We start from the raw sequence: 144,179 nt of genomic DNA on the forward strand, positions 1-144,179 counted from the left end.
TGGTTTACCCCCACATATGAGGTATCAGCGTACTCACAGCAAACTGGGCAACAAATATTGGGGTCCAATTTCTCCTGTTACCCTTGTGAAAATAAACAATTGCTTGCTAAAACATCTTTTTTGAGGAAAGAAAAATGATTTTTTATTTTCACGGCTCTGCGTTGTAAACTTCTGTGAAGCACTTGGGGGTTGAACGTGCTCACCACACATCTAGATAAGTTCTTTGGGGGGGTCTAGTTTCCAAAATCGGGTCACTTAGGGGGGGTTTCTACTGTTTAGGCACATCAGGGGCTCTGCAAATGCAACGTGACGCCCGCAGACCATTCCATCAAAGTCTGCATTTCAAATGTCACTACTTCCCTTCCGAGCCCTGACGTGCGCCCAAACAGTGGTTTTCCCCCACATATGAGGTATCAGCGTACTCACAGCAAACTGGGCAACAAATATTGGGGTCCAATTTCTCCTGTTACCCTTGTGAAAATAAACAATTGCTTGCTAAAACATCTTTTTTGAGGAAAGAAAAATGATTTTTTATTTTCACGGCTCTGCGTTGTAAACTTCTGTGAAGCACTTGGGGGTTGAACGTGCTCACCACACATCTAGATAAGTTCCTTGGGGGGTCTAGTTTCCAAAATGGGGTCACTCGTGGGGAGTTTCTACTGTTTAGGCACATCAGGGGCTCTGCAAACGTAACATGATTCCCGCAGACCATTCCATCAAAGTCTGCATTCCAAATCGTCACTACTTCCCTTCCGAGCCCCGGCATGTGCCCAAACAGTGGTTTACCCCCACATATGGGGTATCAGCGTACTCAGGAGAAAGTGGACAACAACTTTTGGGGTCCAATTTCTCCTGTTACCCTTGGGAAAATAAAAAATTGTGGGTTAAAAAATCATTTTTGAGGAAAGAAAAATAATTTTTTATTTTCATGGCTCTGCGTTATAAACTTCTGTGAAGCACTTGGGGGTTCAAAGTGCTCACCACACATCTAGATTAGTTCCTTGGGAGGTCTAGTTTCCAAAATGGGGTCACTTGTGCAGGAGCTCCAATGTTTAGGCAGACAGGGGCTCTCCAAACGCGACATGGTGTCCGCTAATGATTGAAGCTAATTTTCCATTCAAAAAGCCAAATGGCGTGCCTTCCCTTCCGAGCCCTGCCGTGCGCCCAAACAGTGGTTTACCCCCACATATGGGGTATCATCGTACTCAGGACAAACTGGACAACAACATTTGGGGTCCAATTTCTCCTATTATCCTTGGGAAAATAAAAAACTAAGGGCTAAAAATCATTTTTGAGGAAAGAAAAATAATTTTTTTATTTTCATGGCTCTGCGTTATAAACTTCTGTGAAGCACCTGGGGGTTTTAAGTGCTCACTATGCATCTAGATTAGTTTCTTGGGGGGTCTAGTTTCCAAAATGGGGTCACTTGTAGGGGAGCTCCAATGTTTAGGCACACAGGGGCTCTCCAAACGCGACATGGTGTCCACTAACGATTGGAGCTAATTTTCCATTCAAAAAGTCAAATGGCGCGCCTTCCCTTCCGAGCCTTGCCGTGCACCCAAACAGTGGTTTACCCCCACATATGAGGTATCGGCGTACTCAGGAGAAATTGCCCAACAAATTTTATGATCCATTTTATCCTGTTGCCCATGTGAAAATGAAAAAATTGAGGCTAAAAGAAATTTTGTGTGAAAAAAAAGTACTTTTTCATTTTTACGGATCAATTTGTGAAGCACCTGAGGGTTTAAAGTGCTCACTATGCATCTAGATAAGTTCCTTGGGGGGTCTAGTTTCCAAAACGGGGTCACTTGTGGGGGAGCTCTAATGTTTAGGCACACAGGGCCTCTCCAAACCTGACATGGTGTCCGCTAACTATGGAGATAATTTTTCATTCAAAAAGTCAAATGGCGCTCCTTCCCTTCCGAGCCTTACCATGTGCCCAAACAGTAGTTTACCCCCACATATGAGGTATTGGCGTACTCAGGAGAAATTGCCCAACCAATTTTATGATCCATTTTATCCTGTTGCCCATGTGAAAATGAAAAAATTGAGGCTAAAAGAAATTTTGTGTGAAAAAAAAGTACTTTTTCATTTTTACGGATTAATTTGTGAAGCACCTGGGGGTTTAAAGTGCTCACTATGCTTCTAGATAAGTTCCTTGGGGGGTCTAGTTTCCAAAATGGGGTCACTTGGGGGGGAGCTCCAATGTTTAGGCACACAGGGGCTCTCCAAACGCGACATGGTGTCCGCTAAAGATTGGAGCCAATTTTTCATTCAAAAAGTCAAATGGCGCTCCTTCCCTTCCGAGCCCTGCCGTGCGCCCAAACAGTGGTTTACCCCCACATATGAGGTATCAGCATACTCAGGACAAATTGGACAACAACATTCGTGGTCCAGTTTCTCCTTTACCCTTGGGAAAATAAAAAAATTGTTGCGAAAAGATCATTTTTGTGACTAAAAAGTTAAATGTTAATTTTTCCCCTCCATGTTGCTTCTGCTGCTGTGAAACACCTGAAGGGTTAATAAACTTCTTGAATGTGGTTTTGAGTACCTTGAGGGGTGCAGTTTTTAGAATGGTGTCACTTTTGGGTATTTTCAGCCATATAGATTCCTCAAACTGACTTCAAATGTGAGGTGGTCCCTAAAAAAAATGGTTTTGTAAATTTTGTTGTAAAAATGAGAAATCACTGGTCAAATTTTAACCCTTATAACTTCCTAGCAAAATAAAAATTTGTTTCCAAAATTGTGCTGATGTAAAGTAGACATGTGGGAAATGTTATTTATTAACTGTTTTGTGTCACATAACTCTCTGGTTTAACAAAATAAAAATTCAAAATGTGAAAATTGCAAAATTTTCAAATTTTTCGCCAAATTTCCGTTTTTTTCACAATTAAACTCAGAAATTATCGACCTAAATTTACCACTAACATGAAGCCCAATATGTCACGAAAAAACAATCTCAGAACCGCAAGGATCCGTTGAAGCGTTCCTGAGTTATTACCTCATAAAGGGACACTGGTCAGAATTGCAAAAAATGACAAGGTCATTAAGGCCAAAATAGGCTGGGTCATGAAGGGGTTAAACTACTTACTTTATGATTGTCCTGAATGTCTATTGCAATCCGCACTATTTATGCACTTTATTTTCGGCCTGACACCTTGTGTCTCAGGAAAGGACCTATTTAATACATAGCTATGCACTTACCCATAGCCTGTTACTGTTCCACTCCACCACTCTTACTTGCTTGAGTATTTTCCTCTTGTTTGTTTCCTTTTACATGTTTCATGCTACTTTTTGATTCATGATTTTCACTGTGTGTATTAAACCTTTGAATAAAATTATATTTTTTAATATATCTCCTGTCAGTGGTGTGCTTCAGCAGACCTCCTGCGGTCATAGCAACCCATCAGAGGCTTGCGATCACATCACGGGTGTGCCGATGGGAGCACAGAATAATGCGCCCCCATGCCAGCGTATTGTTAATGCCAGTGTCAGCTGCGCACCACCCACAATTGTTAGAGGCAGGTCCTGGCAGTAACACACTGTATGGGGTGAGCGGCTCCACATACCTGCTTCCAACTTCAGACGTACTGTACATGTAGGGCGTATGTCCTGAAGGAGTTAAAGCTTAGAAGAAACTTACAAAAGATCAACCCAATCGCAAACAAGCTACAGTATATATAAATACTCATAAATATGATGACATTTATTCACCAGGGTGTCTTTTGAAGAGAGCAAAAAAGTGGAAACCACTTAAACCAAGAACCAAAACCAATCACCAAAGCAACGGATACACCAATGAGACCAGATGGATCAATAATATTCTTTTATTAATATCTAGCAGTGATACAAAATATTAAGATTATTAAATATTAAAATACAAAAAAATACAGTATATCATAAGAAAGTGTGTGGCATGAACGGTATATATCACAATAAATATACAAGTACCCACATGCACAGTGAAAAAGTCACATATATATCAGTGCAAGGTATACACTCTCCCCTATTACCTGAGAATTTTAGTAAAACAAAAATAAAATTACAAGTGAAAGATTAATAAAAACTTCAAATTTATTGTGCAATATGTGCAATATGTGCAAAAGAATTTGCTAAGGTGCCAATGAAAAAGGAAGTTAATATTAAAGAGCAGGGTTTATCCCGTGCTAGAAACACAAAGTGCTAAGTGCTAAAAAAAGATTCCCAGGAAACTAAAAAATATATGTATCTGATCAATATTACCTTGGGGTACCGTACCGTCCAGCATACACACACACGCCCGACGCGCGTTTCAGAACTAAATTCCTTCGTCAGGGGGTCTTTCACTTGTAATTTTATTTTTGTTTTACTAAAATTCTCAGGTAATAGGGGAGAGTGTATACCTTGCACTGATATATATGTGACTTTTTCACTGTGCATGTGGGTACTTGTATATTTATTGTTATATATACCGTTCATGCCACACACTTTCTTTTGATATACTGTATTTTTTTGTATTTTAATATTTAATAATCTTAATATTTTGTATCACTGCTAGATATTAATAAAAGAATATTATTGATCCATCTGGTCTCATTGGTGTATCCGTTGCTTTGGTGATTGGTTTAGGAGTTAAAGCTTGTCAACTTTTTGAATGAAGTCCAATTACAAGTAATTGATAGCTGATGGGCATGGAAAAGACAGAAATAAGATGGACATACAGTGGGGAAAATCAGTATTTGATACACTGACGATTTAGCAAAAAATTTTTTTCCCCATTATAGGGTGAGAAAGTACCGGCAATAATTAGGTCAATGTCTTTGCACCATGGCCAGGACAAAGCCGCAACTTTGAGATACAGCTAAAAGTTCTCTTGATAGCCATCTTGGAATTACTGTAGTTTTACTATCTGCAAAATACCTTAAAATATTTTTAAAAGGAGGAAAAATAATAACTTTGGTAATTTGTGAACTAATTTTGAAGAGGTCATCTTGCATGAAAAAAAAATCGACAGTATAGAATGGTGTATAAAAATAAAAAAGACGTACTCACCTAATAGATTCCCCACCACTTCCAGTCTGGCAGTTGCCAGTCCACCACTAATCGGTTCTTCCTGCTGCTCCAATGATGTCCTGGAAAAGAGGCCGCTGCAGCCAATCACTGCCTGTAGCAGGTAAATGCTGCATCATCTTGTTATGAGAAGGATCTGATGTTTGTATCCATATTCATGACACTTTTTTATTAATAAATTATATATATCTAAAAATGGTGACAATAAAAATGATAGCACGTCCTGTAAAAAAACAAAAACAAAAGATAAAGAAGCTGTAGCTTTTCTAAGGCATCGATGAAAAAAAAGGGAAATAATCTTAAGGTCTAATATAGGAAATTCCTTATCCCCTTCATGACGTACATTTACATCATATGTCGTATCCCTGCCTTTGATGCAGGCTTGCCCGCATCTTTCCCAGCAGATGATGGCTGCTTTAATCAGCCATCATGTGCCTTTAACAGCCAAAGGTGGAGTGGATCTCTGCCCATAGTTGTTAACATCTTAAGTGTTGATGTCAATTTCTGACAACAGCATATAACATACGGTGGCAAGGGTGCGCTTCATTCCACGCGCCCATTGTCACACCTGTGATGTGATGACGGGGCGCTGATGGGTTTTGTGGAAAACTTTTTAAAATTTTGGAAAAAAATTTAAAACACAAGTTCAAATCACCCCCTTTTGCCCTATTAAAAATATGTTATCGCCGCATTCATAAATATCCGATCTATCAAAATATAAAATAAATTAATCCGATCGGTAAATGATGTAACAAGAAAAAAACCTCAAAACCAAAATTACTTTTTTTTTTGCCCTTGGTAACGTTGCAATAAAATTCTATAAGAGGCGATCAAAACATCATATGTATCCCACAATAGTGTCAGTAAAAGTATCAGAACAGCACAAAAAAATAAGCCATCACCCAGCCCCATAAGTCATCACCAAGCCCCAGATCCCCAAAAATGGAAACGTTTTGGGTCTCGGAATCGGAAAAATGTTGATGCAAGCAAAGCGATTTTTTTTTTTTTTTTTTTACAAATTTCTGTTTTTGTTTTTTTTTTACCACTTAAATAAAAAAAACAACTTATACATCTTTTGTGTCTGCACAATTGTACTGACCTGGAGAATCATACTCCCTGGTCAGTTTCACTGTATAGTAAACACAGTAAATAAACTCCCCCTAAAAAAATTGTGAAATTGCGCTTTGTTTGCTATTTCAACACACTTGGATTTTTTTCCCCACTTTCCAGTACATCGCATGATAAAATGAATGGTGTCATTCAAAAATACAACTTGTCTATCATAAAACAAGCCCTCACACGGTTATGGGGCCAGAAAAATTAAAAAGTTATGGCACTTGGTAGAAGGGGAGGAAAAAATGAAAAACAAACAACTCCAGAAAATTGCCTAGGGGTGAAGGGGTTAATAGACCTGATACATTTTACATCTCATTTCTTGAAAATGTTCAAAGTTGTAAAACATGTCTGAACCATGAGATAAGTTAGGTTCAGAACTTTCTTAAAACTGTGTTTGCCTTTTTTTGCTGCTGTATCACACTGTTGACTCATGTGCAGCCTGTGATCTATTAGTATAACCAAGTCTTTTTCACACGTGCTGTTGCTTAGTTCTATTCCTCCCATTCTGTAGATGTAATTTTCATTTTTCTTGCCCAAATGTAGAATCTTGAATTTATCGTAGTTAAATACCATTCTATTAGTCGCTGCCCATTGTTCAAGCTTATCTAGATCCTTCTGAATCCTTTCTCTGTCTTCTCTAATGTTAGCTATCCCTCCTAGCTATCGCTCTTTCCACTTTGGGATATTCTCTGCAAAACACGTAACAGTACAGATGGAGTAGAGCATAGTTACTAACCCTTGAGGCTATGTGCACACGTCAGGATTTCTAGCAGAAATTTTCCTGACAAAAACCGGACATTTCTGCTAGAAATCCACATGCGTTTTTTTCGCTTTTTTTCATGCGTTTTTGACGCGTTTTTTGTGCGTTTTTTTCCAAATGCATAGAATTGCGGGAAAAACGCGGAAAATCCGCAAAATTAATGAACATGCTGCTTTTTTTACCGCGATGTGTTTTTGTCTGCGGAAAAAACATGCAGAATGCATTCTAAATGATAGGATGCATAATGTATGCATTTTTAATTAGTTTTTATAGCGTTTTTATCGCGAAAAAACGCGAAAAAACCTGAACGTGTGCACATACCCTGAAAGAGTGAAAAATTCATATCTCAAGATTTCATCTACGGCAGGAGGGACTGTCTGATTGACTTGTGCTACATGACATATAGGACTTTTAAAATACATTTTACAAGCATGCCATAAATGTAATTTCCCGTCTAAAATATACACCTTGAATGGGCTGAAAAAAAAAGTCTGTCCAAATGTGACAATAGGTTTTTTATATCGTCATTAAATATTTTCCTTACCTTAGGCAAATACTGGGGAAGAATAATGCAAGGATCTGGGTTATACTGTTGTTACGTGCCGCCCGTCTATCATCTACTCGATCAGTGACATGAATGATTAAATTACTTTCTACAGAAGGATGGTTTACAATAATTACACTATATGCTTATAAATCTATACATATATGAACCGAGCGTATTTACATAGTTATTCACAAGCCTAAATGACCTTGACGTTTCACCTCCCCATATATATATATATATATATATCTAGCTGGCAAAACATAGAAGATTGATTAATCCTTGTGGATTTAAACAAACATGTGTACATCATAATTGTCTCCAGAGTCTAAGCAAGCTGTTTTGTAAACTATATAATAATAATAATAATAATAATAATAATACAGGTTATTCTGTAAATGTGACCAAGGACATCATTAACATAATTAGAGGGGAATTCTATATTTCTGTAAATGAAGCTTAAATAATCAGTTAATCTCTCAATTTATCAATGATCTAGATTTTAGGAGATTTACACTCAAAAAATAGAGAAAATGTTAGTGTAAAAAAATACATTTCGGTTCATTATTGTTATTATTATTATTATTTATATCTTATATAATATATTATTTATTATCAAGTTTATAAAATATATTAGAGGTGAGCGTATCGATTCTAGGCAAATCTTATTCCCCTCAAATTAAAAGAAAATAAAAAAATTTGGATTAACTTTTATGCAATTTGCTTCGGTTGAATCCAGCAAGATTAAAGTTGCTAAATTATAGAGGGATGGGAAGGGGTTAAAAAAAATAAAGATTTTACTCTCACTTGTCCTTGGCTTTCCATGTATCTGTGCCACCGGTGGCAATCCTTCAATCGGCTCTTCTATTTTTAATCTTCCTTCTGTCCGGATCTTCCACTCCCAATTGCCAACACTGTTTTGTAGGGCAGAACACTCATCAATGACATGTATTGTGCCCCCGAACATGTTGATCCAGAGGAAGACAAAAATCCCATGTGGCAGATTGTTCTTTATTAGTAGAAAAATTATTTTTCGAGTCTACATTCAGCAGAGGAGATCACTAGATTACCGTCCCATCACAGAATCTAGCCCCCATAGCCTCTAATATTATATTTATCAAGAAAAACATTGATGACACCCTTCTTGAGCATTTTTAGTAAATCAACCATTACAATATCATGTGGCAAAGACAACAATAAACTCACTGCTCATACTGAAAAGAATCCATTGTCTTACTGCTTGTACTGTAAAGAACTCTTGGTCTCACTGCTTGTACTCTAAAGAATCCATAGTCTCCCTGCTTGTACTGTTATACTGTTATGCTGCTTATACTGCTTATGGTCTCACTGATCGCTCAGTAAAGAATCCATAGTCTCACTGATCATACAGTAAAGTATCACCATCTGTGATGATGATTAAACCTTCTTTCCCTTCGACATAAAGGATGCCCTTTGTCATCTTTGCAGGCCTTGGTGTGAACATATCATTAGAAAGTTCTCTATCCTGTCCCTTCATATATTTGTACAGTGTAATACGACTGCTTCTAAGCCTTTGCTATTTCCTAAGCGGAAAAACCTCAGTTTTGTTTCCAAAACCATAACTTATGACATAGTATTTTTCAAGAAAGGTATTCAATTCCTCCTTGAGCTTTTTCAGTGAATCAACCATGTTGTGGCGGAGAGTTACATAATCTCATTGCTCGTACAGTAAATAATCCATAGTCTCACTGCTCGTACAGTAAAGAATCCATAGTCTCACTGCTTGTACAGTAAAGAATCCATAGTCTCGCCACTTGTATAGTAAAGAATCCTTAGTCTTACTGCTCATACAGTAAAGAATCCATAGTCTCACTGCTGGTATAGTAAAGAACCCATAGTCTCACTGCTCGTACAGTAAAGAATCCATAGTCTCACTGCTTGTACAGTAAAGAATCCATAGTCTCACTGCTTGCATAGTAAAGAATCCATAGTCTCACTGCTCGTACAGTAAATAATCCATAGTCTCACCGCTTGTATAGCAAAGAATCCATAGTCTCACTGCTCGTACAGTAAAGAATCCATAGTCTCACTGCTTATACAGTAAAGAATCCATAGTCTCACTGCTTGTATAGTAAAGAATCAATAGTCTCACTGCTTGTATAGTAAAGAATCCATAGTCTCACTGCTCATACAGTAAAGAATCCATAGTCTCACTGCTTGTATAGTAAAGAATCCATAGTCTCACTGCTCATACAGTAAAGAATCCATAGTCTCACTGCTTATACAGTAAATAATCCATAGTCTCACTGCTTGTATAGTAAAGAATCCATAGTTTCACTGCTTGTATAGTAAAGAATCCATAGTCTCACTGCTTGTATAGTAAAGAATCCATAGTCTCACTGCTTGTATAGTAAAGAATCCATAGTCTCACTGCTTGTACAGTAAAGAATTCATAGTCTCACTACTTATACAGTAAAGAATCCATAGTCTCACTGCTCGTACAGTAAAGAATCCACAATCTCTTTGTTTGCACTGTAAAGAATCATCATCTGTAATGATGATTAAACCTTCTTTCTTCTACTCATAGAGGATGCTCCCTCGTTATAGTTGCTGGCCTAGGTGTAAAAAACAATGAAATTAATTCTTTATCTATGTGTTCAATATATGTTTTCACCTCCCTCACTTTTACAGTAGTTACACATTCTTGGCCACCCCAAAAAATACAATTTGCATTTTTTTTTTTTCATAAACGTGTCAATTTTTGTAATTTGTTTTTGAAGACGCCAATAAAATGGACACTTTCCCATCCTGCTGCTTGTACAGTAATATAAAATGTACGTGTTTTATCGACTTTACAAAGCCATTACGCCTTTTGGAAGCCTTTTACGTCCGACCTAATTTTAGGGCATCGTGCTAAATGTGCTAAGAATGTTAACATTTTCTAAAAATGACAATGCTACAAAAATTGAAGCTTATTCCCGAAGTTGATTTTGTGTCTAAAATCATCACATTGTCACAAATGTCATTTCTTTACAAATGTGTCATTATGTATAAACCTCATCGGTAAAATTGGAATGTTGAAAATGACACATTTTGTCGCGTCTCCTATGCATTAGGATGTCATTTCGATAAAAACACATTTCCAGGAAGGGTATTTTTTATTAGGTAGAAAAAAATATATATTTTTTTGGCTGCAATTTATATTTATACCCCTAGCACAAACCAACCTAGCCCTAAAATGTCCCACGTCCAATCAATGGCTCTAAACAGTAGCCTAACTACCGGTGGGAGGGGAGGCAGAAGGGGCTGCCATCCCAGGTCCCGTCACATAAAAGGGACCGTCCGTCCGGTGCCATGGCCGCTTCTGAGGTGTCAGGGAGAGGACAGCAAAATGCCTGCTCCCCTGTCTGACTGAGACTCTGCACATTGGCTGGCACAGTCGCAGAGTCTCAGTTCGGCCTGTTAATAATACGCCGCCGTACAGTAACCATGACATGAGCTGCACTGTATTTAATAATTTCCATAATAAGCAACTTATTATAATAAGGTTATTAAAGGAAGCCTGACACGTGATACTAAACCATGTGCGGCAAGTATCAGCCACTGGCTGTAATATCCCAGCCAGGTATGTTTGCCTCTGTAAATCTGCAGCCTTGCAGCGCTGGGGTCCTGGGTTCAAATCCCACCAAGGACAACATCTGCAAGGAGTTTGTATGTTCTCCCCGTGTTTGTGTGCTTGTGCTTGTCAGGACAATTTGGGACCACTGTGGGGCCATAATACAGTGTGAGAGTTAATGTGGGGACCAATATACAGTTTAGGGGCCATCATACAGTGTCGATAGTACTGTGGAGGCTCCTATAAAGTGTGAGGGCCATTATATAGCATCGAGGCTGCTGTGGGAGCCATTATACAGTGTAGAGGCTACTGTAAAGGCCATTAAACAGGTTGGGGGCCATTATAAACTGTGGGGGCCATTATATAGTGTTTGTGTTACTGTGGGGGGCTATTATACAGAGTGAGGACTACTGTTGGGGTCATTATATTGTGCTTTGGGGGAGCTGCGGGCCAATCATACTGTGTATAAAGGAGCTGCGGGCCCATCATACTGTGTATGGGGGAATTGTGGGCCCCTGACACTGTGCGCAGGGGAGCTGTGGTTCCAGCATACTGTGTATAGGGGAATTGTGGGCCCCTCACACTGTGCACAGGGGAGCTGTGGTTCCATCATACTGTGTATAGGTAAACTTAAAAGGAACCTTGGGAACGGAGGCCGCCGCGTGCACCGCTGAGAGCCGGGGGCCGTCGGAAGGTAAGTATATCAATATTTTGTCTTTTTTTTTTACATGAATATGGATCCCAGGGCCTGAAGGAGAGTCTCCTCTCCTCCAGACCCTGGGAATCATCCAGACCGCACACGCCGTATAAGACGACACTCGGTGCATAAGATGACCCCCGTCTTATACGGCGAATATATCCCAAACTCCATATTTTATATGGAAAAGTTGGGGGTCGTCTTATACGCCCAGTCGTCTTATACACCAGAAAATACGGTACTTTGAAGATCCAAATAGGGAACCATAGGTTAAGACCAGACTACTCCAGCTCTGCCCCTTGCTGGCTCTTCCCAGCTCTGCAGCTGATGATTGACAGATCTCTCCCACTTGTGATCCTACAGTGAGACCTATCAATCAGCTGCTGTGGTGCTTGGATGAGCCGGCCTGGGGCGTTGCCAGACTAGTCTAGTGCTATGATCGCCATCCATATTTTCTAAGTGTATTATCTCTGAAACTCTCCAGCAAACCATCGTGCAGCCAGGCTGCGATTAATGCTGCCCTTGGATTGGACAGCATGACCCACAATAGAGATGTGTTTTCTATCTCCACGCCTTTCCCTTCCAGTTCCTTTCCTTTGTAGCCTGCTCCTTTCAGGCCTAATGGCCACCCTTATCCTCAATCTTTTCTCCTATCTGAAGATGTGATATTCCTTGACGAGTAGAAAAAATGGGAGGTAGAACTTGGATTACAATACATTGGCTTTCCGCCAACCGACCCCAAATTTATCTACTGATGTTTATGTCTGGGGGTCACTTGGACGTCAAATTATCTGGCTTCTGATTCTGGAGTGCCATTTATGAAATGTATTTTCTTCTCATTCTGCAGAAATAAAACCTCTGGTGTAGCGAAGATCAACAATTAAGTCACTAGACAAGGTATTCAACTTGTGGAATATTTACTGGCGACGAAGACACGGCTCGTACATAGTTTGGTATTTTCAGTGGTAACTGGTAACATACAGAAGCGAAACCTGGACCATAAAGAAACAAATCAGAAGACGAATCAATATCTTCTAAATGTGGTGATGAAGAAGGACGTGGTTGTCAATACCATGGATGGCAAGAAGAACAAACAAATCAATTTTAGAACAAACCAAGCCAGATATGTCACTTCACTGGAAGTGAGGATCACCAAGCGATGACTTGCTTACTTTAGACACATCACACGAAGAGAGCGATCACTGGAGAAGAACATCATGGTCGGACCAGATCCCCTAAAACAAATGAACAGTCAAAAAAAAAAAAGGGAAAATCCAGCAACCGTAAAAGTCATAAAACATCACATTTATTAGTAGATTAAAACATAAAACATTAAAACACTAGCTCTTAATCATGACCTCCTATATATCGACCCCAGACATTCAGACCTTTGTCACATGAACTTATCAGTGCAGATCCTTCTGTTTAATAAAGATTAAACAACAACCACAAGATGGATTTCATCAACCCAGGTATCATTTTTTTCAGTATAACAGCGCCAACCTGACATTGTCTGTAGATTACTATGCAAAATCCTGCTGAAAGGTTCCCTTTAAGAAAAACAAACGTTCGTTAACCTATTGGGAGAGAACTGTCAATGATGCAAGGGAACATTTGTCAACAGGGTTGACACAATTGTGCTTCACTTCCTCGGACTTCGGTTTTCTTCTGTTACAAGCTGATACGATAACCGCTGACCACTGTTACAGTAAAGTTAGGACAGTCATAGTTCAGTTTAACCCTGTACTTCACAAGTTTTGCAAGGGAACAAACTTTTTTTTTTAATATCTGCAATATTGCAGTTTTCACAGTGATGTATTTGCAGTAGGAGCACGCAGTACGTCCTGTTTTCTGGAGCTTTGTGCAGCAGAACCAGAATCAGAGCAGCAGGATCATCGGATTATCAGGGGTTAATATAAAAAAAAATTAAAATCCCACAAAAAAACAGTAATACTAAAAATGTTTGATTGTTACTATTTCTTTTAGAATTTTTTTTTAAGTACATGGGTAAATAAATGGCAGCCTGTATCGACTGTCAAATCAAAAAAAGCTACCATGGTTAGCACTGGGGCAAGACACCCTAATTTTCAGATTCCAAGGGCACCCTGTTATTTACCCTCTCACCCCTGTACAGGGATCTGGCCTTTGATTATATACCAATAAAAAGAAATTCTAAAAAAAAATCTAAAATATATCTGACATTTATGGGAAATGCTAGTGCAGCGCCCCCACGTCAGGGCAATGGGGTACTCGGTACCGGGTCCTTCGATTCGGGGAATGTCACAGTGGCCTGACCCGGTCCGTGTCCCTTTGAGGGGTGTCCAATTAAAGGTGTAGTTTGTAGAATGTTCGTGACGCCACCTGTGGTACTCGGTCAGGATGACCGACGCTGCTTAGGGGTCCACTGGGGTGATGTGATGGCAGCTAGATGATATACCTTCCCACAGGTGAAGTATGTCCCCAGGGCTTCCCGGATGTGTAGGTGGTGATGGTGGACGATGTAAGGCGCAGAGAATAACGAGGACACAAGGTTGCAGTCTCTTTACCTTTTACTGAAGACTTCAGCATCCACAGTCCAGGGTACAGACCACAGGGTAGGCAGAGTCCGGCCGGTCCGAAGGCACATCCAGAGTCCCCTTATCCAGGTGGAAATCAGTAGCCTTCCTACTAGCGCCTGTGTGTTGTAGTACCTCCCTGCTGAGCAACTCGGTAAGGTCCTCACAACTTTCGTAGATGTTTTAGATGTCTTTCTCTCTGTCCCCCAGATGGTGTGGATAGGAAAAACCCGTATGACTGATGGCCTGAGGCTTGTTTATAGGGACCCTAGAGACGCCCCGACCCCCACAATTTGCCACTGTGTCTTCTTAGGTATTAAGGTCGGGCAACCAACTTGGAATTGACTGTCCTGCTGGTCTCTGAAGTAATGCGTCAATTACTCCCTCGGTGTTCCGGCCACCGGCTACACGACTCAGAAGGAGGCTGCCGATCTTGGGGCAGAACTCCTCCCGGTATTATCTCCTTGTGCTGTGACTTCGTTTCTCACTCTCTACAATACACTTCTCTTCGTGTCCTTTCTTAGGATGCTGCTGCACGTGGGGCAGGCGCAGCTCCGTGTCTTTCTGTCTCGCTAGGCCTCTGTCAGGATCCCACCCCTGACAGGGACCCTCTGTCTGCAGCTCAGATGTTCCTCCTTTCCCCCAGTCTGCCTGACAGGTGCTCACTGGGTCAAACCCAGGCAGCGTCTCACTAACTTTCTATCCAAACCACCAGTTTTACCCTTCTGTGAGGAGTGCCCTACTAGATAGGAGCGTAGCTCCCCCTGGTGGATTGGAGTATAAAGTGTGGTATTTGGTTTGTGATACCTGGAAAGATGAACTCCTTTATTACCTTCAGACGTAATATCACTCCCCCTGGTGGAAGAATGACGTTACTGCAATGACCAGGACTCTGGGGCGCTGCCCTAGCAGGCAGCCATATGTCATCCCGGTTTGTTCATTTTCCTTTTCTGTACTTGTAGGTTGTTTTTGGGGTGTAGTGCGGAAAAGATTAAAAGTTTAAATTAATTCACACATTGTCTTAACCTAAGTCCAGAAAATTCTGTTTTATCAAAGATAACGACTGCCTTGCTCAACTTCATTTCAACATTTTTCATTTGCATTTTGTCTTTGTCGGCCACAAGTGTAGCAAGTGATAATTGTTGTGAACCAGTTCTGCTTTTTTTTGTAATATTTCAATACAAGTATTAATTGTATCTTTTGTTTACACACAGAAAAAAAGGGGCTTTTTCATCCAGATTTTTTCCCAGTGTCCCAGACACTGATTGTTATGATCAGTTGTATTTTGCACTAATAGGACAATTTTTTAAAAGTATCAAATCACTGGATGCATTAAGGGATCGGACAAGAACATAGTTTTTTCTCGCTAGTCATTCGTCTGCAATTCGTTTTTTTTTACCCAGAAGCTATTAATCTATTTACAGTTTCAAATGTTACAGAACTGTAATGTATTGGTAAAAATCGGATGTCGTAATGATGGTCCGCATGGCATCTGATTTTTTTTCTCGCAGTGTACTTGCCCGATTTATACACTAGTGTGAGCAGGGACTTAAATACTGTGTGCAGTTTTGGTTTCCGGTATATAAGAAGGACATAACTGAGCTAGAGAAGGTACAGAGAAGAGCCACCAAGGTAATTAAGGGAATGAGTGAACTGTAATACCACGGGAGGTTATCAAAGTTGGGGTTATTTTGTTTATAAAACAAAGGCTTAGGGGCGATCTTATTACCATGTTCAAATATATGAAGGGACACTAGAGGAGATCTATCTAATGGTTTTTTTTCTACACCTAGGCCACCAACAGTGACAGGTAAGCGTCCTCCATATCTAGCAGAAAGAAGGATCACAGACAATGATTCTTTACAGTGCAAGCAGAGATATTGTGGATTCTTTACTGTAAAAGCATTGAGATTATGGAACTCTCCTCTACAAGATGTTATAATTGTTGGTTCACTGAAGATCCTGGATGCCTTTCTTCAAAAACATACCTTTAATAGTTATGGTTGCAAGATTCTGTGATGGGATGTTGATGCAGGGAACCAGTCTAATAGATGTATGAGGAGTTGGGAATTATTTTTCACTAAGGTTGGGAAAATTAGCATCTGCCTCGTGCAAATTGCCTCTATAGAGCGGAAGAGGACTTGAATTCTATAGTGCCCCCTGTTGGAAACAGCGATCCTACAAGTCATTATCGACTCTTTAACGAGCCTTGCAATATGGCTTAGGCTAAAAGCCAAACCAGAATCTCAGTTTGCAGACACGGTGTTTCGGGCTATTGCTCCTCGTCAGTGCAAAGTATGAGAACTGATTTGGTTAGGTGAGAGGCTCTGGACTGGGGTCTAAGGGGTAACATTTCTCCTTGTGGAGAGTGACATACCAGTCGGTATGTTACTCTCCATGAGTAATGTTACTCCTTAGATATCTGCCTCATGGTTTTTTTTGCCTTTTTCTAAATCGACATATTAGGTTAACTTCCTGGTCTTCTTCCAACTTTATAAACTATGAAACATATTGCAGGGAAAAATAGTTACTGCATTTGACATTGAGTGTACTGTGTGCACAGATTGTAATGTGTATATATGTGTGTGAAATATATGTATACAGTGTCACGTCAAAGTTTGGGCACCCCTGGTCAAAATTACTATTGTGAACAGTTAAGATGATATGATCTCTAAAAGTCCAAAAGTTAAAGATGACACATTCCCTTAATATTTTAGGAGAATATATATACAGTATATATATATATATATATATATATATATATATATATATATATATATATATATATATATATATATATATACAGTTAGGTCCATATATATTTGGACAGAGACAACATTTTTCTAATTTTGGTTATAGACATTACCACAATGAATTTTAACCAAAACAATTCAGATGCAGTTGAAGTTCAGACTTTCAGCTTTCATTTGAGGGTATCCACATTAAAATTGGATGAAGGGTTAAGGAGTTTCAGCTACTTAACATGTGCCACCCTGTTTTTAAAGGGACCAAAAGTAATTGGACAGATTCAATAATTTTAAATGAAATGTTCATTTTTAATACTTGGTTGAAAACCCTTTGTTGGCAATGACTGCCTGAAGTCTTGAACTCATGGACATCACCAGACGCTGTGTTTCCTCCTTTTTGATGCTCTGCCAGGCCTTCACTGCGGTGGTTTTCAGTTGCTGTTTGTTTGTGGGCCTTTCTGTCTGAAGTTTAGTCTTTAACAAGTGAAATGCATGCTCAATTGGGTTGAGATCAGGTGACTGATTTGGCCATTCAAGAATATTCCACTTCTTTGCTTTAATAGACTCCTGGGTTGCTTTGGCTTTATGTTTTGGGTCATTGTCCATCTGTAGTATGAAACGACGACCAATCAGTTTGGCTGCATTTGGCTGGATCTGAGCACACAGTATGTCTCTGAATACCTCAGAATTCATTTGGCTGCTTCTGTCCTGTGTCACATCATCAATAAACACTAGTGACCCAGTGCCACTGGCAGCCATGCATGCCCAAGCCATCACACTGCCTCCACCATGTTTTACAGATGATGTGGTATGCTTTGGATCATGAGCTGTACCACGCCTTCGCCATACTTTTCTCTTGCCATCATTCTGGTAGAGGTTGATCTTTGTTTCATCTGTCCAAAGAATGTTCTTCCAGAACTGTGCTGGCTTTTTTAGATGTTTTTTAGCAAAGTCCAGTCTAGCCTTTTTATTCTTGATGCTTATGAGTGGCTTGCACCGTGCAGTGAACCCTCTGTATTTACTTTCATGCAGTCTTCTCTTTATGGTAGATTTGGATATTGATGCGCCTACCTCCTGGAGAGTGTTCTTCACTTGGTTGGCTGTTGTGAAGGGGTTTCTCTTCACCATGGAGATTATTCTGCGATCATCCACCACTGTTGTCTTCCGTGGGCGCCCAGGTCTTTTTGCATTGTTGAGTTCACCAGTGCTTTCTTTCTTTGTCAGGATGTACCAAACTGTAGATTTTGCCACTCCTAATATTGTAGCAATTTCTCGGATGGGTTTTTTCTGTTTTCGCAGCTTAATGATGGTTTGCTTCACCTGCATGGAGAGCTCCTTTGACCGCATGTTTACTTCACAGCAAAACCTTCCAAATGCAAGCACCACACCTCAAATCAGCTCCAGGCCTTTTATCTGCTTAATTAAGAATGACATAACGAAGGGATTGCCCACACCTGTCCATGAAATAGCCTTGGAGTCAATTGTCCAATTACTTTTGGTCCCTTTAAAAACAGGGTGGCACATGTTAAGTAGCTGAAACTCCTTAACCCTTCATCCAATTTTAATGTGGATACCCTCAAATGAAAGCTGAAAGTCTGAACTTCAACTGCATCTGAATTGTTTTGTTTAAAATTCATTGTGGTAATGTCCATAACCAAAATTAGAAAAATGTTGTCTCTGTCCAAATATATATGGACCTAACTGTATATATATATATATATATACTAGATGGTGGCCCTATTCTAACGCATCAGGTATTCTAGAATATGCATGTCCACGTAGTATATTGCACAGCCCACGTAGTTAATTGCCCAGCCACGTAGCATATTGCCCAACCACGTAGTATATTGCCCAGCCACGTAGTATGTTGCCCAGCCACGTAGTATATTGCCCAGCCACGTAGTATATTGCACAGCCACGTAGTATATTGCCCAACCACGTAGTATATTGCCCAGCCACGTAGTATATTGCCCAGCGACGTAGTATATTGCCCAGCCACGTAGTATACAGCACAGAGCCACGTAGTATATTGCCCAGCCACGTAGTATACAGCACAGAGCCACATAGTATATTGCCCAGCCACATAGTATATTGCCCAGTCATGTAGTATACAGCAGAGCCACATAGTATATTGCCCAGCCACATAGTATATTGCCCAGTCACGTAGTATATTGCCCAGCCACATAGTATATTGCCCAGCCATGTAGTATATTGCCCAGTGATGTAGTATATTGCCCAGCCACGTAGTATACAGCACAGAGCCATGTAGTATATTGCACAGCGACGTAGTATACAGCACAGAGCCACATAGTATACAGCACAGACACGTAGTATACTGCTCAGTCACGTAGTATATTGGCCAGTCACGTAGTATGCACCATATCCCTGTTAAAAAAAAGAATTAAAATAAAAAATAGTTACATACTCACCCTCCGTTGGCCCCCGGATCGAAGCGGTTACCGATGCTCCCGGATCGAAGCGGTTACCGATGCTCCTTGCGCGCTCCGGTCTGAAGAGTGCATTGCGGTCTCACGAGATGATGGCATAGCGGTCTCACGAGACTGCACGTCATCATCTCGCGAGACCGCAATGCATGGAGCAGTCACCGGGGCGTCGTAAGGAGAGTCAGTAACCGCTTCGATCCGGGAGTATCGGTAACCGCTTCGATCCGGGGGCCAACGGAGGGTGAGTATGTAACTATTTTTCATTTTTTTATTATTTTTAACATTAGATCTTTTTACTATTCATGCTGCATAGGCAGCATGAATAGTAAACGTTGGTCACACAGGGTTAATAGCAGCGTTAACCGGGTGCGTTACACCACGGTCAACGCTGCCATTAACCCTGTGTGAGCGGTGACTGGAGGGGAGTATGCGGGCGCCGGGCACTGACTGCGGGGAGTAAGGAGCGGCCATTTTCTTTCGGACTGTGGCCGTCGCTGATTGGTCATGGCTGTTTTGCCTCGACCAATGAGCGACTTGGATTTCCATGACAGACAGAGGCCGCAACCAATGAATATCCGGGACAGACAGACAGACAGATGGAAGTGACCCTTAGACAATTATATAGTATATATATATATATATATATATATATATATATATATATATATATATATATAATTTTTTTTTTCACCTTTTACATTTTAAAAATTACAAAAAGGAAAATGGTCCGCTGCACATGTTTGGGCGCCCTTGAATATTTTTGTTCTCAGATAAATTTGACCAAGGTTTCAGACATCAATTAGCCTGTTAGGGTTATGGCTTGCTCACTGTCATCATTAGGAAAGGTAAGGTGATGCAAATTTCCCAGTTTTATAAAAACCCAGCCTCCTCTAACCTTGTGCCAAAGAACATCAACCATGGGTTCTTCTAAGCAGCTGCCTAAGACTCTGACAATGAAAATGGTCGAGGCCCACAAAGCAGGAGAAGTCTATAACAATATAGCAAAGCTTTTTTTTTTAAAGGTCACCTTTTCCTCAGTTCAAAATGTAAGTGTATTATAGACACCTGCACAAATGTGGCCTTCATGGAAGAGTCATCAGAAGTAAACCTCTCCTTCTTTCTCACCATAAAATTCAGCATCAGATGTATGCAAAAGAACATCTAAACATGCTGAAGCATTTTGTAAACAAGTCCTGTGGACCGGAGAGGTTAAAATAGAACTCTTTTGCCAAAATGATCAAAGGTATGTGTGTAGAAAAAAAAGGCACAGAATTTCAGGTAAATAAAATCTTGCCAACCATTAAAAGGAACCAGTCATTTCATTTTAACATCTAAACTGTCCCCAGTGTGTTTTTAGTGATGCAATGTGCATCACTAAACATTTTTTTAATTAAAAACGGAGCTTTAGTAATGAGAAAAAAGCAATTTATATAGTTAGATCATACTTGCTCATTCAGTCATAGGGGTGTGCTTCATTTGGTTCAATTCTGGTCGTTGCCGCCAACGCAGTTTGAATAATGTTCCCGTGGTTGCGCCGACGTCACTCAAATCCGCTTGCACAGCGTGTATCATAGAGCCGTGCTTGCACAGTGTCGAGCAGGGAACCACGCTTACACAGTTTGGATTGGGGAGCCACGCACAAGGTGTTCCACTATTGCCATCCACCATGTACAAGGAGGATTCATAAGTTATAACTCTTAGGAACCAGTTGACAATGCCCTTAAATTTAACGTCTTGTGCACGCCTATGGTCAAGGTCCAAAACTAGTAAAGCTCTGCTCGAAACTATATAGGGTAGGTTATAAACTTTACAGTACAACATAAGAATACCTGGAACTTGAAACCAACATATGAAAACAAGTTTTGTGCATCATCTCTCCAATATGGCAGTTAGATGTAAATAAATACAGTACATCTAATATATAAAGCTGAATGTGTGCATGTGTGTATGTGTGTATGTCCGGTATTGGCATCTGAACCGTCGCAGCTACAGCCACAAAATTTTGCACAGTCACACGTCTGGACCCCGAGAGCGTCATAGGCTATGTTGTGAGGTGAAATTTTAACCCCGCGCTTTCCAATTCACCAAACAATTTTGCCACTATCTACATAATGGGGAAAAAATGAAAGGAAAAGTGTTGGAGGCAAATTAACAGCTGCCAGATGTGAACAAGGGGGACTTAAAGAATGAGAGCGATGGCGCCAAAGAGTATATACTGTACAGTTGCTAAGGTGGGGCCCCGACATGGGATAATCACCACACCACCACGGGGATATGAACACACACACAAAATGCGCCACACACTACCACGTGCTCGAACACATATACCACCCTCAGCGCACATTTCACCACACATACACCAACCTCGCCACATAAAAGTCGAAACACAAAAGTCGCCGCTCAAAACTCGCCACGCGCAAAACTCTCCACATGCAAAACTCGCCACACGTGCAAAACTCACCTCATGGAAAACTCGCCACATGCAAAACTTGCACACGCGGAAAAATTGCCACATGCACAAAAGTTGCAACACATGCAAAAGTTGCCTCACACAAAACTTGCACATACTCAAAAGGCACCACACATAAAACTCGCCACGCGCAAAACTCGCCATGCGCAAAACTTGCTGCACACAACTTGCTACACTAACCTGTCACATGCAACTCGACACACAAAAAGTTGCTACACGCATGTTGCCACACAAAACTCATCTCACAAAAGTCGCTACATGCATGTAGCCACACGCAACTCAACACACACAACATGACACACGAAACTCGCCCTAAAACACACACAAGTCTGGTATTATCCTTCAAAAATAACAATCTGATTAATAAGCAGACAAACTACAAGAGCAACAAATGTACCATATAGGAATCCGGCAGCTGTCAGTCATATGACCAGTCTATTATGTGTATGTGTGAGCTAATATATACTGCCAGGGGGTGGGCTTACTGTTGGCTGGGGATTTATCAGTCTGCCAATTTAGCTTACAAATACTGAGGTAAAAATACTGACCAAATAACGTGTGAACGAGGTCTAATACAGGAGGAGATGACATACAGATATATACTATATACAGGAGGAGATGACACACAGGTATATACTATTTACAGGGGAGATGACACACAGGTATATACTATATACAGGAGGAGATGATACACAGATATATACTATATACAGGAGATGACACACAGGTATATACTATATAGAGGAGGAGATGACATACAGGTACATACTACATACAGGAGGAGATGACATACAGGTATATACTATATACAGGAGATGACACACAGGTATATACTATATACAGGAGCAGATTACCTACAGGTATATAGTATATACAGGAGGAGATGACATACAGGTATATGCTATGTATAGGAGATGACATACAGGTATATACTATATACAGGAGATGACACACAGATATATACTATATATAGGTGAGATGACACACAGGTATATACTATATACAGGAGGAGATTACATACAGGTATATACTATATATAGGAGGAGATGACATACAGGTATATACTATATACAGGGGAGATGACACACAGCAGGTATATACTATATACAGGGGAGATAACATACAGGTATATACTATATACAGGAGATGACATACAGGTGTATACTATATATAAGGGAGATGACAAACATGTATATACTGAGGTGAAAATGAGAGGTGTGAGGTGAAAATGAAAAGGTGTGAGTGCAAAATGAGAGTAGTGGGGGAAAATAGTGGAGTGATTGGAAAATGACAGATGTGAGGTCGAAATGACAAGTGTTAGGGGGGAATGAGAGGAGCGAGGGGGAAAATAAGAGGAGTGAGGGGGAAAATGAGAGGTGTGAGGGAGAAAATGAGAGATGTGAGGGGGAAAATGAAAGATGTGATGGGGAAAATGAGAGGCGTGATGGGAAAATAAGAGAAGTGAGGTGCTATAACTAACCACAGATATTTACTATGCCCAGGCAATGCCGGGCTCTTCAGCTAGTCTAATATATAAAGCTGAATGTGTGTATGTGTGTATGTCTGGGATTGGCATCTGCACCGTCGCAGCTACAGCCACAAAATTTTTGCACAGTCACACGTCTGGACACCGAGAGCGTAATAGGCTATGTTGTGAGGCGAAATTTTAACCCCGCGCGTTCCAATTCACCAAACAATTTTGCCCCTATTTACATAATGGGGAAAAAGTGAAAGGAAAAGTGTTGGAGGCAAATTGACAGCTGCCAGATGTGAACAAGGGGGACTTAAAGAGTGAGAGCGATGGCGCCAAAGAGTATATACCGTACAGTTGCTAAGGTGGGGCCCCGACATGGGATACTCACCACACACGGGGATATGAACACACACACAAAATGCGCCACACACTACCACGTGCTTGAACACATATATCACCCTCAGCACACATTTCACCACACATACACCAACCTCGCCACATAAAAGTCGAAACAAAAGTCGCCACTCAAAACTCGCCACACGCAAAATTCGCCACATGCAAAACTACGCTCACGCAAAACTCACCACATGTGCAAAACTCACCTCATGGAAAACTCGCCACACGCAAAACTTGCACACGCGGAAAAATTGCCACATGCACAAAAGTTGCAACACATGCAAAAGTTGCCTCACACAAAACTTGCACATACTCAAAACGCACCACACATAAAATTCGCCACGCGCAAAACTCACCATGCGCAAAACTTGCTGCACACAACTTGCTACACTAACCTGTCACATGCAACTCGACACACAAAAAGTTGCTACACGCATGTTGCCACACAAAACTCATCTCACAAAAGTCGCTACATGCATGTCGCCACACGCAACTCAACACACAAAACTTGACACATGAAACTCGCCCTAAAACACACACAAATCTGGTATTATCCTTCAAAAATAAAAATCTGATTAATAAGCAGACAAACTACAAGAGCAACAAATGTACCATATAGGAAATACGGCAGCTGTCAGTGTATCGACGTAGAAATCCCGCGTCTCTGATTGGTCGAGGCCACCAGGCCTCGACCAATCAGCGACGGGCACACTATCGACGTAGATGTCATAATGGTTGCCATGGCGATGATGATGTCATAAAGGTTGCCTCGACCAATCAGCGACAGGCACAGTCTGCTGCGAATTCTGGAATCATCATTGTCCATATACTACGGGGACATGCATATTCTAGAATACCCGATGCGTTAGAATCGGGCCACAATCTAGTACTATATATAAGGGAGATGACAAACATGTATATACTGAGGGGAAAATGAGAGGTGTGAGGTGAAAATGAGGGGTGTGAGGTGAAAATGAAAAGGTGTGAGTGCAAAATGAGAGGAGTGAGGGAAAATAGTGGAGTGATCGGAAAATGACAGATGTGAGGTCGAAATGACAAGTGTTAGAGGGAAATGAGAGGAGTGAGGGGGAAAATAAGAGAAGTGAGGGGGAAAATAAGAGGTGTAAGGGAGAAAATGAGAGATGTGAGGGGAAAAATGAGAGGCGTGATGGGAAAATAAGAGAAGTGAGGTGCTATAACTAACCACCGATATTTACTATGCCCAGGCAACGCCAGACTCTTCAGCTAGTAAATGAATAAAAACTGTAGATACGTACATTTTCTCCACCAGCATTCCTTGTAGAAAAATATGATGTCCGTCAGGACACAAGTTCCCTGACTCTGAACACTTTCACATAGAGAAGCCTGACTGGTATCTGGGGGTATACAACAAGTTAAGTGAATATGTATGTTGTGTGTATTTTAGAACTTAACTTTCAAAGATTGTGAATGACCAGACCACATTTTGCTTGCTGTGGTGGCTTTGTTCCATGGGCTGCTTGAGTGATGAGAGCTGACCTTTTGTTTAACTAGAAGGGCCATAGCTGGTACAATACCAAAGTCTTGTTTTCTCACTCATGAGAAAGTGTGATGTTTAGTGGTTACAGCTCTTGCAAAATTTAGTGTCTATACTCAGATGAAGGTACCATCTTCTGCTACCAGCGAATCAATCGTGAAAAAGGTCTCCACCTAGGTAGATGCCAGTAATGATAGCTGTCTTGTAGAACCAGATGGTTGTTCTGACAGAGGTCTATTGTGTGCCTCCTTGCCCAGCTCACAACATGCAAGAACCTTGCAATTTAGACACTGTTCATGGAAATATCAGGTGTTCCTCTGTCAGGCCTCTGTCAGCCTTGTACATTCTGTATGCTCCTCTAGCTGGAACAAGAACCTTTGGTGATGGTGTCTTCACACCAATTCATTCTCTCTAAGGATATCACCTTCTGCTTTTTTCTCAGGCCACTGTCAGCAGATGACAACCTTGAACAGGGCTGCTTCTTTCTCTTGTCACTCCGAATCTCCTATATCTCCCTCTTGGCCCTATGTCTATGCAAGGAATTCCCTCTTGGCATGGATGTGTTCACTAATTGGGCACATGCCCTGCCTTAGTGATATTTCCTTATTTTGTGTCAATTTTCCCCTTGGGCCAGTCTTACAGCTACCAGATAAATGCAGCATTACATGATGTTGAGTGAAATGCATGAGATACCATGCAATACATGGCTAGATCGAAAAAATAGCTTTTTTTTTAAAGGCTTTCTGCCCTGGTGGCTGGTAGATCGGGTCTCAGTAATTGCGCGTGAATTTCAGTTTCTTTGATAGGGTGGTACAACCCTTTGAATAAAAATAAAAAGTGGACTTTATTCAAATCCACATAGCATTGCGATGTTTCGGCTCATACTGAGCCTTCCCCAAGCCTAGATAGATAGATAGATAGATAGATAGATAGATAGATAGATAGATAGATAGATAGATATATCGATAGATATCACCGATCTACAATAAGAAAGAAAAGACTGGACCTCCCAGTATCATAACATTTTGTAGAAATGAATCATTCTGAAAAACAACTTAAATTTAGAATAATTGATGTAGTCCCTCCACAGAGGAAGGGAGGGGATAGGGTCCGTCTTTTAAAACTAAAAAAATTGGAGTGGATAGAAAGATTAAATACACTCAAACCAGCGGGTTTAAATGATGAATTCAAGATTAATCCGGTAATGTAAAATTTAATGTAATTTATATCCATCTGTAATCACTCTATTAATCCTTAATAGTGAAAAAAATCCCCAAGAAAAATATATATTTGTAAAATTGTAATATAATTTTAATGTAAAAATATTTTACGGAATGTTTTTGTTTTTTTTCACTGAAAAAAACCCCACCACCACTAAAGAATCACTATGAGGGTACAGACTCATCTAGGAGGTTGCATTGCCATGTTTTTGAAAAATAAATATTTTTTCTAAAAAATGTTTCTGTAACAAATGATTGCCTGAATAAAAATTAAAAAAAATTTTTGTCACTATAACCTTAGCCATATAGCAGTTTTCTCTACAACTGGTCTTATATAATAAGGAGTTTTAAATGGGGTTTGGTAAAACAACTTAAACCCGAGAATCACCTTTATGGCTCTACTGGGGGAGTGGGAATACCTGGAAGGGTGTTTACTCTTCCCCTGTTATTATTATTTTATTATTATTATTTATTTATATAGCACCATTAATTCCATGGTGCTGTACATGAGAAAGGGGTTACATACAAAGTTATAGATATCATTTACAGTAAACGGGTTTACAGTGACACACTGGTACAGAGGGGAGAGGACCCTGTCCTTGTGGACTTACATTCTACGGGATAATGGGGAAGAGACAGAAGGTCGGGGGTGCAGCAGCTCTGGTGGTGGTGAGGCGGCAGCTCTGGTGGTGTGAGGCGGCAACTTGGGTGGTGGTGAGGCGGCAGCCCTGGTGGTGGTGAGGCGGCAGCTTGGGTGGTGGTGAGGCGGCAGCTCTGGTGGTGGTGAGGCGGCAGCTCTGGTGGTTGGTGAGGCGGCAGCTCTGGTGGTTGGTGAGGCGGCAGCTCGGGTGGTTGGTGAGGCGGCAGCTTGGATGGTTGGTGAGGTGGCAGCTCTGGTGGTGGTGAGGCGGCAGCTCGGGTGGTTGGTGAGGCAGCAGCTCTGGTGGTGGTGAGGCGGCAGCTCGGGTGGTTGGTGAGCCGGCAGCTCGGGTGGTGGTGAGGCGGCAGAATGGTTATTGCAGGCTGTAGGCTTTCCTGAAGAGATGGGTTTTCAGGTTCCGTCTGAAGGATCCGAGGGTGGTGGATAATCGGACATGTTGAGGCGTGGAATTGGGACCATTGGTGTTTGAAAGTAACCCCTTCAAGGGGGTCTGTTCGATACATCAGGGTGAGGGTGGATTATTACCACCCCATGTTCAAAAAACAATATCATTACTTGTAAAGGAATGTTAATGCAACATTGTCTGAAAATAATAATATTAAAATGACTATATAAGGATTCTTTGTTTAAGTAAAGATTAAGTCATGATGATGTTGTTGGAAATATTAAGTTAAACGTTGTATTTGTTGTGTGTGACATATTGGAGGAATGTCACACAAGTGCAGAAGAGTTTTCTATGGCTGTGCCACATCCAATATGGCGTTGAAATTCTTCCGACCTCCTTCTTTACACATGTGCGGGTAACATCCCAATGAATGGATACTGCTATTGGCTGATTTGGAAGTGACAAATGATTGACATACAGTACATGCACAGTAAGGCGTAAGGGACGCCGAGAATGGCGTTTATGTACAAGTACTGCTGATTAAAAGCAATGCACGCCTGGGTGAGTTATCCCCTATTAATGAAAATCACATGATAGCACTTAAAGACTTTAATAAATACTATGCACTTTAGAATGTATATATTATAGTAATATGATATTTATTAGCATATGCACTTTCTAATACAGTAGATGTATTAATGGCATATACTGTGTGATTATGCTCGAATACTGTTTTGTAATACACTATATTTGCTAATTTGTATTGATTATAATGCACTAAGTATGACCTATATATATATATATATGTATACACATGGTTGATTCACTGCTTGAGAAAGGCTTTTGAAGCCGAAACGTCACCACGCCATGTGGACCTAATAAAGTCCGCCTTATTTTGAAAAACTTTTTGGAGTGCTGCTTTCCATTTTGTTCTTTAGTAAGATAGATAATAGATAGATAATAGATAGATAAATAATAGATAGATGATAGATAGATAGATAGATAGATAGATAATAGAAAGATGCTAGATAGATAAATAATAGATAGATGATAGATAGATGATAGATAGATGATAGATAGATAAATAATAGATAGATGATAGATAGATAATAGATAGATAGATAGATAATAGATAGATGATAAGAAGATAGATAGATAGATAGATAATAGATAGATAAGTAATAGATGGATAGATAATAGATAGATAATAGATAGATAGATAATAGATAGATGATAGATAGATAAATAATAGATAGATGATAGATAGATAGATAGATAGATAGATAGATAGATAGATAGATAGATGATAGATAAATAATAGATAGATGATAGATAGATAGATAGATAGATAGATAGATAGATAGATGATAGATAGATAATAGAAAGATAATAGATAGATAGATAGATAGATAATAGATAGATAGATAGATAGATAGATAGATAGATAGATAGATAGATAGATATGTAATAGATAGATAATAGATAGATAGATAGATAGATAGATAGATGATAGATATATAATAGATAATAAATAGATAGATAGATAGATAGATAGATAGATAGATAGATAGATAGATAGATAGATAGATAAGACTGGTTTGATTAGATAAGATCGATTTGTTTTCAGGAGATAAGAGGAAAGCAAACAATACAGACCATAGACAAACTGACATTCCACAGATACATTTCCCTTCTGAGTTTTTACAATGCTGTTGAACTTTGAGATCATACCTTTACACGGTTTGTAAACTCCTAACTGCACATTTACAGATACAGGGAGACATCCGCGGCAGAAGACATGAGTTTTCGTAAGTTAACCCCTGTATCTTTATATTAATACAATATCTTTTCTGTAGAATTGACAGAACGTTGTTCTTGCTTGTAAGCTTCTTCTTTCTTATAACACAAGAATTTGTTATGAGAAAAAACCACCACTTGTCACATCAACGTCCCATTATACGCCCATATGTGTTATTTCCTATGAAATTTAGTGAAACCTTAAATAGATCCCCCATCATTCAATCCTCTTATTAGGAAGTCTCAGTTACTAATGTGCTGACAGCTCTTCTCACCTGACTCTACAGCCAAAACATATAGAAACATGATATCCATTTGTCTAGAGCATCCTTGTTCTGCCAAAACAGCTCTGAGGATTAGACCTTACATGACTTTCTAAGGTGTTCTGTGGCATCTGGCACCCAAGACATTAGCAGTGAATTCTTTAGAAAGGACGTCCATGGATAGGACTTGTTTTTCCAGCACAGCCCTCAGATTGTTGATATTTTAAAGCAAAGTCAATACATTGAACTCTGTTGTGTTCCTCAAACCGTTCCTGAAGACTTTTTGCAGTTTTGCATGACCATTAGGCCATGTTCACACTTTGCGGGTTTTACCGCGGATCCGCGGCGATTTTGACACTGCGGGTCCGCAGCAGTTTCCATAGCGTTTACAGTTACATGTAAACCCTATGGAAACCGCAATCCGCTGTGCACATGCTGCGGGAAAAACCGCGCAGAAACGCAGCGGTTTACCACCCGCAGCATGTCACTTCTTTGTGCAGAATCGCTGCGATTCTGCACCCATAGGAATGCATTGATCCGCTAACTTCCCGCATGGGCCTGTGCCCACGATTCGGGAAGTAAGCGGATAATGTGCAGATGGTACCCGGGGTGGAGGAGAGGAGACTCTCCTCCAGGCCCTGGGAACCATATTAGTGTAAAAAAAATAAAAATAAAAATAAAAAATGATATACTCACCTCTCAGCACTGCACACGGCCGTCCGGTATCAGGGTTGCAGTGCGAGCAGGACCTGCAGTGACGTCGCAGTCACATGACCGTGACGTCGCGGTCACATGACCGTGACGTCACGAAGGTCCTTCTCGCACAGCATCTTTGGAACCGGACCGCCGCGTGCAGCGCCGAGGAGATCGGGACGTCAGAGGGTGAGTATATAACCATGTTTTATTATTTTTACCATTACTATTGATGCTGCATATTGCTGCATATGCAGCATCAATAGTATAGGAGTAATCCCGCAGCGGAAACCGCAAAACAAACCGCGATAAATCTGCAGGGATAACCGCAGCGGTTTTGCCCTGCAGATTTATCAAATCCGCTGCGGGAGAACCCGCAGAGGACCCCGCAAAGTGTGCACATAGCCTTATTAGGCAGAAGTAGGTCATTGTAATTAAAAAATGCACTTAATGTCAAGGGTTGTACTCATCTAAGTAGTGCATGTCAAAGTAGTATCTACACAACTGTCAGGATCAAAAGATTCCAACAATGCACCATCTAAGAGAATCAGCTTGGCCATCCGTTTTCTTTGCTTTATGGTCCAGTTCTGAAGCCCACATACCCATTATGGCCATTTCTGTATAAAGCAGGTATCAGCATTGGCATTGTAACTGGTTCCGCAACCCCAAGAGTTGTAAGGTATGATGCATTGTGTGTTCAGACACCTTCTTTTATCATAGTCATCAATTATTACATTATGTACTTTTATAAAAATTAAGGGCTTATGCCATAAAAACCCTACTAAGTTTATGAGCATATTTTTGTTATGGGTTACAATTCACTCTTTTGTAGTGGGGATAACATCTTGTTGCCTAAATTGTATTGTTTATATACAAGGCCATCTTTAGGCATATGTTTTGTTGAGCTTTGTGCTATCTTGTGCTGTGTACTTCCGTCTGTGTTAAGTACATGTTTCTTACTGCAGTGCAATTTGTGGTGTTGAAATATAAGTGCAACAGATATGTGACATATTGTGCACTAATAAATAGGGTCACAGCATCATTTATGGGAGTTTATCTTTATTTTTTTTTTCTTTATTTTTTTTATATAGCGCTAACATATTCCGCAGCGCTTTACAGTTTTGCACACATTATCATCGCTGTCCCCGATGGGGCTCACAATCTAAATTCCCTATCAGTATGTCTTTAGAATGTGGGAGGAAACAGGAGAACCCGGAGGAAACCCACTCAAACACGGGGAGAACATACAAACTCCTTGCAGATGTTGTCCAAGGTGGGATTAGAACCCAGGACTCCAGCGCTGCAATGCTATCCACTGAGCCACCGTGCTGCCCTATGACTATTTATTGTGAAAACTGCCCAAGTCAGATAATGCCCAATGAAATTCCACCGATAGAAGTTAGAAGATCTGAGGTGCAGTTCATAAGAAGCAAGAGCTGCAATGTGTCGGTTAATAGTTAAAGCATTGAGTTCCTGGTGACAAAAGAGGCAGAGAACAGCATGGACCTGGAACTAAAATGCTTAACCATATACCTAAAAATGATTCCTGTTTCCTTCCAGTAGAAGTGAGAGCAGTAGTAGTGTTCTATAATACTGAATCTTTCTCACCCCCACTGCAAGCTATCAGTAGCACTGTGCCCATCTAAGCACTTTATGTGGCAAGTGCTACTCACCTCCATTGCAAGCTATCAGTAGCGCTGTGCCCATCTAACATCTAAGCACTATATGTGGCGAGTGCTACTCACCCCCACTGCAAGCTATCAGTAATGCTGTGCTCATCTGAGCATTATATGTGACAAGTGATACTCACCTCCACTGCAAGCTATAAGTAACGCTGTGTGTTATGAACTGGTGGCCTAGGAGCAGCATGGACGAGCTCTGGAGTAGGTGGCCTCTATACTGACCGCAGACCCTGAACTTAACACATCAACTAGAAGTAGCCGTGGGATGTTCCTGTCACTCCCTAGACACCTCGTCACGGCCGGAGGACTAATTACACCTAAAGAAAGAAACAGGAATACTATCTTGCCTCAGAGAAAATTCCCAAAGGAAAGGCAGCCCCCCACAAATATTGACTGGGAGAGGAGAGGGAAATTACAAACGCAGACTGAAAACAGAATTTAGCACAGGAGGCCATGCTACCTAGAAAGAAAAGACAGGAAAGAGTACTGTGCGGTCAGTATAAAAAATACTACAAAATCCACCACAGAGAATACAAAAATCTCCACACCTAACTAAGGCATGGAGGGTAACTCTGTGACTCCAGAGCTTCCAACTTGGCTGAGTAAATCTTAACACAGACAAAGCTGGACAAGAAAAAACATAGCAATTCACAGAACTATTAAGTCCACCGCATGTGGACTGCAAAAACAGAGCCAGGACTTATCTTTGATGATTTGGACAATCCAGAAGGAGAAACCAAGCAGAGATGTGGATCCCTAGAAAACAATGGACAACTGGCACTCACTAAAGGAAAGAGCCAGACTAAATAGCCCCGTCCAAAGTGGAAGCAGCTGATGACTGTTGTGAAGGACAAACAGCAGCACTACCACTTATAACCACCGGAGGGAGCCTAAGAGCAGAACTCACAACAGAATTCACAACAGCTGTGCCTATCTAAGGACTATATGTGGCAAGTGCTACTCACCCCCACTGCAAGCTATAAGTAACACTGTACCTATCTGAGCACTATATGTGACAAATGTTACTCTCCCACACTACTCACTAGCCATGATGTTTCCTTCTGGTAAAAGTCAGAAAAATGCAGATGGACAGCCTAGAAGAAGGAAGGAGAACTATGGTGCATTGCAGGGAAAGTCAGAGTTTAGATCGGACAGACTTTCTGTTAGGGCTGGCGGAATGCACCAAGTAAATATGGAGATAGTATAGGTGCTTTCGTAGCCCAGGGTCCACCGTGCAGGAGTGGAACCTGCTGCTAGTAAATGGCGGCACTATATGGCGGTACTACGCCTGAATAGACGCTGGTTCCGTCACCCGGTCTGTATAGGAGCGAACTCTGTTGCTTCACAGAGTCGCCAGGATTAAAGGTAATGCTGTGCTCTGTTAACCTCACAGAGGATCACAGCTGACTAACGGAGCAGGTAGCATACAGTGGTCATACAGTCAGCAACAGCACACAAACAACTCCTCTCTGGAGGTGCTGGAATTCTTGTGGCTAAATGGAGCGCCCCCACACCGCCGCAGGGCCGAGGGGTACCCGGAGCCGGGCCTCTGGGATCTCAGTCCTGGGGTTGTCACGGTGGCTAGACCCGGTCCGTGGCCCTGTCTGTCAGTGGGGGACGTCCGTTGCAAATAAGTACTGTTAACGGTGGTGTAGCGGTGCAGTTGTGGGGTGCAGGTCGCGGTAAATAACGAGGACACCAGGTTGCAGTCTCTTTACCTCTTTACTGGAGATCTCTCGGTCCTCAGTCCAGAATCCGGTTCACCAGGCTGCGCAAGTCCGGCCGGTCCAATGGCACTTCCAGAGTTCTCCTCGCAGGTGGAAATCAGTGCCTTCCTTCTTAGCGCTTTGTGTTGTAGTCCTTCCCTGCTGTGCTTACGGAAAGTACCCCACAACTGTTGTGTCTGTTTCTTAAGTTCCCTCACAACTCGATTAACTGATGTTCTTCTAATCTTCCGTCCCTTCCTGATGTTACAGTAAGAACGGCACCCGTTTGTCAGGTAGGCCTGGAGTTCTTCCGGGACCCTAGAGACGCCCCTCTCCCGCAATTGCCCCCCAAGACTTCATAGGTGATATGTGGTAGACAGCCCGCCTGAGACTGACTGTCCTGCCGCTGTTTGGAGTATGGCTTAAAGCTGTATATTATTCCACTCCCTCGGCGTTCCGGCCACCGGTAATGCGCCTCAGCAAGGTGCTGCCTCTTTCAACAAAACCCCTGCTGGTATTCTCCTTCTGCTTGATCTCGTTTCTCACTCAGCACAATCTATCTCGCTTCTAGTCCTTTCTTAGGGCACCGCCGCTATTCTGAGCAGGCACGGTCCCGTTACGTTCTTTCAATGCCAAGCCTCTGCCAGGATCCCACCCCTGGCAGAGGCCCTACTGTCTCTCCCTCCACAACACCCTCTCTCACTAGGTGTTGCTTCGTTCAATCCAGTCAGCTTTCTCTACTAACTTCCTGCCTGACCCCCAGTTTACCCACTATGGTGGGGAGTGGCCTAATGAATAGCACCCTTAGCTCCCCCCGGAGGCCCAGCTGTGAAACATATTGGTGTCTGTGATACCTGATTGGAGGAACTCCTTCAGTGCCATCGAACGCACCATGGCTCCCCTTAGTGGCGGAGCCACAGTACTGCAACGACCAGGACTCTGGGGCGCTGCACTCCCCCCTGGTTAAACACAGTACTCCGGGACTGGGAAGAAAACAACAATACAGGTTAGCAAAAAGACATACAAATTTGTTGAGTGCAAAACAATAAGCATACTTGAACAGGCTTCCCTTTACGGGAGGTGAGGACACTTTAACGTTACAAAACATAATTAAATATCATAGCAACAGGCTACAATTAACTCTCATTACCCAACCGGGTATTCTACTAAGTGCAAATGCTGGAACAATAAATTAACATTGCCTTTAGGAAACATACACTCTTAGTTTACCAAAGGCCTATAATCACATTACAGGGCAAGGTAACTTCACATTCTCCTACTTTGAACCTGCAGGACCGCCTGTCCCTATGGCACCAGACCTACTGCCTCTCCTTTCTTTTACAGGACCGCCCCGTTCAGCCAGGGCCTACTGCCTTTCTCTACTATACATAGTATAGACATAACATTCCTTTCAATTTGAGAGCATGGAGCCCACTCTGCTTGGCTCCTATAAGGACTCACTCACTAACCCCTACGGGTCTACTTTCTGTCCTTAGTAACGAACTAACTTTCTATGGGGACGCAGGGTTTACCTTCTATCCTCACCTTCGTTATTACTTCTTTACTTTCAGTTAAACGGAACTCTACATCTACCCCTACGGGCTTTCTGCATCTTTCTCTTCAAAGAACATTATCTAGGTTTCACATTTTAAACAAATTAAACACACATAACTTTTCCATGAAAAACAGTTACATTTCCTTCAAAGCATTATCTTGACATTACTGTTCTAAAACAGTATCACTTTCAAGTTCAATTCTAACCTCCCCTTTAAGAGGAGATCAAGTCTTTCTGAGGTAGCTCTTCTTCTCAGCCTACCAGTCCATGCAAAGGCTCCGGAATGGTATCTTCGCAAAATGTCTTTAAACAAAACCAGTAGGAAGCACCTTTAAGAAGGTGCAAACTATTTACAAGAAAGTTCAAATCATGCACAGTCCATGATTTCGCAGTTTGTGTAACTTTGTGCAAAACTTCAAGAAGACAACAATAGTGACCCCGGGTCAACAAAGGGGTCACCTGTTTAAAGTTTACCCTGGACGGGTTTAGCAGCAACTTAAAGAACAAACAGTAACTATTTACATTTTCATAAAAGAGCATTCAATTCAGAATCCCCCACGAGGCGCCACCTGGCGGGGGAACCCCTGCAATACAGGCAGGTCAGGTTCCAGATTCACTCCCGCGGCCAGGTACACCCCATGGGTGCGGGTCTGTTGCACAACCAGATCGTGTGCGGTGATGAGGGTCTGCGTTCCCACGTCTTTCTGCGCTGGTACATCAGGAACATCGGTCACTTGAAAAGGCACTTCCTTGGCCACTACGGTGGTTGCGGGGGTCATGCGGCAGATCGCAGGTTCTGTGATCAGACAGGTGGGGGCGACCGGGGTGGTTACGGATCGATCACACGGTGGCACCTTGGCTACAGGGGCTGGTTTCTCTTTCTTGTAGACGTTCAGAGCAAACCACCCCTTTTCCCCAAAATGCCGGGTGTAAGTAACGCTGTCCCCCGGGTAGAGGTCCCGATCGGGGTGGCCCTCTCTAAGGTGTGACTCAACATCCCGTCGGTTGACAAAGATCTCCGCATATAGCCCCGGTTCCTTAATAAAGCCCCAGCCTCCTCGGAGCTTAAAGGTGGTGACGATGCCCTGCCTGCGCGGGGCCTGGTGAGTGGTGGGGTCCTTGCGGGCCCGATCCTTGACCGCCAAATCCTTTTGATGGTGAGCCTCCCGCCCAGCCTGATGTACTTTCTCCTCCTCTCGCCACCGATGTTCTAGCTGGATTTGGTATTCCTCCCAGCTTAGGGCCTGTACCATCTCCCCCTTCTGGGTCTCCACCCCGGGGAACCCCATAAGATTGGATCCGGGGTTCACCCAGCGGCACACCGTGCGCTCCGCGTGGACCTCACACAGCAAGGGAGTAGGGGTGATTGGGGCTCGCATACGGTGTTCCATGCCCGTGGCTTCCTCCCATGGTAGCAGGCGCTGGAGTCTATGGGTTCCCGGGAGAGGTGGTGCCGCTACAGGACCCACTAACACACCCTCGGCTGGCGGGGCAGGATCGGCGGACTCACCAACTGGTACGAGTTCACTTTCCGTAGCAGGTCCCGCTGGTTCTTCCGGTGAGAACTCCGATGTCCGGGAACCCTCTACCGGCTCCACCGGGTGCGGAGCCTGGACTCTCACATTCAGTTGGAGGAGCTGGTTATATAAGTCCTCCATCTCAGCTCTCAGGAATCTGGTGTTATCCACGGAGGACGGGCTGCTGGGCTCATCCGGGTAGTCGGGGGAGACTTCCACTTCAACCCCACTGTCGGGTTCGGAGCTGCTGGCCATAGCGTCCTCCACGCGGGTCACTTCCTGGTCTTTTTCCCGCTCTCTCCTTCGGGAGCGGTTTCGTTTTCTCTGCCTCCGCCCACCATTGAGAATCAGGAGGCGGATCTCGGCTGCTGACGGACACGTCCTCACGGTGCAGAAATATTTAGACTGGGCGGCCATTGTCTTTCGCGCTCTCCAACTTGTCTACGCCCACTCCACGCCCCTCTTCTCTTCCTGCGCTCTCCTCAGCGCTGCAATGGCGGCGGATTTTGGCGGCAAATGGCACAACACACAGTCTTTTCAATAAAGTACGGTTCAAGTACAGTAAATCACAGTCTCTAGGCACACATGACCTGATTGTTCAGGCTTAAGTAGATCCTGTTCGTGACGCCAAGTTTGGAGCGCCCCCACACCGCCGCAGGGCCGAGGGGTACCCGGAGCCGGGCCTCTGGGATCTCAGTCCTGGGGTTGTCACGGTGGCTAGACCCGGTCCGTGGCCCTGTCTGTCAGTGGGGGACGTCCGTTGCAAATAAGTACTGTTAACGGTGGTGTAGCGGTGCAGTTGTGGGGTGCAGGTCGCGGTAAATAACGAGGACACCAGGTTGCAGTCTCTTTACCTCTTTACTGGAGATCTCTCGGTCCTCAGTCCAGAATCCGGTTCACCAGGCTGCGCAAGTCCGGCCGGTCCAATGGCACTTCCAGAGTTCTCCTCGCAGGTGGAAATCAGTGCCTTCCTTCTTAGCGCTTTGTGTTGTAGTCCTTCCCTGCTGTGCTTACGGAAAGTACCCCACAACTGTTGTGTCTGTTTCTTAAGTTCCCTCACAACTCGATTAACTGATGTTCTTCTAATCTTCCGTCCCTTCCTGATGTTACAGTAAGAACGGCACCCGTTTGTCAGGTAGGCCTGGAGTTCTTCCGGGACCCTAGAGACGCCCCTCTCCCGCAATTGCCCCCCAAGACTTCATAGGTGATATGTGGTAGACAGCCCGCCTGAGACTGACTGTCCTGCCGCTGTTTGGAGTATGGCTTAAAGCTGTATATTATTCCACTCCCTCGGCGTTCCGGCCACCGGTAATGCGCCTCAGCAAGGTGCTGCCTCTTTCAACAAAACCCCTGCTGGTATTCTCCTTCTGCTTGATCTCGTTTCTCACTCAGCACAATCTATCTCGCTTCTAGTCCTTTCTTAGGGCACCGCCGCTATTCTGAGCAGGCACGGTCCCGTTACGTTCTTTCAATGCCAAGCCTCTGCCAGGATCCCACCCCTGGCAGAGACCCTACTGTCTCTCCCTCCACAACACCCTCTCTCACTAGGTGTTGCTTCGTTCAATCCAGTCAGCTTTCTCTACTAACTTCCTGCCTGACCCCCAGTTTACCCACTATGGTGGGGAGTGGCCTAATGAATAGCACCCTTAGCTCCCCCCGGAGGCCCAGCTGTGAAACATATTGGTGTCTGTGATACCTGATTGGAGGAACTCCTTCAGTGCCATCGAACGCACCATGGCTCCCCTTAGTGGCGGAGCCACAGTACTGCAACGACCAGGACTCTGGGGCGCTGCATAAACGCCAGCCCTAAATTCACACACACAAACTCCTCTCCGGAGGTGCCGGAATTCTAGTGGCTATACAGCTGACCCTGAGCACATGCTGACACAGACCACAAAGTAGCTAAGCTCATACACAAGAACATAAGTTGATACTAGCGCATGGCCGTGCGGCCATGCAAACCTTTTATAGAGAAAGCTCTCCAGGACCTTCCTAGTGTTCCAATAGGAACTGCTTCAGGACCTGAGCATGTGACCCCCGACCTCCAATGAGAGGTCGTCCCCTGGGCATGCTCAGTGGAGGAAAAGCAGGACTTAGTCCCAGGAGCGTCTGCTCGCCGCTGAACAATGCTGGTTACAATGCCTGAACCTGGAAGATCAGCAGTAACCAAGCGCACAGTATCTGACTGAGCCAGATGCTGGGACTGACGCCTCCGCTGAGCAGGCTCCACTGCGGCTGAAAAAGAATGGGAAACCGCAGCGGAGGTGGCTCAAGATTCCCCCTGTGCTGTGCAGCGGTGGAAACTCGACACCTAACACTTTCTTTACTGGGAACCACAACTCTCATTCCTTCTGCCATGTTGTCCATCTGCATTTGTCTGACCTCTACTAGTAGGAAACCTCACACCTAGTTAGTAGTGTGGATAAGTGGCACTTGCCACATATACGGAAGTGTTCAGATAGGTACAGCATTATTGATAGCTCCCAGTGGAGGTGAGAAAGATTCACTATGATAGAGCACTGTTACTGCTCTCACCTCTACTTTCATGGTGTATCAAACATTCATTTAATGAATTCTCACATGTTGTCTTTCAATTTTATATGAATGACTATAGTGATCCATTTAAAGCATAGTTACGTGGTTGTTGGTTATCCACAGTATGCACAACACTTGAAAATATTAAGTCCATAAGGCTAGGGGTACAGGGGTATGGGTGAAGGGAAGGGTAGAAAAAATATCTTTTTATTTGTTTAAATTTATCAGCAATTTTAATTTCTTGTTCTTTGATTTTTTAACAACTCTATAGCATTGATGCCCAGAGTTAAACTTCACATTCTGGATAAATGCAGTAAAGGCATATGTAAATGTCCATGTTCCATCAGTCTATGCCTTTTATAACAAAAACAGTAATTCCCCTGGCCTTAGTTGCAGCCGATAGACTAAATTACAGCATGCAATGCCACTTATCTAAAACTATAACCAGGTGTATTTTTACAGTTTGTTCCATCTTTTGTGAATATTTAGCCATTGAGGTTCGGAGATTTTACTGCTGTTATAGTTTTGCTTGGCTGCAAGTTTTGCCAAAATCTCAGGGGAGCCGCAATGGGGTAAGTATATATCCTGTCCTATGCCAATATCTCATTAAAGGGAATCTGTCCCCCCCGGAACGTATATGACCTGTTAATATGAGCATACAGGTAATAGAAATGAATCAGTAGTCCTACCTGAATGCCTCATATTAATGGTCTTGTTGTTCCAGGCTCCGGGGCGTGCAGTGCCAGGAAGAAATCCCTGTATTCTGTCTTTACTGTAATAGTAACCCCCCATGCACATCAGTTATGGCCCCGGAATCCTGCGCTTGTGCCCTGCACTCTCTCAAAAATCCATATATATATATATATATATATATATATATATATAAATATATAGAGTTTAAGTCCTCTTTTTCTCAGAAGAGGCAATTTGCATATTATATTTCCCAGAGGAGCATTGCACGGCGAATAAGCCTCCTTACCTTGACAAGCCAGAGATGGTATGTCACTCTCCATAAGGAGAAACGTTACCCCTTACACTGTGTTCCAAATTATTATGCAAATAATATTTCCTCATATTTTCTCTAAATTACCTATCTGAATTGCAGTCATTGTTATTTTCCAGTCATCTACTATTCTAGTATAATTGCAATGTTTTGGAACAAACGGCCTATGAAAACAGTATCTTTTTCAAAAAAAGAAACACTCAAAATGCATGTTCCAAATTATTATGCACAACAGAGTTTTCAACCTTTTTTTTATTATTTTGAACAAAAAAATGGTCAATTGTGAAGTAATAAGCATTATCAGCTTATTACAAAATGAAATCAAACAGTTTTCAAGTGAAAACTTTATTCTAGGTGATGTTACATTTGCACATAGGACCCCTTGTTCGAAAGAAGTTTCTGAATTCTCTCGTCCATTGAATTTGTCAGTTTTTGGATGGTTTCTGCTTCAATTGTTTTGTATGTGGACAGAATACCCTCCCAGAGCTGTTGCTTAGATGTGAACTGCCTCCCGCCATCATAGACACTCCTTTTGATGATGCTCCAGAAGTTCTCAATGGGATTGAGGTTAGGGGAAGATGATGGCCAGACCATAAGTTTGTCCTCTTTTATGCCCATAGCAGCCAGAGATGCAGATGTGTTTTTTGCAGCATGAGACGGTGCATTATCATGCATGAAAATGATCTTGCTGCGGAAAGCACGGTTCTTCCTCTTGAACCATGGCAGGAAGTATTGTTTTAGAAACTCCACATAGATTATGGAGTTCATCTTTACCCCTTCAGGGATCATAAAGGGGCCAACAATCTCTCTCCCCATGATTCCAGCCCAAAACATTACTCAACCTCCTCCTTCTTGGCGCCTTAGCCGTGTTTTCATGGGGTGTCCATCAACGAGCCATCCTCCACTCCATCCATCTGGACCATCGAGCGTTGCACGGCACTCATCGGTGAACAAAACAGTTTGGAAGTCAGTCTTCATGTATCGTTTGGCCCACTGGAGCCGTTTCTGCTTGTGTGCAGTAGATAGAGGTGGTCGACAGGATGGCTTTGCACCTCTGAAGGACCCTGCATCTTGTTGTTCTGGGGACGTTGGAGGCACCAGCAGCTTCAAAAACTTGTCTGCTGCTATGACAAGGCATTTTTGCAGCTGCTCTTTTAACCTTACGCAATTGCCTGTTGGAAAGAGTCCTCAATTTTTCCTTATCAGCACGCACACGTGTGTGCTGAGAATCAGCTGCATACTTCTTGGTTGTGCGATGATCACGATGAAGTGTCTTGGCAATGTTGATTGTAGTCATGCCTTGACCTAAATACTCCACAATTTGTTGCTTCTCAGCAGCCGACACATCCTTTTTCTTTCCCATTTTGGCAAAAAATGTAGGCTGCTTAATAATGTGGAACAGCCTTATTAAGTAGTCTTGCCTTTATTTGGACACACCTGCCAAACTAATTTGCACAGGTATCTGCAATTGCTTTCAGTGATATAAAGAGCCCTGACACACATCACCATCAATGAGTTTAAATGACAAACAAAAAAATTCTAACCTTATCACTCCTAAACTCATTGTGCATAATAATTTGGAACACAGTGTAGACCCCAGTCCAGAGCCTCTCACCTAGCCAAATCAGTTCTCATGCTTCGCACTGACGAGGGCCAACAGCCCGAAACACCGTGTCTGCGAATTGAGATACTGATTTGGCTTTTATCCTTTTATTGCGCGACTCGTTAAAGGGTTGATCGTGACTTGTAGGATCGCTACTTCCAACAGGTGGCGCTATATAGTTTAAGTCCTCTTTTTCTCAGAAGAGGCAATTTGCATATTATATATATATATAAATATGGTACAAGTGTTGGTTTGTATAGAGTTTGTTCACTTTTTTGGGATCCTGGTTAGAGAGGATCGAATTCATTCAATGCGAATCTTCTTCGAGTCAATTTTATAAAATTCATAGTTTTTGGCAATTTTGAACAATTGATTTGCATAAATAGCCAAAAAAATTGCCCTTGGAATTTTTACAAACTGCAGAAAATTGCAATTGTCTCAGAAGGCAAACGTAACCTTAACTGCACGGGTTTCCCCATAATGTTTTGCAATTATCACATCAGCAGTCAATCGAGAGGAACTATCTTAGCCTGCATTAAAGCCAAAATATTGAATGTATCAGCCATTTTAGGGTGATTTTAGGATAGTGAGAGGACATCAGAACGATGCCAGCTCTGCAATAGAAGTAGGAAGAGAAAGCCCTAAAACATTGGACTAATATTCTAGATAGCAATGTGTTGTATAACTGCGTGTAACAATATATAGGTACTAAGGAATCTGATAGCGTGGGATAAAACCAGTCTGAGAGCAAAGCTGCAGTAAAAGATGTATTTAAACAAAACAGAAATGCAAACAAAACTAACACAGATATTCCTGCAATTGTAACGAGGTGCTCAGCACAATATGGTAATCACAGCAAAGTGAATAGTGGGACGCGACCGCTAATATGAACCAGTCCAGCAAGGATATGACGAGGGGGCAAACAAGACACTTGACAAGGAAGTCCTGTAGGTTATTAGTGGAAATGCACACAGTACTTAAACTAGGGAATCCAGCAGAAGTGTAGTAGAAATGCACACAGTACTTAACGAGGTAGTCCAGCAAAACTCGATCCCACGTGTGCACAGCACTTGTTTGTGGAAGTTCAATAATATGCAGGTGGTGCATTGAGCATGAAGTTCTGGTGTGGTTGTGCAAAGAGGCACAACACTGGGAAAAGCTTAGCAAACAAGGGAAATCCTTCCACAAGTGAGCTGCCAGTCGCAGCAGTTCCAGAGGTGAGATGCAGCTCAAAGGGGCGAGGCAGACCGCCGAGTAGTGAGCAGCTGAAGCAGGGAGTTCCCCAGACCACAGGCAGAAGCTCAGGAGCCAGCAGCACAAAATACTCAAGCACAGAACACCACATGACTGGGACTTAAATAATCAGGACAGACAGGAAGTTCCATGACAGGGTGAGATCCAAGACTCCATCTTGGATCAGGGCGAACAGGAACAAGGAAATCCAGAATCCTTACACTGCGGCAGTGAAGTAGATGAGAGTAGTAGACTACTTACCGCTTGGGAATAAGATCTCTTTGTAGGGGGAGAGACACATAGCAGAGGTCCCAGCAGCAGTGGTTGATCAGTGATATGGTGGAGCTACCATCTGTCTTGCTGCATTTGACCTTGTGGTGGAGGTCGACCATTGGGACCTGCAGCAATTGAGAGAAAGTGCAACTTTTGCTCATTTTAGAATAGAGTGACAGTGTGCGCGATCGACTGTCGCTCCATTCATTCACAATGGGGCTGCAACGTTCAGTACTTGACTTTTTTCTGGCAGACCTATATAGAATGAATGGAGAAGCCGGCGGCCTACGGTCTGTTACTCCATTTTGCAACAGGGATAAAAGTTCCCCGTCAGAATAAAAACAACTTTCTGGTCAGTGGGTGTCCTGATTTGCAGAATGTGGAAATTATCACCTATTATAGATAAGTGATAAAGGGGCAGTCCAGTAAAAATAAGTTAATGGGTTAATGAAAGTATATTATTAAGTTTAGTTCCTCGCAAATCAAAATCGTAGTCTTTTCGAATTAGCTTGGACCTGCAAATATCGGGAAATTTGATTTTAAGTAGATTCTCTATTGTTTGATTTCAAAATCTCTAGACACTTGGGTATAGGATGTACGTTGCAATGGTCAATAATTAGTGATGAGCCAACATGCTCAAATAAGGTGACCGTGTGCTAACCGAGTGTCTTCGGCATGCTCGAAAAATATGTTCGAGCCCCCACGGCTGCATGTCTCACAGCTGTTTGACAGTCACGCGCAGGGATTACCTGTTTGTTAGGCGATCCCTACGTGTGTTGCTTCTGTCGAACAGCCACGAGACAGCAGCCGTGAGGACTCGAACATATTTTTCATGCCGAAGACACTCAGTTAGCACACAAGGATGTTCTGATAACACCTTATCCAAGCATGTTCTCTCATCATCACTATTAATGATTGTTTTTTTTTTCAGAATTAGTTTCTTCTTATTATGCCACTTCAATTTGACTTTGCTTTTCGCTGTAATTTATAGAGAAGTTCTGATGTACAGTAGATAGTAAGATCTGAATTAGCAAATCAGTTACATGGAATTTAGTGATGAGTCTGACAAAGTTGGCAAAAGGTTACACCCATGAGTTCACAGAGATTATAAGACGAGTATAAAAGGGTTCAGCTCCACTGTCATTCATCGTCAGTGATTCCGTCTGCTACACGTAAAGCTGAAAGCTGCCAATTGTATAGGAAGAAGAGAATGGAAAACAAGCAAAAAGGTACAGTAGTGGAGTTATATGAGTGTCCGTGTGTGATTGACATGTCATAACCGTATGATACAATTTTCTTTATTTGTGTTAATAAGCAACCATAAGACGAATACGGTATTATATGTGCAAAGCGTAATGCTGCTATATAGTATTCTAATGTATGACTATAATCACAACATACTTAGTCATAGATTTCCATCTACTCTTGAACGGAAATCTGCTAAGCAAGAATTAAAAGATGCTTGGTTACATTCCATACATTTTTCTTTTTTGTTGTTGATTAACAATTAAGCACTAGGCTCGTTTCCACTTTATTGAGCATACGTGCAGGTTTAACAGGTATAATAACTTGGCCATAACAAAAATTGTGGAAAAACAATCTGTTACTTTTCTTGTCATCTTGATAGTGGATGTATGTGGCTGCAACTTGTTCTGGGGCTAGGACTGAATTCAGATGAAAGGTGATCCAAGTATGGAGCAAGGTTTTTTGACCGATCATGAGTCTTTTGAGGCTGTTGAGTTTGGGTCAAGAAACATGCACAGTCGGTCCTGAAATCTTGTTTCCCACTCATACAGTAATATACGGATGTCTGAATTCAGCCTTAGGATTGCCCTGGTTTGCATCCCTAACCCCAGCAAGGAGTTATGGACATTTCTGCAGATAGGTCTCCAGAATTGTCACCAGTTGTCAAGTTGGATGCAGAAGGAACTTCAGGACAGAAAGGTGAAGAGTGGAACAGAAACATGGTGACATGACTGCTATAACTGTAGATAAGAAAGACATGGACTCCACATCCCAAACTTATGCATTTATCTATTGCAGCTAATAAAAAATGTTTGTTGCTGTGACCTGGGAACATGGGGCTTTGCCTCATGGGCCCTGCGGACTGTCTGTATTGCTTCCCCTGCTGGAGCTGTATTATTTCAGAGCTAGTTGCTGCATTTTTAAGGTTAGGGATCTACTAAGAGGTTCGCTGGGAATCTTACTTAAGCCGCAATAGATCAATGTATGAGTTTTGGATGTATCGTTCATATCTTTTTTTCCTATAGTCAAAACATGAAGACACGACCAGATGTCTACATGAAGTGCACACACCACCAACTTATTCTACCTCTTAAAGAAAACTTGTGGTACATAATCACGTAGTATAAGTGGAACAAAACGTAAGACCATGAAGTTCAACCAACGGCGTAGACTATACTGATGTGTAGATCTGAAGAATTGGCAATTCTTTTGAACTTGGTCAGAAAATTCGATTTCATACAAATCCCAGAGCACGAAGAACCAAGAGCAAAATAAAAAACAAACCCCAGAAAACAGTATATTAAATTCATTGCTAACCTTTCTTGCCACCGTAGCTTTCTGCTCATCCTCAGCTGGCTCACACCAGTCTCTTCTGGTCTTTCTATAGTATGGATTGGCACTTCCTGCACCAATTAGGTTTAGGGCAATGTACGTCATGATGTTGTTGTGACATCATGACATCAAAACGTGCCTCCCACAAAGAATATTTAATGCAGAAAGAGTTGGCCGCAGGATAAAGAAAGACGACAAGAAACTGGAGCTGTGGTGGTCAGAGGAAGACTGCTTGGCAATCTGCCAGGGTGAAACAGATGGGCAGGGAGGTGAGAGAACACTTTTTAAAAATGTGTAACCCTTTTCTCAACTCTCTGCAATCCAAGAAAATGGCAGCCAGCTGGCCTCCATATAATTTGATTTGCATGAAAGCAAAACACCCCCCAAAAAATTCAAAATTCCCTTATCTACTGGAAACAAGAGGTTTGATCATTTCCTCTAACCCCAAATTCAATAATTCTATGAAAATATTTAATATTTAAAATATTTCCAAATATTCTTTCAAATTCTGCTTTACAGATCGCCAACATTTTGACTTGTGTATCGAAGCCAATAATAGAAATCACCAGACAGATGAAATCACCGTAAAACGTCTAATAGTCAGACGCGGACAAGACTTCAAAATCTGTTTGCAGAAGTCAATCAATGGAGTTTCAGAACTGAAGAGAGAAAGTATAACCTTTGTAATTGAACCAGGTAAGTTAGTGAACCCCTGGAAATTATGAAGACCATGAACGTAATGCAACTTTTTGCATGTTACACCTGGGTAACATTCACATCAGGTTTTGTTTGATATAACAATTGTGTGTGGTTGTTAGGACTCAGATTTGGATTATTTTTCATCTTAAATCTAAAGCCACAACACTAGACCAGGGACACCAATGAACTCCAAATAACAATATAGCACTGTCCAGGACATTCTCACATGATTACATTTAGTTTCATCTATTCTTCCAAGATAATTGCACTGATATTGCTTATTCGTTTAATATACAAAACCAAAAAAAAAATGAGCCAGAGTATAAGTTGGTATACATGCAATATGTAAAAGCACGTTCACACTGTTGCCATTTCACAGTCAAAACCCAAGAAAAAAATAGAAAAGGAAATCAAAATGAGCAAATACTATATAGTAAATACATAACTAAATAGTAATAGTACATGAACATAACATACGGGACTTGGTTAACAATATTTTGATCAAAAAATGTAAAAGCCGTCCCACTGCGACAAGGTGTACCCAGCCGGGTATCCTATCTCTACTATGTTTTTTGAACAAAATAGTGTTAACCAAGTACCATGTGCTACTTACATGTACTATTACTATTTAGATATTTATTTACTATACAATATATGCTCTTTTGATTTCTATTTGTGACGCTGAGTCACTACTCACAGACAAGCTGTGAAACAGGGTAGTCAGGAGGTCCGACGTTAGATACCAGGATTGCTCGCAGTAGAGAGGGGCTAGACAAAGGCATGGTCAAGAAACAGTCCAAAGTCAAATTCCTGGAGGGTACATAAAGATAAGGGTATAAGACAAACAGATTGTCAGAGGCCAAGCCCGAGGTCAGGTATCTCATGTCAGAGAGCATCAAGAGCAAAAGGGATCATCCACACAAATAGTTAAGACAAATCCAATAGTCTCAAGACAAATCCAATTGCTCTAGCAATAATTTGTGTGCTCATCTGTAAAACAGCATAGATCTATTACTGATGACAAGACCAGTTTTGGGGAATAGCTGACTGGACCTAGTACCTGCAGCATTATCAGCCACTACAACACCTGGTGCCTTTGACTGTAACAAATGTTTAAAGGCAGATTTTTTAAATTTATTTCATACATTGTCTCCCATTGACCTATGCCGCCCTAGATGCTTGCCTAGTCTTTATTCCAGTCAATTATCCTATAAACGTTAGGCTAGTTAGTAGACTAGTTAGTTGTCTAGGCAGGCTAGTTAGTCATCTCTAGCTGCTTCAGTGCATGAAAAGCATATACATCATATAACACTATAGGGGTAATGGAAAGAGTAGAAGTTAATAATTTGGAAAATGTAAGGACAACAGATGTGGGAAACAGTTACCCTACGAAAACTTAGTTTCCCTAAGTAAGATCCACTTTGGTGATGAGATATTAAATATTTTCTTTTGGAAATAAAAATCAATAATCTGTTGGGGGGAAGCAAAAGTAGTTTTGGCAAAAATAATATTTTTTCGATTTTTGTAATATTAATTTTCTTTTCTTTTAGGAACCCCAAAGCTCCAACAATATGGGAAGAAGAAAGTCTTTAGCTTATCAAGCAGTAACATTAAGAATGACTGGAATGCATCAGTTCTTCGTGAAGACAATGCTTCCTTAGAAATAAAGATCTTCCCTCCAGCTGACACCATCATTGGACTTCACACCTTAAATTTGCAAATATCTAATGTTCAACAGACCAGAAATTTTAGTCTTGGAGAATTGATAATACTCTTTAATGCTTGGTGTCCAGGTATTGTTTATAAGGCCCTAAACTAAGTGTCTAAATAGAAAAAAAACACCTTATCAATTAAATGCCGATCCTTTGGTCCTACAAAACTGGTTTATTGCCTCCACCCAGTGAAATAAACATGTGTGCATGTTTATGGAGGAGTCAATAGAAAGATCTCTTAGTCAAAAGAGTGCTTGTCTGATATTTATTTTCTGAACATGAATTGCTCAATGCGGAAGTTATGTAGACGATGTACGAGAGACCTTATAGCGCCATTAATTGCCATTTCCCAATGTAAGAAGCTGTCCCACCTAAGAAGAGGTAATCAGTAGTGATGACCAAACGTGCTCGGATGCCAGTGACTTCGGTGTGCTCAAAAAATATGTTAGAGTCCCTAAGACTGCATGTCTCGTGGCTGTTTGACTTCCTGTCTCACGTCTGAGGGATTTCCTGATTTTTAAGCAATCCCTGCATGTGTTGTGGTTGTCAAACAGCCGTGAGACATGCAGGTGCGGGGACTTGAACACATTATTCGAGCATGCCGAAGACACTTGGTTAGAATCCAAGCATGCTCAAATACCACCTTCGCTCTTCACTAGTGATCAGTTTTAAGTCCCATAAAAGCCCTCTAAAGAGAGTCTGTCAGCATAAAATAACTGTTCAAACCAAGAACAGGAACTCGGCACACCCTTAATTTGGCAAAGCCTCATCACTGCACCTTTTCGATCTGTCTCCACCCTCCTTTTACTTCATGGACCGCTCTGACTTCAGAGGAATCAGAGCAGGGTGAAAATTTAGAGAAAACAAGTAAGTGGGAATGCGCTGAACTGTTTGGCCACGCCAAGGGTACGCCGAGCACCTGTGCTTGGTTTGAACAGTCAATTTTGTTCCGATAGACACCCATTAAAATAATAGATGCATTTAAGGCCCTGGTAAACTTGTCTACTACTGACATAAACTATAGGAAAGATCAAGCTACAAAATGAAATTAATTTGAAATAATCTCTATACACTGTAATTCTCCTAATTATTTATTGTAGATGATGCGGTTTTCCTGCAAGATCAAGAAGAGAGGGAAGAGTATGTTATGAATGAGAATGGTTGTATCTTTGTTGGCAATGCAGACTATATCTATAACAGGTCCTGGAACTTTGGACAGGTAAATATAACCATGATACTAACTCTACCCATTGCACCATAGATCAGAGGAGGTCTGACCTGTAAAAAAAAACTAAAATTGCATCATGCTCCTCGATTTGACTCAGAGAATGAAATGGCACTCACCCATTTAATTCTATGGGTCCCTGACCTATTCAGACCGCCCTTGGATGACATCAGAGTGTGGTCCAATTTTCACGGGCTGATATTATAGAGAAAGTGAAGAACATTTTTTTTGTTCTTTTCTTTTCTCCAATTGGAACGCACTCTGATCAAAATCTGATCAGAGTGTGATTAGCATAATCAGACCGCTTTTCTCGGAAGTGGTGATAGATGTGGTCTGCACCTGATCTAACACTAAAGGGCTCTAAATTATGCAAGTGGTTTCAACACCCTGTTATTGCATTGCAGGGGGCTTATGGAGTGATAAAGGGATTCCTTTCCTTCTGTCTAACAAATTAGATGAAAAAGATATTGTTGGCCCAAGCATCTATGAGGTTCCCAGGTGTCCACCACCGCACCATCAAAGGCCAAACAGTGAGCGGTTTATTAAAACTCCATAAACGATCTCACCTCACAAGTAAAAACCAGACTTTTCTTGGCACAAAGGTGTGACAAAATAAACAAAACAGTTCACATGGCAGGTATTGGATCACCCATTTAGAAGTCCATTCCCACTGGTATAGACTAACACAAGAAGGTCTTTTTTTCCTCCTACACACAGAGACAGCTCTGAGTCTGCTCAGCTGTCTCAAAGTACCTGGAAAGCCTGGACTGGAGATATGGGAGAAACCATTCCCACCCACGCTCTTCTAGTTGCTCCTAAAGCCCGGACCCAAAAATACACTCATTAAAAACTTCTCAGCAACCTACTGTTGCTGGATCCTCATTGCTGGGACTTGAATGACGTAGGCTGGCCACTTTGGTGATACATACCCGTCATCAAGGACTTTACCACCTGGTTTCCTACTATATAACTACAAATTGTTACACGCAAATATATAATTTATTTTTCTGCAATTTTAGTGCTATCTAGTCAACAGCAATGTATTGAAGTGAAACCTGTACAGACCAGTAGTTGCTAAAAAAAATATTTTATTCTATCTCCTCTCACCAAAAAATGTCAAGTTTGATGAAGATATCATAGACATTTGCTTGGCATTACTAGATGAAAGTTTGGAAAGCCATAAAAATGCACTGAAGGACTATACCATGAGGAATGATCCAGTATATATCAGCAGAGTGCTTAGCGCAATGGTAGGTAATAATTACTATGGAAATAATAACTTACTGTATACCTAGAGAATAATATGAATGCATTCAGTTTACCATTCATGTAATTTTTATAAAAATCTGTCAGATAGAATATACACAATTGATATGAGAGGCCAAATGTTTTGCCCAGCGCCAATAGAATTGGAATATAGTAACAAACCTCCATTTAAAGTGGCAATTTATACGGAATTTATTAGGCTAGGAAAACATTGTAGCTGTCTTAATGAATTTTTAATTTCATACACAGTACATGTTATTTGCATTGAATTTAGATAAATAAAATAGACATTGGAGGAAAATCTTATCATTTAAAAGGAATGAATAATCTAGAAATTACAGAAATTACTGTTTACATTTACTTATTTTGTTAAGCATACTTTTAATTGACATTTTTTTGTTTCTCACATCACAATCTGTGTTAAACCCTAACACCCCCCCCCCCCCCCCCGAAAACTCACTCACTGGCCGGTGGGACTATTTTAGAATTCTACATCTTTTTCATTACCATCACAAATATGATTACAATGACTGATAACACCTCCATACACAGCTGATAATACAGGATGCACCATTCACAATAGGTGATATCACAGCTCACCTCCTCCTCCTGTACAATGACTGATAACACCTCTATATACAGTAGATACAGTAGATAACACAGGATCCACCATTCACAATAGGGGATATCACAGCTCCCCTTCTCCTATATAATGACTGATAACACCTCTATATACAGTAGATAACACAGGATCCACCATTCACAATAGATGATATCACAGCTCACCTCCTCCTCCTCCCCCTGTACAATGACTGATAACACCTCTATATACAGTAGATAACACAGGATCCACTATTCACAATAGGTGACGTCACAGCTCACCTCCTCCTCCTGTACAATGACTGATAACACCTCTATATACAGTAGATAACACAGGATCTACCATTCACAATAGGAGATGTCACAGCTCACCTCCTCCTGTACAATGACTGATAACACCTCTATATACAGTAGATCACACAGGATCCACCATTCACAATAGGTGATGTCACAGCTCACCTCCTCCTCCTGTACAATGACTGATAACACCTCTATATACAGTAGATAACACAGGATCCTCCATTCACAATAGTTGATGTCCCAGCTCCTCCTCCTGTACAATGACTGATAACACCTCTATATACAGTAGATAACACAGGATCCACCATTCACAATAGGTGATGTCACAGCACACCTCCTCCTCCTCCTGTACAATGACTGATAACACCTCTATATACAGTAGATACAGTAGATAACACAGGATCCACCATTCACAATAGGGGATATCACAGCTCCCCTTCTCCTATATAATGACTGATAACACCTCTATATACAGTAGATAACACAGGATCCACCATTCACAATAGATGATATCACAGCTCACCTCCTCCTCCTCCCCCTGTACAATGACTGATAACACCTCTATATACAGTAGATAACACAGGATCCACTATTCACAATAGGTGACGTCACAGCTCACCTCCTCCTCCTGTACAATGACTGATAACACCTCTATATACAGTAGATAACACAGGATCTACCATTCACAATAGGAGATGTCACAGCTCACCTCCTCCTGTACAATGACTGATAACACCTCTATATACAGTAGATCACACAGGATCCACCATTCACAATAGGTGATGTCACAGCTCACCTCCTCCTCCTGTACAATGACTGATAACACCTCTATATACAGTAGATAACACAGGATCCTCCATTCACAATAGTTGATGTCCCAGCTCCTCCTCCTGTACAATGACTGATAACACCTCTATATACAGTAGATAACACAGGATCCACCATTCACAATAGGTGATGTCACAGCACACCTCCTCCTCCTCCTGTACAATGACTGATAACACCTCTATATACAGTAGATAACACAGGATCCACCATTCACAATAGATGATATCACAGCTCACCTCCTCCTCCTGTACAATGACTGATAACACTTCTATACATAGTAGATAACACAGGATCCACCATTCACAATAGGTGATGTCACAGCTCACCTCCTCCTCCTGTACATTGACTGATAACACCTCTATATACAGTAGATAACACAGGATCCACCATTCACAATAGATGATATCACAGCTCACCTCCTCCTCCTGTACAATGACTGATAACACTTCTATATATAGTAGATAACACAGGATCCACCATTCACAATAGGTGATGTCACAGCTCACCTCCTGCCCCTCTTCCTGTACAATGACTGATAACACCTCTATATACGGTAGATAACACAGGATCCACCATTCACAATAGGTGATGTCACAGCTCACCTCCTCCTCCTGTACAATAACTGATAACACCTCTATATACAGTAGATAACACAGGGTACACCATTCACAACAGGTGATGTCACAGCTCACCTCCTCCTCCTCCTGTACAATGACTGATAACACCTCTATATACAGTAGATAACACAGGATCCACCATTCACAATAGATGATATCACAGCTCACCTCCTCCTCCTGTACAATGACTGATAACACTTCTATACATAGTAGATAACACAGGATCCACCATTCACAATAGGTGATGTCACAGCTCACCTCCTCCTCCTGTACATTGACTGATAACACCTCTATATACAGTAGATAACACAGGATCCACCATTCACAATAGATGATATCACAGCTCACCTCCTCCTCCTGTACAATGACTGATAACACTTCTATATATAGTAGATAACACAGGATCCACCATTCACAATAGATGATATCACAGCTCACCTCCTCCCCCTCCTGCACAATGACTGATAACACCTCTATATACAGTAGATAACACAGGATCCATCATTCACAATAGATGATGTCACAGCTCACCTCCTCCTGTACAATGACTGATAACACCCCTATATACAGTAGATAACACAGGGTACACCATTCACAACAGGTGATGTCACAGCTCACCTCCTCCTCCTGTACAATGACTGATAACACCTCTATATACAGTAGATAACACAGGATCCACCATTCATAATAGGTGATGTCACAGCTCACCTCCTCCTCCTGTACAATGACTGATAACACCTCTATAGACAGTAGATAACACAGGATCCACCATTCACTGTGATGTCACAGCTCAAATAATACCTCTCCTGTACAGTTATAACCTCTATACACAGCTGATAATTCATGGATCCACTATTCACAATTGTTGATACCTTTTCACACGCTCATTAGATGCTTCAGTAGAAAATATTGTAGTTTTTGTCTTGAAAAAGTACTCGGTACAACTCCAAAACGCGTCAACCCAATAAATTCACAGTTTTTAAGCCTCTTCTACCTGTGAGAGTAAATATTCATACCTTCAGTGCAGCACTACAGCTGTAGACATCCACAACACCTCCTTAATACAGCATACAGCAAAATATAGCATTGTAGTCAGTCTAGCATTGCTAATGTACATGTTACATATCCCCAGTGTTTAGTGTAAAAAATGTTTAGAATTGAGAGTCCTCAGTGGTTGATACCTTTTAATGGCTAACTGAAAAGATGGTAACAAATTGCAAGCTTTCGAGACTACTCAGGCCTCTTAATCAGGCATAGACTAATACAAATTCTGAAGAATCACATATTTATGCACAACATAGCACATGCCCTGTCTCCCCCACATACAGACCCCCAGTTGGACACTTAGTACAAATAATTAGGTACACCACATTAGAAGTGACGCAGCTGAAAGTACCTGGGATCTTGTAGTCCTGATGTGAGTTGGGGATCTTTATCTTGTCCGTAGTCATTATAAATGGACAGGTTTTACATTTTTTCTGATTGCAGGGAAAGGTTCCTGCAGCTGTTGGAGAGGACAGGGAGCTCTTGACAATGATGCTTCTTAGATTTGGGGGCATCCTAAAACACAGTGGTGGGGGGGTCTGGAAAACTGGATTGTAAGCGGGCATCTTTTTGTAGTAAAGGTTGTAATTTCCGTGCAGCTCCCCGTAGCACCTCCAGATTTGGATTGTAGGTAACTACTAGAGGTACCCGGTTATTTTCTTTAGGTTTGTAATGTAGCAGGTGATTCCTTGATATTCTGGTGGCTCTTGTAATTTGGTTTTCAATTGTTCTTGGATGGTAGCCCTGATTCAAAAAGGTCTTTCTGAGGCGACCAAGGTGTTCATCCCTATCCATTGGGTTGGAACATATACGATTGTATCTGATGGCTTGGCTGTAGACAATAGAGTTTGTGTTTTGGATGGAAACTGTCCCATTTAAGGTATGTTGGACGGTCGATTGGCTTCTGATACAGGGATGTCTCTAATTCATTGTTCTGCAGCTTAATGATGGTGTCCAAAAAGTTAATTTCAGTGCAGGAGTAGTTCAGTGTTAAGTTGATGGTAGGATGAAATTGATTAAACTGTTCATGGAACGACTTTAGCTGTTGCTTAGTGTTGAGCGATACCGTCCGATACTTGAAAGTATCGGTATCGGAAAGTATCGGCCGATACCGTCACAGTATCGGAATCCAATCCGATACCGATACCCGATACCAATACAAGTCAATGGGACTCATGTATCGGACGGTATCCCTGATGGTTCCCAGGGTCTGAAGGAGAGGAAACTCTCCTTCAGGCCCTGGGAACCATATAAATGTGTAAAAGAAAGAATTAAAATAAAAAATATCGCTATACTCACCTGTCCGACGCAGCCGGGACTTCAGCGAGGGAACCGGCAGCGTTGTTTGTTTAAAAATCGCGCTATTACTTGGTTACGTGAATTCCCGGCTTGTGATTGGTCAGGTCGGCCATGTTGCCGGGACGCGGACCAATCACAGCAAGCCGTGACGAAATTACGTCACGGCTTGCTGTGATTGGTCCGCGTCCCGGCAATATGGCCGCCCTGACCAATCACAAGCCGGGACGTCACGGGAGGCTGGACACGCGCTCATTTTAAAATGGGCGCGTGTCCAGCCTCCCGTGACGTCACGGCTTGTGATTGGTTGCGCCGCGATCAACCAATCACAAGCCGGGAGGCTGGACGCGCTCATTTTGAAATGGGCGCGTGTCCAGCCTCCCGTGACGTCACGGCTTGTGATTGGTTGCGCCGCGATCAACCAATCACAAGCCGGGAGGCTGGACGCGCTCATTTTGAAATGGGCGCGTGTCCAGCCTCCCGGCTTGTGATTGGTTGACCGCGACGCAACCAATCACAAGCCGTGACGTCACGGGAGGCTGGACACGCGCCCTTTTTAAAATGAGCGCGTTTCCAGCCTCCCGTGACGTCACGGCTTGTGATTGGTTAATGGCGGCCATGTTGCCGGGACGCGGACCAATCACAGCAAGCCGTGACGTATTTTCGTCACGGCTTGCTGTGATTGGTCCGCGGCCCGGCAACATGGCCGCCCTGACCAATCACAAGCCGGGACTTCGCGTAACCATGTAAAAGCGGGAATTTTAAACAAACAACGCTGCCGGTTCCTGCGCTGAGGTCCCGGCTGCGTCGGACAGGTGAGTATAGCGATATTTTTTATTTTAATTCTCTATTTTACACATTTTAACATTAATGTTGTTCCGATACCCGATACCCGATACCACAAGAGTATCGGAATCCCGGTATCGGAATTCCGATACAGCAAGTATCGGCCGATACCCGATACTTGCAGCATCGGAATGCTCAACACTACTGTTGCTCAGACTCCGTCCAGATGATTAAAATATCATCAATGTAGCGGTAGTACGCCAGAGGCCTGATGGGACATGAGGACAAAAAGTCGCTTACAAGCTTGGCCATGAAAAGATTTGCATACTGTGGGGCCATTTTACTTCCCATTGCTGTGCCAGTCTACTGCAGATAGGTCTTCTTGTCAAATTCAAAGTAATTGTGGGTGAGGATGAATTTGATAAGTTTCACCACAGAATTTGCATCAGTCCCTGTGTTTCCCAGGAAGAATTTGCAGGTATTTAATCCATCCTGGTGTGGGATATTAGAGTACAAAGATTCCACATCCATGGTGGCCAGGATGGTTCCTTCTGGTAGAGGACCTATTGCTGATAGTTTATTCAATAGGTCAGTTGTGTCCTGAATGAAGCTGGGTGTGTCCTTTACCAGGGGTTTAAGAATACCCTCTACCCATCCAGATACCTGTTCAGTAAGGGTGCCCACGCATGAAATAATTGGTCTTCCTGGGTTTCCAGATTTGTGGATTTTGGGAAGCATTTGTTACCATCTTTTCAGTTAGCCATTAAAAGGTATCAACCACTGAGGACTCTCAATTCTAAACATCTTTCTATCTACTGGCTAACACGGTACCAAGACAGTGTAAAAAATGTAATTTTTTTTAATTACAGTTCATGATATGAAAAATAAAAAAATACACATTTTACGTAAAAACAGATTTAAATAGATTATTTTCCGAAGGTAAATCAATACAAAATTCTTGTAGTAATACTGTAATCCTGACAATATAAATTGGAATATTCATTAACATATAATTCTATCCTGCAGATCAACAGCCATGATGACAATGGGGTAATGCGTGGCAGATGGGATGACAACTATGATGATGGAACAAGTCCTACAAAGTGGAATGGCAGCTGCACCATCTTACGTCGCTGGTACTCATCTGGTTTCCAGCCAGTGAAATACGGCCAGTGTTGGGTATTTGCAGCCGTCTTATGCACAGGTAAAAATACAAGAAACATATGAATGTAACCTTTTATCTTAAATGTTAGATATATTTTTATATATTTATTTTTCTCCATTTTCTATATCACTATCTACATAGTTGCAAATTCAATATGGAGTAGATTGACTATTCGTAATAGTTGATGTCACAGCTCACCTCCTCCTCCTTTGCCATGACCTTTGCACCAGATTAGAGCATGCTCAGTTTATACTTCTATACAAACAAGTAGGGTCAGAGTCAGTCAATAGCTGCTAATGTCCATGTGAAGAAGTCCTAATACTAGGACTGGTGTGAAAATTATAAGAATTATTTTTTAAATTTAGATATGAAAATTAATATGAAATATATATAAATATATACAATATAAAGATATTATATTATATAATATATATATATATATATATATATATACATACCATATATATATAATATATATACAGTATATATATATATATATATATATTATTTTTTTAATACATCAGTCACCTGAATGAAGCAATAGTTCATTTTTATGACTCATCCCCTTTAATAGAAGCATTATGAAACAAAACTAGAAAAAAAAGTGGTAAAAGGGATTTCGCCTATTTTTACCCTCCAGTGGTTTGACTCAGCAAATGATGAATACAAGCTTTTTAGCAACTTTTGGTAAAGATAGGGAAGGTTACACTAAAGTCATCGCTGGAAAAGAGGAAGCAGAGTAGAAGGAACCGAAAAACAAAATGTCGATGAAAATTCAAAGATTGTCCCCCGTGACGGATAATGAAAAGATTTTATGGGGGGATTCATTAACCCCTTCTTGCTAAAGCCAATTAAAATTTTTGCACTATCTTCTATATCTTTCCATCATCACAGCCGTATGAGGATTTTTTTTAAGTTATTCACTTTTGCCATATCATTTACTAAAATCTGCAAAAAAAAAATCCAAATGGGATGAAATGGTGAAAAATAACCCAAACAATTCCATCATTGATCATTGTTTTTTTTTTTTTTTTTTTACGTTGTTCGATATATGGTAAAAATGAGAAAAGTTGCAGCAAGTCGGTATGATTACTGCCAGACCACGTTTGGATTTTTGAATTCTAAATTTTGGTTAGAGACGCCAATTTCTGAGAACCGTAACTTGTTAATTTTTCTATCAATTGAGGTCCGTCAGGGCTTGTTTTTCTGTAGCGAGCTGTAGTTTTTATTGGTACCATTTTAGGGTACATTTAATGATATCATTACAATTTCTATGGTGTTATGGTCAAGGCAAACACAGGAATTCTAGAGTATGGATTTTTTGTTTTTGCTTTACAAATGTTTACTGGTGAAATAACTTAAATTCTCACCTACAAGATCCTATCCCAATATGTAGTAGGTGTAATAATAATATTAGCAAATACCTCCAATTAGAAATGTAGTATAGTTCTTCTGATTAACTATGTTACTTACCCCACCTGCAGGGCATTGCTGTAGCTTAGGTATCCATGGTTCCAACTGTCACTATATGAGTGGTCGTAACCATGGATACCTATGCTACTGCATTGCCCTGCACATGGAATAAGTGACATAGCAAATCAGAAGAACTATACTACATTTCTAATTGGAGGTATTTGCTAATATTATTATTATCACACCCACTATGTATTGGGATAGGATCTTGGAGATGGGAATACCCCTTTAATATTTTGATAAATGGGACCTTTGCAAAATTATTTATTTTTAAATGTGAAAAGGGAGGAAGGGTCGTTGATTCATATTTCTATTTTTTTTATTTTTACCTTTTTTTTCATTTCTATTATGTTTTTCAGTCCCTAAAGGGGACTTGAACATCCAGTTATTTGATCACTTGCTCTTTATACTGTAATATGAAAGTATATGGCACAAATCACAGTCTCCAATAAAACCCAGTTGGTGGCGGGGCATCACAGGAATACCAGCATTATGGTGACTCAGTAGGCCCCCACTGCCAGGACGGTCCACAGGTTTGTCATTGGGTCTGTATAGGGCCCGCTGTATACACCTGTACTTTTTACATGGCATAATAGAGCGTCATGAAGGGGTTAAGATCAGAATATCATATGCAGTCTTAATAATGCCCGGTGAAGCAATATCCTCCTATTTTATTGACCCATTCATGACATATGATGTATATTTTCGTCATATATCATGTCCCTGACTTTGATGTGGCTGAAACCAGATCTTTCCCGCACATGATGGCTGATTTAATCAGCCATCATGTGCCTTTAACAGCCACAGGTGGATCGGAGCTCCACCTGCAGCTGTTAACCAGTTAAATCCAGCTGTCAATCTCTGACAGCGGGATTTAGCATGCAATGGTGGGAAGCGCACCACAAATCTTGCCGATCGGCGCCCCTGTCTCATAAACAAGGGGTGGAGATCGGTTGTTATGACAGCTGGAGGTGTGCAGAAATCCCCAGTTGCTGTCATTATGATACTTCTGTGAATGCCGGCTTGTGGCCGGCGTTCATAGGAAATCGTGATTTCTGCAATACATAGCAGTGCTTCAAGTCTCTCAAGGAAACCGTTCAATACAGTAAAAAGTGCAAAAAAAAAGTTTATAAAAATATGAAAAGAATAATAAAAACGCAAAAGTTCAAATCACCCCCTTTCTAAATGTGCATCTTTAGTATCACTGCATTCACTGTGTTTTTCATACAATTTTGGAATTTTATTTCAGCACTTAAATAAAAAATAAAGTATATGTTTGGTATCTGCGTACTTGTACTGACCTGTGGAATTATATTGCCAAGTCAGTTTTATCATATAGTGGTCATGGTAAATGAAAAACTAAAAAAACAACTGTGGGATTGCACTTTTTTTGCAATTTCATCGCACTTGGAATTGTTTTCCCATTTTCCAGTACATTATATGGTAAAATCAATGGTGCATTCAAAACTACAACTTGTCCCGCAAGAAATAAGCCCTCACATGGCCATATTGACCGAAATATCAAAAGTTATGGATCTTAAAAGAAGGGGAGGAAAAAAACCAAAACAAAAATGGCCATGGTGTGAAGGGGTTAAGATACACATCTATGGCATTCAGAGAGGCAAAAAATAAAATCATTTTTGCACTATGATTTACACCATTTTTGGCTAATGACCCCATCTCCTTCTGCTAACCTCTGTATACTGTTAGAAAAAGTGGAATCTTTTTGCCCAATATGAAGTGCGCAGTAAATTACCTTTTTTATTCAAGAAAACTGGTGAATTGGGAATGATAAATCCTACCAATGATTTTTTTTTTAATTTCTTATTGTACCTTACATTAAGGGGTAACATACTGTATGTTGTAGTGCCAACTTGGTGTAGGGAGACTTATAGGCCATGTGATGCTTTCCAGGGAATTTGAGTATGTGGCACTAGAGTTTCTGTCGTCTTTCTCTCTGAAACGGCTACTTGCATTCCTTAAAGGGAATCTGTCTGCAACTTTTTGCTATCTATTCTGAGGACATCAGGAGATAGCGGCTGAAATACAGATTTCAGAAATGTGTCACTTATTAGGTTGTGGGCTGTTGTTTCCATACAATGAATGTTTTATCACCATGAGATTATCACTGCCTGGACTACAGATCACCTGAGGTCTGGTCTGACCACACCCCATCCTCTGATAAGCAGCTCACAGTCAATAGACAATGTATACAAACAGCTGTGGTGTGGGCGGGATCAGTTTTCTGAGCTCTGCTACATCTAAAAACTCTGATTATGTCACAACTGCTGCACCCAGTAAACTAAGTGATACTGTGGGGGTGATCTCTTAAAGTGAGACCTCGGTGATTGCCTGTGTCCCTGACTTAATAAATATGAGCCAAGTGCATGTATAGAGGAATTAGATCGGACACACAGAAGTCAGATATATGCTCCTCTCTCAGCAAAAACTGGCACACAACTGATTTTATTAGTACAAACAAAAGATCATATAGCAGGCAGGAAAAGGGCGTCACACATCTCCTGAACAACTATCATGTCAGTCTGTGATTGGTCCATGTTAGGTCCATTCCATATATGGTCGACCCTTCAGTGCATCTACTTCACATTCCAAGGATTCCTTCCAGTGTGCTGTTCCAGGAGGCAGACGCCATCTTGCCACACCACATCTGAGCTAGCTTATGTAAGGATAATAATTGATTTCATTAGCCATTCTCCCCTTCACAATACATCATAAGAATCAGGGTCTGTTTTCCTACATTATGCTGCTCTAAGATGAGGTGGCAAAAACCTGGTGACAGATTCCCTTTAAATAGCATAATGAATCAGAATTAAAAATAATCGTGATGAGAAGGCTGAAGCATGATTTTCACCCACCAGTGAAATGAATCAGCTGATGATGAAATAAAAACTTTGGTTGTGATGGGGAAGGTTACACTAAAGTCATGACAAGAAAATAGGAAACTGAGTAAAAGGAACAGAAGCAAACACTAAATGTCAGCAGAAGTTCACAGGGGGTCATGAAACACAAACTCAATAGACACATAGTAAATAGTTATGCTGCAAACAATACATGACGATAGTCCAATAAGACCATTATAGATAGTAGTAACTGGTTAACAAAAGCATCATTGTGATGATTTGAGGTCAGCTGACATTAAAATGTTATTTTAATTAATTAATTAAATAAATTAAATTTATCTGGCAGCTCCTCCTACCAATCCTCATCCATAAGTTAGTTCCTATCCTGATAGCACCCATTTATGCATTCCTTTTTATTCTGGTTTTTGTTAACAACCCGGTTAGTTTACCCATCCTGTGTGACCTCCCTGCTCCTGACCTCAGCTACGTTTACTGATTGCCTCTACTGCCTGCCCTGACCTCGGACCATCTATCTACGCTTCTGTCTCACCCCTCTGCACTTCGCACCTGTGCCTCTAACCCATCGGTCAGCTGCTGCTGACCCATGGACTGCCCTGGAGTGGTACCTAGTGACTATCTGTGTCAAAGCCTATCCTCACCATCAGAGGCTCTAGTGAATGTTAAGTCCCTCCAAGTAAAACCTTGTCCATGGCGCACTGAATCCACACCCACTAGGGTTACAAGGGCTCATTCACACATGAGAAAACTGACAGCGTTCCGTCATTGATTTCAGTCCAAGTTTGGTCCAAATTTCTTCAGTTTTTCGTAAATGAATGAAATAAAGCTTCCCAGCCTGGCATCTGAGTGCGGTCCAATTTTTTTCACGGCCCAGTAGACTTGCTTTGCTGATTTTGAACAAAACACTAATCAACATAGGACATGTCTCTTCGAATTTCACGAAAAATTAGATGTGTGACCAGCCCCAACACTATTATAGGTAAAAAAGCTATCTGTGAAAACCAGGGATAGCACGCGTATGCAAATAATTCTGCATTTCTCTTAACCGAATGACATTAAGGCTATGTGCACACGTTGCGGATTTTGCTGAGGATCCACAGCGGACTGGCCGCTGCGGATCCGCAGCAGTTTTCCATGCATCGTACAGTACCATGTTAGCGTATGGATAACCAATTCCGCAGTGCCCATGGTGCGGAAAATACCGCACAGAAACACTGGGTTGTATTTTCCGCAGCATGTCCATTCTTTGTGCAGATTTCCACAGCGTTTTACACCTGCTCCACAATAGGAATCCGCAGGTGGAATCCGCACAAAATCTGCAGGAATTCCGAGGTAAATCCGAGGTAGAACTGCAGATAAAACGCAGTGCGTTTTGCCTGTGGATTTTACAAAAAAGGTGCGGAAAAATCCAGACCCTATTCCATAACGTGTGCACATAGCCTAAAACAAAAAAAAGTCTTCTAAAGATATTTTAAAGTGGAACTATCATTTTTTACAAAAAACGTTTGACATGTCATAAGTACATGAACATTTTTTTTAATAGGATTTGGGTTCTGAGACTCCACCGATGGCTAAAATGAAGGCATAGAAGTGCTCATCCAAGATCCTTGACTTCCTCTTGAGCCTGCCTTCGGCATCAGGAGAAAATCCTAGGTTAGGCGCCTCTACTCCTTTGTTTTAGGGTTCAGCACCTGGACCTTCAACAAAGCTTTTCAGAAGTCTCTACAACATGTCAAAAACCTTTTGAAATGATGACTAAACTTTCTCCTAAAATCTTGATTTCAACAATAGGAGCTTTTTGAGATGTAAAGTATCTTCCGAGGCTTAGAAACATTCGTAATAATATTATTTCAGTTCGTGGTATAATACATACGATGTTCAGCAGAAAGACAAAAGTGGATTTGATGAATAATCCAAGTTACTAAACTACAAATATTATACTTTCATGTACCCTCAGCACTTCGATGTTTGGGAATCCCGGCAAGAGTAGTAACTAACTTTGAATCTGCCCATGACTCGGACGGGAACCTTACTATTGATGAATACTACGACATCACTGGAGAAAGGATTTCAACTAACAATCGGGACAGTGTTTGGTGAGTGGCTGCTCATATAAATAACTATTCAAGTTCCTGCAATCTCGCTTCTCTATTCTCTTGCTAACATCTTTAAAGTTTTGATTGATCCTTTCATTATGTTGTGTAGATTTGGATGAAATCACATGTTGTTCTTCTTGATGCTACACAACACGGTTGTCTCGTGATGACTGCTTCTCAACCTGAGCCGATAACATTAAAAATGAAGCAACGATGCGACTGAAAAAGACACCAAAAAGATAGGAACCAACAGAGGGGAGTACTAAGGGCCTAGATCAGGAGTTTGAAGATTCTTATTTTTGAAAACTGAGGTTCTGAAGTTTTGGATCTCAACTTTTCCAAGTCATTCCAAGGTGGCAGCAAGTTGTCCTACTGTGCCTGTCAGGTGGTTGCTCTCTGCCACACCACATACTACTCATGTGGTGCACTGGTCATCTTGAGTGGAAAAAAAACCTAAGCCGGCAGCCCGTCATGTGGAGACTGAATCAAGTCTGGTGCTATCATTGCATTTGTAGCCGGTTCTAACTGTGCATATGTTCACAGCCACACTCCCTCTTCTTTTTATATCCTCCCTTTATTACCATCTCGGTGCACCCTATAACCGTTTTTCAGTGCCGTAGTGCAGAGCTCAGCACTGTAACACTGCTCCTGTGTCCGTGACAAACTCTCACAGATTCTGGACACAACTGTGTTGGCGACACCACCTATGTTCTCCTATGACCATTTTGAGGAAAGAAGAGAGAAGTTAGTTAGGGGCTTGGCTTTCAGGATCCTCGGGGGCGTGTCTTTAGGCTACTCTGCTTTATTCCTCTGTGAGCCACACCCCTTTTGATAAAGACCATAAAATATAGCACTGAGTAAAATGGACCATATCACTGGAACTTTATGGCAGATTAGAAAAAAAATGCCAAAAAAAAGTACTCGGGGTGAAGTGGGAATAAAGTAAGAGTAAAAACTGCTCACTATTGACCTGGTGACAGGTCCTCTTTAGGTTCTGGCTGTTTAACCGATTAATATTCCATTTGTTGATATTACACCAGTTAACCTTCATTGAAAAGTGGACTGCATGACCCTTTGCTGCTTTGTTTTATCCGTTGTTGCAGCATATCAGGGAAGTCTGCCAAGAAAAAACAAAAGTGAGGTTAATAAAAACTTGTAGACTCCGATAAGGCAAATCTGATTCTCCTTATAAAATGCATCATGTGTATCAACAAACCAACGTGACAAGTAATACATTAATGCACAACTACTGTGGATTTTGGATGAGGGGTGCATCAAGGTTGGTGGATGGAGGTTACCTCTCCAATAACTATATTACATGTGGCTAAACTGAGCAAGCCAAATCAGCTCCACGTTTGCAGACTCCTCTGGAGTTGAGATGATCAGATGACAGTCTGATATATGTGCAATCTCTGTTTAGACTACTGCACTCCAGAAGAGATGATACGCCCATCTATACTGTAAATCAAAAGAACAAAGCACCTGATGAAGCTCAGAGTCAATCGAAGCGTTGTACATTCACCTTTGGATTGCAAATACATTTCCTATCTCCTATCTATGATTGCCTAATTCTTTGGCTTTACAATATGATATGTATGGGCACAGTGATTGACCCCTGATGTCTGCTATTGGAGGAAACGAGGATCAAAGCTTGTGCCATACTAATGAATGATGATATACAGAACAATAGTGATCCCAATGTAGAAGGTGAACACATATGGTGCCAATAACAGCCAGGATACGGCTGCGGCAACAACAAAAGCTAATTATGCCCAATCAAGACAATCTAGTGGCCAAGACTGATTCCTGGCTTGTTAACCCTGGCAAAAAATACACGTGACTTCAGCAGTCCTAATAATATATATGACGATTTGACACTTTAATCAACACCCCCTATTGACAACATAAAAAAGGCAAAACATAATGGCAAAATTGATGTTTTTTTTTATGACACATGTAAGAATTTCCTGTTTGTTAGGCAAGTCCTGCATATGTTGGAGCTGTCAAGCAGCCACGAGACATACGGCCGTGGGAACTCAAACCTATTTTTTGAGCATGCCATGCTCGGATAGCGCCTTATCCCAGTACATCCGCTGATCACTACTTACTAAGCAATCTAGTCGAAAATGGGTTAATTATTTTGGACATTTAATAGTAATTAATGCTGGATTTATCGAATATCAGCATGTCCTTTCCTTTGTGAATAAATGTTTTCTAGTACTGAAGCTATAAAAAAAAAGAAGAGAGAATTCAGACCATTGGTTAATATCTTTTTGCTGCTGGGAGAATCTCGTGGGAAATGGTAGATAGAATCTCCTAGTTGGTGGAAGCTACGAGTGACGGCTTCTTATGCCCTTCCTATAATCTGGCCTCCTTCATGTGCTTTATGCTTCTTTGTTATACATGATTAGTAGGAATCTACTTGGAAATAACATTTTTATGTTGGAGTGCCATCTTGTGGAACATAACTCTCAAAATTCTGGCTAAAAAAAACCAAAGCAGTCAGGAAACAATCAATTTTGCTGGTAAAAGTAGAATAAATTCAGAAGGTGCTGTAAAGGAATCCTCATGTGCTCCAGTAAAAATAGACAGAATTTAGCCATTTTAGCAAAGACGTGTTGTATATTCCCAGTTCAGAAGGGAGTTTGCTAGACAAAAAAGTGGTCAGACAGCTGGACAGGCAGAAAAAGATCCATCTATCTGTCAACTGATCAATCAATCTATATTTCTATGTATCTACTGCATATTTTTCTTTGTGCTTAATTTTATACTACGGTTCTCGCTTTGTACAGGAATTTTCATGTGTGGAATGAATGCTGGATGGAACGTAGAGACTTACTGGCAGGATACAACGGCTGGCAAGTGCTAGATGCAACGCCACAAGAAGCAAGCAATGGTAAACATTTATGTCTTATATGTTTATGTATTTATAAAAAAGGTGTTTATTTAATGCAAATAATAAAGTAGCAAGATTTGAGCAAGTCCTCAATAGGACTTGGGGTAAGTGCAGACGTTGAGTATTTGCATACATTTTTTTCTGCAGAGTGTTGGCAGGAAAAATGCTGCATGAAACATGAGTGTTTTTACTTTTTCACTTTTTTTTCCCCCATTCATTTAATCAAGTGAAAAAATCTGGAAAAACGCTGTAAGAATTATCATGCTGTAGATTTAAAAAAACTCTTTGATGGTTGAATAAATGGTTATAAAAATAAGCAGCGTGTGCATGAGATGTCAGAAATCTCATTCATTTTGTTGATACTGGAAAGTAGAGCAATTTTTTACCGTTGAAAAATGAATGGCAAAATCGTAAGGAGTGAACAAGCCCTTACAATTTATAATCCTTACTCTATTGGCTTGTGCAGACGACCGTATTTTAGGTCCAAATTCGATAAAACATTGTATCGCACTCAGGCCAATGTTATTCCATGAGACTGACCAATTTTTCGCAGCTGCACTATTGGAAAAATTGGACTACACTCGGATGACACCAGAGTGCAGTTCGGTTTTCACAGACTGACGGAATGGAGAAGATGGAGATTTTTTTTTAATCCATCTACTCGTCATCCGAGGATGTCAGATCACACTCTGATCGGACGGTGAATAGCCTAATCGACCTGATCTTCTTGGATGAGAGTTGTGACCCCAAGCCTCAGATGTGGCAAAATTTAATCGAAAGGCAATGAACTCTTCAGCCTGTTATTGGGGTTTGGGAGGAACTGAGAATATCAAAAGGAAAGCCAAACATACATAATAAGAATATGCAAATGCCATACAGCTGGTGAGCAGGTCAGATCCACTGTCAGACATAGACAGAAAACGGCCCCTGTGCAAGAACAATATATGGGCCCTTTGCAGTCTAAGAACTCCTAAAAATGCAAAATTGCACCTGTTTTGGAAGTAGAAACGGGCCACTTTGCCTCTTGGGCTTCTATGCGGCCGCACAGGTTGCAGAGGTGATATGACCGCCCCTGGTAGGATCCACAAGCAGGATCCAGTATAATCTAACATGTTCCCCTGTGTATTGCTAAGGATATCTCGGAGAGATTGTATTTTAGATGTAACGCTGAGAATATCTCATGAATATATAGTAAATGCTGACTGGCCAAGATTGCGTGTCACTGCTGGTACCCCCAGAAATCTTGGGAATGGGGCTTAAGATCTTGGGAACCAAGCTTTGCAAAGTCGCATCCTCAATAGAGCAGCAGTGCGCATGCTCGCCATGCGATCCATTACAGAACTACCAGAGAAAATGGGCAACAGTCCCATAGACAATGAACAGGAAGTAGGATGAACTGGGCATCATCGAAGATGATGAAACCAAGAAAACTTGGGATCGTTGGTGGTCCCTGTAGTCAGACCCCCAACAATCACTAAGTTGTCCCCTATACTATGGATAGGGGATGACTTAATTTTGGGATTCACCCTTTAATGAAAAATAAATAATGTCCCATAACGTCCCTCCTTCCTTTCTTGAAAAGCTGAAATCTTTGGCGGCATCGTCTCTATCCCATCGGATAGGGCAGAGTGGACCTGAAAGATCCTCTTTTGGAATGCTGAATTAGTCCATTTTGCTTCCGAACATGATACAGTTTAGTAAAATGATATCTATCAGCTCAAAGTTGTGAAATAATAGTAATACATGATGTAAGGTGCTGAAAGATTTTCATTTGATGAAATAGTATTTCGATCATCACTCCTCTAAACAACACCCTCTAGGAGGAACCTTGGACCACGCATTGGACCACCCAAATATACTGATGAGGCCAATCTCTATTGACGTTGTACTTTCTTGTTTTAGGAGTATTTTGCTGTGGACCGGCTCCTGTAAAAGCCATTAAAGAAGGAGACGTTCATCTGAAGTATGATTGTCCTTTTATATTTGCGGAGGTCAATGCCGACATTATAAAATGGGTTGTGCCAAATAAAATGTCGGCACCACAAAGGGTTTACCAAGACAGTCAGAAAATTGGAAAACTAATCAGCACTAAGCATGTCGGCATGAGCCATAGAATGGACATTACCAGCAATTACAAGTATGATGAAGGTAAATGACAAATCTTTGATATGTGATCTGCCTACAGATACCAGTGATATCAATTAGCCCCTTATTCGCCTTTTGGATCATTTTTATTTTTCATTGTCACATATGAGTCATATCATTGTTTTATTTTTCCTTTGGTGTCACCATATGAGGGTCTAATGGGCTTCCATACTACCATAACAGGAACCCATTGTTAGACCTCTGGTTTCCATACAAACCCAAAAGTGGAAGGAAATGGTTGACAGGGGAAGCCTTCTCCCTCTGTCACACTAATTAGTTGCGATGGTTGCAATTGACTGTTTTCAGAGGAGTTAATCTGCTGGCTCTATCCCATCTATTACTAGTATATTACAGCCACCTCCTGCAAAAATTGGCATCAGCACAACCTGTGTGTGAGTGAAAGCAGTTCTCTCAATGATGAGCTGTATATTAACCTGGCCACTCCATTGATTGGAAGCTTTCTGCCTATACTGTGCATAGGCAGAAAGCTGTCAATCATTGACAAGGGACAGAGATAGCCACATGAACCTGATGAAGTCTTTTTTTTAACCTATGTAACTACAGTTAGGGACAAAAGACTATTGATACACTGCTGATTTTGCAAGTTTTTCCCCCTACAAACAATGGAGAGGTCTGTAACTTTTATCATAGGTACACTTCACCTCTGAGAGACAGAATCTTAAAAAAATTCAGAAAATCACATTGTATGATGTCTACATAATTAATTTGCATTTTATTGCATGAAATAAGCATATGATACAATAGAAAAACAGAACGTGCATGTAAAAATTTGGATAATAAATATTTCCACATTGCTATATTTAATTTTTTACTTTTTTTTAAACTTTTTTCATGTAATTATTTTATCACCCAGCTCTAACCCTAAATTTTGTGCTCCAATAAAATTTGGTTCCCAGGGTATCTGCCTCTATAGCCACCGCCATGCTATGTTGCGGTTTGTCCCTACCTTACGCTATTGTCAGATGGGATTTAATCAAATATTGGTGTGATCCTTATGTACTTTGTGCTAGTGACTTAGCATGAAAATCCCATCTGTGTCACTAATATTCTCTACACAGAGAGAAATGGCCAGAAAAGCACAAAAAATGAATCTTATAATAATTAATCGCAATTTTATTGAATATACATAAATCATTTGACATAAAAAAATGAAAAAATAAATGCCTCCAATAATTTACATGCCACTTCCCAATAATTACAAGTAGGTTAGATGCCTATAATTGATTCATACAGTGTGTGCGGTGTCCGAGCCATGTCCCTCCACCCCGACGCGTGTTTTGCCCACATTTCTTCAGTAAATTATATGTACAGCCTCATCTGGGTTTTCTATTTCGCCATTTTTTTAGCAGTTAGCAGAGTCCCAATGGCAAAGTGCTTTTTGCCTTTGGTATATCCGCATGCATAAAAATATACGCCAGCAGCCATTTTAAACCCATTTAAGCACTAGCCCTTTAGGTATTGTATTACTTTAGAGGCATTTAACAAAGGCCATATCAGGCTAGCTGCATTATCTCCCTTTTTTTCTACACCCAACCAGCAATAGGTCAGGATTGTCGCTTTTATCTACTACAGTAGTTTTCATTTACAGTAGACGTCATGTATGTAAAGATGTGGAATGATATACGACTCTTTCTTTTGTTCCCTATAAGGGTCAGAAAAAGAACGACTTGTATTTAAAAAAGCCTTGGAGATGAGGAAAAAGCCGAATGCTGGAAGCAATGGCCTGCACGATAATCCACCTCCAAATCCTTCTAAACTCGGGGTACAGTTGAGGATCAAGTTGAAGGAGTCTCCAGTTTTTGGTCAAGATGTTCAACTCATTGCTTTCCTAAGAAATCTCACCACTTCATTTAAACAAGTTAATATTAACATCACTGTTCAGGCCATAGAGAATAACGGGGCACATAGGAATGTGGTGTATCAAAAATCCGATTCTTTGGAGCTAAAACCCAAAGCAGGTAGGTTTCTGTATTACACCTACTATAGAGCATTAGACAATAACACTTGCTCCTTGCTTATACATTATTAAATAGACCTGATGAGACTGACATGCCAATATTGAAAATGCATAAAAAAATTGTAGTATTTGGTCCAGTGCAAAGTCATTCTCACAATGATTTTCAGAGTAAATACACCAGAGATCTATTTGACATATGCAGTCTGTGATATTAAACCTGGTGACAAATTCTCATTAAAGCATACCTGTTAGAAGATTTAGGGTCACCAAACTAATAACATTGCTGGGTGGGACAGTAAGAGACAAATTCAAACATACCTTTCTGGCCTCAAATGGATATTCCTTTAAATCTGTATGTACTATAAGTGAGGTTGTACAGTACATGCATCAAGGGTGGATCCAATCCCAGCAAAAACATTCATTCTCTGCAATATTTAATGCCAAGTGTAATCCTTTGGGCTAGAATGATGACTGTTTAGTCTTGCTATATCCTTAGCTCCATCCTATCACAATGCTCCTTTTCCTGAGTCACTTCCTGCAATAATGTCCCTATCCGGTCCCCTTCCCAGTGGAATGTCCTCCATCGTGAGTCACTTCCTGTAATTATGTCCCTATCTTGTCCCCTTCCCAGTATAATGTCCCCCATCCTGTGCCCCTTCCTGTAATAATATCTCTATCCTGTCCCCTTCCTAGTGTAATCTCCCTCATCCTGGGCCCCTTCCAGTAATAATGTCCCTAACTTGTCTCCTTCCCGGCATAATGTCCTCCATCCTGGGCCCATTCCAATAATAATGTCCTTATCCTGTCCCCTTCCCAGTGTAATGTCCCCCATCTTGAGTAACTTCCTGTAATAATGTCCCTATCCTTTCCCCTTCCCAGTATAATGTCCCCCATCCTGGACCCCTTCCAGTAATAATGTCTCTATCCTGTCCCCTTCTGGTATAATGTCCCCCATCCTGGGCCCCTTCCAGTAATAATGTCCCTGTCTTGTCCCCTTCCCAGTATAATGTCCTCCATCCTGGGCCCCTTCCTGTAATAATGTCCCTATCCTGTCCCTTTCCCGGTATAATCTCCCCCATCCTTGGCCCCTTCCAGTAATAATGTCCTTATCCTGTCCCATTCCCAGTGTAATGTCCCCAATCCTGAGTCACTTCCTGTAATAATGTCCCTATCCTTTCACCTTCCCAGTATAATGTCCCTCATCCTGGACCCCTTCCTGTAATAATGTCCCTATCCTGTCCCCTTCCCAATAAAGTTTCAAAGTTGATCCTCTCTGTGATGGGATGCCCATTTGTGGTCAGGATGGTATAAGCAAACTTGCTATTTACTACCCTACCCAACATTTTACCAGTTTGATGACCCCAAAGCTCCTGAATGGTTCCATTTAAGTAATGCTCGCAGCGGCTTCTGCAGCCCTCATGGTGGCCTGGAGAGCTGCCTGTGTCTAAAAAGTTTGGCAATGATATTGTTTCTTAGGTTATATATTAATAGGTAATGCACTCTTGGCTTCTTTCATTTCTTATCTACCAAGCTTCTGTGCACACATAGACCATTCAATAGAGGTTACTAAAGTCAAGGTCTTTATTCAATCGAAATATTAAGCAACATAATGGAATAGCAGCAAGTTATTGTTTTCTGAGAACTATTAAGTCTCGTTTTAGCAATTAATAAATGACCCTTGACATGAGATTGCATTGTGAAGTTAATATATAAAAAAACAATAAGACCATGCTATGAAATGAAATAATGCAATCCTGCAACTTGTGTCCTTTCTGCTTATAACTAACTCTAAAAACACCATGTGTGTAAATAAATGTGAATACTAGATCTTAAAACGATGTACAATGTGATCTGCACATCCCTCATCTTATACTGATTGCTGCTAAAGGACAATGACACATTTGATGACATTTTTTATTGCTTTAATGCATAAAATATAGATTTTTTATTTAATTAAATATGTAACACCGACTTTCACAGGCTCCTTGTTTCCCTGAGTTAGCTGAGAATTCGCTAGTGAGCTCGTCTTGACTGGAAGTTTGCATCTGTTTTATATGTCTTTTTTTAAGGATTTATGACCATAGACCACATAAAAGTTCAACTCAACTTTGATGTGGTCAAAAGAGATGAGCTCAGAAAAAGACAGATAAAAGAATTGCAAACTCTACCAGTGTGGCTCACTAGTACAGGGTGGGCCATTTATATGGATACACCTGGGTGAGTCATTTATAAAGTTGCATTCAAAAATGGCTGACTTCAAAATGGTCGCCATGGTCACCACCCATCATGAAAAGTTTTCCCCCTCCCATATACTAATGTGCCACAAACAGGAAGTTGATATCACCAACCATTCCCATTTTATGTAGGTGTATCCATATAAATGGCCCACCCTGTAGATTTTCAGTTGCAACCAGCAAAAGTTTTGACACTTAAAAGGGTTGTCCTCTACTCGGACAACATCTTCTCAATTCCAATGTTTCCCCTTTGTAAAATAATAACACCTATAGTCACCTCCGGTGACGGTACCCTCCCAGCGATGTCGGCACTGGCTCTCCCTGGGATCGTGTGACATTGTTATGTCACGCAATCACTGTGGCAACTCAGTGCTGGCTTCATCGTCCTCACCTTTGGACGAATCACATAGATCCGGAATAAGTCAGAGCTGCTGCTCTCTCACTTCCAAGTATGAGATTTATCCATAGGAGATGAGAGTGAAGCCAGTGCTGATTAGCCGCAGTGATCGCATGACATAACAATGTCACACAATCCCCGGGAGAGCCAGTGCTGACACTGCTTAGACAGCAGCGGCACCGAAGGAGACTATAAGTGTTATTATTTTACAACAAAAAGATTCAGAAGGGGTATGTCCGAGTAGTGGACAATCCTTTTAAGAGGTTTTTGGAAACTACTAGATGATACTTTTTAAATGATAAGAACAGTTTTTTGCTTGTTCATTGGGGTTTTTTTTTTATAAGGAAACATTATATTGGAGAAATCATATTAATATGGGAACACAGTAACTTATTACAACATATTTAGATGTGTCAAATATATGGCAGGAAGGTGCAGGATGTTTTTCCCGAGAGCCAAAATTTGTATAATTTGTATGCCGTAAGCAAGTGTTATTACAAAAATAAATCTGGCCCCTATTGCATAAATTTCCTCTAAGTGTATTGCATAATTAATTACTCTGCACGCGTTCGCTTGTTTCCCACAGAGCACTCCGCCATTTACCTGGTTCCCTATTCACTGTACAAGACGAGCCTCACTGAGAGTAATCTCCTAAAAGTCTCTGCTGTAGGAGAAGTGACGGACACAATGGAGAAGCTGTTGGCTGAAAGAAACATCACGTTAGATTCCCCAACTCTAAAGATTGAAGTACGAATTTTACGAGACTTGTCTCACGGTTGAATAGAAGAGATTGGGGGATACTACTATGCAAAACAGCAAATGTATTATCAACACAGCAGGATTGGGGGTATTAGTACTGACTTCTGAGCAATATATACCTGAATTTAAAAAAAAACAATAATGCAAAAATGTGCAAAGACCAGAGTAATTACAAGAGGATAAGAATTAATTTTTAGTATATATAAATTAAAAATCTTAAATATATTCAACACAACAAACACAGATGTGTTGGTGAGGGAACTAACGGTGAAACCTCTACAGTAGGATTGATACAGAAATATAAGAGACAAAATATAAATGGTGGAGAAAGGTTGAGCTTGATGGCCCTAAGTCTTTTTTCAACCTATGTAACTATATATAATATGTGCAAACACCATAAAATAAATTAACATTTGCAAAGTCGGGTAGTCATAGTAAGTAAACTACCACATATTTCAGACTATAAGATGCACTTTTTCCCAAAAAAATTTGGGAGGAAAATGGGGGATGTGTCTTATAGTCCGAGTGCAAGCTTACCGGGAGGAGGGTTGTGGCAGTGGTGTAGCAGCCTCCCTTCCTCAGGGAACCAGCGGTGGCGGAGGTATGGCGGTGGGCGGTGCAGAGTGCATCGTTGGTTTCCCTGTGGCCATCTTCCTGAAGCCATGGACCACCGCAGGCTGCACATGAACAGATTGAGCCAAGGGCCACCGAGAACTCAAACTGCGCATGCATGGCATCAGGAAGATGGCCGCCGAGAAACCGGTGATGCATTTGGACCCTGTTCCATGCTCTGCCTGACCACCAACACCGGACCCGCAGCATTGCATCACTGGGATACCCCAGGACTGCAGCATTGCCCCACTTCTGCCGCCACCCACTTCCTGAGGAAAGGACCATGCTTCTGGTGACCCCGCTCTACCACCGCCGTCCCTCAGGGAAGATACCTTAAATTCAGACAATAAGACGGACCCCCATCTTATAAAAATCTTTTTTCTGCTACTTTCCACCCCCAAATTTGGGGTGCGTCTTATGGTCTGGTGCGTCTTATAGTCCGAAAAATACGGTAAGTGGCAAGAACAAAACCCCTGATGAAGCATTTGTGAAAAATTAAAAAAATGTGTATTTTTATGCAACTTTTTTTCCTTCCAAGAAATTTGTTTTTGACGTAGAAATGTCTGCAGCTAATACTTAATGTGTGCACACGCCATTTCTTTTCCATGGAAGCAGCAAAAATTAGCAAGCATTGGGAACTGGGGTGACTGACTTGGGTCAAATGTGATAATGGTATATTTTAGCCAAAGGTCCAAAAAATAGATCCCGCATGACCTTTTTAGGGTGCAGTGGTTAGTCCCTGCTAAGAAGAGAAGGATAATTAGATATGTCATAGGTGTCTAATACTTTGTGTGGGAGGGGAGCAAAGGCTAATCTGTCTGGTCTGATCCACAGAAGAGCTAAAATAGTACAAATAGCAAAAAAAAAAACGTTGCCACTGATTTTTAAAGTTTTTGTTTTGGATAAGTTTTCTTCTTGAAGCAATTCCTTTAAATCAGATGTGTCAGCAGATTTCTCAATACTATCTGTGTACATTATTAAATAGGTCTAGTAGACCTGATAAGGCTGGTGTATTTACTTTGAAATTCGATGTCCGAATGGATTTATAATTCGAAATATTAAGATGAGCCATGATAGAGTTAATTAGCTAGAGCCGATTAAATTAAAGTGCTCATGTTCATTTCAGATCAGGAAAAAGCTTTAATTAACGATTTACAGTCTTTCTTACAAGGATTTTCCGAGTACACAGGCCTCTTCTGATGCCACACTGATAATGGTATCGCTACCCTGACAATTCACAAATAAACAGACATATCAAATAAGCACAGGTTCTGAAACTTAGTTGTGGTGAGGTGAACACTGTAAGGATTACAATTCCCTTTGCCACTTTGGCATCAGACTAAAAACGTTTGAACCATCAACTCTAGGTTGCATAGTTTCTCTGACAATAATGAAGTTCATTCACTTTACAGAAGCCAGAAAATGCAATGCTGTTGGTCCCATGCAGGGTTACAATTAAATTTGTCAATCCACTGACTGAGGAACTGAGAAACTGTGAACTGCTTATGGAAGGCAATGGACTGGTGGTGGGAACCATAGCAAAAGAGTAAGTCAATTTTTAGTAATTTTTTTTAACAGATTCAAAAAGTAAACTACGTAGAGTTTTATCTTTATCAACAAGGCAAATAATTCTCCAAATAGTGACTGATGTTAGTGAGCGAGGGTCTACAACTGGCTATCTTTAAAGGGTAGGCTGCAAAGTTCTAGGTAAAATATGCAACAAAGAGAGGTGACCATGAGAGAAGTTCTTACAATCACAGAGGGAGTGTGTGCTGGAACTGCCAGGAAAGTGATACAGAGACTGTTACAGAAGGAAGGAGATGCTGCTGAAGAGATTGCCAGCAGACTGTCGCAAGTTTCAGCACAAGCCGCAGTGCTCAATACCAATTGTCTTACTCTGTTCAAGTTGACCTGTTGCCTCTTGTGAAATTGTTGAAACCATCAAATTATTTGCCTCTCTGAGTCTACTTATTGCATCCATTTGCCATCGCTGAGCAAGAACCTATTTATCTTCCAGAATATTTAAAGAGGCACACAACTATCAACCACTACCACCCTTACATATACCTTTATATACTATATATTTCCTAACATCGACATAGCAGTTTGCCAACCCCCAAAAATGTATATATAATTTGGAGGGGGTCATGTTGCTTTGAGTCCAAAGCTGTTGAGCTATGTCTGCTCCTAGTGACAATCACCTGCTACAAAACACAATCGACTGTTCCTACTGTTATCTGTGACAACCTTGTATTACCATTTTTTATGTAACCACCAAGCTCTGTGCCTCACTACCGCACGTAACTGGCAAGTTGATCCCGCCATGGGAGAATTGAATCACTATGATGATTCCAATTGATAATATCTAGATGTGCTTTTGTCTAATTGTGCAACTCAATATTATAGAAGAGCATCCTCAGCACCGAAGGAGACACAGACTGTTGATTCTTGATCAAGAATATTTAAATTTATTTAGATCCAGAATAGGAAGAACAGATATCAGCCAACGTTTCGACCCTTAATACAATAGCCACTGATGCATGTCAATTGTAAAACTCCTAACAGGAATACGTCCTACAATGGACATGAAGGATAACAGGGAAACTCCACTAATACGCAGATCCTACAAAACAGCTACGGAGTATGAATACTCATAAAGTCATAAGTAAAATGTAACAACTTTTATTAAACATAATCAAATCACATAAATAACAGACAAAGTACACATATAGTGCATGTACGGCGGACAAACAACACTGCAAATAACACCAAGGGTATAGGAGGGCAGAGACTAATTGCTATTATGGGCATATTAGTTAGTCAGTAGAGCGTGATTGTTACCATAAAGTGCATAGTGCTTCCTATGAACCGGCATATGCCTGGTCCTTCCATCTGAGTTACTACTCAACAGCCCAGAATAGATATAAATAATGGTAATAAAATACTGCCAATCTTACCCAGATATAATTGGTGTCAGTGTGAGTCCGGCGGCCCCTAGTTTCGACCCTTGTAGTGGTTTTTATCAAGGACATCTGCTTGAGAAGGGCAATTGGCATGTGGGTGGAAGAAGAACCTGACCGATCCTCATCCACCCACATGTCCAGCATTCTTCTAAGGCAGAAATCCTTGAGAAAGACCATTACAAGGGTTCAAAAACTGGACAATAGCTCTTCTTCCTATGCCGGATCCAAATTCTTGAGAAAGAATCAACAGTCTCTGTCTCCTTCGATGAGGAGGTGGTTGCTCTTCTATGATATGATAGGGCTACCTTCCAAACCTCATGATCGTATTCTCTACAGCAACGCTGCCATCTTTATAGACAACATTGGCAACTCACTAGGCATGGACACATTTCACTTATTCCCCTTATGTCTGTCATGCATATATAAATAATTTGAGCTAAAATAGTGGTAAAGTAAAAGTGCTCTCACTTCCGTTTCGGGAGGTGTGCTGCTCTCATGACATTGCATGAGTAGATGCAGGTTAGGATTTTTTATATTAAAGAAGGTAACAGTTTTAGGCCACAGTGTGAACAACATACTTTGTTGAGTTTTGGTGCGGTTTTGCTTTGAAAATTTCACCCTATATTCTACTTTACAGTTTGGGATCCATGAAGCCTGGAAGTGGTCTTACAATCCATGTTGATTTGATTCCATACAAAAGAGGGAAGAAGATTCTACAAGTGCTTTTTACCAGTGACAAGATCAAATACATCAGAGAAAATCTGGATATTGAAGTTTCATCACCTCGAAGAGTATATATGCCCGACTTTGAATAACTGAACAATGTTACTACTTTTATAATCTGATTTTATATAAATGGAATTGAAGTTGGGAAGCCGACACATTTGTATTATGTTGATTGTTTTTGTTATTTTTTTACTAATGGATCGAAAATATATTGTAAAATGACTGAATGTTCATAGAGAAGTGTGTAGGTCCATACGTCTTGGTTATTTGTCACATTTTTTTCAGTTTTGATTTGTATCTAGAGGTTCTAGTGTTTTAGTTTTGGGTTGACTCTTTATGTGTTTTTTTACTATATCATAAAATATCAAATAAATAAAGTTGGAGGCGATTTTGCTCCTTATATTACTATGTGGTGTAATTTAAAGTTACTTGGATGGGAGAGAGGCAAACAAGTTAAGGAGAAAGTACTATGACCCTACTGTAGATACTGTCAAAGCACTGCACACTGGCATCATCATCAAGTTCAGAGAATGTCTGATGAATACAGCCTGGCAGGGCATAACCAAAGAATCCGAGCAGGAACTTAACAGGTAAGAACACCTACTCTGTAGGTGATGTAGTTTAGCTCCATACAACCATAAGTTTCAAGGAGCCTTTGGAACTTAGAAGACTTCGAAAGACTTTTGCAAATTTTGACAAATTTTCTCACATTCTTATACAAATTTATCCAAGTTGGTCTGAGAACTTCAATTTGTATTGAACTTAATTGATGTGAATTGAATCTGCATTATTATGCTCACCTGGCCCTATCCTGTTAAGCCAAACAGCCTTACTCTGGTACGGCAATAGTCTTCTTCTGTCCAGTCACCAGTGTAGTCTCTAAAATGACATCTACAGCATCTCCAGTATTGGGCCTAGTCAGTTTTCGAAAAGACCACACTAGTCACTAGAACTCTTGCGACATCTTGATGTGCATCACTCCATGATATCATGACGTGGGACCTTGTCCATGCCAGAAGTGCTTAGGACTGCACTGGTGACCAAACAGAAGAAGATGACCGGACCAGAGTGGGGCTGCACAAAAGGACAAATTAGGGCCAGGTAAGTTTAATAATTTTTTTAACCCATTCCAGGGTCTCCTTTATCCATCAAAATGATAGCTGACAGGTAGAAATGAGCAAATCTTTTACGTTTTGAATTCACCAGATTCACCAAATTTTCCCAAGATATTCGATTTGTAGCAAATCGATGTACAACAAATCAAAAGTACTCCAAAGCCTTAAATTGTCCTGAAAACATAGATGATGCTATTGTATTTCCCTAATACACCCATTTATGTCACTGCTGTGCTGTCAAACACAATCTTGAGGCTGCATTCACATCTTACAACCACATTGCATTTTTTAAAACACTTTTTTGTTAAATTTTGAGAAACTGCTTGTTACACTAGTTATGTTGAGTTATTTACATTTTTTTTTGTTTGATTTATAGTAAACAACTAAGTTTCTAAACTTTCACTAAAAAAAATAATTTGCAATGGGGTTTGAATCATTTTGACTGCAACTTTGGTGGTTTAAAATATAAAGAGGCTAGTCATTTTCTGATGTCAGAAAACCCCTTTTCAAAGCACAATTTCTTTTTAAAATACAAACAAAAGTATTTACTCTCCTTCCCTGGGTCCAATGTTGAATCTTAGCCACTGCTCCTTACATCTGTGATTATCTTCAGTGCTGACATCACAAGGACAATCCTACAGCCAGCAAGTCAGCTCAGTGGATCTGCCTGAGTAGAAGGTACAAAATGTTCCAAGCTGCTGATCTCAGTGATTGGCTGCAGTGTTGTTAACGTGACTTCAATGTTGCAGACAATAACAGTTTCGGGAGCCATGGTTGAGACTCAGCACTGGACCAAGGGTAGGTTGAATAGTTGAGTAAAGCACAGATTGTTTATATTTATAGCAAACTGTGCCAGAGCACAGGGGTTTTCTGAAAGCAGAAAACTCCATTAAGGGGCTTGTCCACTACTCAGACAACCCCTTCTCAATCTGTATGCTTCCCTCTAGTAAAATGATAACACTTATACTCACCTCGGCTGCCGATGCTGTTCCAGCGGAGTCAGCGCCGATGCTGTTCCAGTGGAGTCAGCGCCGATGCTGTTCCAGCGAAGTCAGCACCGGCTCTCCCAGGGATTGCGTGACGTTGTTATGTCACGCAATCCCAGGGGGCAATCAGTGCTGCTTTCTCTCCCCACCTTTGGCCAAATAACATCCGGAGGTGGTAGTATTTCACTTCCTTCAGATCTATGTGATTTCTCTTAGGGCGGAGAGACTGCAACAGCCACTGGTTGGCTGTAGGGATTGCATATCAATAATGCCAAGTGATCCCCGGGAGAGCCAGTGTCGACATCGATGGAACAATATTGGAACCGGAGGTTACTGTAAGTGTTACTATTTTACTGGGAGGAAACACAGGGATTGAGAAGGGGTTGTCCAAGTAGTGGGTATCCATTTTAAATATAATTCATCACATAAAAGCACAAGATGAAATAGTCAACAACAGAATCATTTTAGTCACCGTTTTCTTTACAAATACCAAATTAGATCCTCTTACGGGAATCCGCACTACCATCCAGAACATGTTTCCTGATTTATTTATCTCATCTGCACAGGGAAGAACATTGCGCTAAACAATAATGACATTCAATCTGCTGCTTTTTGTACTTTTTATAGATGGCAGATTGGTCCTCTTATGAACAGTTGTCATGGGAAGATGTTTCGATGCCGAGACATTTGAAATATCAATGGTGTAGATGCAGTCTCTTCCGGCATGCATTTCTCTAATACTGGTAGATGTGAACATCCCCCACTTTGGACACTTTCAGAGATGTGATTTAATTTGTCTCTTTCCCACACGTAGCTCTTAAGTAACGGTAGCATGATTGTGCACAGATGCTTCGTATTTTAGTTTCCTTCTGAAAAATTCCAATTTTGTAATGTCAGATTTTTAGTTTTACAGAAAAACTGGATGTGAAATCTGTTCTTCCATCTAGCAGTTCCTCTTAGGATTTGGTGCTTAATAGATTCCAGATGTATAATCATTTCCCCTGGTAAGTCTGTGATTATTAAGTACATCTTGTGCTCGGCAGAGAATTCCTGACTTGTACGTCAATATCTCATTTCCTTTCCTTTAAAGTAATATCTCATTCATGAGCTCCACTTTATGAATTTTATTTATGCTGCTAATCAAAACCCAAAAGTTACTGAAAATCAGCTCAAAGTTATAATAAGTTTCTTTAGCAGACTTCCCAACATAGATGTCACTCCGTACACTACGTGAGCTACTTGTTCTAATAACTGCTGTTTAGCCCCTTAGATGCTTGGAACCTCAGCGTCTAAGCGGTTATTCAACGAGATCTAACCATTTAAATATTTTTGGCAATTATTTTCTCATTTTCAGCTATAAAATTGTGAGTGGTATTGAAAACTACAACTCATCCTACATAAAACAAGCCCATGTTGGCAAAAAAATGTTTTTATTGATCTTGGAAAACAGGGTAAAAAAAGAAACATAGTAAAAGAAAAAAAGGTCAAAATGGTTAACACTCCCAGGATCTGAATTCCACTTTGAAGAAAAAATCTGAATATTTTATATATGCTTGTAACGGTGTGATATGCTATGTGGGTATCATTTTTGTGTATATTTCTATTTTACTTATTTTCATGGTGTTCTCTTGTAGGGTGAGTTATTTGCTAATTGATGAATGGCTGTTGCTGCCATCTGATATCAGCCCCCACAGCACTGTACTGTTTACTAATATGCTAATGACACGTTGACCTAGCTTGTTGAAACAATGAGCCCCTGAGACCTTCCCCCTCCTGACCTGTGAATGAGGAGGGAGACTAAAAATATCAGGGAGGTGAGACACAGATCAGTCCTGTGTGGAATGATGATGTGTTCACAGCATCTCAGAGAGAAAGAAGAGTATATGGGCTATGTTATCCTCTGCTGGATTGTTTGACTTTTATCCTGTTACTGAACTGCATTCGTGTTCTGGACTATTTTATCCTTTGTGTGGTGGATCGTATATGGACCTTTCGTATTTTTGCCTAAATAAAGGTCTTGGTGTTGCTCACTATTCTCTTGCTCTGTTGATTGTGTGATACCGGAGAAGGACCCTGTGACAATGCTCAACTTGTCATATAAGTGGTATCAAACAAACAGATCGTGGGGGAGCGGTTTTGGATTTATATTCACAGTACACATTTTTGTTTTGTTTTTTTTTGTTGGAATTTTATCCCAGAAACAGTTTATTTGAAAATGGTTTACAAATAAAAAACCTCATTAACCCCTTACTGACCTCGTACGGGATAGTACGTCCGAGGTCAGCTCCCCTGCTTTGATGCAGGGCTCCGCGGTAATCCCGCATCAAAGCCGGGACATGTCAGCTGTTTTGAACAGCTGACATGTGCCCGCAATAGCGGCGAGTGAAATCGCGATTCACCCGCCGCTATTAACTAGTTAAATGCCGCTGTCAAACACAGACAGCGGCATTTAACTAACGCATCCGGCCGGGCGGCCAGATATGAGCGCATCGCCGACCCCCGTCACATGATCGGAGGTCGGCGATGCTTCTCCATTGTAACCATAGAGGTCCTTGAGACCTCTATGGTTACTGATCGCTGGTAGCTGTAAGCGCCACCCTGTGGTCGGCGCTCACAGCACACCTGATTTTCTACTACAGTACATAGCAGCGAACAACAGATCGCTGCTATGTAGCAGAGGCGATCGTTCTGTGCCTGCTTCTAGCCTCCCATGGAGACTATTGAAGCATGGCAAAAGTTAAAAAAAAGTTAAAAAAAATGTGAAAAAAAAAAAAAATATATAAAAGTTTAAATCACCCCCCTTTCGCCCCAATCAAAATAAATCAATAAAAAAAAAATCAAACCTACACATATTTGGTATCGCCACATTCAGAATTGCCTGATCTATCAATAAAAAAAAGCATTAACCTGATCGCTAAACGGCGTAACGAGAAAAAAAATCGAAACGCCAGAATTATGTTTTTTTGGTCGCCGCGACATTGCATTAAAATGCAATAACGGGCGATCAAAAGAACGTATCTGCACCGAATTGGAATCATTAAAAACGCCAGCTCGGCACGCAAAAAATAAGCCCTCAACTGACCCCAGATCATGAAAAATGGAGACGCTACGAGTATCGGAAAATGGCGCAATTTTATTTATTTTTTTTTTAGCAAAGTTTGGAATTTTTTTTCACCACTTAGGTAAAAAATAACCTAGTCATGTTAGGTGTCTATGAGTCTATGAACTCATAGTGACCTGGAGAATCATAATGGCAGGTCAGTTTTAGCATTTAGTGAACCTAGCAAAAAAGCCAAGCACTTGGAATTTTTTTCCTGTTTTCTAGTACACGACATGGTAAAACCAATGATGTCGTTCAAAAGTACAACTCATCCCGCAAAAAATAAGCCCTCACATGGCCAAATTGACGGAAAAATAAAAAAGTTATGGCTCTGGGAAGGAGGGGGGTGAAAAACGAACACGGAAAAACAAAAAATCCCAAGGTCATGAAGGGGTTAAGGCTAAGTTCACACATTGCTTATTTGGTGCGGATGTTCCCCGCAGACTTTCATACAGAAAATCTGCTGCGTAATTTAGTTTTTCTAGGTATCATTTTACTATTCATATATTAGAGCCCCCTGAGGAAGGAGCTATTAGCCGTAGGAGTGGGCTATTGGCTCTCAACTCCTGCACCCATTAGGTATGTACTGAGAACCTTCTTTTTGATTACTGTTAGCATATTGATTATTTAGCTTTTTTGCACTTGCTATAATATAGCCTGTTTAGCTGTAGATATCTGTTGCAATGCGATTTGCTGCTATGGTGATATGGGGGGTGGTTGGCCATTTCAGCCCTTTTTGATGTATGGCCGTTGTGAGCGCACATTTACTTCTCCATCTATGCCATTGTACCTGTATTTTTCAAGGTTTTAATTGTCATTTAATAAGGTTGAGATATATATATTTATGGGACTTTATGACTGCCATTTTGTTCTTTTTTCTTGGTATATACTAATTGCAGTTGGCCCCAAATGGTCCTTACATGCATGTATTTAAATGACACGTATTGTTAGTGTTCTGATAAAACTTGATTTGATTCTTTACGTGTAACATGCTTGCTACAATTTGGTTATGATATATTAGAGGGTTGGCTACTACATTTTATTGATGACCTATCCTTAGACTATGCCATGAATATCTAATCAGTGGGGGTACAAAACCTGACACCCCTGCCGCTGGTGGCCAGAAGTTCTTGGTAGCCATTTAAATAGGGGATTGGATCTGCAGTACCTGGCTGGCGGCCACAAAAACTATAGAAATTTTGGAGCTGTTGTGTTCAGGCAGCAACTGATACCAAATGTATCACATTTATTTAACAAAAAGCATACATAAATGTATGAATTATAATTGTTTTTGCAACATTACTTTTTAGTAAGATTCTGGGGAAAAATTTGGGGGACTTTTCCATTTGTTTCTTTCTTTTTTTTTTTTTTTACAAATAATATATTGATATATGAAGATGTATCCCTATAATTATTTTTGTATTTTACCAGTACATTCTGCCTGTAAAGAAGAAAAGAAAGACTAGTAGTCATGTTTTTAGGTGCAGTATATTTTCTCATATAAAGTATTACAGCCTGTTGCTCACATTTTTGAGTTTCTGCCTTCCTAGGTTTATAGGTACTAAGCTGGAATCCTGGGAAATACCGTATTTTTCAGATTATAAGTCGCACTTTTTCTCCCCCAAATTTTGGGGGAACATGGGGGTACGTCTTATAATGCGGATATACCTTACCTAGTAGTGTCGCTGCAGGCCGCAAGCTGGATGAGGGGGTTTCTGGTGCTGCTGCCGTTGCCCGGCGGTGCCACGGCGATGTCCTGCGCTGCGGGGGTGTCGGGCGTCCAACACCCCCACAGAGCTGGACACCGCCGGGAATCGCCAGCAGCGCCAGACACCCCCGTAGCACCGGAGACACCGGCAGGCAGGTACCTGGAACTAAGTGCATCTTTCTATTTGGAGGACCCAGTAGGTGTTTTTTTTTTTACTAATTGACATGGACAGGTTGCCAATTTCAGTGAGAACTGTGGTGACTCTTTGGAGTAATAAACAGTTGCCTGGATTCCCTCACAGATTTCAGCTGACAACAGGGGGTAGCCTCTGGGCATATGTATCACTGTAAATAAGTTTTTGGCAGGTGTTGAAAAAAGCTGTAACGTAACAGTGTTTGTTACTGGGAAGCCACAGCGGACGCCACACATTGGAACACCCCTCATCCCATCCTGCCTCCTCCAGAAGCCACCCTGGGACTCTGCTTCACCACAGCCACCACCCCCAGTAAGCAATAAGATGCATGGATTATAAGAATCACCACCATTTCATTAAAAAAAAATCCTATTTTTTCCTCAAAATTTGGGGTGCGTCTTATAATCCGGAGCGTCTTATAATCTGAAAAATACGGAAATATATATTTTTAAAGGAGATAAGTAATTTAAAGGAGTCCAGGACTTTAACAGTGATGGCTTATCCTTAGAATAGGTCATCAATGTCTGATCAGTGGGGGTATGCCACCTGGCACCACCGACGATGTTCCCAGTGTCAGCGACGGCTGGCATTGCTCAGTTGCAGGGTTGCACAGCACAGCTTCGTTGACCGAATAGTGGCCTTGGCTTGGTATTGCACATCAGCCCCCTATTGATTTGTATAGGGGGTGAAGGCGGTATGTGGTTACTGGAGAGTTGACAGAGCTATGTTTTTCAGCTCCATAACTGAGCAGTTCCAGCCGCCGGAGACACCGGGAGCAGCTGATCGGCAGGGGTGTCAGGTGTCCCACCCGCATCAGACATTGATGACCTATTCTCGGCATCAATGTTAAAGTCCAGGACAACCTCTTTAATATCAAAAGATATCCTGAGCACGATCAGATTTCAAAGGGACAGTTGCCTCATTGTCTCGTTTTCATGGATGAGAGAAAACATCTGTGTGTATAAACTACACAGGACACATACTTTGATTACCATGGTCCAGCGTACAGAGAAACCAACATGCGCGTGATGACATCCCTGGTAAAAGTCAAAGATCTAACAAATTTAGAAGCAGCTAAATGAACTATTAATTTATTCAAAGAGACGAGAGCAAATAAAACAGTCTGTGTTGTATAAAATACATTTTAATGCTGTCTGCAAAGATCTTTGTACTTCAGATAACTAAAACCATAGAGAAAAGTCTTCAATGAGAAGTCCCCGCTGAGTTACTTTGTAAATAAGTATGTCCAGGACTCCCCAAGTCATAAATAACCTTAATTCATTTGTCTATGAATCCATCATTACAATTTAAACTGCTGTTTGATTTTTGCTTTCCCATTAGAATTGTGTAATCAGAATATCCATTCGGTTTCACAGCCCATTAGATGCATGGAAATGTCTTATTGACAAAACTACAGAAAAATACTATGGCCATTGCAAACTTCTTATAGACTGCAGAAAACATAAAAAAAGAAAGTCTATATATCGCATTGGACACAATTAAACGCTGACTCGTACGGAGTTCGTGTAGAATTTATTATAAAAGATTAAAGCAGGTTTATAACTAGATTCAGGACTAATGGTGGAATGATCAGAAGGAATAGATTTATATTATTAGCAGTATCCATCATCGCAAAAACAAAAATCCAAATATCTCCACATGCAACTGTGTTTTATCTACTGGTGCAGATGTAATTGCTATGTGAAATCTATTATTTAATATAATCCTAGCAGCCCTCCATACCAATGCGAAGTGCTAACCTTTTATTAAAACATCAGTCAGCTACGTCTGGCACACAGTCGCAGTTGGCCAACTCTGTTTCGCCTAAACACATGCTTTCTCAAGGGGCAAGGGGTATTTCAAAGTTTTAAAATTGCACTTTTTTAAAAAATTTTGTCAAATTTCTGATATTTTTTATAAATAAACACAAAACATATAGGCATAAATTTACCATTATCATAAAGTACAACACGTCATAAGACATTCTCAAAATTATTCAGATCTGTTGAAGCGTTCCAGAGTTATTAGCACATAAAGGGACACCGGTCAGATTTCAAAAATTTGGCTCTGTCACTAAGGGGTTAATTATGAAAGAAACTACTTTTAGAAAGTGACCTGTGGTCTGAGCGCTGACCTCCACATACTAAGCAGCCGCTGCTCATAGAAGTCTGTGGAGATTGTGTCTAGGCTGCAACTTATGTGCTTAGTGCTGTTCACACCTAAAGAATATTGGAAAAAAAGCAAATAACTGTAGAGCGACGGAGACATTAGACGAGAGTGAAGAACGTGGCGTAAGGAGAGGACATGGCGGGAGGTGGAAGGAGAGGATACAGCAGGGGCAGAAAGAGAGGACACAGCGGGGGCGGCACGAGAGGACACTGCGGGGGTGGAAGGAGAGTACTCGGCTGGGGGCGGAAGGAGAGGACACGGCGGGGGGCGGAAGGAGAGGACACGGCAGGGGGCGGAAGGAGAGGACAAGGCAGGGGGCAGAAGGAGAGGACACGGCGGGGGCGGAAGGAGAGGACACGGCGGGGGGCAGAAGGAGAGGACACGGAGGGGGGCGGAAGGAGAGGACACTGCAGGGGGGCATAAGGAGAGGACACGGCGGGGGCAGAAGGAGATGACTCGGCAGGGGGACAGGAGAGGACACGGCGGGTGGAAGGAGAGGACACGGCGGGGGGTGGAAGGAGAGGACATGGCGGGGGTGGAAGGAGAGGACACTGCGGGGGCAGAAGGAGAGAACACGGCGGGGGGCGGAAGGAGAGGACACGGCGGGGGCAGAAGGAGAGGACACAGCAGGGGCAGAAAAAGAGAACACGGCGGGGGGGCATAAGGAGGACACAGCGGGGGGCATAAGGAGACGACACGGCAGGGGGGCATAAGGAGAGGGCACGGCGGGGGGTGGAATGAGAGGACACTGCAGGGGGCGGAAGGAGAGGACACGGCGGGGGCAGAAGGAGAGGACACGGCAGGGCGGAAGGAGAGGACACGGTGGGGGGCGGAAGGAGAGGACATGGCAGGGGCGGAAGTAGAGGACACGGCAGGGGGCGGAAGGAGAGGACACTGCGGGGGGGGCAGAAGGAGAGGACACAACGGGGGCGGCAGGAGAGGACACGGCGGGGGGCGGAAGGAGAGTACTTGGCTGGGGGCGGAAGGAGAGGACACTGCGGGGGGGTGGAAGGAGAGTACTCGGCTGGGGGCGGAAGGAGAGGACATGGTGGGGGGCGGAAGGAGAGGACACAGCAATGGGCGGAAGGAGAGGACAAGGCAGGGGGCAGAAGGAGAGGACAAGGCGGGGGGCGGAAGGAGAGGATACAGCGGGGGCAGAAGGAGATCACTCGGCGGGGGTACAGGAGAGGACACGGCGGGCGGAAGGAGAGGACACGGCAGGGGGTGGAAGGAGAGGACACGGCGGGGGGCAGAAGGAGAGGACACGGCGGGGGGCAGAAGGAGAGGACACTGCGGGGGGGGCGGAAGGAGAGAGCACGGCGGGGGCGGAAGGAGAGGACACGGCGGGGGCGGAAGGAGAGGAGATGGCGGGGGCAGAAGAAGAGAACACAGCGGGGGGCATAAGGAGAGGACACGGCAGGGGGCATAAGGAGAGGACACAGCGGGGGGCATGAGAGGGCACGGTGGGGGGCAGAAAGAGAGGACACGGTGGGGGCGGAAGGAGAAGACACGGTGGGGGGCGGAAGGAGAGGACACGGCGGGGGGCGGAAGGAGAGGACACAGCAGGGCAGAAGGAGAGGACACTGCGGGGGGCATAAAGAGAGGACACGGCGGGGGGCAGAAGGAGAGGACTCTGCTGGGGGGACAGAAGGAGAGGACATGGCAGGGGCAAAGTAAAGGACATGGCAGGGGGACGAAGGAAAGGACACGGCAGGGGGGTGAAGGAAAGGACATGCCAAGGGGGGCAAAGGAGAGGACACGGGGGGCGGAAGGAGAGGAAATGGTGGGGGTCTGGAAGGAGAGGACACTGCGGGGGGCGGAAGGAGAGGACATGGCAGGGCTGAGGCTCAGCTCAGGGACATGGCGGGCGTCAGAGGAACCGGGCACGTGGGGGTGGAGAGATCGGACACAGCAGAGGTGAAGGCTTGGGGACATAGCTGAAGTGGATACTTGGGGTGGGCCGATGGACCAGGACATATGGGATACAGTGGGCAGAAGTATGTGATACACTCTGGCTGTGGCCCCACAGTGGATGCTCAGCCGTCTGCAGCCGACATTGTGCCCCCCCGGTCTCTCGGACCCTTCAGATCGCCAAATGTTGGTAAAACGTTCAGGTCGTGTCTGTTCCGATGTTCTGTTTCATCTGACGAGAAAACCATGAAGATTGACAGTCCCTGCCGGGGCCGGCGCTCAGCATCTTCCGACCCCCGCTGTTCCGCCAGTCAACATTGATTCCCGAGCTGATGATTTCTGTTGTGGATTCTGTTTGTGGGCTCCCTCTGGTGGTTACTGCTGGTACTGGGTGACTTTGGTGGGTTGCGGCCTTTGGTTTCCACCTGTCCATCAGAGGCTGGGTGTTTCCTATTTTACCTGGCCTTTCTGTCATTTCCCTTGCCGGCTATCAATGTGTTCAGATGTGCTCTGTTTGGTTCCTGCCTACCTGCTCCCAGATCTTTCAGGATAAGCTAAGTGCTGATTTTCAGTTGTTTGGTTTTTGGTCCAGCTTGCTTAGAATGTCTCTATGCTAGCTGGTTGCTCTAGTGGACTGAGGTTCTCCCCATGTGCCATGAGTTGGCACATGGGTTCTTGTAATCTCAGGATGGTTTTTTTGATTAGGGTTTTTTGCTGACCGCTCAGTCCCCTTTTGTATCATTCTGCTTTCTAGTTTTCAGCGGGCCTCTATTTGCTAAAGCTATATACATCATCTCTATGTGTGTGCCTTCCTCTCATTTCACCGTCAATACATGTGGGGGGCAACTATACCTTTTGGGGTTAATTCCTCTGGAGGCAAGTGAGGTCTTTATTTTCTCTGCAGTACTAGTTAGCTCTTAGGCTGGTGCGTGGCGTCTAGAACCAACGTAGGCACGCTCCCTGGCTATCTCTAGTTGCGTTTGTCAGGCGTAGGGCAGCGGTCAGCCCAGGTTCCATCACCCTAGAGCTCGTCCTATATTTGTTATACTTTGCTTGTCCTGTGCTATCCCTAGCCATTGGGGATTCATGACAGTATAGCCGGCCCACAAAGTGTTAATTGTTTGGGCTGAAGCAGGAGAAAAAGAAGTGTTCAAGGGAAATTTTTTTATTTATTTTTTTTTCCTTCAGAGTTTTGCTGCCTAGCCCTTAATTGCTGTCTAGCTGCTTCTTACCTCCTCTTAACCCTTGAATGGCTCTGATCTTAACTGTTTATCATGGATGTCCAGAGTTTGGCTTCCAGCCTGAGTAATCTCGCGGCAAAGGTTCAAAACATACAGGATTTTGTTGTTCACACTCCCATGTCTGAACCTAGAATTCCTATTCAAGAGTTTTTTTCTGGAGATAGATCTACCTTCCTGAATTTCAGGAACAATTGTAAATTGTTTCTCTCTTTGAAATCTCGCTCCTCTGGAGACCCTGCTCAACAGGTCAAGATTGTTATATCGTTCCTACGGGGCGACCCTCAGAATTGGGCATTTGCATTGGCACCAGGGGATCCTGCATTGCTCAGTGTGGATGCGTTTTTTATGGCATTGGGATTGCTCTATGAGGAACCTAACCTAGAGATTCAGGCTGAGAAGGCTTTATTAGCCCTCTCTCAGGGGCATGATGAAGCGGAAATGTATTGTCAGAAATTTCGGAAATGGTCGGTGCTTACTCAGTGGAATGAGTGCGCCCTGGCTGCAAACTTCAGAAATGGTCTTTCTGAGGCCATTAAGGATATTATGGTGGGGTTCCCTGCGCCTACAGGTCTGAATGAGTCTATGGCTATGGCCATTCAGATTGATCGGCGTTTGCGGGAGCGCAAACCCGTGCACCAGTTGGCGGTGTCTTCTGAACAGGCACCTGAGACTATGCAATGTGATAGAATTCAGTCCAGAAGTGAACGGCAAAATTATAGGCGGAAAAATGGTTTGTGTTTTTATTGTGGTGATTCAGCTCATGTTATATCAGCATGCTCTAAACGCACAAAAAAGGTTGATAAATCTTTTGCCATTGATACTCTGCAGTCTAAGTTCATTTTGTCTGTGACTCTGATTTTTTCACTGTCTTCCATTTCCGTCGATGCCTATGTGGATTCAGGCGCTGCCCTGAGTCTTATGGATTGGTCATTTGCTAAACGCTGCGGTTTTAGTCTAGAGCCTCTGGAAGTTCCTATTCCTCTGAAGGGAATTGATTCTACACCATTGGCTATGAATAAACCGCAGTATTGGACACAAGTGACCATGCGCATGACTCCCGTTCATCAGGAGGTGATTCGCTTCCTTGTACTGTATAATTTACATGATGTACTAGTGCTTGGTCTGCCATGGTTACAAACTCATAATCCTGTCCTGGACTGGAAAACAATGTCTGTGCTAAGCTGGGGATGTCAGGGGGTTCATGATGATGCACCTCCGATTTCTATCGCTTCATCTACTCCTTCGGAGATCCCTGCGTTTTTGTCGGATTATAGGGATGTTTTTGAGGAGCCTAAGCTCAATTCGCTCCCTCCTCATAGAGAGTGTGACTGTGCTATAGAATTGATTCCTGGCAGTAAGTTCCCTAAGGGTCGTTTATTTAATCTGTCACTGCCAGAGCATACTGCTATGCGGAATTATATTAAGGAGTCCTTGGAAAAGGGACATATTCGTCCATCTTCGTCCCCTCTGGGAGCAGGGTTTTTTTTCGTGGCAAAAAAAGATGGTTCCCTGAGGCCTTGTATAGATTATCGCCTTCTGAATAAGATTACAGTCAAATACCAGTATCCATTGCCATTATTTACTGATTTGTTTGCTCGCATTAAGGGGGCTAGGTGGTTCACTAAAATAGATCTTCGTGGTGCGTATAATCTGGTGCGGATAAAACAGGGTGATGAGTGGAAAACCGCATTTAATACGCCTGAGGGCCATTTTGAGTATTTGGTAATGCCTTTTGGACTCTCCAATGCTCCGTCAGTCTTTCAGTCCTTTATGCACAATATTTTCCGTGAATATCTGGATAAGTTTATGATTGTGTATTTGGATGATATTTTGGTGTTTTCTGATGACTGGGAGTCTCATGTTCTACAGGTCAGGAAGGTGTTTCAGGTTTTGCAGGCCAATTCTCTGTTTGTGAAGGGCTCAAAGTGTCTCTTCGGAGTCCAGAAGATTTCTTTTTTGGGATACATTTTTTCTCCTTCTACTATTGAGATGGATCCCGTTAAGGTTCAGGCTATTTGTGACTGGACACAACCTACATCTGTTAAGAGCCTTCAGAAGTTCTTTGGGTTTGCTAATTTTTATCGTCGGTTCATTGCTAATTTTTCCAGTATTGTTAAACCTTTGACTGATTTGACTACAAAGGGTGCTGATGTTGCTGATTGGTCTCCTGAGGCCGTGGAGGCCTTTCGGGAACTTAAGCACCGGTTTTCTTCTGCTCCTGTGTTGTGTCAACCAGATGTTTCACTTCCTTTTCAGGTGGAGGTTGATGCTTCCGAGATTGGAGCGGGGGCGGTTTTGTCACAGAGAAGTTCTAATGGCTCGGTGATGAAGCCATGTGCTTTCTTCTCTAGAAAATTCTCGCCCGCCGAGCGCAATTATGATGTGGGTAATCGGGAGCTTTTGGCCATGAAGTGGGCATTTGAGGAGTGGCGTCATTGGCTTGAGGGTGCTAAACATCGCGTGGTGGTCTTGACTGATCACAAGAATCTCATTTACCTTGAGTCTGCCAGGCGTTTGAATCCTAGACAGGCTCGTTGGTCGTTATTTTTTTCTCGTTTCAATTTCGTGGTTTCATACCTGCCAGGTTCAAAGAATGTGAAGGCAGATGCTCTTTCCAGGAGTTTTGTGCCTGACTCTCCTGGAGACACTGGGCCTGCTGGTATCCTTAGGGATGGGGTAATATTGTCCGCCGTATCCCCAGACTTGCGACGCGCATTGCAGGAGTTTCAGGTGGATAAACCGGATCGATGTCCACCAGAAAGACTGTTTGTTCCGGATGATTGGACCAGTAGAGTCATCTCCGAGGTCCATTCTTCTGTGTTGGCTGGTCATCCTGGAATATTTGGTACAAGAGACTTGGTGGCCAGGTCTTTTTGGTGGCCTTCCTTGTCTAGGGATGTGCGTACCTTTGTGCAGTCTTGTGAAGTGTGTGCTCAAGCTAAGCCTTGCTGTTCACGGGCTAGTGGGTTGTTGTTATCATTGCCCATCCCGAAGAGGCCTTGGACGCACATTTCCATGGATTTTATTTCTGATCTCCCGGTTTCACAGAAAATGTCCGTTATCTGGGTTGTGTGTGACCGCTTTTCTAAGATGGTTCATTTGGTGCCCTTGCCTAAGTTGCCCTCCTCCTCTGAGTTGGTTCCTTTGTTTTTTCAGAACGTGGTTTGTTTGCATGGGATTCCGGAGAATATCGTTTCTGACAGGGGATCCCAGTTTGTGTCTAGATTTTGGCGGACGTTTTGTGCCAAGATGGGCATTGATTTGTCTTTCTCGTCTGCATTCCATCCTCAGACGAATGGCCAGACGGAGCGAACTAATCAGACCTTGGAAACTTATTTGAGGTGTTTTGTTTCTGCTGATCAGGATGACTGGGTTGCTTTTTTGCCACTGGCCGAATTTGCTCTTAATAATCGGGCTAGTTCTGCCACGTTGGTCTCTCCTTTTTTTTGTAATTCGGGGTTTCATCCTCGTTTTTCCTCTGGTCAGGGGGAGTCTTCGGATTGTCCTGGAGTGGACGTGGTGGTGGACAGGCTGCATCAGATTTGGAATCAGGTGGTGGACAATTTGAAGTTATCTCAGGAGAAGACTCAGCAGTTTGCTAATCGCCGTCGCCGCGTGGGTCCCCGACTTCTTGTTGGGGACTTGGTGTGGTTGTCTTCTCGTTTTGTCCCTATGAAGGTCTCTTCTCCTAAGTTCAAGCCTCGGTTCATCGGTCCTTATAGGATCTCGGAGATTCTTAACCCTGTATCTTTTCGTTTGGATCTCCCAGCATCGTTTGCTATTCATAATGTGTTCCATCGGTCGTTGTTGCGGAGGTATGAGGTGCCCGTTGTTCCTTCGGTCGAGCCTCCTGCTCCGGTGCTGGTGGAGGGAGAATTGGAGTATGTTGTTGAAAAGATCTTGGATTCTCGTGTTTCCAGACGCAAACTCCAGTATTTGGTTAAGTGGAAGGGTTATGGTCAGGAGGATAATTCCTGGGTGGTCGCCTCCGATGTTCATGCGACTGATTTGGTCCGCGCCTTCCATAGAGCTCACCCTGATCGCCCTGGGGGTTCTCGTGAGGGTTCGGTGACCCCTCCTCAAGGGGGGGGTACTGTTGTGGATTCTGTTTGTGGGCTCCCTCTGGTGGTTACTGCTGGTACTGGGTGACTTTGGTGGGTTGCGGCCTTTGGTTTCCACCTGTCCATCAGAGGCTGGGTGTTTCCTATTTTACCTGGCCTTTCTGTCATTTCCCTTGCCGGCTATCAATGTGTTCAGATGTGCTCTGTTTGGTTCCTAAAAAGTCAAAATATTACCTAAAGCAGATCGGACATATTAAATTGTATGACTATAGCCAGTAGTTGTGTATTATGTCCTTAATCATGGAGAGTACGTGTGTTCCACGCTATAAACTCATAATCATATATAAAAAAATGCGTATACGGAACAAATAAAATTGTAATTTTTATTGAAAAACACCAAACATGAGGAAAAACAAATCCCTCAAAACCACAAAACATATAAAGAAAAAACACTTAGTTGCCACATGTGTGTTCAATTGGTGAGCCAACAAAAATAACATATGTGGCACCACTCTGAACATCTATCTGGAACAAGAAAAAATGTGTACCAACTACCCTGCAATGCTGTATATAATAGTATAACCCATAATTAGCCAAATAATCAGATTAATACTGTTGTAACCATAATAACAAGGTAATTATTGCCAGTATGACTAAGTCCATATGTGATCAACACAAGACCAGTTAGCAGCACTGCAGTGAGTAAATAGACAATGTAATAAAAAAGTGAAAGATTACATTACCAGAGATGTTCAGAGGATGGTGCCACTGCCCCAACGCGCGTTTCGGCGGCGTGCCTTCGCGGCGAAGGCACGCCGCCGAAACGCGCGTTGGGGCAGTGGCACCATCCTCTGAACATCTCTGGTAATGTAATCTTTCACTTTTTTATTACATTGTCTATTTACTCACTGCAGTGCTGCTAACTGGTCTTGTGTTGATCACATATGGACTTAGTCATACTGGCAATAATTACCTTGTTATTATGGTTACAACAGTATTAATCTGATTATTTGGCTAATTATGGGTTATACTATTATATACAGCATTGCAGGGTAGTTGGTACACATTTTTTCTTGTTCCAGATAGATGTTCAGAGTGGTGCCACATATGTTATTTTTGTTGGCTCACCAATTGAACACACATGTGGCAACTAAGTGTTTTTTCTTTATATGTTTTGTGGTTTTGAGGGATTTGTTTTTCCTCATGTTTGGTGTTTTTCAATAAAAATTACAATTTTATTTGTTCCGTATACGCATTTTTTTATATATGATTATCTGTTTGGTTCCTGCCTACCTGCTCCCAGATCTTTCAGGATAAGCTAAGTGCTGATTTTCAGTTGTTTGGTTTTTGGTCCAGCTTGCTTAGAATGTCTCTATGCTAGCTGGTTGCTCTAGTGGACTGAGGTTCTCCCCATGTGCCATGAGTTGGCACATGGGTTCTTGTAATCTCAGGATGGTTTTTTTGATTAGGGTTTTTTGCTGACCGCTCAGTCCCCTTTTGTATCATTCTGCTTTCTAGTTTTCAGCGGCCTCTATTTGCTAAAGCTATATACATCATCTCTATGTGTGTGCCTTCCTCTCATTTCACCGTCAATACATGTGGGGGGCAACTATACCTTTTGGGGTTAATTCCTCTGGAGGCAAGTGAGGTCTTTGTTTTCTCTGCAGTACTAGTTAGCTCTTAGGCTGGTGCGTGGCGTCTAGAACCAACGTAGGCACGCTCCCTGGCTATCTCTAGTTGCGTTTGTCAGGCGTAGGGCAGCGGTCAGCCCAGGTTCCATCACCCTAGAGCTCGTCCGATATTTGTTATACTTTGCTTGTCCTGTGCTATCCCTAGCCATTGGGGATTCATGACAGATTTCCCTGCGGAGAATCTGCAGATCCACAGAATATCTTCCCATGTGAATGAGCACCTGTGAACACTGTGCTGTGTGCGGTGCCGTGCTGGTGATGGCAGCTCTCGCCGTGGTTTATCTTCCAGGTGTATCGGCACGGCGACCGCTCCCCTGTGAAGACCTATCCCACCGATATACATCAGGAGAGCGCCTGGCCCCAGGGATTTGGGCAGCTGACGCAGGTAGGATCGGCGCCTCTGTCTATCGATGTTCTCAGCATCTAGTTTTCTGAGTTGCACATTTTTATGAAACTTTTTGTTTAGATTGGGATGAGGCAGCACTGGGATTTGGGACAGGCGCTGCGAGCGCATTACAAAGGATTCATGAACGAGTCGTACGACAGGCACGAGGTAAGAACTTCTCAGGGCTGGGGAACTTTGGCACAATATCATGGCGTCTTATATTTGCTTCCTGTCCCTTCCGCAGATCTATGTGAGGAGCACAGACGTGGACCGCACACTGATGAGTGCAAAGGCGAACCTGGCCGGCCTGTACCCACCTGCGGGTGCAGAGGTTTTCAACCCAAATATCAGCTGGCAGCCGATCCCGGTGCACACGGTGCCTGACTCTGAAGAGTGGGTGAGTAAGGCCGGGTCACACTTTCGTGTGCAATGTGAGAAACTCGCACATCAATACCCGCCACTGCTGCCGGCACTCTTAGAAATACATGCAGCAGCACGCTCCGCTCCCAAGTGCCGGGTATTGATGCCAGAGACTCACACGAGTTTCTCACATTGCACTCGTAAGTGTGACCCTGGCCTAATGGCGTCAGTGGCGGTGCTCAGGTACACAAGGGCGTGTGCGGACCTCCTGGCATGTGAATAGCAGATCCGAGTCTCATCACGCCTTTTTGACATCTATTTTTTTAACCCTACATTTGTAGTTTGGATTGATGCTGTATTTTACCATATGATCTGCTGAAAAACGGAGGAAAATTCCCAGTACACACCAGCGCCATTTACTGCCGTTGTCAACTGCAGCAAGCAGAGGTAGGAGCCACATGTAACACCGCTCCACACACCCGCTCCAATGTGTGACAGACGTGCGGCACGTGATGGCAAAGGTTAAGGGCTTTCAGCGGTGCTAGGTTTTGCTGTTGACCCTATTTTTTTTATTTCAGCTCTTAAAGTTTCCAATTCTACCTTGTCCGAAATATCTGAAGCTACAAGAAGAGACGCGGCACTCGCCTGAGTATGTGAACAAGACCAGAGACAATCTGGTAAGTCTGGCGGAGGCCGTGTGCCCGGCGGAGGCCGTGTGCCCAGCTTGTCACATCTTGCTTCATCCTCGCACCTCTTTATTCTGTAGGATTTCCTGCACATGGTCGCCAATAAGACCGGACTTGTAGATTTGGACCACCAACCGCACTCAGACAATGTATTCGGATTGCATCAGAAATGTGAAATATTTATTGAGTAACACCACAGTCGTCAATAGAGTTCTAAGGTACCTCAGAACTCTATTGACCACTGTGGTTTTACTCAATAAATATTTCACATTTCTGATGCAATCCGAATACATTGTCTGAGTGCGGTTGTTGGTCCAAATCTACGAGTTTACTGGATCCACTCCAGGTTCAGCCTGCACCAGCTTCACTCCAACAGAGTGCACGCCTTGCCCTTTTAATAAGACCGGACTGTCGGACTGCTCCCTAGAGTCTGTATGGACGGTCTCTGATATCTTGTTCTGCGAGGTCAGTCATTTCTAGCGTCTATTCATGACACTGAATTCTGCCGAAACCTTTCCAATATCGGGGATTTTAGGAAATGTCATTAATGTGCGATTGTGAGGTCTCTGCACCCCCATCCACAGCACCCCCACTGATCAGCAGCACTCGCTGGAGTGCCGATCCGGACTCGTGTGTCTGGTTCTGGCGCTCGTTAATTCCTGCAAATCCACTCAGCCGTTATTGTGAATGCATTTCGGTTCATGACGTCACTGGCAGTGAAAGGGTTATCGGACCTTCATCAATCAAAGGGAAGGGGCCATACTGGGTGACGATGTGCCCCCCACACATGGGGCTCTCCAGGTATCGCTAATCTACAATTCTAATGATACATTGAAGCCGCATGGTGTAGTGGGATGATGAGAGTTGTAGCTTTCACAAGTTGGGGAGCAGAGTTGTAGTCCATTCACATCACATACGTGGTAAATGGTGCCATAGGGGTCTATTGGACCCTTTGGCTGATGGACGCCGCTGTGTGGGACAAGTCACCGACACATGTAAAGTATAAACAACAACTACCCATGTCATGTACATGAAATCGATGTCATTATAGCAAGCGAGTGATGCCCACCTGTGACCGGTACCTGGCCCCCAGCCTCCATATGTGTCCGTTACATGAATGCAACCTCTAGTCTATGGACAATGGAGGACACTGTCACAACCTCCATCGGGAGACTTTGCCAATCAGGGCTGCAGAGTCACGCGTCTCACCCTCGTTCTTCTGCCCCTTTCAGTCATTGGGGTTCTCGGCTCCTGTGCCCCCCAATATAACCGATGGCGGACGAAAGGGAAAAAAAAGACTGGTCCTTTAAATGTTTATCTTTCATTCAGAATTATGAATTTATTCTTTTTTGCCATAGTCGAGACACAACTTGAGCCTCCCGTCCTGGGCGACAAGAGACATCCTGGAGCGACTGCGCGACTTGAAGGATTTCAACTTCAGGTTCCTCTTTGGGATCATCGAGCATGAGCAGATGGCGCGGCTGCAGGGAGGTGAGAGCTGCCGATTCCGCCGGTGACCCAATGGTGCTGTGTGCAGCCAGAACAGTCGGTGCCGGCTGTCGTGCACTTTTATAGGTAACGTGCCCTGCTTTCTGCAGGTGTATTGGTGGATCAGATCCTGAAGAATCTAACAGCAGCTGCACACAGCAACTCCGCGGGCCTGAAACTGATCACGTACTCAACGGTAAGTGGCTGATTTATGGATGTGCCATGACCTGAATTTCTGGTTTGCCTCTTACTGACCCTTTTGAGTACACAATTGTCGTCTCCATCCTCTATGTATCACTATACATAGACTGCAGCATGAGTTCCCAGCGATCAGTCAGCGAGCTCGTCCTCTGGTCTCTTTCTCTTCTCCATCCACTATGCATCACTGCACATAGCAGACTGCAGCATGAGTTCCCAGCGATCAGTCAGTGAGCTCGTCCTCTGGTCTCTGCCTCTTCTCCATCCACTATGCATCACTACACATAGCAAACTGCAGCATGAGTTCCCAGCGATCAGTCATCGAGCTTGTCCTCTGGTCTGTAACTCTTCTCCATCCTCTATTAATCACTGTACATAGAATGCAGCATTCTTTCCCAGCGATCAGTCAGCGAGCTCGTCCTCTGGTCTCTGCCTCTTCTCCATCCTCTATGCATCACTGTATATACACCATGTTCCAAATTATTATGCAAATTATATTTTTCTCGGATTTTCTTAAATGGTCGGTGCAAATGACAGTCAGTCTAATAAAAGTCATCACCCGTTAGATTATACATCAAATTTTATTGAAGAAACCTCCCAATGATAACAGTATAATCTCCAAAATGAATAAAAACTAAAAATGCACTCTTCCAAATTATTAGGCACAGTAGAATTTCTAAATATTTGATATGTTTTAAAGAACTGAAAATGCTCATTTGTGGAATTTGCAGCATTAGGAGGTCACATTCACTGAGCAAAAAAGCTATTTACCTCCAAAACATCCTAACAGGCCAGGGAGCTGAATACTTTCGCAAGGCACTGTATGTCTGGGCCCACTGCAACTGTTTCTGCTTGTGAACACTGTTTAGGGGTGGCCAAATAGTAGGTTTATGCACCACAGCAAGCCTTTGAAGGATCCTACACCTTGAGGTTCGAGGGACTCCAGACGCACCAGCAGCTTCAAATAACTTTGCTGCTTTGTAATGGTATTTTGGCAGCTGCTCTCTTAATCCAATGAACTTGCCTGGCAGAAACCTTCCTCGTTATGCCTTTATCTGCATGAACTCTGTCTGTGCTCTGTTTTAGTCACAAATCTCTTCACAGTATGATGATCACTCTTAAGTTTTCATGAAATATCTAATGTTTTCACACCTTGTCCGAGGCATTGCACTATTTAACGCTTTTCAGCAGCAGAGAGATCCTTTTTAGTTCCCATATTGCTTTAAACCTGTGGCCTACTTAATAATGTGGAACATCATTTTTAAGTAGTTGTACTTTAATTAGAATCACCTGGAAAACTAATTATCACATGTGTTTAAGATTGATTTCAGTGATCCATTGAGCCCTGAGACACAATACCATCCATGAGTTTATTTGAAAAACAAAACAATTAAATCTTTATGACACTTAAATCCAATTTACATAATAATTTGGAGCAAGGTGTGGACTGCAGCAAGAGTTCCCAGCGATCAGTCAGCGAGTTCATCCTCTGGTCTCTGCCTCTTCTCCATCCTCTATTCATCACTGTACATAGAATGCAGCATGCATTCCCAGCGATCAGTCAGCGAGCTCGTCCTCTGGTCTCTGCCTCTTCTCCAACCTCTATTCATAACTGTGTATAGACTGCAGCATGAGTTCCCAGCGATCAGTCAGCGAGTTCGTCCTCTGGTCTCTGCCTCTTCTCCATCCTCTATTCATAACTGTATATAGACTGCAGCATGTGTTCCCAGCGATCAGTCGGCAAGCTCGTCCTCTGGTCTCTGCCTCTTCTCCATCCTCTATGCATCACTGTATATAGACTGCAGCATGAGTTCCTAGCGATCAGTCAGCGAGCTTGTTTACTGATCTGTAACTCTTGTCTATCTTCTCGTGATTCTTCATTTGAACTACATTAATGACCAGATGAAAGTTGAGTTTTGAAGTCATAAATAAACTAAGAAAAAATGTGAGAGCAGCAAGCAATCAGAACGATGGCTGTCTTCGATGTTCGGCCATACATAGAGGATGCAGAAGACAATGTGCAAAGTTTTCAATCAATCCCAATAGTAAAATAAATTCCCCCGAGGGGCCCGTGTCATTTGGGCAAATTCCTGATACCTTCCCAGTATCAGTAGTAGAACCCCCACCTCCAGCCTTGGCATGAACCTCGGGGGGATGATGGCCACCAGATATATCATGGCCTCTCTCGTCTTGCAGTCTGCAGTCATGATTTCTGATCCTGTCTCCTCAGCACGACACCACGCTGGGTGCCCTGCAAATAGCGCTGGACGTCTACAATGGAAAACTGGCCCCGTACGCGTCCTGCCATATATTCGAGCTGCACGAGGAGTCTTCGGGGTAGGACATCACCATAATCCGCTGCTATCGCCAGTTGCTGATATTTCCCCCAGTGACACGTTTGGTATTTGTGCAGTGGAGACGATTATCGCATTGTACAACTTACTGATATATTCCCAATAGATATGGCACAAATTGATTCACAGGTGCTGGTCCATCAGCCACGTCAGATCTATGGCCACCGGATGGGAGCCCAGAAAATCACCTCTGACTTGGCGGCCTCTGAGGCTCTTCTTATGATTGTGTAATAATTATAGGGGATAACTCAGGAGACTCTTTGCGTGGAACAAGACAACTACAGGACACAGTTTTATAAGTGGTAAAGTCTATATTATCACACGGTGATTCAAACAGGTGCAAAGAGAAACTCAAGTCCACAACACTTGGAGTAAATATTAAATGCAGCTTAGCAGTCTATAGGAAACTTCAGAGGAAAATGCAATCATGCAGAAAGTCTATGAAGCACAATTATTCTTGAGGATACTTGACATGAATAAGTCCTTGATAGTCGAAAACACAGATAGATATGCTTATAAGGCAGTTCAAATAATATCTTAGGTCAACCAGGGAGAACTGGGTAATAGTCTCAGGTTCTTGCAGAGCAGAAACAGCTTACATGTCCAGCAAATGCAGATGGAAGTAAACACGAGCAGCAGATGAAGGAGGATTACTGGAACTGGTGTATGCAGCAGGAACTCAGAGCAGAGTAGCAGGATAACCCCACAGGTTCACAGGAGCAGGTATATAGCCAGGGAGTCACCAGAGGTCAGGAGCTGGATGCAAGGCAGAATACTCTAGCACAGACTGAAGGCTGGGGTGGAGTTTTATAGCAGGAAGACACAGTGCACATGAGACCAAAGACGCCATCTTGGAAAAGGGCAGTAATGCACAAAAGGTAATAAAAATGTTCAGAGTCCTGACAGCTACATCTGGATGCCTGACATATGCCTGGAAATAGGCATATAGTAGTAATGTTTCCGGGACTCATCGCCCGTGTGTTCAGGGAGTGGTGGCAGCGTGTATGAAGTGTGTGTGTGTGTGGGGGGGGGGCTGTGTCGGGGTGTGATTTATGCTCCCACTGCAGCATAGGACAGAGGTGAATTTTGGACTGAGGAGATAGATTAATCCTTGCATGTGCAACGTCAAGTCACGTGCTGACAAGGGGCCGTTGGTTTGAGTGGAAGGAAACATTTGATTTGATTGGAGCTGGACTTAAAAGTGTGGGAAGATCAAAGGTTTATAAGGCCCTTCTTCTGCACGACCCAGGCAATCAGTGTGCAGCAAGGAAGAAAAGTGCCCTCCCTAATAAAATGTAAAAAGAAAAAAAAAATTTGGTTGCGATATTTGTTAGAAGCTATAGTCGCCCAGCTAATGCTGGGTGGACCTGATTTTTTTTAAAGGTCATATAAATTATTTGATTATTTATTTATTGATGAATTCTTAATGGTTTTAATTATTTGATTTTAATTGGTTATTAAATTATTTGATATTGGTAACCCTTAATAAATATCACGGCCTATTTTATCCAAAGAATTTGTCTGGGTCGTTTATTTTAGTTATTTAAGTTATGTATTATTGTAAAATGAATTGGGCCTTGTGCCTCTGTGAAAACTGATCAAAAAATCATATGCACAAAAAAAAAATAGTATAAATGAAAACTCCAAACCGTCCCCCAAAAAATAAGCCATAGTAAGGCTAATTCGGCAAAAAAATAAAAAAGTTACAGCTCTCAGAATATGGTGATGTAAAAACAAATTCATTTTTGTAAAATAGTGTTTTTGGTGTGAAAAAATAGCAAAGTATAAAAAAAAATAAAAATCTGTTATCGCTGTAGTCGTGCCAACCCAACGAACAAATTGGTCTCACTTACTTGTGCCGATCGCCGGCAGAGCAGCATGGGAAAATGAACAGGCATTTTCCCACACTGCACAGTTCAGCGTGGGTCAGGACGGCAGGGAACGTCGTATATGTAATAAAAAAACAGAGCAAGTGGGGGCTCCTAGGATTACATCTGATGGTCAAGAGGAACGTTCAATAAAATGGAGATCCACTCACTTGTCCGGGGTGTGCACCCCTGCACAACCACTGGAGAAGCCTGCGGTGAGTAAAGAGCCGGCCGTCAAGCTGTGGGGTATGGAATCCAAGCTGACTTGTGACTAGACCACATGACCACAGGTCCTGCGGATCTCCAAATGGTGATGTGCTGCTCCATCCGCAACTAACAATGGAGTGTAGGTAAATGAAGGAAAGAATGTGCGGTCAGGCGGAGCGCTGGGCATATGGATAAGGACAGAAGGTTATAAAATGTACAAACCTTTATTATAATGTGTTCAGCATTTTATAACCTTCGGTCCTTATCCATATGCCCAGCGCTCTGCCTGACCGCACATTCTTTCCATCAGGCTGGCAGGGAAGGCAGCATCAGTGACGTCAACGGTAGTCACTGATGCTGCGCGGCAGCATCTCCTCATTCCCCAGTAGTGTGCAGCTGGGGCAGTAGCATCTTAGCACTGTCCTGGTTGCAAACTGTATATCCCTCAGATATGGATTACTGCGTGGCACACAAAGACGGACAGGTATGATATATTGTTGGTTTATTATTTTTTGTTTTTTACAGGAGATCGAGGGCGTCACATGGATTATCTGTTTAATAAAGATGGCAAGCTATATATAATAAATGTGAAAGCGGCGCTGGTGATATCGGGTGTAAAGTTACCTGCAGCAGAATTAAACAATCACCACAAGATTGTGCAAAAATGAATAAAATATAACTAAAAAATTTGCGCTGGTAAACCCAATAAATGTGTTAGAACTGGTTGAACAGTAGTAAACAGTAAGTAAATATTGCTGCCTCCCACAGTATATAATCCAATATTATCATATACTCCAATAGTATCATAAACTCTATCTGCGCAGAGGACTTTAAGATGCAGCCTATTGCTGTAAACACTATAGTCTCTTTGGAATACTAGCAATGCACGAAGTAAACTAAAATTGAATGAAAGTCACTACCTTAGGAAGTCGAGATGAACCATCTGCCATTTTTCTTGGAGGTCTTCAGAAGCGCTGGCTAGTAGAGATGAAGTCTTCAACGGTTGTAGTCCCGGAGAGCTGCCCCCTAAATTGCATAGAATCATATAAAAACTCAATACTTGGCACGTTGGATATCACTTCACTCTATACAATTATAGATCACAATAAAGGGTGTGATGCTGCTAAACACTTTTTGAGTAAGTACTCTATGGTCCCGAGCGAACAGATTGAGTTTTTATATGATTCTATGCAATTTATTTTAACTCATAATTATTTTTTATACGATAAGAACTACTACTCCCAGCAGTGGGGTACTGCTATGGGGACCAGGTTCGCACCGAGTTATGCTAACCTCTATGTGGGTAGGTGGGAAGAGAGTACCATCTACCCTGAGGGGCGACTTAGGGCGGACCTGGTCCTCTGGCAACGTTTCATTGTGACATTGTTTTTATTTGGTCAGGTGGCCCCAATGCTCTTAATAGTTTTTTAAATAATTTAAATAAAAATGATTTCTTTTTAAAATTTACTGCTAATATCAGTACCAATGTCATCAATTTTTTAGATTTGTAAATTTTTTATTGATAATGGTGCAATCCAGACTCGGACTTTCTACAAACCTATGGACACGAATAGTTTTATCCCCTTAGATAGCTGCCACCTCCCGACATGGCTGCTTAGCATCCCCAAAAGCCAGTTTATGCGAATATACCAGAACTGCTCAAGAATTGAAGACTTCAATATTGAGGCTGAAATAATGACAAAAAAATTCCTACAGAAAGGGTATAAACAGGACACATTGGGTATGTCTAAAGACAGTGTCCTGACAAAACCACGTCAAGATTTGATTAATTTTACTGGAAAACAGAAGGTCAGCAATGAAGTTATTCCCATAATCACTCAATATAACACCAATTCACATTTGTTACGCAAAATAGTTAATAAACATTGGCATCTGTTAAAAGATGATAAGATTATCGGAGACAAAATATCTACTGGTCCCAGGTTCATATATAAGAAAGCTGTGAACTTGGGAAATATGGTTGCACCTTCAATTCAGAACAAACCCCTTCCTGTTAATAATTCCTTTTTCCATAACTCACTAAAAGGTTTTTTCCATGTCGGAGGTGCAGTATGTGTAAGCAAGTCAATACACATAAAATTACTAGCATAGACAAGGGGGATTTGAAATACAAGATAAATGACTTTATTACCTGTTCTACAACTGGAGTAATTTATATTATCAAGTGTCCATGCAAGAAAATGTATGTGGGGCGCACAAAAAGGCCCCTGAAAGTCAGAATTAATGAGCACATACGCAATATCAAGAAAAAATTTACTGGTCATCCACTTTCCAAACATTTTATTGAAGTACACGGAGGAATTGTTCAAACAATGGAAATTTCCGGTATTGAAATTGTACACCCACACTGGAGAGGGGGTAATTACATAAAATCCATGTCTAGGACAGAGAGCAAGTGGATTTTCCTATTAGATACATTAACCCCTAGAGGACTTAATTGTGGAGTTGAGCTGTTCGGCTTCTACTAATGAGCTAGGTCGCGGAGGCTATAAAAGGACCCTGAAGCAAGGCAAGGACCAGCCCTGAGGAAGAAAGCAGTTGCTTTCGAAATGCGTTGGCTTTTTCTGGTCCTTACCGCGATCCGTACTATACTCTTTAGTCATGTGGGGCGGTCATTTGATCCACTACGTCACACAGGTCCTATACGCGCCGCTCACATCGTTCGCACTGTGCGGCGCCGCCGACCTTAGACGGTGCATCTCAGCCCCCTGCTCAGTCTCACGCCCGGAACAGCTGCCACCGGCCGGGGCAGCTCTCCGGGACTACAACCGTTGAAGACTTCATCTCTACTAGCCAGCACTTCTGAAGACCTCCAAGAAAAACGGCAGATGGTACACCTCTACTTCCTAAGGTAGTGACTTTCATTCAATTTTAGTTTACCTCGTGCATTGCTAGTATTCCAAAGAGACTATAGTGTTTACAGCAATAGGCTGCATCTTAAAGTCCTCTGTGCAGATAGAGTTTATGATACTATTGGAGTATATGATAATATTGGATTATATACTGTGGGAGGCAGCAATATTTACTTACTGTTTACTACTGTTCAACCAGTTCTAACACACTTAAGATGGCAAGCTGTGTTTAGTGATTTATTTCATTAAAATACTTTTTTTCTGGCTGTGTCTTTTTTTAACCCATTACCAACTATAGGATTAGTAATGGATAGGTGTCTTAGTGACACCTCTCCATTACTAAGCCAGGCTTGATGTCACCTTACAATCCAAAGGTGACATTAACCCCTTAACCCCCAAGGGTGGTTTACACGTTAATGACCGGGCCAATTTTTACAATTCTGACCACTGTCCCTTTATGAGGTTATAACTCTGGAACGCTTCAACGGATCCTGATGATTCTGACATTGTTTTCTTGTGACATATTGTACTTCATGATAGTGGTAAAATTTCTTTGATTTTACCTGCATTTATTTGTGAAAAAAATGGAAATATGGTGAAAATGTTGAAAATTTTGCAATTTTCCAAATTTGAAATTTTATGCCTTTAAATCACAGAGATATGTCACACAAAATACTTTCCCACATGTCTACTTTACATCAGCACAATTTTGGAACCAAATTTTTTTTTGTTAGGGAGTTATAAGGGTTAAAAGTTAACCAGCAATTTCTCATTTTTACAACACCATTTTTTTTTAGGGATCACATCAAATTTGAAGTCAAAACCATATTCAAGAAGTTTATTAACCCTTCAGGTGTTTCACAGGAATTTTTGGAATGTTTAAACAAAAAATGAACATTTAACTGTTTTTCACAAAAAATGTATTCAGCTCCAATTTGTTTTATTTTACCAAGGGTAACAGGAGAAATTGGACCCCAAAAGTTGTTGTCCAATTTGTCCTGAGTACGCTGATACCCCTTATGTGGGGGAAAACACTGTTTGGGCGCACGGCAGAGCTCGGAAGGGAAGGAGCGCCGTTTGGAATGCAGACTTAGATGGATTGGTCTGCAGGCGTCACGTTGCATTTGCAGAGCCCCTGATGTACCCTAACAGTAGAAACCCCAAAGTGACCCCATTTTGGAAACTAGACCCCCCAAAGAACTTATCTAGATGTGTTGGGAGAACTTTGAACCCCCAAGTGTTTCATTACAGTTTATAATACGGAGCCGTGAAAATAAAATTTTATTTTGTTTTCCACAAAAAATATTTTTTAGCCCCTGGTTTTGTATTTTGCCAAGGGTAACAGGAGAAATTGGACCCCAAAAGTTGTTGTCCAATTTGTCCTGAGTACGCTAATACCACATATTTTGGGGTAAATGTTGTGAATTCGCTTTTTGCTCCCTCTAGTGGTTACTAGTTTTTTGACTCTGGTTTTTCTGTCATTCCTTTTATCCGCACCTGGGTCGTTAGTTAGGGGTGTTGCTATATAAGCTCCCTGGACCTTCAGTTCAATGCCTGGCAACGTAGTTATCAGAGCTAGTCTGCTGTGCTCTAGTCTACTGATCCTGGTTCCAGTTATATCAGCTAAGTCTGCTTTTTGCTTTTTGCTATTTGTTTTGGTTTTGTATTTTTGTCCAGCTTGTTCCAAATCTATATCCTGACCTTTGCTGGAAGCTCTAGGGGGCTGGTGTTCTCCCCCCGGACCGTTAGACGGTTCGGGGGTTCTTGAATTTCCAGTGTGGATTTTGATAGGGTTTTTGTTGACCATATAAGTTACCTTTCTTTATTCTGCTATCAGTAAGCGGGCCTCTCTGTGCTAAACCTGGTTCATTTCTGTGTTTGTCATTTCCTCTTACCTCACCGTTATTATTTGTGGGGGGCTTCTATCCAGCTTTGGGGTCCCCTTCTCTGGAGGCAAGAAAGGTCTTTTGTTTTCCTCTACTAGGGGTAGTTAGATTCTCCGGCTGGAGCGTGTCATCTAGAATCAACGTAGGAATGATCCCCGGCTACTTCTAGTGTTGGCGTTAGGAGTAGATATATGGTCAACCCAGTTACCACTGCCCTATGAGCTGGATTTTTGTATTCTGCAGACTTCCACGTTCCTCTGAGACCCTCGCCATTGGGGTCATAACAGGTAAACCCATTTGGGCGCACAGGAGAGCTCAGAAGGGAAGGAGCGCTGTTTAACTTTTTCAACGCAGAATTGGCTGGAATTGAGATCGGACACCATGTCACGTTTGGAGAGCCCCTGATGTGCCTAAACAATGGAAACTGTTGTGAATTCTGCTCTTGGGCTCCCTCCGGTGTTTGTAAGTGGTAGTGCTGTCTTCAGGTCATCAGGTGCGTCCGCTGAGTGCAAGCCTGACTGGGCTATTTAGTCTCGCTCGATTCTCTGGTCAGTGCCAGTTGTCCATTGTTTTTTGGAGGATTCACATCTCTGCCTGGTTTCTCCTGCTATGCTGTCCATGTCAACAAAGATAAGTCCGGGTTTTGTTTTTGCAGTCCACATGCTGTGGACTTTATAGTTCAGTGCATTTCTATGTTTTTTCTTGTCCAGCTTTGTCTGTGTAAGGATTTATTCAGCCAAGCTGGAAGCTCTGGAGATGCAGATTTACCCTCCATATCTTTAGTTAGATGTGGATATTTTGTATATTCTGTGGTGGATATTTTCTAGTATTTAAATACTGACCGCACAGTACTCTGTCCTGTCCTTTCTATTTAGCTAGAGTGGCCTCCTTTAGTAAATCCTGTTTTCAGTCTGGTATGTTATTTCCCTCTCCTTTCACAGTCAATATTTGTGGGGGGCTGTCTATCCTTTGGGGATTTTCTCTGAGGCAAGATAGTTTTCCCGTTTCTATCTTTAGGGGTATTTAGTCCTCCGGCTGTGTCGAGGTGTCTAGGCCTTGTTAGGTACATCCCACGGCTACTTCTAGTTGCGGTGTTAAGTTCAGGGTCTGCGGTCAGTACAGGTACCACCTTCTCCAGAGTACATCTCATGCTGCTCCTAGGCCACCAGATCATAACAGTACAACTGGCCCACAATGAGTTAAATGCATCTCAAAAGAAGGGAAGAAAAGTGCTGAGCCATTTTTTTTCTGTAGTCTATTTTGTCTTCTCTTCCCTCTTAATCTCTGGGTGGTTCAGGAGTTTGGCACTGGCATGGATGTTCAGGGATTGGCTTCTCGTGTGGACCAACTTGCTGCAAGAGTACAGGGTATTTCTGATTATATTGTCCAGACTCCGGTTTTAGAGCCTAGAATTCCAACTCCTGATTTGTTTTTTGGGAACAGGTCCAAGTTTTTGAGCTTTAAAAATAACTGCAAACTGTTTTTTGCTCTGAAACCCCGTTCCTCTGGTGATCCCACTCAGCAAGTTAAAATTGTCATCGCTGCGCGGTGATCCTCAGGAATGGGCATTTTCCCTGGAATCTGGGAATCCGGCCTTGTTTAATGTAGACACCTTTTTTCAGGCGCTAGGGTTATTGTATGATGAACCTAATTCAGGGGATCATGCAGAAAAGACCTTGTTGGCCCTGTGTCAGGGTCAAGAAGCGGCAGAATTATACTGCCAGAAATGTAGAAAATGGTCTGTGCTCACTAAATGGAATGAGGATGCTTTGGCGGCAATTTTCAGAAAGGGTCTTTCTGAATCCGTTAAAGATGTTATGGTGGGGTTCCCCACGCTTGCTGGTCTGAGTGATTCTATGTCTCTGGCCATTCAGATTGATCGGCGCTTGCACGAGCGCAGAGTTGTGCACACGATGGCGTTGTCCTCTGAGCGGAGTCCTGAGCCTATGCAGTGTGATAGGATTTTGTGTAGAGCTGAACGACAAGGATTCAGACGTCAGAATAGGTTGTGTTTTTACTGCGGCGATTCTGCTCATGTTATTTCTGATTGCCCTAAGCGTGCAAAGAGAGTCACTAGTTCTGTTACCATCAGTACTGTACAGCCTAAGTTTCTGTTATCTGTGACCTTGATCTGCTCACTGTCATCATTTTCTGTCATGGCATTTGTGGATTCAGGCGCCGCTTTGAACTTGATGGACTTAGAATTTGCCAAGCGTTGTGGTTTCCCCTTGCAGCCTTTGCAGAACCCTATTCCTTTAACCCCTTCCTGACATCGAACGTACTATCCCGTCGAGGTGGGGTGGGCCCGTATGACCACCGACGGGATAGTACGTCATCACCGATCAGCGGCGCTCACGGGGGGAGCGCAGCCGATCGCGGCCGGGTGTCAGCTGCATATCGCAGCTGACATCCGGCACTATGTGCCAGGAGCGGTCACGGACCGCCCCCGGCACATTAACCCCCGGCACACCGCGATCAAACATGATCGCAGTGTACCGGCGGTATAGGGAAGCATCGCGCAGGGAGGGGGCTCCCTGCGGGCTTCCCTGAGACCCCCGGAGCAACGCGATGTGATCGCATTGCTGCGAGGGTCTCCTACCTCCTTCCTGGCTGCAGGTCCCGGATCCAAGATGGCCGCGGCATCCGGGTCCTGCAGGGAAGGAGGTGGCTTACCGAGTGTCTGCTCAGAGCAGACGCTGGTAAGCCTGCAGCCCTGCACAGCAGATCGCAGATCTGGCAGAGTGCTGTGCACACTGCCAGATCAATGATCTGTGATGTCCCCCCCTGGGACAAAGTAAAAAAGTAAAAAAAAAAATTTCCACATGTGTAAAAAAAAAATAAAAAAAAAATCCTAAATAAATAATAAAAAAAATATATATATTATTCCCATAAATACATTTCTTTATCTAAATAAAAAAAACAAAACAATAAACGTACACATATTTAGTATCGCCGCGTCCGTAACGACCCAACCTATAAAACTGTCCCACTAGTTAACCCCTTCAGTAAACACCGTAAGGAAAAAAAAAAAAAACGAGGCAAAAAACAACGCTTTATTACCATACCGCTGAACAAAAAGTGGAATAACACGCGATCAAAAAGACTGATATAAATATCCATGGTACCGCTGAAAACGTCATCTTGTCCCGCAAAAAACAAGCCGCCACACAGCATCATCAGCAAAAAATAAAAAAGTTATAGTCCTGAGAATATAGCGATACCAAAATAATTATTTTTTCTATAAAATAGTTTTTATCGTATAAAAGCGCCAAAACATAAAAAAATGATATAAATGAGATATCGCTGTAATCGTACTGACCCGTCGAATAAAACTGCTTTATCAATTTTACCAAACGCGGAACGGTATAAACGCCTCTCCCAAAAGAAATTCATGAATAGCAGGTTTTTGGTCATTCTGCCTCACAAAAATCGGAATAAAAAGTGATTAAAAATGGTCACGTGTCCGAAAATGTTACCAATAAAAACGTCAACTCGTCCCGCAAAAAACAAGACCTCACATGACTCTGTAGACCAAAATGTGGAAAAATTCTAGGTCTCAAAATGTGGAGACGCAAAAACTTTTTTGCTATAAAAAGCGTCGCTGGTTTCACACTTGCGTTTTTGTCTGCAGCGTTTTTTGCACAAAAAAAGCATGCGTTTTTTCCCTATATTTAACATTGAAAACGCATGCTTTTTTTGTACGGGTTTGGTCGCGTTTTCAAACGCATGCGTTTTTTTTCTGCATGCGTTCATTTTCAGAAATACAACCTGCAGTATTTTCTTGCGTTTTTAAGCACATGCGTTTGCGTTAAAAACGCATGCGTTTTTATCGAAAAAAAACAGAAAACACACTGAAAAGCCACCCACCACCATCAAGGTGATAAAGAGATCCAAACCCTAACCCTAACTCTACCTCTAACCTCACCCCTAACCGTTTAATGAACATTTTCTGACAGTCATAGTGCCACGTATTTCAGTGCCACGTATTTCAGTGCCACGTATTTCAGTGCCACGTATTTCAGTGCCACGTATCACGTATTTCAGTGCCACGTATTTCAGTGCCACGTATTTAAGTGCCACGTATCACGTATTTCAGTGCCACGTGTTTCAGTGCCACGTATTTAAGTGCCACGTATCACGTATTTCAGTGCCACGTATCACGTATTTCAGTGCCACATATTTAAGTGCCACGTATTTCAGTTGCACGTATTTCAGTTGCACGTATTTCAGTTGCACGTATTTCAGTTGCACGTATTTCAGTGCCACGTATCACGTATTTCAGTGCCACGTATTTCAGTGCCACGTATTTCAGTGCCACGTATTTAAGTGCCACGTATTTCAGTCACGTTTAGGGGTAGGGGTAGGGTTAGGGTTAGGGCTAGGGTTGGAGGTAAAGTTAGGGTTAGGGTTGGGGCTAAAGTTATGGTTGGGGCTAAAGTTAGGGTTTGGATTACATTTACGGTTTGGATTAGGGTTGGGATTAGAATTATGGGTGTGTCAGGGCTAGGGGTGTGGTTAGGGTTACCGTTGGGATTAGGGTTAGGGGTGTGTTTGGGTTAGGGTTTCAGGTAGAATTGGGGAGTTTCCACTGTCCAGGCACATCAGGGGCTCTCCAAGCGCGACATGGCGTCCAATCTCAATTCCAGCCAATTCTGCGTTGAAAAAGTAAAACAGTGCTCCTTCCCTTCCGAGCTCTCCCGTGCGCCCAAAAAGGGGTTTACCCCAACATATGTGTTATCAGCGTACTCGGGACAAATTGAACAACAACTTCTGGGGTCCAAGTTCTCTTGTTATCCTTAGGAAAATAAAAATTTGGGGGGCTAAAAATCATTTTTGTGGGAAAAAAAAGATGTTTTATTTTCACGGCTCTGCGTTATAAACTGTAGTGAAACACTTGGGGGTTCAAAGTTCTCACAACACATCTAGATAAGTACCTTGGGAGGTCTAGTTTCCAATATGGGGTCACTTGTGGGGGGTTTGTACTGTTTGGGTACATCAGGGGCTCTGCAAATGCAACGTGACGCCTGCAGACCAATCCATTTAAGGCTGCATTCCAAATGGCGCTCCTTCCCTTCCGAGCTCTGTCATGCACCCAAACAGTGGTTCCCCCCCACATATGGGGTATCAGCGTACTCAGGACAAATTGGAAAACAAATTTTGGGGTCCAATTTATTCTGTTACCGTTGTAAAAATACAAAGCTGGGGGCTAAAAAATCATTTTTGAGAAAAAAAAAAAAATTATTTTCACGGCTCTGCGTTATAATCTGTAGTGAAACACTTGGGGGTTCAAAGCTCTCAAAACACATCTAGATAAGTTCCTTAGGGGGTCTACTTTCCAAAATGGTGTCACTTGTGGGGGGTTTCAATGTTTAGGCACATCAGGGGCTCTCCAAACGCAACATGGCGTCCCATCTCAATTCCAGTCAATTTTGCATTGAAAAGTCAAATGGCGCTCCTTCCCTTCCAAGCTCTGCCATGCGCCCAAACAATGGTTTACACCCACATATGGGGTATCAGCGTACTCAGGACAAATTGCACAACATTTTTTGGCGTCCAATTTCTTCTCTTACCCTTGGGAAAATAAAAAATTGGGGGCGAAAAGATCATTTTTGTGAAAAAATATGATTTTTTATTTTTACGGCTCTGCATTATAAACTTCTGTGAAGCACTTGGTGGGTCAAAGTGCTCACCACACATCAAGATAAGTTCCTTAGGGGGTCTACTTTCCAAAATGGTGTCACTTGTGGGGGGTTTCAATGTTTAGGCACATCAGGGGCTCTCCAAACGCAACATGGCGTCCCATCTCAATTCCAGTCAATTTTGCATTGAAAAGTCAAATGGCGCTCCTTCCCTTCCAAGCTCTGCCATGCGCCCAAACAATGGTTTACACCCACATATGGGGTATCAGCGTACTCAGGACAAATTGCACAACATTTTTTGGGGTCCAATTTCTTCTCTTACCCTTGGGAAAATAAAAAATTGGGGGTGAAAAGATCATTTTTGTGAAAAAATATGATTTTTTATTTTTACGGCTCTGCATTATAAACTTCTGTGAAGCACTTGGTGGGTCAAAGTGCTCACCACACATCAAGATAAGTTCCTTAGGGGGTCTACTTTCCAAAATGGTGTCACTTGTAGGGGGTTTCAGTGTTTAGGCACATCAGGGGCTCCCCAAACGCAACATGGCGTCCCATCTCAATTCCAGTCAATTTTGCATTGAAAAGTCAAATGGCGCTCCTTTCCTTCCGAGCTCTGCCATGCGCCCAAACAGTGGTTTACCCCCACATATGGGGTATCAGCGTACTCAGGACAAATTGTACAACAACTTTGGGGGTCCATTTTCTCCTGTTACCCTTGGTAAAATAAAACAAATTGGAGCTGAAATAAATTTTGTGTGAAAAAAAGTTAAATGTTCATTTTTATTTAAACATTCCAAAAATTCCTGTGAAACACCTGAAGGGTTAATAAACTTCTTGAATGTGGTTTTGAGCACCTTGAGGGGTGCAGTTTTTAGAATGGTGTCACACTTGGGTATTTTCTATCATATAGACCCCTCAAAATGACTTCAAATGAGATGTGGTCCCTAAAAAAAATGGTGTTGTAAAAATGAGAAATTGCTGGTCAAATTTTAACCCTTATAACTCCGTCACAAAAAAAAATTTTGGTTCCAAAATTGTACTGATGTAAAGTAGACATGTGGGAAATGTTACTTATTAAGTATTTTGCGTGACATATGTCTGTGATTTAAGGGCATAAAAATTCAAAGTTGGAAAATTGCGAAATTTTCAAAATTTTCGCCAAATTTCCATTTTTTTCACAAATAAACGCAAGTTATATCGAATAAATTTTACCAATAACATGAAGTACAATATGTCACGAGAAAACAATGTCAGAATCGCCAAGATCCGTCAAAGCGTTCCAGAGTTATAGCCTCATAAAGGGACAGTGGTCAGAATTGTAAAAATTGGCCCGGTCATTAACGTGCAAACCACCCTTGGGGGTGAAGGGGTTAAGAGGCATTGATGCTACACCTTTGGCTAAAAATAAACCTCAGTTTTGGACACAGCTGACCATGTGCATGGCGCCAGCCCATCAGGAAGATTGTCGTTTTCTGGTGTTGCATAATTTACATCATCCTATTGTGCTGGGTTTTCCATAGTTACAGGTACATAATCCGGTGCTGGATTGGAAATCTATGTCTGTGACTAGTTGGGGTTGTCAGGAGATTCATAATGACGTTCCTTTGATGTCAATCTCCTCTTCCTCCTCTTCTGAAATTCCTGAGTTTTTGTCAGATTTCCAGGATGTATTCGATGAGCCCAAGTCCAGTTCCCTTCCACCGCATAGGGACTGTGATTGTGCTATTGACTTGATTCCAGGCTGTAAGTTCCCTAAGGGCCGACTTTTCAACCTGTCGGTGCCAGAACATACCGCCATGCGGAGTTATGTTAAGGAATCTTTGGAGAAAGGGCATATTCGGCCATCTTCTTCACCATTGGGAGCGGGTTTTTTTTTGTTGCCAAGAAGGATGGCTCCTTGAGACCCTGTATTGATTATCGCCTCTTGAATAAGATCACGGTCAAATTCCAATACCCTTTGCCTTTGCTTTCTGATTTGTTTGCTAGGATTAAGAGGGCTAGTTGGTTTACTAAGATTGACCTTCGAGGGGCATATAATCTTGTTCGTATTAAGCAGGGTGACGAATGGAAAACGACGTTTAATACGCCCGAAGGCCATTTTGAATACCATGTGATGCCATTTGGGCTCTCTAATGCTCCATCTGTGTTTCAGTCCTTCATGCATGATATCTTCCGGAATTATCTTGATAAATTCATGATTGTATATTTGGATGATATTTTAATTTTTTCCGATGATTGGGAGTCTCATGTGAAACAGGTCAGGATGGTATTTCAGATCCTTCGTGATAATGCTTTATTTGTGAAGGGGTCTAAGTGCCTCTTTGGAGTGCAGAAGGTTTCTTTTTTGGGCTTCATTTTTTCTCCCTCATCTATAGAAATGGATCCGGTTAAGGTTCAGGCCATTCATGATTGGATTCAGCCTGCAGAAATTTTTGGGCTTTGCTAATTTTTATCGCCGTTTCATTGCCAACTTCTCCAGTGTGGTTAAACCCCTGACCGATTTGACGAAGAAAGGCGCTGATGTGACGAATTGGCCCTCTGTGGCTGTCTCTGCCTTTCAGGAGCTTAATAGCCGATTTACTTCTGCCCCTGTGTTGCGTCAGCCGGATGTTTCTCTTCCATTTCAGGTTGAGGTTGACGCTTCTGAGATTGGGGCAGGGGCAGTTTTGTCTCAGAGGAATTCTGATGGTTCCTTGATGAAACCGTGTGCCTTCTTTTCTCGAAAGTTTTCGCCTGCGGAACGCAATTATGATGTCGGCAATCGGGAGTTGTTGGCTATGAAGTGGGCATTTGAGGAGTGGCGACATTGGCTTGAGGGGGCCAAGCACCGTATTGTGGTCTTGACTGATCATAAGAATCTGATTTATCTCGAGTCTGCCAAACGGCTGAATCCTAGACAGGCTCGATGGTCCCTGTTTTTCTCCCGTTTTGATTTTGTGGTCTCGTATCTTCCGGGTTCTATGAATGTTAAGGCTGATGCCCTCTCTAGGAGTTTTTTGCCTGATTCCCCTGGGATTCTTGAGCCGGTTGGTATTCTGAAGGAGGGGGTGATTCTTTCTGCCATCTCCCCTGATTTACGACGGGTTCTTCAGGAATTTCAGGCTGATAAACCCGACCGCTGTCCAGTGGGGAAACTGTTTGTTCCTGATAGATGGACTAGTAAGGTGATTTCTGAGGTTCATTGTTCTGTGTTGGCTGGCCATCCTGGGATTTTTGGTACCAGAGATTTGGTTGGTAGGTCCTTTTGGTGGCCTTCTTTGTCACGGGATGTGCGTTCTTTTGTGCAGTCCTGTGGGACTTGTGCGCGGGCCAAGCCTTGCTGTTCCCGCGCTAGTGGGTTACTTTTGCCTTTGCCGGTCCCTGAGAGGCCTTGGATGCATATTTCTATGGATTTTATTTCAGATCTTTTGGTTTCCCAGAGGATGTCGGTTATCTGGGTGGTTTGTGATCGGTTTTCTAAGATGGTTCATTTGGTACCTTTGCCTAAGTTGCCTTCCTCTTCTGATTTGGTTCCGTTGTTTTTTCAGCATGTGGTTCGTTTGCATGGCATTCCAGAGAATATTGTGTCCGACAGAGGTTCCCAGTTTGTTTCTAGGTTTTGGCGGGCCTTTTGTGCTAGGCTGGGCATTGATTTGTCTTTTTCTTCTGCATTTCATCCTCAGACAAATGGCCAAACCGAGCGAACCAATCAGACTTTGGAAACTTATTTGAAATGCTTTGTGTCTGCTGATCAGGATGATTGGGTGGCTTTCTTGCCATTGGCCGAGTTTGCCCTTAATAATCGGGCTAGTTCTGCTACCTTGGTTTCGCCCTTCTTTTGTAATTTTGGTTTTCATCCTCGTTTTTCTTCAGGGCAGGTTGAGCCTTCTGATTGTCCTGGTGTGGATTCTGTGGTTGACAGGTTGCAGCAAATTTGGGCTCATGTGGTGGACAATTTGGTGTTGTCTCAGGAGGAGGCTCAGCGTTTTGCTAACCGTCGTCGGTGTGTTGGTTCCTGGCTTCGGGTTGGGGATTTGGTCTGGTTGTCTTCCCGTCATGTTCCTATGAAGGTTTCTTCCCCTAAGTTCAAGCCTCGGTTTATTGGGCCTTATAGGATTTCTGAGATTATCAATCCAGTGTCTTTTCGTTTGGCCCTTCCAGCCTCTTTTTCCATCCATAATGTTTTCCATAGATCTTTGTTGCGGAAATATGTGGTGCCCGTTGTTCCCTCTGTTGATTCTCCTGCCCCGGTGTTGGTTGATGGGGAGTTGGAGTATGTGGTTGAGAAGATTTTGGATTCTCGTTTTTCGAGGCGGAAGCTTCAGTATCTTGTCAAGTGGAAGGGTTATGTGTTGTGAATTCGCTTTTTGCTCCCTCTAGTGGTTACTAGTTTTTTGACTCTGGTTTTTCTGTCATTCCTTTTATCCGCACCTGGGTCGTTAGTTAGGGGTGTTGCTATATAAGCTCCCTGGACCTTCAGTTCAATGCCTGGCAACGTAGTTATCAGAGCTAGTCTGCTGTGCTCTTGTCTACTGATCCTGGTTCCAGTTATATCAGCTAAGTCTGCTTTTTGCTTTTTGCTATTTGTTTTGGTTTTGTATTTTTGTCCAGCTTGTTCCAAATCTATATCCTGACCTTTGCTGGAAGCTCTAGGGGGCTGGTGTTCTCCCCCCGGACCGTTAGACGGTTCGGGGGTTCTTGAATTTCCAGTGTGGATTTTGATAGGGTTTTTGTTGACCATATAAGTTACCTTTCTTTATTCTGCTATCAGTAAGCGGGCCTCTCTGTGCTAAACCTGGTTCATTTCTGTGTTTGTCATTTCCTCTTACCTCACCGTTATTATTTGTGGGGGGCTTCTATCCAGCTTTGGGGTCCCCTTCTCTGGAGGCAAGAAAGGTCTTTTGTTTTCCTCTACTAGGGGTAGCTAGATTCTCCGGCTGGCGCGTGTCATCTAGAATCAACGTAGGAATGATCCCCGGCTACTTCTAGTGTTGGCGTTAGGAGTAGATATATGGTCAACCCAGTTACCACTGCCCTATGAGCTGGATTTTTGTATTCTGCAGACTTCCACGTTCCTCTGAGACCCTCGCCATTGGGGTCATAACAGTTTGCCAGGCCTGTATTAAATGTTTAATGCATTGCAGAAGAGGGATTATAAGAAAGAAGATTCTGAGTTTTTTTTTTTCTTCTTCCCCTTTACCTCAGAGTGGCTATGCTTGCTGCAGACATGAATGTCCAGACCTTGATTACAAGTGTGGACCAGCTGGCTACTCGTGTGCAGGGCATACAAGACTATGTTATCAGAAATCCTAGGTCAGAACCTAAAATACCGATTCCTGAACTGTTTTCCGGAGACAGGTTTAAGTTTAGGAATTTCATGAATAATTGTAAATTGTTTTTGTCCCTGAGACCCTGTTCATCTGGAGACTCTGCTCAGCAAGTAAAAATTATTATTTCGTTCTTACGGGGCGACCCTCAGGATTGGGCTTTTTCGCTGGCGCCAGGAGATCCGTCATTGGCTGATATTGATGCGTTTTTTCTGGCGCTCGGTTTGCTTTATGAGGAACCCAATCTTGAGATTCAGGCAGAAAAGGCCTTGCTGGCTATGTCTCAGGGGCAGGACGAGGCTGAAGTGTATTGCCAAAAATTTCGGAAATGGTCCGTGCTGACACATTGGAACGAGTGTGCAGTGGCCGCTAATTTTAGAAATGGCCTTTCTGAAGCCATTAAGAATGTTATGGTGGGTTTTCCCATTCCCACAGGTCTGAATGATACTATGGCATTGGCTATTCAAATTGACCGGCGGTTGCGGGAGCGCAAAACCGCAAATTCCCTCATGGTGTTGTCTGAACAGACACCTAATTCGGTGCAATGTGATAGAAAAACCGCAAATTCCCTCATGGTGTTGTCTGAACAGACACCTGATTTAATGCAATGTGATAGAATCCTGACTAGAAATGAGCGGAAAATTCATAGACGCCGGAATGGCTTGTGCTACTACTGTGGTGATTCTACACATGTTATCTCAGCATGCTCTAAACGTATAGCTAAGGTTGTTAGTCCTGTCACCGTTGGTAATTTGCAACCTAAATTTATTCTGTCTGTAACTTTGATTTGCTCACTGTCGTCTTATCCTGTCATGGCGTTTGTAGATTCAGGTGCTGCCCTGAGTCTTATGGATCTGTCATTTGCTAAGCGCTGTGGTTTTACTCTTGAACCATTAGAAAATCCTATTCCTCTTAGGGGTATTGATGCTACGCCATTGGCAGCAAATAAACCGCAGTATTGGACACAGGTTACCATGTGCATGACTCCTGAACACCGCGAGGTGATACGTTTCCTGGTTTTACATAAAATGCATGATTTGGTTGTTTTAGGGCTGCCATGGTTACAGACCCATAATCCAGTCCTGGACTGGAAGGCTATGTCAGTCTCAAGTTGGGGCTGTCGTGGTATTCATGGGGATTCCCTGCCTGTGTCTATTGCTTCTTCTACGCCTTCGGAAGTTCCTGAGTATTTGTCTGATTATCAGGATGTCTTCAGTGAGTCTGAGTCCAGTGCACTGCCTCCTCATAGGGACTGTGACTGTGCTATAGATTTGATCCCAGGCAGTAAATTTCCTAAGGGAAGACTGTTTAATCTGTCGGTACCTGAACATACCGCTATGCGTTCATATATCAAGGAGTCTCTGGAGAAAGGACATATTCGTCCGTCTTCTTCCCCTCTTGGTGCGGGATTCTTTTTTGTGGCAAAAAAAGACGGATCTTTGAGGCCTTGTATTGATTATCGGCTTTTAAATAAGATCACTGTCAAATTTCAGTATCCTTTACCGCTGTTGTCTGACTTGTTTGCCCGGATTAAGGGTGCCAAGTGGTTCACCAAGATAGACCTTCGTGGTGCGTACAACCTTGTGCGCATTAAGCAAGGTGATGAATGGAAAACCGCATTCAATACGCCCGAAGGTCATTTTGAGTACTTGGTGATGCCTTTTGGGCTCTCCAATGCGCCTTCAGTTTTTCAGTCCTTTATGCATGACATCTTCCGGAAGTATCTGGATAAATTTTTGATTGTTTATCTGGATGATATTTTGTTTTTTTCTGATAATTGGGATTCGCATGTGGAGCAGGTCAGGTTGGTCTTTAAAATTTTGCGTGAAAATTCTTTGTTTGTCAAGGGCTCAAAGTGTCTCTTTGGTGTACAGAAGGTTCCCTTTTTGGGGTTCATTTTTTCCCCTTCTGCTGTGGAGATGGACCCAGTCAAGGTCCGAGCTATTCTTGATTGGACTCAGCCCTCGTCAGTTAAGAGTCTTCAGAAGTTCTTGGGTTTCGCTAACTTCTACCGTCGTTTTATCGCTAATTTTTCTAGCATTGTGAAACCTTTGACGGATATGACCAAGAAGGGCTCCGATGTAGCCAACTGGGCTCCTGCTGCCGTGGAGGCTTTCCAGGAGTTGAAACGCCGGTTTACTTCGGCGCCTGTTTTGTGCCAGCCCGATGTCTCACTTCCCTTTCAGGTTGAGGTGGATGCTTCAGAGATTGGAGCAGGGGCCGTTTTGTCGCAGAGAGGCCCTGGTTGCTCTGTTATGAAACCTTGTGCCTTTTTCTCTAGGAAGTTTTCGCCTGCCGAGCGAAATTATGATGTGGGCAATCGGGAGTTGTTGGCCATGAAATGGGCATTTGAGGAGTGGCGTCATTGGCTCGAGGGTGCTAAGCATCGTGTGGTGGTCTTGACTGATCACAAAAATCTGATGTATCTCGAGTCTGCTAAACGCCTTAATCCGAGACAGGCCCGCTGGTCATTGTTTTTCTCCCGCTTTGATTTTGTTGTCTCGTATTTACCAGGTTCAAAGAATGTGAAGGCCGATGCTCTTTCTAGGAGCTTTGTGCCTGATGCTCCTGAAGTCGCTGATCCTGTTGGTATTCTTAAAGATGGAGTTATCTTGTCAGCTATTTCTCCGGATCTGCGACGTGTGTTGCAGAGATTTCAGGCGGATAGGCCTGAGTCTTGTCCACCTGACAGACTGTTTGTCCCGGATAAGTGGACCAGCAGAGTCATTTCCGAGGTTCATTCCTCAGTGTTGGCAGGTCACCCGGGAATTTTTGGCACCAGAGATCTGGTGGCCAGGTCCTTTTGGTGGCCTTCTTTGTCAAGGGATGTGCGGTCATTTGTGCAGTCCTGTGGGACTTGTGCTCGAGCTAAGCCTTGCTGTTCTCGTGCCAGCGGTTTGCTCTTGCCCTTGCCTGTCCCGAAGAGACCTTGGACACATATCTCCATGGATTTCATTTCTGATCTTCCGCTATCTCAGGGCATGTCCGTTATCTGGGTGATATGTGATCGCTTCTCCAAGATGGTCCATTTGGTTCCTTTGCCTAAGCTGCCTTCCTCTTCCGATCTGGTTCCTGTGTTTTTCCAGAACGTGGTTCGTTTGCACGGCATCCCTGAGAATATTGTGTCAGACAGAGGATCCCAGTTCGTTTCCAGGTTCTGGCGATCCTTTTGTAGTAGGATGGGCATTGATTTGTCGTTTTCGTCTGCTTTCCATCCTCAGACTAATGGACAGACGGAGCGAACCAATCAGACTTTGGAGGCTTATTTGAGGTGTTTTGTCTCTGCTGATCAGGACGATTGGGTGACATTCTTGCCGTTGGCTGAGTTTGCCCTTAATAATCGGGCTAGTTCCGCCACCTTGGTTTCGCCTTTTTTCTGCAACTCTGGTTTCCATCCTCGCTTTTCTTCGGGTCATGTGGAGCCTTCTGACTGTCCTGGGGTGGATTCTGTGGTGGATAGGTTGCAGCGGATCTGGAATCATGTGGTGGACAACTTGAAGTTGTCACAGGAGAGGGCTCAGCGCTTTGCCAACCGCCGCCGCGGTGTGGGTCCCCGACTACGCGTTGGGGATTTGGTATGGCTTTCTTCCCGCTTTGTTCCTATGAAGGTCTCCTCTCCCAAATTTAAACCTCGTTTTATTGGGCCTTACAAGATATTGGAAATCCTTAATCCTGTATCTTTTCGTCTGGATCTTCCTGTGTCGTTTGCTATTCACAATGTATTTCATAGGTCCTTGTTGCGGCGGTACATTGTGCCTGTAGTTCCTTCTGCTGAGCCTCCTGCTCCGGTGTTGGTTGAGGGCGAGTTGGAGTACGTGGTGGAGAAGATCTTGGATTCTCGCCTCTCCAGGCGGAGGCTTCAGTACCTGGTCAAGTGGAAGGGCTATGGTCAGGAGGATAATTCCTGGGTGGTCGCCTCTGATGTTCATGCGGCCGATTTAGTTCGTGCCTTTCATGCCGCTCATCCTGATCGCCCTGGTGGTCGTGGTGAGGGTTCGGTGACCCCTCACTAAGGGGGGGTACTGTTGTGAATTCGCTTTTTGCTCCCTCTAGTGGTTACTAGTTTTTTGACTCTGGTTTTTCTGTCATTCCTTTTATCCGCACCTGGGTCGTTAGTTAGGGGTGTTGCTATATAAGCTCCCTGGACCTTCAGTTCAATGCCTGGCAACGTAGTTATCAGAGCTAGTCTGCTGTGCTCTTGTCTACTGATCCTGGTTCCAGTTATATCAGCTAAGTCTGCTTTTTGCTTTTTGCTATTTGTTTTGGTTTTGTATTTTTGTCCAGCTTGTTCCAAATCTATATCCTGACCTTTGCTGGAAGCTCTAGGGGGCTGGTGTTCTCCCCCCGGACCGTTAGACGGTTCGGGGGTTCTTGAATTTCCAGTGTGGATTTTGATAGGGTTTTTGTTGACCATAAGTTACCTTTCTTTATTCTGCTATCAGTAAGCGGGCCTCTCTGTGCTAAACCTGGTTCATTTCTGTGTTTGTCATTTCCTCTTACCTCACCGTTATTATTTGTGGGGGGCTTCTATCCAGCTTTGGGGTCCCCTTCTCTGGAGGCAAGAAAGGTCTTTTGTTTTCCTCTACTAGGGGTAGCTAGATTCTCTGGCTGGCGCGTGTCATCTAGAATCAACGTAGGAATGATCCCCGGCTACTTCTAGTGTTGGCGTTAGGAGTAGATATATGGTCAACCCAGTTACCACTGCCCTATGAGCTGGATTTTTGTATTCTGCAGACTTCCACGTTCCTCTGAGACCCTCGCCATTGGGGTCATAACAGTTATGGCCAGGAGGATAATTCTTGGGTTGTTGCCTCCGATGTTCATGCTGATGATTTGGTTTGTGCTTTTCATTTGGCTCATCCTGATCGGCCTGGGGGCTCTGGTGAGGGTTCGGTGACCCCTCCTCAAGGGGAGGGTACTGTTGTGAATTCTGCTCTTGGGCTCCTTCCGGTGGTTATAAGTGGTACTGCTGCTGTCTTTGGATCGCAGCATTTATCAGGTGTGTCCACTTATTACCAATTCTGACTGGGCTATTTAGTCTGGCTGGATCCTTTAGTCAGTGCCAGTTGTCCATTGTTTTTGGAGGATTCACATCTCTGCCTGGTTTCTCCTGCTATGCTGTCCAAATCAACAAAGATAAGTTCTGGCTTTGTTTTTGCAGTCCACATGCTGTGGGCCTTATAGTTCAGTGCATTTCTATGTTTTTTCTTGTCCAGCTTTGTCTGTGTAAGGATTTATTCAGCCAAGCTGGAATCTCTGGAGATGCAGAAATACCCTCCATATCTTTAGTTAGATGTGGAGATTTTGTATTTTCTGTGGTGGATATTTTCTAGTGTTTTAATACTGACCGCATAGTACTCTGTCCTGTTCTTTCTATTTAACTAGAGTGGCCTCCTTTGCTAAATCCTGTTTTCAGTCTGTGTATGTTATTTCCCTCTCCTCTCACAGTCAATATTCGTGGGGGGCTGTCTATCCTTTGGGGATTTTCTCTGAGGCAAGATAGTTTTCCCGTTTCTATCTTTAGGGGTATTTAGTCCTCCGGCTGTGTCGAGGTGTCTAGGCCGTGTTAGGTACATCCCATGGCTACTTCTAGTTGCGGTGTTAAGTTCAGAGTCTGCGGTCAGTACAGGTACCATCTTCTCCAGAGTACGTCTTATGCTGCTCCTAGGCCACCAGTTCATAACACAACCCTAGCTGTAGCCCCAACCTTAGCTGTAGCCCCAACCCTAACTGTAGCCCTAACTTTAGCTCCAAGCCTAACCCTAACTTTAGCCCCAATCCTAACTTTAGCCTCAACCCTAACTGTAGCCCTAACCCTAACTTTAGCCCCAACCCTAACCCTAATGGGAAAATGGAAATAAATACATTTTTTAAATGTTATTATTTTTTCCCTAACGCTAGGTTCACATAGCATTAATGCAGCCCTTTCAACACATGCGTTAAAAAGGCTGCTTTAACGCAAGTGCCGAAATTCTATTGCGCTAGCGCAGATAGAGCTAGCAGATGCTCTATCTGCGCTAGCAGTAACGGACCCAGAAACGCTGCAGTCCGCGTCCCAGGGTCCGTCACTCAATGATGACACATCGCTAGCGCACGCCCGAATTAGAGCTTAATGGCAGCGTTAACGGACTGCGTTACACCGCGTTATGCCACGGTGTAACGCAGTCTGTCTAACGGACTGCCCTGACATAAGGTGAATCTGGACAAAGGGGGTGATGAAGGGGGATTTACTTTTATAACGGGTTTTTTAGCAGATTTTTATGATTGGCAGCCGTCACACTCTAAAAGATGCTTTTTATTGCAAAAAATAGTTTTTGCATCTCCACATTTTGAGAGCTATAATTTTTCCATATTTTGGTCCACAGAGTCATGTAGCCTGGGAACATCCATGGGTATAAACCCATCAGTGCCGCGGCCACTGCCCGGGATCCTCCTGCTGCAGAGATCACACCTTGCAGATTTTACACTACACACCAAAGCCGAAGGTAAGACCGCAGCCTAGAGACCCCGCACCTCGGGGCCATGATAGTTACGCTCCGTACTCATTATCGGCCTGTATACAGCCCCCGTCACTAATCTGGGCACTTTTTAGCATCTGCATTACAGCTGCTGAGATCCCCTGTACTTTCATACGCCGTTGATTTTAGTTTCGCTGGCTCCTACATGTCCTGTAAGTGAATGCCTCGGTGGTCAGGCATGTGCGTCAGCAGTGTATGTACTCAACCGCCATGACCGTGTATGGCCAATATGGCTCCCCTTATTATCCAACCCCACCCACCATTGCGATAAACAAATCAAAATTACAAATAAAAACGTAACACCAAATTCTTTTGGATAATTATGGCCACAGCGGCCAGTTTATTAACAAACAAACAAAAACATTTTTATTAAACATTAGCATAATTTATGCAAAAATTCGAGGGGAGGGTTCTTGGAGCCCACCGGGAAAATTCTGGCTTAAAATTATTTTGGCAAAACCAAAAAACATAAAACACCTCAATTTACCCCCAGCCGTACCACCAGCTCGAGGGCACCATAATTCCCCTTTTGGGAAAAATTAACCACCACCAGCTCCCAGGGTAAACACCCCATCCAGAGCCTGTAACCAAAATGCCAGAACACCAAACCCGTTTAACTGTCTGGAATTTCCTTCAAATTCCTTCGCCGCTGAATCCGCATAAACTCCAAGAACCCCACCCCCTGCCACAGCCACTGTGACAAGAATAATAATAACCCTAACACTTGCCCAACTAACAATCCTTGCTCTCACTCAATATGCCCCGTCAACCCCAACTACAACTAACCACCTAAAACAAACCACAAAAAGGGGGAGTGCGGGTGGGTCTCTTTCCCAGGCTTGCTAGCTAACAGTGTGCCTGATTTTCCTGCACTTTTCCTTATATAGCCCCCCCACCTCCCCACTCACGACCCCTCCCACACCACCTATAAGCCAATGAACTCAGCTCAATTTCATTTAAAAAAGGAGCCCATGACCAAGCACAGTCATGGGAGGCCTCCATTTAGCTCTGCCTATTCCTGCCCCCCCCTTATTATCCAACCCCACCCACCATTGCGATAAACAAATCAAAATTACAAATAAAAACGTAACACCAAATTCTTTTGGATAATTATGGCCACAGCGGCCAGTTTATTAACAAACAAACAAAAACATTTTTATTAAACATTAGCATAATTTATGCAAAAATTCGAGGGGAGGGTACTTGGAGCCCACCGGGAAAATTCTGGCTTAAAATTATTTTGGCAAAACCAAAAAACATAAAACACCTCAATTTACCCCCAGCCGTACCACCAGCTCGAGGGCACCATAATTCTCGTTTTGGGAAAAATTAACCACCACCAACTCCCAGGGTAAACACCCCGTCCAGAGCCTGTAACCAAAATGCCAGAACACCAAACCCGTTTAACTGTCCGGAATTTCCTTCAAATTCCTTCGCCGCTGAATCCGCGTAAACTCCAAGAACCCCACCCCCCCGCCACAAACTCGCAGCCCTGAACAACTCAGGCCTGAGAGTGCCCCAAAGCCACCAACGCCTTCTCAATTCTTTCCTGAATGGACAAGCCCATAAATCAATGCCAATCTCATTCAGGTGCACCCCGTCTTCCCTCCAAAATTCACCAACACCTGACTCTAAATCGAAATGCCGAACACATATACCTCCATTTCTGGATACAAACTTGGTAATTGCCCTATTCAACTTAACACGAGCCCTGTTGATCCCCTTGACGGATCGCGCACACCTCCAATTCGTACGGGGGACAATGTCCGACCATACCGTTAGTACCCCAGGAAAGGCCATCCACAACCGGAGAAAATCGGAACAAATATCCCGTATCAAATTCTTCACCAGTTTGGAACCTAAATCATTCCCACCCAGATGAAACACCATGATATCTGATGCTCTATCCAAGCGGGCAGCCCGGGAAAAATAAGGCATCGCCCTGTTCCAAACCATACCCCAAAAGCCAAGCCACCGAACTACCGCTTCCTTTTGTCTGAAACCCAATTGCCTACCGTCCAGCCTGGCGTCCGCCCGAAGCGCCCCCCAATAAACAAAGGAATGTCCAAAAATCCAGACAAGATATGGATCCTGACCTGCAATATACAATAACAGTAACCGTTAACATTATGCCAATTACACAACCTACCCGTTTAGTGCCGAATATAAGATAGATAACGGCTTGAACTCCAGCGTCCAATACGCTTTATAACATCAGGCCCCAAGCCTAGGCTATCAGCCTCAGATGCTGCCCCTATCCTGAAGGAATGCGAACCAAACTCGTCCCGCGAAAAACCCAAGGCCCTCAAACATCTATGCAGAATTGCAATAAATTGGAAACGGGACAAGAAAACCTCGTCCTGCTGACACAACAATGGCCCCGTACGACCGGCCCATAAACTCCAATACTCCCGTAAACATTGTTCAGGGCACATCAATGACCCTGTAACTCTCCCCAACACAACCCTTTTCCCAACCGTTGATTGATCCGTCTTGGAACGCCGGATCCAAAATACGATGCCCCCCGTCCCAAAAATCAACATCCTGAGCCAATAAACCACCCACGTTAACCCTGCTACATGACACCAATTCCCCTACTCGTAACGCCCCGAAAAAGGCCAAAGAAAAGCCAACCGAAACAACACCGCTTCAAAATGAGCGCAGCACATACCAACCAAAACACCACCCAAACGTTCAAGTACCTGAAACGATATAGGCCTGCGCCCATCAAGCCTTCTAATATCTCTCCGATAACCCTTCAATGCCTGCCGCACCGAAAAATTCTTTGTCACATCTACCGAGCTCTCCAGCTTAAAACCAAAAGCTAGCCCAGTCACAAACTTATTTACTTTAGAAACCGACCAACCTGCATCAGCCGCCCTACCAACCAAAAACAAAACGGCTAACAACTTGTCCTCCTCAGACTCCAAATCCCCCCATTGCGACACCGAACTCTGCCAAACGTTCCAGGAAGCTTCATACGCCGCCCAAGTCTGACTCGTAACCGAGGCCCGAATCAACCGTCCCGCAGTTGGAGCGCCCCCACTGTCGCAGGGCTGAGGGGCACCCGGTACCGGGCCTCTCTGTCTCAGTTCTGGGATTGTCACGGTGGCTAGACCCGGTCCGTGACCCTGCTAAGGGGCGTCCGATGAAAGTTGAGAATGATGATGTGTGGTGCAGGTCGCGATGAATAACGAGGACACAGGGTTGCAGTCTCTTTACCTCTTTACTGAAGGCTTCAAGATCCTCAATCCAGAGTACGGTTAACAGGGCTGTCGGATGGCACCTCCAGAGTTCCCTTTGCAGGTGGAAATCTGTGCCTTCCTTCTAGCGCTTGTGTGTTGTAGTTGTTCTCTGCTGAGCACCACGGGATAGTCCTCACAACTGTTGTGTCTGTTTCTGATGTTCCCTCACAACTGATTCTGATGTTCTCCGTCCCCCAGATGATATGGCTAGGACGCACCCGTATGACGGGTAGGCCTGGAGTTCTTCCGGGACCCTAGAGTTGCCCCTCTCCCACTGTTGCCCCCTATGTCTGCTTAGGTGATTTAGGTGAGACAGCCCGCCTATAACTGACTGTCCTGCCGTTGGTTTGAAGTAAGGCTTGGAGCCAATACTCCCTCGGCGTTTCCGGCCACCGGCTACGCGCCTCAGTAGGATGTTGCCTCGATCTTACAGCACGACTCCTACTGGTGTTTTCTCCTTGTTGCTTTGATCTCGTTTCTCACTCTTCACAATAAACCTCGCTTCTTGTCCTTTCTTGGGGTACCGCCGCAATGAAGTGCAGGCGCGGTCCCGTAACGTTCTTCCTGTTCGCTAGGCCTCTGTCAGGATCCCACCCCTGACAGGGGCCCCCCTGAGTCTCTCCCCACAACACCCTCTGCCACAGGATGTTGCCTGGTCAATCCCCAGTCAGCTTCTCTTCTAACTTCTTATCCAACCCCCAGTTTTACCAGATTGTGAGGAGTGGCCTAATGCATAGTGCCCTTTGCTCCCCCTGGAGGCCAGACTGTGAAGTGAATTGGTGTCTGTGATACCTGGTCAGGTGAACTCCTTCAGTGCCATCAGACGTACCATAGCCCCCCTTAGCGGCGGAGCAACAGTACTGCAACGACCAGGACTCTGGGGCGCTGCACTCTTCCATAGGAATCCGCCACAAGTGCGAAGGGCATACCGCTCCTGCTGCCTCCGCTCCTGGTGCCAGCTCCCGGAAACGCTCCCACTGTAAACGAGATAATGCATCCGCTAACGAATTTTGAACGCCCGGCACATGCACCGCTGAAATCCAAGCATTGATCCTCAAACATCTTAAGACAAGTTCTCTCACCAACTTTATCACTGGCGGCGATGATGCCGATAGCGAGTTGATAACGGACACCACACTCATGTTGTCACAATGGAATCTAATCCTGCGATTTGCAAATGCGTCCCACCAAATGAACACTGCCACCACAATGGGAAACAACTCCAACAAAGCAAGATTCTTTGTGAAACCGCGCGGCCAGAAGTCCGGCCAAGCTCCAACACTCCATTGACCTGTGCAATAGGCCCCATATCCCACACTGCCTGCTGCGTCCGTGTAAATCTCACAGTCAAAATTGTTAACCAACTGCTGCTGCATCAAAGAGCGACCGTTATAGTGCACCAAGAAATTATGCCACACCAACAAGTCATCCTTATGCTCCTGACCAAGTCGACTGAAATGATGCGGAGACCGCACCCCCGTCGTCGCCCTGGACAACCTCCGACAAAATATCCGTTCCATGGGCATAATCCTACATGCAAAGTTCAACCGACCGAGCAAAGACTGCAACTCTTTCAATGTCACCTTCTTGAGCCTGACCACGCGACCCACCTCTTGCTTCAGAGACAACAATTTATCATCCGGCAACCGGCATTCCATGTTTTCTGAGTCTATCAAGATCCCAAGAAAACTCAACACCGTACAAGGGCCCTCGGTTTTTTCCCTAGCAAGGGGAACTCCAAAATGATCCGCCACCCACTCCATAGCCGCCAAAAAATTCCTGCACACATTCGAATCAGGAGGACCTATGAACAAAAAATCATCCAAATAATGAATGACAGATGGAACACCAGCCACCTCTCTAACAACCCATTCTAGAAAGGTACTGAACGTCTCAAACAAGGAACACGAAATGGCACAACCCATCGGTAGACATCTGTCCACATAATAACCATCATTCCAAAACTTCCCCAACAACAGGATACTGTCCGGATGAATCGGAAGCAAACGAAAGGCAGACTCCACGTCCGTCTTTGCCAGCAAAGCTCCCGGCCCATAACAACGCACCCAGTGCACTGCCATGTCGAATGATGTATAAACAACTGAACACAATTCCTGAGAAATGCCATCATTCACAGACAACCCCTTCGGGTACGACAAGTGATGAATTAAACAAAATTTATTCGGCTCTTTTTTGGGGACCACCCCCAACGGGGAAATGATCATCTCTTCAATCGGTAGACAAGGAAACGGCCCAGCCATTCTCCCCAACTCCACCTCCTTTCTCAACTTGTCACTCACCACGACTGCATGAACCACAGCCGACCTCAAATTTTTAATCGCAAACGGAACAACATGTTCCGGAGGAGGGATACGAAAACCCTCCGCAAAACCCTGAGTAATAACACTGGCCTTCTCCCGATCCGGATACCTACTTAGAAAGGGGGCCATCCTTTTCAACCTCACCAGCGTCAACCCCTTGACCGGCACCCACTGCCGGCTTGCCTCTTGCTTTCTTGAAGCATTTGGAAGCCCCATGCGAACCTCCGTTACAATGGGAACACACATGTTTAAACTTGCAGGTGTTCCCGAATTTACACTGGCCCTCATTAAATTTCCAGCACGTTCCAGTTTTTTCTTTTGATCCCTGTCCACCCTGACCACTGCTGCTATGTCCCGCCTGCTGGCCGGCATTACTTCCGCTCCCATGAAAGGACTGCCCGTACCTGCTTGGAGCCATCACTTTTAACCAGAGCCCTATGTCCTTTTGATCCCAACATATCTCCTGCCTAACCGCCTTCCTCTGCCTGAACTGTTCATCATAGCGCTACCATGCCTGCCCACCATAAGTACGTTGCGCTTCCCCAATCGCATCCAGATAACAAAATAAGCCGGAACAATTCTCAGGGGCCTTCTCACCTATTACGCTCGCTAGTATTGCAAATGCCTGCAACCAGTTAACAAACGTCTGCGGTATAAGTCGCCACCTCCTCTTCTCCTCTTCCTCTTTCTTACTATCATCCTTTTTTCCCTTATCGAGATTAAACTTTTCCAACGGGAGTAAGGAAAATAACTCCACATAATCATCGCGCCAGATCTTTTCTTTAACCTCCTTCAAATGAGCCCCCAACGGCCAGGGGGACCGGATCGTCAGCTGCACCTCGCTCGGCCGACCTTCTCCCAGACCTGGACCGTACTTGCTCTGAAAGCCTCTGGACCCTCTCTGGCTCCCGACCACTCCGCCTGCCAGGCAGTGGGGCCCCACTGCCCACCACCCCTCCTGTCTGATACTCGTCTGCCGTTGTCCTCTGCTCAGACGCCGCCTGCACCGAAGCGACCGCTGCCAGCCGACGTCCTGTGCGCACTCTGCCTGGCCCGGCTCCTGCCGTCACACGTCCACCGCTCGCCGAACTGACCTCCATGCTGCCGGTGCCTGCCGACCCGGAACCGCTCCCACATGCCCTGGCCGCCATGACGTTCCTCTTGGGCTCCGGTCCTCCCACCGCTGCACTCCTGGTCCTTGGTGCCGCGGACTGCGCCGCTGCAGGCCTCACTTCCGGCGCAGCTCTTCCTCGCTGCGCGCCGCTCCTGACACCAGTGCCAGCTGGCCGGCAAGGCGGATTCCTGCCAGAGGGAGCACAGCGGGGGAACGCCGCACCGCTGCACCCAGCCTCCGCAGGGTCCCGGGAAGGGCTCCTAGGCCTGCGCCGGCCGCGTGCGCTCACCTCAGGTGAGAGTCGTTGCGGGGGCCTCGTGTGCCGGCCTCTCCTGCTGCTGGCCTCCTGTGCTCCTGCTGAACCGAGCAGCGCCGCCAGCTGTTCTTCAAGCCATCCTCCTCTCCTGGACCTGGCTGCTTCCCTCAAACGACCCACCAATGTGTCCACCGACTCCATGACCAGCCCTGCAGGCGTCCTCAGGTAATGCAGAAGTTATGGGGGGTGTGCTGCTCAGTCTCTTTCCCAGGCTTGCTAGCTAACAGTGTGCCTGATCTTCCCACACTTTTCCTTATATAGCCCCCCCACCTCCCCACTCACGACCCCTCCCACACCACCTATAAGCCAATCAACTCAGCTCAATTTTATTTAAAAAAGGAGCCCATGACCAAGCACAGTCATGGTGGGCCTCCATTTAGCTCTGCCTATTCCTGCCCCCTCCTTTCTGTTCTTATGACTGCTGAGAGGGTCCCCAATGATCAGTGACGTATCCCTTACCTTATAGGCAGGTGATCAGTTGTGATTGTGGCACAAATCTTTTACACAAGTGACTCAGAAAAAGCCACACACTTCCCAATGTGAGATGGTGACTTTATAATAAATTATTTGGTGCCGACATCTCTGCCCCTATCCTTCCAATGTTTATTCAGTAAAAAAAAAAAATATCACATTTCATCCATTAGACAGATAAAGAAATCAACAAAAACCACATAAAGTACAGAAAAAAAAGTCAGTGTGCAAAATAACCAATCCATAGGCAGCAAATCACATCTGTAGGATCTCCATACTCGTGGAGCACACAGCGGCCCGCCTGTAGGATCCCCAGTACTTGTGGAGCATGCGGCGGCCCGCCTGTAGGAACCCCAGTACTGCACATGGGGGCCCGCCTGTAGGATCTCCAGTACCGCACGTGTGGGCCCGCCTGTAGGATCTCCAGTACCACACATGGGGGCCCGCCTGTAAGATCCCCAGTACCGCACATGGGGGCCCGCCTGTAGGATCCCCAGTACTTGTGGAGCATGCGGCTGCCCGCCTGTAAGATCCCCAGTACTCGCACCGCACACGGCGGCAGCCCGCCTGTGGGATCGCACCGCCAGGTAGGACGACAGTTTTGCTTAGCAGCAGATCCCCAAGGGTTATTAAGATTAGCAACAATAGCGCGCTGCTGCTCAGACAGCAATGATCATATAAAAACAAATGTGACAATATGTAAAAATAATGGAGGCCCTGATGGCGCAAAGTGAGGGTTCAGACACAATCCCTCAGTCTCACCCTGTCATATTACACGACGGACGAACATATAAACGCAAGACGGTGCGATACATGGACTGAGGCGAGCAATCGTCTAAAAATAAAAAGTCCAGATTTCCTATTAGGACTTGTAGAAAGGGTAAAAAGTGCTACTGCTTTAAAAATTGCCTTAAAAAACCCTGAAGTAGCAAAACTCGAAAAAAATCTGTTCGGTCACATCGGAAATATTTAGTGTTTCCTGAATGTGACGGGCGCAGGATTACTGGCAGAGAAATGTACTACCAGCAGGAAAAAACAGGAGACACCGACACGTACAAGGCTGGAAAACAAAACAAAGTTATAACCTTTCCAGAAAATATCTGGGGGTGAATGGCCTGTGCTGCCCCCTACGGGTACAGTGGGTGACACTACAGATATGGGGTCTGGACAGCAGTATGTGCATATAAACCCCCTCGATAATCATGGAGGACGTAGTGGATGGGCAGCACCAACGTGACTCTATCTTTTACCTTCTGTGGCTGGCGCAGGATAGAACAAGACCAAATAGATGTATCTGTGACCACTGAACCACAGTCTGTGTATGGGGAGCCAGGAGACCCACCCGCAGAGATGGCGATAGTCCCAGCGCACGCAGTGATGGAGACCTAGTCTCCTCAGTCCACGTGATCGCTCATGTGTGTCGCTTTGTTCCCACTAAAACCCTTTTCCTGGAGGTTAAAGAAATAACGTTTTAAAAGAATAAAATGTAAAAGATTTTCTAAGAATTAAAAATCCCTCTGCGGCAACAAGAAGGCAGTGAAATCAACTCTGATCCTCGCCCAGGCTGGAGACGTGCTGGTAGCTGCTGTTGGAGACTTCTGCCGGAAAAGCACCATGAGCAGCAGGATGATGAGGAGGAAGAGGATGCAGCCGATGGCGACCAGATCCACGATGACTTCTGTGCAGGAGACAAGAGAAAGCCGCAGGGTGAGACGCTGGAGCACGCCGCCATCATCCTGGCTCCAGCAGGAGGCGCTGCAGCCACCATCACGTTACCGGCCTCCTCGCATGGGTCCAGGATTATTAGTCAGGAAGTATCTGCACCGCTCCCTCACCTTTGTCGCTGTCTGTGCCAGACAGTTGACACTCTTTCTCCCAGTTTTTAGCGATGACTCGATCCAGTAAACTCTGAAACTTTTCTAGGGGGCAGCTGTGCGTGCAGCCCGGTAACATCATGGGGACGGGCGGCTGCGAGCTGTCGTTCCTGCAGTACATCTCCACCGTGAAGTTTCTGGTAGAAGACAATGAAAGCAACATGAATGATAGACGTGGAGGAGACAGCACAGCGATCGATGCCCCGTCATCATCCTTAAAGGGGTTTTCCATTAAAAAAAGGTTAATGCTCTATAAATGTTTAAAGGTTCCCGATTTTCCATGGCCTCGTCTTCCTCCATCACTGCCATATGATGGGAGACAGCAGCTCAGTCAGCCCCTTCTTCAGTCGTTATTGATCTGAGCGGGCAGCCAGCCCCACAAATTGCCGAGCACCGCATCGGAGCTGCCATGACGTGGCTAGTAGAATCGATTCACAGGATCTGGTGCATCAACCACGCCAGTAATCTGTGGCCACAAAGTAGTTGGAACGTCGTCTCCAACCTGACAGCATCCATGCCTGATTAGTCGATGCTTTACACATGCATCTCGATAATGTCACAGCAGGTTGGCCAATCTGTCAGGACTCTGAACATTTTTTATTACCTTTTCTGCATTACTGCCCTTTTCCAAGATGGTGTCTTTGGTCTCATGTGCACTGTGTCTTCCTGCTATAAAACTCCACCCCAGCCTTCAGTCTGTGCTAGAGTATTCTGCCTTGCATCCAGCTGCTGACCTCTGGTGACTCCCTGGCTATATACCTGCTCCTGTGAGCCTATGGGGTTATCCTGCTACTCTGCTCTGAGTTCCTGCTGCATACACCAGTTCCAGTAATCCTCCTTCATCTGCTGCTCGTGTTTACTTCCATCTGCATTTGCTGGACATGTAAGCTGTTTCTACTCTGCAAGAACCTGAGACTATTACCCAGGCCTCCCTGGTTAAGCTAAGATATTATTTGAACTGCCTTATAAGCATATCTATCTGTGTTTTGGACTAGCAAGGACTGATTCATGTCAAGTATCCTCAAGAATAATTGTGCTTCATAGACTTTCTGCGTGATTGCATTTTCCTCTGAAGTTACCTATAGACTGCTAAGCTGCATTTAATATTTACTCCAAGTGTTGTGGACTTGAGTTTCTCTCTGCACCTGTTTGAATCACCGTGTGATAATTTAGACTTTACCACTTATAAAACTGTGTCCTGTAGTTGTCTTGTTCCACGCAAAGAGTCTCCTGAGTTATCCCCTATAATTATTACAGGATACTCTAGCCTAAAAAAAAGGAGACTGCTGGAACAATGACTGCAGAAAGCAGACTAGAGCAGGTGTTTTCCATAATTTGATCACTGCAGAAAGATGTGGAAGGTCTGCAAAAGAAGTTTGGAAGCTTTGAACACAATCAACAAATGTTTGGACAGACTTTGCAGGACTTAAGCACCCGCATGGCAGCCCACGAAAACAAACTTGCTGGCATAGAGTCCCAGTATGGACGGGCTTTTCAGGACATAAGCATGCAAATAGCTGCACAAGCGACTTTTCCCTCTGGGCAACCGCCACCAGCTAGCCCACCTAAGTTGCCCCCATTCAGATTTAATGGTGATCGCGACAAATTTTGTGGCTTTGTGAATCAATGTATACTATATTTTGATGTGCATGCTTACCGTCTTCCTAATGATGGATCCAAAGTATTGTGTGTAATAATGCTGCTGACCGCACGAGCACTCGCCTGGGCGAATCCGATGATTGAGTCTCGTGACCCACGGTTAAATAACTTGGATGATTTCTTGGCCGCTATGGCATTAATCTTTGATGATCCTAATCGCTGTGCAACCGCTGAATCTGCTTTATTGTCTTAACACCAGGCAAAACGTTCTGTTATTGAGTATGCTACTGAATTCAGGAGATTAGCGGTAGATACCAATTGGGACAGTTATGCACAATTGCCTATTTTGAAAAGGGGTCTGTCTAGTATTGTAAAAGATGAACTAGCTCGCTCTGAGTCACCACAAGAGCTAGAGACATTTATACAGCATTGTGTGCACATTGACATTTGCCTTACTGAGCGTAGGCAGGAGAAGTTTGCTGCATATAACCGTATTTCTAACTTTTCCCTTCCTGCCAAAGAGCCTGCAGGTAAAACATCTTGGGAGGTGGAGGAGTTGCCCATGCAAATTGATTCCGTTCAGAGGTGCGAGATCAATAAGAGCCAGGAGCATCGCCTTCGTGAAAGTCTATGTTTCTTGTTGTGACCTGGTGGTTAAGGAGCAACATGGGACGAGCTCTGGGGAGGTGGTCTCTGTACTGACCGCAGTTCCTGAACCTAACACAACACTAGAAGTAGCTGTGGAATGTTCCTGTCACTCCCTAGACATCTCGTCACAGCCGGAGAACTAACTACCCCTAAAGATGGAAACAGGAAAGCTATCTTGCCTCAGAGAAAATCCCCAAAGGAAAGACAGCCCCCCACAAATATTGACTGTGAGTAGAGAGGGAAATGACATACACAGAATGAAACCAGGATTTAGCAAAGGAGGCCACTTCTAACTAGATAGACAGAATAGGAAAGAATACTGTGCGGTCAGTATTAAAAGCTAGAAAAATCCACCACAGAGTTTACAAAAGATCTCCACACCTGACTAACGGTGTGGAGGGCAAATCTGCTTCCCCAGAGCTTCCAGCTTAACTGAATATTCAATACTGACAAGCTGGACTAGAGAAAACATAAAATGTGCTGAACGATTAAGTCCACAGCAAGTGGACAACAAATGAACAAGCAAGGACTTATCTTTGCTGAACTGGACAGACTATCAGGGAAATCCAAGGAGAGATCTGAATCCAACCAAGAAACATTGACAGCTGGCATTGGCTGAAGATTAGAGCCAGGCTAAATAGTAGAGCAGGAGAAACGATCAGTGGAAGCAGCTGCTAAAGCTAAATCCAAGGAGCAGCAGTTCCACTTAAAACCACCAGAGGGAGCCCAAGGGCAGAATTCACAAAAGTGCCATTTACAACCACCGGAGGGAGCCCAAGAACGGAATTCACAACAGTACCCCCCCCTTGAGGAGGGGTTACCGAACCCTCACCAGAGCCCCCAGGCCGATCAGGACGAGCCAAGTGAAAAGCACGAACCAAATCGGTGGCATGGACATCGGAGGCAACAACCCAAGAATTATCCTCCTGGCCATAACCCTTCCACTTGACAAGATACTGAAGCTTCCGCCTCGAAAAACGAGAATCCAAAATCTTCTCCACCACATATTCCAACTCCCCATCAACCAACACCGGGGCAGGAGGATCAACAGAGGGAACAACGGGCACCACATATCTCCGCAACAAAGATCTATGGAAAACATTATGGATGGCAAAAGAGGCTGGAAGGGCCAAACGAAAAGACACCGGATTGATAATCTCAGAAATCTTATAGGGACCAATAAAGCGAGGCTTGAACTTAGGGGAAGAAACCTTCATAGGAACATGACGAGAAGATAACCAGACTAAATCCCCAACACGAAGCCGGGGAGCAACACACCGACGACGGTTAGCAAAATGTTGAGCCTTTTCCTGAGACAACGTCAAATTGTCCACCACATGAGTCCAAATCTGCTGCAACCTGTCCACCACAGAATCCACACCAGGACAATCAGAAGGCTCAACCTGCCCCGAAGAAAAATGAGGATGAAAACCAAAATTACAAAAGAAAGGCGAAACCAAAGTAGCTGAACTAGCCCGATTATTAAGGGCAAACTCGGCCAACGGCAAGAAGGCCACCCAATCATCCTGATCAGCAGACACAAAGCATCTCAAATAGGTTTCCAAGGTCTGATTGGTTCGCTCAGTTTGGCCATTTGTCTGAGGATGAAACGCCGAAGAAAAAGACAAATCAATGCCCATCCTAGCACAAAAGGACTGCCAAAACCTAGAAACAAACTGAGAACCTCTGCCAGACATAATATTCTCCGGAATGCCATGCAAACGGACCACATGCTGAAAAAACAATGGAACCAAATCAGAGGAGGAAGGCAATTTAGGCAAAGGTACCAAATGGACCATCTTAGAAAACCGGTCACAAACCACCCAGATAACAGACATCTTCTGGGAAACAGGAAGATCCGAAATGAAATCCATGGAAATATGCGTCCAGGGCCTCTCAGGGACCGGCAAAGGCAAAAGCAACCCACTAGCGCGGGAACAGCAAGGCTTGGCCCGAGCACAAATCCCACAGGACTGCACAAAGGAACGCACATCCCGCGACAAGGAAGGCCACCAGAAGGACCTAGCCACCAAATCTCTGGTACTAAAAATCCCAGGATGGCCTGCCAACACCGAAGAATGAACCTCGGAAATAACTCTGCTGGTCCATCTATCTGGAACAAACAGTCTCTCTGGTGGGCAACGGTCAGGTCTATCCGCCTGAAATTTCTGCAGCACTCGTCGCAAATCTGGGGAAATGGCAGACAAAATCACTCCCTCTCTGAGGATACCAGCCGGCTCTGAAACTCCCGGAGAGTCAGGCACAAAACTCCTAAGAAAGAGCATCAGCCTTCACGTTCTTCGAACCAGGCAGGTACGAGACCACGAAATCGAAACGGGAGAAAAACAACGACCAACGAGCCTGTCTAGGATTCAGCCGCTTGGCAGACTCGAGATAAATCAGATTTTTGTGATCAGTCAAGACCACCACACGATGCTTAGCTCCCTCGAGCCAATGTCGCCACTCCTCAAATGCCCACTTCATAGCCAACAACTCCCGATTACCAACATCATAATTCCACTCGGCAGGCGAAAACTTTCTTGAAAAGAAAGCACAAGGCTTCATCACAGAGCAATCAGAGCTTCTCTGCGACAAAACAGCCCCTGCTCCAATCTCAGAAGCATCAACCTCGACCTGAAAAGGGAGAGAGACATCAGGCTGACACAAAACTGGAGCCGAAGAAAACCGGCGCTTCAGCTCCCGAAAGGCTTCCACGGCCGCAGGAGACCAATTAGTCACATCAGAACCCTTCTTGGTCAAATCCGTCAAGGGTTTAAGCACGCCAGAAAAATTAGCAATGAAGCGACGGCAAAAATTAGCAAAACCCAAGAACTTCTGAAGACTCTTAGCAGATGTAGGCTGAGTCCAGTCATGAATAGCCTGGACCTTGACTGGGTCCATCTCAATAGTAGAAGGAGAAAAAATAAGACCCAAAAAGGAAACCTTCTGTACTCCGAAGAGACATTTTAAGCCCTTCACAAATAAGGCATTAGCACGCAGGACCTGAAATACCATCCTGACCTGCTTCACATGGGACTCCCAGTCCTCAGAAAAGACCAAAATGTCATCCAGATACACAATCATAAGTTTATCCAGATATTCTCTGAAGATGTCATGCATGAAGGACTGGAACACAGAAGCAGCATTAGAGAGTCCAAAAGGCATCACCAAGTACTCAAAATGGCCTTCGGGTGTATTAAATGCTGTTTTCCATTCATCCCCCTGCTTAATACGCACAAGGTTATACGCACCACGAAGATCTATCTTGGTGAACCAACTGGACCCCTTAATCCGAGCAAACAGATCAGATAATAATGGCAAAGGATACTGAAATTTGACCGTGATTTTATTTAGAAGACGATAATCTATACAAGGTCTCAGAGAACCATCCTTCTTGGCCACAAAAAAGAATCCTGCACCAAGAGGGGAGGAGGACGGGCGAATATGTCCCTTCTCTAAAGACTCCTTTATATAACTCCGCATCGCGGCATGTTCTGGTACAGACAAATTAAAAAGTCATCCCTTAGGGAACTTACTACCAGGAATCAAATTTATAGCACAATCACAATCCCTGTGAGGAGGCAGGGCACCGGATCTGGGCTCATCAAATACATCCTGGTAGTCCGACAAAAACTCAGGGACCTCAGAAGGAGTGGAAAAAGCAATTGACACCAAAGGAGCATCGCCATGAATCCCCTGGCAACCCCAACTTGAAACAGACATAGCTTTCCAATCCAGAATTGGATTATGGACCTGCAGCCATGGCAGACCCAAAACGACAACATCATGCAAATTATGCAGCACAAGAAAGCGAATCACCTCCTGATGTACAGGAGTCATGCACATGGTCACTTGAGTCCAATACTGAGGCTTATTCTCAGCCAATGGTGTAGCATCAATTCCCCTCAGTGGAATAGGGAATTCCAAAGGCTCCAGGACAAAACCACAGCGCCTGGCAAATGACAAATCCATCAGGTTCAGGGCAGCACCCGAATCCACAAAAGCCATAACAGAGTAGGATGACAAAGAACAAATTAAAGTAACAGACAAAATGAATTTAGGCTGTATAGTACCAACGGTGACAGATTTAGCGATTTTTTTTTACGCGCTTAGAGCATGCTGAGATAACATGAGTTGAATCACCACAGTAAAAGCACAACCCATTTTGACGTCTATGATTTTGCCGCTCAATTCTGGTCAGAATTCGGTCACATTGCATAGACTCAGGTCTCTGTTCAGAAAACACCGCCAGATGGTGCGCAGATTTGTGCTCCCGCAAACGCCGATCAATCTGAATGGCCAAAGCCATTGAGTCATTCAGACTTGCAGGCGTGGGGAACCCCACCATAACATTCTTAATGGCTTCAGAAAGACCTACTCTGAAATTTGCAGCCAGGGCACACTCATTCCATTGAGTAAGCACCGACCATTTCCGAAATTTTTGACAATACACCTCAGCTTCATCCTGGTCCTGAGAGAGAGCCAGCAAGGCCTTTTCTGCCTGGTTTTCAAGATTAGGTTCCTCATAAAGCAATCCAAGCGCCAGAAAAAACGCATCCACACTCAGCAATGCAGGATCTCCTGGCGCCAGGGAGAAAGCCCAATCTTGAGGGTCGCCACGTAACAGAGAGATAACAATTCTAACTTGCTGAGCGGAATCACCAGAGGAACGAGGTCTCAAAGAAAGAAATAATTTACAATTATTCTTAAAATTCAGAAACCTAGATCTATCTCCAGAAAACAACTCAGGAATAGGTACTTTTGGCTCAGACATAGGACTGTGAACAACAAAATCCTGAATGCTTTGCACCTTTGCAGCAAGATGATCCACACTAGAAGTCAGACTCTGAATATCCATGTCTGCAGCTGAACTCAAAGCCACCCAGAGATTAAGGGGATGAGAGAAGCTGGACAGACTGCAGCAAAGGGAGAGGAAAAAAAAAAAAAATTGTACTCAGGACTTCTCTTATTCCACTTCTGCGATGCATTAAACACTTTATGGCCTGCTGTACTGTTATGATCCTTAGTGGCTGAGGATCACAGAATGGACTAGCTAAGTTACTGAACGTAGAACAAGCTCTAGGGAGGTGGTAACTGGACTGACCGCAACCTGATCTAACCAACACACTAAAGGTAGCCGGTGAACGTGCCTAAATTCCTGGACGTCTCGACGCAGCCTGAGAAACTTGCTACCCCTATAGAGAAAGTAAGACCTCACTTGCCTCAGAGAAATGACCCCAAAAATATAGGAAGCCCCCAACAAATAATAACCGTGAGGTAAGGGGAAAATACAAACGTAGAAATGAAAACAGGTTCAGCAAATGAGGCCCACTAATACTAGATAGCAGAAGACAGACAGGAAACTGTGCGGTCAGTAAAAAACCCTATACAAAATATCCACACTGAGAATTCAAGAACCCCCACACCAACTAACCCCCAACTGTGAGGGGAGAACTCAGCCCCCTAGAGCTACCAGCAAGCAAGGAAATCACATATTAGCAAGCTGGACAAGGACAAATAAATAAACAAGAAACATATTGAACACTGATGAGCAAGAAAATAACCAAACAGAAACTTAGCTTCTCTTGGAGAGACTGATAACGAAGGAATTCAGGAGAGATCAAAATAGCACTGAATACATCGACAGCAGGCAACCACTGAAAGTCCAGGTGAGCTAAATAGGAAACCAGCTAACAGATAACGAGACAGCTGAACCAGCCTCAGACCTGCAGAATGACACAAAGAGCCACCAGAGGGAGCCCAAAGACAGCACTCACACAGTACCACTTGTGACCACAAGAGGGAGCCCAAAAACAGAGTTCACAACAGTACTGTATGTATGTACGTCGCGCTGTGAGTGGGGGTTAAATTCTGCACCAATATCGC

At 43.3% G+C, this 144,179-nt stretch overlaps 2 protein-coding genes across 4 annotated transcripts; both read left to right on the plus strand.

Annotated features, from left to right (window-relative positions):
* The first annotated feature begins 29,360 nt into the window (after nt 1-29,360).
* Nucleotides 29,361-79,169, plus strand: LOC143806607 (protein-glutamine gamma-glutamyltransferase Z-like). Of its 3 annotated transcripts, none has more exons than XM_077287343.1 (13): nt 29,361-29,437; nt 46,586-46,762; nt 48,316-48,558; nt 49,578-49,696; nt 50,824-50,952; nt 57,466-57,643; nt 63,914-64,052; nt 66,845-66,948; nt 68,851-69,096; nt 70,764-71,072; nt 74,289-74,449; nt 76,486-76,619; nt 78,674-79,169. In XM_077287343.1, exons 1-13 carry the CDS (start codon nt 29,428-29,430, stop codon nt 78,849-78,851), a joined length of 2,127 nt encoding a protein of 708 aa, XP_077143458.1. In that variant the 5' UTR covers nt 29,361-29,427; the 3' UTR covers nt 78,852-79,169. The 3 variants fall into 3 exon arrangements, 2 of the variants coding, with proteins under 2 accessions (XP_077143458.1, XP_077143457.1); XM_077287342.1 differs by lacking the exon at nt 29,361-29,437 and adding an exon at nt 44,628-44,718; XR_013221520.1 differs by lacking the exons at nt 29,361-29,437; nt 74,289-74,449 and adding an exon at nt 44,628-44,718 and having other exon boundaries at nt 78,674-78,811.
* Nucleotides 79,170-81,131: 1,962 nt separating this feature from the next.
* LOC143803837 (lysosomal acid phosphatase-like) lies at nt 81,132-102,468 on the plus strand. Its single transcript, XM_077281604.1, has 11 exons — nt 81,132-81,198; nt 90,063-90,195; nt 97,214-97,322; nt 97,404-97,490; nt 97,567-97,719; nt 98,261-98,359; nt 98,449-98,484; nt 98,771-98,833; nt 99,727-99,859; nt 99,967-100,052; nt 102,285-102,468. The coding sequence occupies exons 1-11, from the start codon at nt 81,132-81,134 to the stop codon at nt 102,393-102,395; spliced, it is 1,077 nt and encodes a 358-aa protein (XP_077137719.1). The 3' UTR covers nt 102,396-102,468.
* Nucleotides 102,469-144,179: the final 41,711 nt, after the last annotated feature.

Source organism: Ranitomeya variabilis, chromosome 2 (genome assembly GCF_051348905.1).
Source record: "Ranitomeya variabilis isolate aRanVar5 chromosome 2, aRanVar5.hap1, whole genome shotgun sequence".
In the NCBI taxonomy this organism is placed as follows: Eukaryota; Metazoa; Chordata; class Amphibia; order Anura; family Dendrobatidae; genus Ranitomeya; species Ranitomeya variabilis.

Bases quoted from the DNA above. Each gene is read 5' to 3' on its own strand.
- LOC143806607 (XM_077287342.1), top strand. The intron at 48,559-49,577 runs GTATTGTTTATA...TATTTATTGTAG, and splicing joins CTTTAATGCTTGGTGTCCAG to ATGATGCGGTTTTCCTGCAA. The intron at 74,450-76,485 runs GTACGAATTTTA...TTCACTTTACAG, and splicing joins CCCCAACTCTAAAGATTGAA to AAGCCAGAAAATGCAATGCT.
- LOC143803837 (XM_077281604.1), top strand. From the start codon at position 81,132: ATGCCAAGTGATCCCCGGGAGAGCCAGTGTCGACATCGATGGAACAAT. The intron at 98,360-98,448 runs GTAAGTCTGGCG...TTTATTCTGTAG, and splicing joins ACAAGACCAGAGACAATCTG to GATTTCCTGCACATGGTCGC. The intron at 99,860-99,966 runs GTGAGAGCTGCC...TGCTTTCTGCAG, and splicing joins GATGGCGCGGCTGCAGGGAG to GTGTATTGGTGGATCAGATC.